The 144,179-nt window shown below is 41.8% G+C and overlaps 3 protein-coding genes across 4 annotated transcripts; 1 reads left to right on the top strand and 2 right to left on the bottom strand.

The window, feature by feature from the left end:
- Positions 1 to 66,428: 66,428 nt before the first annotated feature.
- Positions 66,429 to 74,710, top strand: NAGS (N-acetylglutamate synthase). Its single transcript, XM_075278665.1, has 7 exons — positions 66,429 to 66,746; positions 70,919 to 71,181; positions 71,889 to 72,102; positions 72,501 to 72,681; positions 73,079 to 73,250; positions 73,540 to 73,722; positions 74,566 to 74,710. The coding sequence occupies exons 1-7, from the start codon at positions 66,429 to 66,431 to the stop codon at positions 74,708 to 74,710; spliced, it is 1,476 nt and encodes a 491-aa protein (XP_075134766.1).
- Positions 74,711 to 79,890: 5,180 nt separating this feature from the next.
- TMEM101 (transmembrane protein 101) lies at positions 79,891 to 83,412 on the bottom strand. Its single transcript, XM_075278664.1, has 4 exons — positions 83,195 to 83,412; positions 81,450 to 81,630; positions 80,954 to 81,100; positions 79,891 to 80,805 (listed from the first exon to the last, which is right to left on the bottom strand). The coding sequence occupies exons 1-4, from the start codon at positions 83,323 to 83,325 to the stop codon at positions 80,497 to 80,499; spliced, it is 768 nt and encodes a 255-aa protein (XP_075134765.1). The 5' UTR covers positions 83,326 to 83,412; the 3' UTR covers positions 79,891 to 80,496.
- A 7,249-nt stretch (positions 83,413 to 90,661) lies between these two features.
- Positions 90,662 to 143,686, bottom strand: ITGA3 (integrin subunit alpha 3). Of its 2 annotated transcripts, XM_075278263.1 has the most exons (26): positions 143,030 to 143,686; positions 131,521 to 131,648; positions 125,537 to 125,616; positions 118,793 to 119,036; positions 118,596 to 118,679; positions 114,090 to 114,294; positions 113,714 to 113,907; positions 113,545 to 113,633; positions 112,843 to 112,973; positions 112,048 to 112,131; positions 105,058 to 105,125; positions 103,983 to 104,119; positions 103,600 to 103,746; positions 102,250 to 102,347; positions 98,940 to 99,105; positions 98,795 to 98,863; positions 98,637 to 98,716; positions 96,887 to 96,964; positions 95,197 to 95,299; positions 94,930 to 95,112; positions 94,663 to 94,758; positions 94,124 to 94,237; positions 93,755 to 93,853; positions 93,517 to 93,642; positions 92,132 to 92,282; positions 91,483 to 91,616 (listed from the first exon to the last, which is right to left on the bottom strand). In XM_075278263.1, the coding sequence occupies exons 1-25, from the start codon at positions 143,197 to 143,199 to the stop codon at positions 92,172 to 92,174; spliced, it is 3,084 nt and encodes a 1,027-aa protein (XP_075134364.1). In that variant the 5' UTR covers positions 143,200 to 143,686; the 3' UTR covers positions 91,483 to 91,616; positions 92,132 to 92,171. The 2 variants fall into 2 exon arrangements, with proteins under 2 accessions (XP_075134363.1, XP_075134364.1); XM_075278262.1 differs by lacking the exon at positions 92,132 to 92,282 and having other exon boundaries at positions 90,662 to 91,616.
- Positions 143,687 to 144,179: the final 493 nt, after the last annotated feature.

Below are 144,179 nucleotides of genomic sequence, written 5' to 3'. Positions count from 1 at the left end.
ACTGTGGAGAATATTATACTGTGTGGCAGCCACTGTGGAGCATATTTTACTTTGTGGGGGCCAGTGTGGAGCATATTATAATGTGTGTGGGCTACATTGAAGCATGTTACACCGCGTGGGGCCCCTTTAATACTCACATCACACCTCACCTTTTTTATAGCCCACATGTGATATTATCACAGCCTGTAATTACATTGTATGGTCACTATAAAACAGATCTGTGTGTTGTAAATAGTGAAGGGGTGAGGGCACTTGCAAAACACCACAGTCCCTTCATACAGTTGATCAGCAGGGGCCCTGAGTACTGGACCCCTACTGATCTCTTAGCCTGTTAAGATCCCTCAGAACAGTTGTTTACCAGAACACACAGCTCCCAGAATTGTTTCCATGCTGGGCACTGTGCTGCTCATTCACCATATTCTTGATAACTGCAGTTGTAGATACTATAGTTGTATGAGGCATGCTAATATTAACAATTCCAGGAATCACACTGCTTGCCATACATAGTGTAGAGGTGGGTTTAGGTGGTGCAGTGGTGCACATCATATGGCGCCTGAGCAGCATGCCATTATTACCTGTAGCTGTGCTGTGTCAGTACAGCTGATCTACAGGGATCATAGTAGGTCTCCTAGAAACAATTTCACTGGTGGGCCCTAGACATCCCAGTCTGACACTGCATTCTACTGTGTTTAGGCCACAAGGAGGCATTATACGGTGTGGGAGCCACAGAGGGGAATTATACTATGTAGGGTCACTAAGGAATCGTTATCTATGTGAAAGCCAATAAGAGAGTATTATGCTATGTAAGGTGACTAAGGGGGTATTATATTGTGTATGAGCCACTAAAGTGGCATCATAAGGTATAGAGTTCAGAGCATTATAGAATATTGTGTGGGTGGCCACCAGTGGAAATTGTACATAATGGAGGCCACTAAGGGGGCACTATACTGTATGTAGGCCATACAGAAGCATTATATTTTATACAATAAACATTTTATGCTACTAAGGAGGAATTATACTTTATGGGGCAACTGACAGAGCATTATACTATATGAAGTCACTAAAGGGGCCATATACTATGTGCAGTTACTAAGAGAGTATTATATGGAGAATTAAACTGTGTGGGTGACAATAAGTTGGTAATAATAATAATAACTGTAATAACGTTATTTATATAGCACCAACATATTCTGCAGCACTATACAAATCAGAGGACACATGAATAAACAGTATGAGACAATACAATATGACAAAGAAATAAACATATCAAACAATAGGAGTGAGGACCATGCTCTCAAGAGCTTACAATCTATGAGGAGATAAGGGGACACAAGAGGTCAGAGGTGTTGTTTGCTACAATGGGCCAGTCATCCTTTAATAGAAAAGGTTAGGTAACTGAAGCTGTATGAGCCCGTCAACAGCCGGTATCTGTGAATAAACACATACTAGGTGCAAGGAATGCAGTGTAACTTCCAGATGGACGGGACACAAATTAAAATTTTGGAGTATTCAAGCATCAACTAAATCAGTGCCAGAGTTTCTTTTTCTAAAAATGCGATCAGGTCATGTGATAAGTCTGATTAAACAGATGTAATTTTAGGGCATGTCTGAAGCTGCTGTAGCTGGGGATTAATCTTATTGTCCTGGGTAAAGCATTCCAGAACACCAGTACAGCTTGGAAAAAGTCTTGGAGACAGGATAGATAACAGAGGATGCAAGTCTAATGTTAACTATGTTAAGTATGGTTAGGGTGGTACACAGTGTCAAGAGAGGAGATATAGGGGGTGCAGCGCTATGGATGGATTTGTGGGTGAGTGTGATAATTTTATATTGTATTCTGTCATGGATGGGCAACCAGAACATAGACTGACACAAGGTAGACGCGTCTGTTTACCTGTTTGACAAAAAGATTAGTTTGGAGGCTGCATTCAGGACATTCAGAGAGGACAGATTAGTAAGAGGAAACCCAATTAGAAGAGAATTGCAATAGTAAAGATGAGACAGAATCAGAGTGACAATGAAGGGTTCTGATTTTTCCACGGTGAGAAAAAAGTGAATTCTAGAGATGTTTTTGAGGTGCAGGTGACAAGAGCGTGCAATTGTCTGAGTATGTGGGGTAAAGGTGAGATCTGAGTCAAATACAACCCCCAGACAATGGGCATTGTAATAGTAAAACCACAGACAGAAATGGAGATATCAGGGTTAGGTCGGTTAGTGGATAAAGGCAACACAAGTAGTCCAGTTTTAGGAAATATTCAATTTCAGATAAAGAGAAGACATGAACATAAAAATTTAACAGCGCCCTCAGTAGCGGATGGAAACCATAATAAACTGTGCTATGAGGCCCTATGATGTCTCTGTATGCCCCTAGTTACCCCACTGGTATCTATCATTACATGGCAGACAATCTTAAGGAATATATTGATATGTGCCATGAGCTTTATTGTCCCCCAGTGAACCATATATATATGGTACATGCGGATTCTGATATGTGACCATGAGGAGGGTCATTGTCTTCATGTTTGAGTTATATTCACACATAAATTTTATTTACATGGCAACCTCAGTTATAGATAATTCAATAGTGATTTTGTGGGTTACATTGCACAGAGGACCCTGGCTGACGTCTAATCCTCCCAGTCATGTCTTAAGTATTGATAACTTCTTTACCTCATCTTGTATCCTGTACGTCAAGCTGTGGAAAGGACCCCTGAGGGTCATATGTGGAATTGAATTCATTGTTTCGATAGTGGAAAGTGTTATTGAGCGTGGGGTAAATCTCTGGGGACAAATGACGCTGGAACAACATGAGATTCATTCTGAAACACTCAATTTGCCATTAACTATATTACTGTCACTGCGCTCCTAAGAAGAGACATGGAACAGCTGCTAAGTGTATCCATTATGAAGGCCATCTTGTTCCCATCCAAATATGTCTATGACAAAGGTCTCTTGCCTCTCATGTCTTTAGGGGAAGATTTAAGCAAAGAGGATCAGTGTAAAAAAAGGAAAACAAAATTGCTCTTACATTTCTGTAAATACAGAGCCAAAAGTAATCGTACTATTCACTTCACAGGGAACAGAGCAGCAGTAACATTGCACTGCTACTATACAGTATACAGAGCCCTATGTTTCCAGCTCCTTACACTGCATAGTAGTTAACCTGACAGCAGTCCTGAATAGAAAACCCCTTTAGGCTAAGACCCCATGTAGCGAGTCACAGCGAAAAAGCGCTGTGGGAAAAAATGCACGGAAAAGTGGGTATAATGTGCATGCTACGATTTAAAAAAATGCACCATTTTTGGAAATTGTAGCATTTCTGTTGTGCGGATGGGATTTGCTAGAATCTCATCCACTTTGCAGGGATGGTAAAATGCAGTGGCTCCTGGTTTTAGGCTAAGGTCACCTCCTAAGGTTGACTTTGCCGTAGCCAAACTTTCTCAGCGCACTGTGGTTCCATCTGAGGATGGATCTAACCTGCCGGACGCCATGGACAGACCCACTGAATGTATCTTAAGGCGTATTCACACAGCTGCGGCCTCTCAGGCCTCCATTGGTATAGCCTCCTCCGAAGTCTGCAACCAGCTGCAAATTAATCTGAGACATCGATGATGGAGTTCCTCAGGATGACCTCCTAAAATCCTTTTCATCCCTGTCCCTGGCTACTGAATTTCTGGCTGAGGCTGCCACTTACCAGGTAAAGGCGGCTGCCAAAGGTATAGCCTTATCTGCAGCCGCCAGAAGACCTCTCTGGCTGAAACCGTGGAAGGTCGACAACGCCTCCAAATATTATATTTGTGTGCTCCCATTCGAACCAGGAAGGCTGTTTGGGAAACAGCTGGATGAAATTATGGAGGGGCTGGCAGACAGTAAGGGGAAATCCCTTCCTCAGTCCTAAAGAAGCAGACCAGGGACATCATCCCGTGGTAGAGGCTCCCAGCGCCAATCGTCATCCAGGCCACAGTATAGAAGATCAGGCTTTCAGTCCAGAGGCTCTGGCTGCCGTTTCTCCAAGGAGGAACCAAAGAAGCCCTCCTTTTGACAATTATCGTATCCCACCCAGGGAGAGATCTCCACCTGGGCACCTACAAAAGTTTCTTCCAGCCTGGCGCCAAAACATCCAGGACCCAACTAATTCAACACGGATATCGCATAGATTTCGTGTCTCCTCCTTGCGCCAGGTATATCACAGCCCGCTCTTTTTCAAGGCAAAAACAAGCGAGTCTGGAAGAAATGATTCAGGAATATCTGGACAAAGAGGCCCTGGAACCAGTCCCGGTGGAAGAGAGAGGAGCAGGCGTGTATTCTCCAGTCTTCTTGGTGCCAAAGGCATCAGGGGGCTGGAGGATGATAATCGACCTCAGGTTCCTGAACCGGCTTATTGGCAAATTACGCTTCCGTATGGAAACAATAAAGTCATTCATCAAACGTAATTGACATGTTGCAATTTCCAAAACCATGACAGTTTTGGAAATCACAGCGTGCCCGCAGCGCACATTTTTTCGTAAGGTGGGGATCAGATTTGCTAGAATCCCATCTACCTTGCAGTGACTGTAAAATGCCACGTTTCTTTCCACGTGTATACTACGTGGGGCCCTGGCCTTAAAAATGACACTCATAGACAATAAGAAATAATGTTGTTCGCGTCAATAATGTCCCACTCTTTAGGGCTAATAATGAACAACAAAATGTAATATCCAAAACCACATGATATAAAAATAGTAGAAAAATATACTGATAAAAGAAAGTACTGGGACCAATTCCCAATATCTCTACAATATATATAATAAATAACCAGACCTATCATTGATCTTATCCTAAAATGATGTGACATCAAAAATATTTCTAGAAAAATAAAAATATCCATATGTGAGAGAAGAAAAATTATAAGAAGAATAAGGTCTATAAATCTCATAAGTTACAACATTTTGCATAATGATATCAAATAAAACAATCTCAATATAAAATATTATAAGTCGTAATAAACATAAATGAACAAAGCAGAGGTTATAAACGATCACTATGTCTCCATTCACACAGGGGACTCTAAGGGTATGTTCACACAGAACATTTGCATTCCGCGTGTGAACACTTCCATGCGGCTAGTTACAACGGGATGCCAGTGCAGTGCACCCGCATCCAGTTGTGGCGTTCCACTCCGGATTAGGCCTAAAGAATGGGCCTAATCAGGAGGGAGCCTTGTGCCGCGGACGTCGCGGATGAGTCATCCATGGAATCCGCGGAAAGATAGGGCAACTCGCTTCTTTTATCCACTTTTAGCTAATGGGAGCCGTTTATGGAGCCGGATTTTGAGGTGGATTCCGCGTCAAAATCCGCTCCAGAAAATTTCTGTGTGAACATACCCCAATACTTGCAATTATGGGGGGACAAGTAAATGATAATGGAAAGGGTTTTAAGGATATTAATCACCTGATTTTTTTTTTTTTTCTTGTTGTCAGGTTGTGTCTAGCGCTACAGCTCAGTCCTATTCACTTGAATGAGGCTGAGTTACAATACTAGACATAGCCTACAGAGTTGCAATGGGAGGCACTGCTCCTGGTAAAAAAAAAAAAAAGAAAAAAAAAAAAAGACCCTTTATTTATCTCATGCAACAACTTGGCTTGCAAAATTGGTTCTTTAAGGTTGTGTATGTTTGCAAGTGTTTTTGATGGCGGAGTGTCTACATAAATAGAGCGGTGCAAGTGGATTTCATCAAAAAAAATTTGAATAAAAACTAATTAACGAAGGAACAAGAATATTTGTCTTGAGATTTATTTCCAGCTGATCCTTCTGCATAACTAATTTACTGAGTACTGAAGTCAGGCCAGGTAGAAACTTCCCAAAAATATAATGTGTTGCTCCACCGAAATGTAAACTTATACAGCCAAGGGGGAATACCACCATGCCTCCTCCAACACAGAATTGGGGGAAACTGAAGCCCCCCTAATTTTATTGAAATAAGGTCATGAGAAAAACAAAGTGCACCTGCTTTGGGTTTTATGTCTCAGGACAGAATAAAAATAATCTGGTCTTTAGAACATCTTAAAATAGGTACCCTCAACCCAATTAGGGTATAACTTCTGTGACCAGACTCCTTTTTCCAGATGACACCCTTGTAATATGGACTCAAGACCAGCTCCTCTCTATACAAATAGAGACTAAAGGTCAGTGCACACGGAGTTTTTTGTTGAGGCTCTTGATGCTGAATCCGCCTCAAAATCAGCCTCTAAAAAAAGCCTCCCAATAGAACTCTATTGGGAGGGTTTATTTGGAGGTTGATTTTGAGGCGGATTCAGCGTAAAAATCCTCACCAAAAAAACTCCATGTGAACTGACCCTAACTACTTTTTAGCCTAAGTCCGCACATTGGGAAAACACAGTGCATCACTTTTCCACAACATTTTTTTTCTTATTAAATCTATAAGGAAATACAGATGAAATTTTCAAACACGTGTTTTTTAAAACACAGCTGTTCCACAGCATTTTTTTCCCTACCATATGTGGATGGGATTAGCCAGAATTGCATTCACTTTGTTGGTACTGTAAATGCAGCATTTATTTCTGCCTTGATTCTGTAGCAGTAAAAATGCTGCATTTCCGCAATATGGGTCTGAGCCATAGGGTGGGTTCACACCACAGTTATTAATGTCCGTTGTTGTCATCCGTAATAAGATGAAAGCAACAGACATTAACTGTGGCAGAGTAAGGACACAGATTGAGTCTGTGTCCATTCTCATTGACACTAATGCAAACAACGCTAGCTTCCCTTATGCCTGTTTACTTTTTCTACCATCAGAAAAGTAAACAAATATGGTGGATGACAGCTACAAACATTAGCAATAGTATGGTGAGTTTTTGACTTCCCTGCAGGTAAAGACATATAAAGACATTGAATGAAATATCTATCCCTATCCTTTATGATTAAATCTCGGGTGGAGAAGTGAACCTTAAGTATACCACTCAATGGTTCTATGCTACTTTACTAGAAAATCCAGAAAATCCAGGTCTTGCACTGGTGAATTTTCTGGGTCCAGCCACCAGGCACCTTTCCATTACAGCTGTGACCGGTCCTTGAAGGCAGTATAGCCTGTACTGCTCTGGGATTTCTTGTAACACATTAATTTTTATTATCATTGTAAACAAAGGATGTATCATCAATAAGATTTAATAGCTTCAAACCTCACCTACTGTCTCTATCCCCTTTCTCTGATAGATTGTAAGCCCTTGCGGGCCAGTCCCTCTATCCCCCCATTCCATTGGTCACGATTAATATTGAACTTGTTTTGTGTATTTTGTGTTTTGTATGTAAAATCTCAAATGTACAGCACCATGGAAGTAATATAAAATCTACAGCACCATGGATTTAATATAACAATATACAGCACCATGGACTTAATATAATAATGTACAGCACCATGGAATTGATATAATAATGTACAGCACCATGGAATTGATATAATAATGTACAGCACCATGGATTTAATATAACAATATACAGCACCTTCGACTTAATATAATAATGTACAGCACCATGGAATTAGTATAACAATATACAGCACCATGGAATTAATATAATAATGTGCAGCAGCATGGAAGTAATATAAAATCTACAGCACCATGGATTTAATATAACAATATACAGCACCTTCGACTTAATATAATAATGTACAGCACCATGGAATTAGTATAACAATATACAGTACAGCACCATGGAATTAATATAATAATGTGCAGCACCATGGAAGTAATATAAAATCTACAGCACCATGGATTTAATATCACAATATACAGCACCATGGACTTAATGTAATAATATACAGCACCATGGATTTAATGTAATAATATACAGCACCATGGACTTAATATAATAATGTACAGCACCATGGACTTAACATAATAATGTACAGCATCATGGAATTAATATAATAATGTACAGCACAATGGAAGTAATATAACAATATACAGAAACATGGACTTAATATAATAATGTACAGCACCATGGAATTAATATAACAATATACAGCAACATGGACTTAATATAATAATGTACAGCACCATGGAATTAATATAACAATATACAGCAACATGGACTTAATATAATAATGTACAGAACCATGGAAGTAATATAATAATGTACAGCACGATGGAAGTAATATAATAATGTACAGCACCATGGAATTAATATAATAAAGTACAGTACCATGGAATTAATATAATAATGTACAAAACCATGGAATTAATGATGCTTTGAAAATTTGAAAATAATAATAATAATAATAATTGTGATCATCCAATATAAAAAATATCTGTTAAAAAAAATGTTCTGTTAGACCATTGAGGTGTTTACTGTATTAGAGTCTGGACCCATTGAACAATCCTTTAATGGGTCAGTCCAACCTTGGCTGTAATAATGTCCATGCTTGTTGCTACTAAATCATTAAATAATTGCATGACCCATATAAATATATTTGCCTAGTATGACCCTTTTAACAAATAGTAGAAATTGTCCTTACAAACTTTTTGTAATGTATTTATGTTGATATACTTCTCCATCTATCTTATTGTTAGGTGCCCTCTAATTGCAATCTTAGATGGATAGATGGATGACTGATCTTCTCTTCTTCTTCCAACTCCTCCACTAAAATATTTATTAGTTAATTACCCATTGCTGTTTCGATAATTGCTAAATGATGAGGTGTAGAGCCTCGATGCCTGAAGGTCATTATGAAGAGGAAATGTTCTGCCATGCTATTGCAGACAACCTTTCAAGAAAGGATATTGGCCAAATTCATGAAAGGATCCATGTCCAGAATGACAGAGCAATAAGTGTGGCCCAAGCACCTAATATGTTAAATACAGACTATCACCATATAGTGTAAGAGCTACATACAGGGTGTCCGGAAAGTAAGTACACAAAAAGAAAGGGTGGACTTTAGCCGGTATATGAAGCGTTTTATATTAATCAACATATGACCAGAAATGCACCATTGTGGTGCTGCAGGTAGACCAAGATGTTGGTTTAATATCCCTCTCTGCGCCCTGTGAAAGTAGAATCGAAGAAGAGAAAGCGCTTTAATGGGAAATCAGTTTAATCACTGTCACTTATTACAAGAATTGCTCAAAGTGCAGGCCGCCTGCCTCGATGCAAACAGTGCAACGCCGGAGATGGATTGACTCACCCGTTCACAGACTCCTGGCATGGCCCTCACTGCGACGAATGCAACCTGGATGCGGTTCACGAGCTCTTCGCGGAGTGGCACAGGCGTTGCGTACACAAGGGACTTGACATGTTCCCACGAGAAAAAAATCAAGTGAGGTTAAATCCAACGAGGGGGCCATAGCACAGACCCGCCGCGTCCGATCGACCGATATGGCCATCGGTTGTTGATGTGTTCACGGACGATGCGGCCAAAATGGGGAGGTGCTCCATCCTGCTGGAGCCACATCCTTGCCCTGATGTTCAAAGGTACGTCTTCGAGCAACACCAGCAAATCATCCTGCAAAAATGTCAGGTAGTTGTTGGCGTTGAGTCTTGGTGGGAGGAAAAAGGGTAAAATGTAAAAAATAATATTGATATAAACTTACAACACCTAACAGCTTAACAATGAATATACAGTGTGTATATATATATATATATATATATATATATATATATATATGTACGTAGACTTTGATGGCATTCTATGGCAACCTCTTGAGTATATTCCTCCGCTTGTATTAGAGAAGGACACCAGCAACTTTCAGCATAAGTAGAATGACATGTCACCTAGACATGCGAGGGGAGATCATTGTTAGGAACCGTTGTGACTATGAGAAACCTGCTTATAACATTGAGTTAGAGAGACTACTCAGCATTGATAGGAATTCTGGTAAAGGATCTCCCAATAATCTAAGTTTATTGATAAAGAATATACTTAGAAAACACTAAGCAGGCTTATCAGTTAAGCTGATGATGAAAATGTGATATAAATGGTCCCTTACCCTGGAGTTTTATCACCATTGTCTCCTTTGTAGCTTTGTCGGATGACCATTTATGTGAATTCTTTGAAATTCTCCATCTTTGGAGCCTCCAGTTCACACACCATTGCTGGTTGTCATCCATCTCTTTTATCCTCCAGTCAGTGATGAAATGATATCTGTGTCTGTGACTTGTTATATAGAAATATCCCGGGTAACATGGGAATATTTAGGACTTTTAGTTCACTCTGAGAAGCATCTCCTTATGGATTCAGATGAGGAGGAAGACACAAGCACGAATGTTAAGTACATGGTATTCGCATCTTTCAATTCATCTACAAAAATGTTTTCCAAAGTAACGCTAAGTCCTATCAATCAAAGATACATGTAGTTTACTATTTATGGATGGTGCCTGATCCACCCCATAGACAAATATAAAAACCTCAAATAAAATGTATTATATACTGTATATATCCAACATGGACATCTCTGGTGGCCCCATTACACTATTTCTTGTTACTTACATAAAATATATTAACATAACCATTTAATGGATTGTCTCTGGAAGTTAACCCCTTATAGTGATCAGATGATCGGCGGATCTGCCTTATACATATATACTGATATCTGTATCTACATGGTTTTAGCTATGTACCAACAACAACCAAGTGACTGACAAGAACAAGAGGAATCTCAATTCATCTCCAGAGGAATCTCTCATGGTCAGTGACTCAGACATGTGAGTAGAATATATAGTTATTACGGAGTATTCAGAAGAACAATGATGCATGGGTGTACAGGTTATTGGGCTGCATTATGATGATACATTTTGGTTTGTGGTAATTTTTACCTATCATTTATGTTTTACCAAACAGGCAGTCAATCTCTTCTGAAGCTGATGATGTGAAGCAGAGGCACAGTAATGGGAGCGACTTACCCCCCCCCCCCACCCCACCCCGATCTACAGTGGCAGGTATGTACAGGTCTACAGCACATCTACTCATGGACTACCATCAGAGGGATCTTTATGCCGTCACTTCTATTTTGGGAATAGCCTTTAATAAAGAAGTGAAGGTAAACTACATTACTTATCCTTACAGATAAGGAATCTATTTCCCTTAGTGCAGCTTGAGATCTAATATTTTGACATATATTTGATGCTGAGGTCCCACTGCTGGATTACTAGATGATAGGGATCATTCTGTATATTCCCTTCAGTGCTCTTCCATATTATATTTACTGCCATTTTTTCTGTTACTTTATATTAAACTCCTCCAGCTCAGAAACAACAAGGAATGACAATATGCTGATAGAGAGCAAGGAGGTAAGAGAGAGCAATAACTGGTGAGATCTGTACTGTTCATTCTGTCTTCATGTTTGCCCCATTACTTACATGATTTTCATTTCTATTAAAGGTTCTATTATATGCCATATATTCTCATCCTGCCAACATGGATTATCCATGGCTGCCATTGGAAGAAGCGGTGTGGCTGTCTGTTGCTGCCATTCCACAAAAACCATCTAGAAAAGAGAACACTCTAGCATCTAGCACCCTGAAGTTAGAACAGCAAGTATACTACTCAGGACTGGTAGGACCAGATGACAAAAGAGGCAGACTCTGTTCTCGGCCTCTGTCCTTTCCGCTGGACGTGACTTCTTCACAGGACTTTCCGCAGCCAGATACATCCACTGATCAAGTGTGTTATTGGCTGCATCAAGAGGCAGATTCCACATCTGGCCTCATCGCCGGACATGACAACTATGGGCAGGATGGTGGCTCAGTGCTCAGTTCACTGTTGACTTGCAGTTCTGAAGTCCTGGAGATCAAGGACAACATCTGCATGTATTTTGTATGTTCTCCCCTAGTTTGGGTGGGTTTTCTCCCAAACTCTAAAGACATACTGATAGGGTATTCACATCTTGAACCCTACTTAAAAAATAAATAAATAAATAATAATACTAATAAATAAATAAATAAATGTCAGTGTATCTGAGCTTATTTTAAGATCTTCCTGGTACGTAATACAACAAAGGTGGCCAACCCTACACATTATAAGAGCCTGATCTGTGTCCCAGGTCCACACTTTACATTCCATGTCTCCTGCCCACATTTTTAGCTAGTCTTTATTTTGGTAAATGGGAAATACAGAAATATATTCCCACTACTGAACCATTTTCACTTCCACTACCATTTATCACTGATCACCAATTGTGATGTCATAAAAATAATTTACATGACTGATAAATGTAATTACCACTCCTCATAGTGCGATTTATACAAGGCATTGCTGTCTATAAGGCACAGCTAGGTCCTGGTGGTCAGAGGTATGGACTGTGATCCCGAAGAGTTATGTGCTCTATTGGGGAATATAGGACACACTAAATGCTCTACCAAAGTCTGTATGGAATCTGTATATATAGATTAGAGCCATCGCCAAATAAGAATAAATACAGTGACTAAATATTACCACAATGTTAGTACAGCACTGCAGAATATAATGGCTCTATACAAGTAAGGGCTCGTTCACATCTGTGCCCGGCACTCCGTTATGCAGGTTTCCGTTTCCTGCATATAACAGAGCAGGAGATGGAAACCTGCAGGAGTCTCTCTCACCTATTCATTTGAATGGGTGAGAAAGATGTCCGTCCGTGAGCCGCAAAACCGGGTTTTATAATCCGGACGCAGAGTCGGACATGCAGTACTCTGTGTCCAGATTTAAAAAAACGGTTTCGCGGCGGAGAGCATAAAATGCTCACCGCCGCTCACGGCCAGACCTGGTCTGTGGTTTCCGTCTTCTGGCATGCAGAAGACGGAAACCACAGAACGGAGACCCTGAACGCAGGTGTAAACCTAGCGTAAGCATAATAAATAGGCATAATAAATAAATAGTCATATCATGACTAGATGACACCATCATACAGTGCAAATATTGTGTCTAGGTAACATCATCATACTTTTAAAATACCACTACTCTGTAGATAAATAATACCAACATACTGTGCATGAAGAATACCAACATACCGCCAATATACTGAGTGGGAATACATTAATCATACAGTAGTCAGATATCACATAGACAGTCTGCAGACTGGAAAATAATAAATCATTGATCAGACACAGTCTGAAGTAGAATGAACAATTCATAGATTCTCAGTGGATTCTCACCTATACTTTGGAATGATTGTGTCACTGTCTGACTTGACTTATCAACATCTGTAAATCTCCATGGAACATAAGCATAGGGCTATAGATTCTGCTAGAGCTAACCAGTGACTTTGGCCACGACTCCCATTATGCAACCCTGTGGCATCTTCACTAACGTAAGTGAATGAACTTAGAGTTATGTATCAACAACAGGTGAAGGAAATATACAGTTTCATGGCTATAAACGAAATTTGGGCTACTACAGTAGTGGATTTTAATATCAGCTTTTTGGGCTACTACACACAGTCCAAGGCTCCTGAGGGGCCCATATCCACCCATATCTCTCACAAACTTTAAGATGAGTATGCCAGTGCCGCTTTAACAATATGGCTAATAGTGCACTTGCACTGAGCCATATGGAATAGCATGGGGCCCCTTTGGGACAGCAGGACAGTTCTGCATTTAGAGTACTGTCCCAGGCCACCCCATTATGTCATAACTCCAACTCATCTGCGTCCTCCAGGTGCAGATGAGTTGGATGCAATAGTGAAGTAGGGAGCTGTCCACTTCCTGTCCACTGTCCACTTCAAAAGTAGGGATTATCATTCCAAAAGTGGGATACTTGGGAGATTTACCACAAGGTGTGTCCCTGTTGGACACTCCGTTTCTCTATGATGTGTGGAGCAGGACTCTTCTGCATGAGTGTATGGAGGATGCAGGATCCATAGGCTTCTGTATGACTCCTGACTGCACTGGAGCAGTTTTGTACATAAAAATACTGAATACATTGATAGAAAACTACTTAATACTATAGTCATGAGCACACAGCTGTGAATGTATTATGGCACTACTATAATAACATTATTAGTGATTATAGGATAAATGCTGATCTTGACCACCAGCATCTACAGCTACAGAGAATGAAGTTCATCTCGAGATAAGGAAGAGGCTTCTGTGCAAGACATGGATCTGTGCCCCAAACATAACCATTAATGAGTTTCGGCTGCCCTCTGCTGTGTGGTTATTCAACCAAAAATGGATCCCTTCTACAAAACCTGGAAACACATAATACTCAGGAGTTAATGTAACAGCAATGACAAGTGTGCATACAAGGACGAGAGTCCATTAGCTATAGAGGAAGTTGTCGTATAGGGGGATATAGTGAATGACAGTAATTCATGTACAATATTCTTCTCTTTATTTGCATTGTATATAGTGAAGTATATTTACATCTCATCCTTGGTTAGTATATTACAGTTTTCTCAGATGAAGAGGGCTGCATTTTCCAGAAACTGTGTCACTCCTGACTATAGGTTCTGTCTGGTAAGTAGATGGTAAGGAGCTATAAACATTTTTTTTTGTTCAGGAAGGCTAAAGAGGCATTGTAGCTCCAAATCTTCAAGGGCCAATACTAGAGCAACAAGCACCTACGTTATTCAGCTTGCCAGTGACATATTACTAATAGACAATTTGGTGATGCCATTATCAGATGCTATTGCTCATACAACACATTCAGTCCAAGAATCTGTTTATCGAAAGCATCTGACTCAGGGCCAGTTTCCTTCTGAGTCTCCTAATAATTTAATGCGTATTTCATGATACTTAAGCCATATCACCAATAGATCCTAATGGTATAATAGTCTTATCTTATCTCGCCACCAATAAAGCGCTTGAGCTTTCTGCCAGGATCAATAATAACCAAATGAGAGGCCTGTATTGATCTTCATATAATATTGATTGTGTATGGCAATAATTACACAGAATTATACCAACAGGTGACAAATGCCAGGACTGAGATAAAGGAATCACATTAATTTATCGTTACCTCTTAAAGGGGTTGTTACCACAATTGAAGGGAATCAGCCAGCAGTATATTGATTATAAGATAAGATAAGATAATCCTTTAATAGTCCCACTGTGGGGAAATTTCAGTATGTTACAGCAGCATAGTAATACAGATGGATAATACACAGTAATATATTCAAGGCCGCACCTCTAATGAGGCGAGGTGAGGCAGCCACTTCAGGCGGCACTTTCGGAGGGGGCAGCAGCCACGGGACTTTTTATTATTTTTTTTCCCTAAACATTATTAAAGTTAAAGGATCTGTGATGATGTCGTTAAAGGTCCTTTAAAGACTTGCAATTCAGCATCTATCTAGGACCTAGATAGATGCTGAATTGCGAATCAGCTAAAGGACCGGTGATGACATCATCACAGGTCCTATAGTTCACTAGGCTTTCAACAGACTCATCAGTGGGCGGAGTCACGCGGGACAGTGCAGTGTAACACAGACAGAGCAAGCGGCCGGAAATAGAGGAGGGAACTGGGGGCAGATGTAGGGGGCAGTTTAACTGAAGGCAGCATTCAACTGGGGTCAACTGGAGGAGGATATTAAACCATGGGGGGTAGCTGGAGGGGGACATGTCTGCCTCCAGCTGCCACAGTTTAATGTTGTTGTCCCCCTCCATCCTCTATTATGAGCCACAATGACCACCTGCAACTTCTATTAGGCTTCACAGCCTCTGTGGGGCATGATAGTGGTTGCAGGGGTCCGCTGTGGGAGATAATAAATGTATATATATATATATATATATATATATATATATATATATATATATACTAGAGGGAGGACCCGGCTTCGCACAGGTATATTATATTTTATGTTTGTGTAGTGGCCCCATAAGAATTGTCCAATTTTGCACTGGTGTATTCTGTATGTTGTTTGTGTGTATGTCCATAAGAGTCATGTGATTATGTGTATCTCATTTTGGATGTCAGTGAAAAACCTGTGATTAGTTGTTATGGATACCTGGAGTAAAGCTGTATCTAATCCTTCCCTGTGTAGTACTGTGTTTAGATGCAAGTATCCAATCCTTGTTGGTGTGGTACTTTGTGCAGATGCACATATCTAATCCTCCGGCGTGTGGTATTGTGTGAAGAGGCGTGTATCTAATGCTCCAGTAAGTGAAACTGTGTACAGACGCGCGTATCTAATGACTCTGGCATGTGGTACTGTGGTACTGTGTGCAGTTGCACGTATTTAATCCTCCCCCATGTGGAACTGTGTGCTGAGACGCGTATCTAATTCTCTGGCATGTGGTACTGTGTGCAGAGGCCTGTATCTAATCCTCCAAAGTGTGGTACTGTGTTCAGATGCACATATCTAATCCTCCCCTGTGTGGTATTTTGTGAAGAGGCGCGTATCTAATCCTACAGTGTGTGGAACTGTGTGTAGACGCACGTATCTAATCCTACGGCATGTGGTACTGTGTTCAGACACGCGTATCTAATCCTATGGCATGTGGTACTGTGTGTAGACGCGTGTATCTAATCCTACGGCATGTGGTACTGTGTGCAGACGCGTGTATCTAATCCTATGGCGTGTACAACTGTGTGAAGACACATGTATCTAATCCTCCCCTGTGTGGTATTGTGTGAAGAGGCGCGTATCTAATCCTACGGCGTGTGGAACTGTGTGTAGACGCGCGTATCCAATCCCCCGGCATGTGGTACTGTGTGCAGACGCGTGTATCTAATCCTAGGGCGTGTACAACTGTGTGCAGACGTGCGTATCTAATCCTCTGGAGTGTGGAACTGTATGTAGACGCGTGTATCTAATCCTACGGCATGTGGTACTCTGTGCAGACATGTGTATCTAATCCTATGGCATGTACAAATGTGTGCAGACGCGCGTATCTAATCCTCTGGAGTGTGGAACTGCGTGTAGACGTGCGTATCTAATCCTACGGCATGTGGTACTGTGTGCAGACGCGCGTATCTAATCCTACGGCATGTGGTACTGTGTGTAGACGCGTGTATCTAATCCTAAGGCATGTGGTACTGTGTGTAGACGCACGTATCTAATCCTACGGCATGTGGTACTGTGTGCAGATGCGTGTATCTAATCCTATGGCGTGTACAACTGTGTGAAGACACGTGTATCTAATCCTCCCCTGTGTGGTATTGTGTGAAGAGGCGCGTATCTAATCCTACGGCGTGTGGAACTGTGTGTAGAGGCGTGTATCCAATCCCCTGGCATGTGGTACTGTGTGCAGATGCGCATATCTAATCCTATGGCATGTGAACTGTGTGTAGACACGCGTATCTAATCCTCCCCCGTGTGGTACTGTGTGTAAACACGCGTATCTAATCCTCCCCTGTGTGATACTGTGTGCTGAGACGCGTATCTAATTCTCTGGCTTGTGGTACTGTGTGCAGAGACACGTATCTAATCCTCCAAAGTGTGGTATTGTGTGAAGTGGCGCGTATCTAATCCTTTGGCGTGTGGAACTATGTGTAGACGCGCGTATCTAATCCTACTGAATATGGTACTGTCTGCAGATGCGTGTATCTAATCCTATGGCGTGTACAACTGTGTGCAGACGCGCGTATCTAATCCTCTGGAATGTGGAACTGTGTGTAGACGCGTGTATCTAATCCTACGGCATGTGGTACTCTGTGCAGACGCGTGTATCTAATCCTATGGCGTGTACAAATGTGTGCAGACGCACGTATCTAATGCTCTAGAGTGTGGAACTGTGTGTAGACGCCTGTATCTAATCCTTCGGCATGTGGAACCGTGTGCAGACGCGTGTATCAAATCCTTCAGTGTGTGGAACTGTGTGCAGAAATGCGTATTTAATCCTCTGGTGTGTGGGACTGTGTGGAGACCCGTGTATCTAATCCTCTGGCGTGTGATACTGTATGCTGATCTGTGTATCTAATCCTCTGGAGTGTGGAACTGTGTGTAGACGCCTGTATCTAATGCTTCGGCATGTGGAACCGTGTGCAGGCGCACGTATCTAATCCTATGGCATGTGGTACTGTGTGCAGAAGTGCATATTTAATCCTCTGGTGTGTGGGACTGTGTGCAGACCCATGTATCTAATCCTATGGCGTGTACAACTATGTGAAGACACATGTATCTAATCCTCCCCTGTATGGTATTGTGTGAAGAGGCGCGTATCTAATCCTACGGCGTGTGGAACTGTGTGTAGACGCGCTTATCCAATCCCCCGGCATGTGGTACTGTGTGCAGATGCGCGTATCTAATCCTATGGCATGTGGTACTGTGTGTAAACGCGCGTATCTAATCCTCCCCCGTGTGGTACTGTGTGCAGACGTGCATATCTAATCCTTTGGCGTGTGGAGCTATGTGTAGATGCGCGTATCTAATCCTACTGCATGTGGTACTGTGTGCAGACGCGTGTATCTAATCCTATGGCATGTACAACTGTGTGCAGATGCGCGTATCTAATCCTCTGGAATGTGGAACTGTGTACAGACGCGCATATCTAATCCTCTGGAATGTGGAACTGTGTGCAGACGCGTGTATCTAATCCTATGGCGTGTACAAATGTGTGCAGACGCACGTATCTAATCCTCTGGAGTGTGGAACTGTGTGTAGACGCCTGTATCTAATCCTTTGGCATGTGAAACCGTGTGCAAATGCACGTATCAAATCCTTCAGTGTGTGGAACTGTGTGCAGAAATGCGTATTTAATCCTCTGGTGTGTGGGACTGTGTGCAGACCCGTGTATCTAATCCTCTGGCATGTGATACTGTGTGCTGATCTGTGTATCTAATCCTCTGATGCGTGTATCTCAGTTTGGATATCAGTGTTGTATTGTGCATGTGGAGTGACCGTGTGTATTGCAGTTGGAATATGAGTGAAAGACTTGCAGGTTTGTATTGGCTAAGGGGGGGGGGCACTGTATTTGGAATGCTGTATCTCAGCAACGGTACGTCCGAGCGAGTTGGAGTCTCGTCTTAAACCTTCCCGGATACCTGAAGTATCTCTGTACCAAATTTGGTGAAGATCGGTCCAGTCGTTTGGTTCGCATTAGAGTACAGACAGACAGACAGACGGACGGACGGACAGACAGACAGACAGACAGACAAGAATTCATTTTTATAAGATAGGGAGATAGGGATTGGGTGCGTGGAGAAGTAAGGAGTCAAGGATGTCTGTTTTGCAAACTTTACAGAGTCAAGTCACAGCTGGAAGAAGTGGTCATGGCGGTCCTGGAAATTTGGGAAAACATCTCCTGTAATTAACAAAATATTACTGCACTGTACTCACTGTAATGTTACTGCTAGGACACACACCTTCCCCCGCGCTACCTGATGTGGACGATCAAAAGAAAAACCTAATCGCGCCCTCCCCCCCAATAACCCTGACCCCCCTCCCCCGGTCTTCAGTCCGGTGGTGGTGGTGGGGGGGGCGTCTTTTGATCAACCGCCTCAGGCAGCAGAGGGGCTAGGTTAATCACTGAATATATTACAGAAGTAGATACACATATGCTGAGAAGAGAAGATATACTAGGAGTCCATAGCAGCTAAGGAAGAGAAGAAAGAAAGAAGGAAGACTTCAGAATCATTTAGTTTTCTGTGCGGAGTGATCTTCACTTGGTCTGATGTAGATCATGTAGCCTGATCATGGTTGGAAGGAAGGACTTGTGATAGCGCTCCTTCTCACACTTGGGATGAAGCAGACGGTCACTTACAGTGCTGCCAAGTGCCATCAAAGTCTCATACATGGGGTGGGATTTGTTCTCCCACATGGAGCTCACCACGGACAGTATCCTTCTGTCACCCACCACCTGTACTGGGTCCAGGGGGCTCCCCAGGACAGAGCTCGTCCTTCTGATCAGCCTGTCAAGTCTATTTCTGTTCCTGTTTGATATACTGCTCCCCCAGCAGGCCACACCGAAAAAGTTGGCTGAAGCAACCATAGAGTTGAAAAAGGTCCTAAGACGTGCCCCCTGGACTCCAAAGGCCCTTAGCCTCCTGAGTAGGTAGAATCTGCTGTGACCCTTTCTGTGCAGCGCCTTCAGGTGATCAGCCCAGTCCAGTTTATTATTGAGGAGCACACCCAGGTACTTGTAGGTCTTGACTATCTCAATGCATGTCCCTTTGATCTCCACCGGGATTGAGGCACTTCTAAAGTCCAACGCCATCTCCTTGGTCTTCCCAGCATTAATCCTGAGGTAGTTCAGCCGACACCATTCAACCAAATCCCGGTTTAAGTCTCTGTATTCCCTATCGTCACCATCAGTGATGAGGCCTACTATAGCTGAGTCATCGTAGTACTTCTGTAAGTAACAGCTGGATGAGTTGTGCCTAAAGTCAGCATTATACACTGTGAAGAGAAATGGGGCAAGAACTGTACCTTGTGGTGCCCCCGTAGTACAGATCACGATGTCAGACACACAGTCCCGGGCTCTCACATATTGAAGTCGGTTTGTCAGGTAGTCTAGGATCCAGTAGGACAGGTGGTGGTCCACACCACCAAGGTTCAGCTTCTCCCTCAGTAGCCCTGGATGAATGGTGTTGAATACACTGGAGAAATCAAAGAACATTATTCTCACAGTGTTCCCTGGCTTCTCCAGGTGCTCCACTTGCTTATAAACCTAATACTAGTACCTTGAAGAAGTGATTCTACAGTTTCCAAATGTGTCTCTGTTATTTGGCTTTGGAGACTTATTTTTATGTAAATCACAGTTTTATTCATATGCAAATGACAGGGAAAGACAAACCCAGAGCCATCAGCAAAGAGGGACATGCCTTTGGGATGGGGGAACCAATATCTCCTCCAGTTTCTTCTTTGTGCAATAGTTGTGCAGATTTATACAGACTGGTTCAGTTTTAAGAATATATGTGTAGAATACATGTCTATTCTCTTCAAAAATCCTAATCTCACTTCTTGTATAATGAAAGTGCATGGACTGCACCGCACAGGCCCTCCACACAGTCACTGATGATGATAGACAGCTTCCTGTCACACAGTTATAAAGAAGATTACATAACTGTATAAATTTAGAGTCCCTGATTTTTTGAAGGAGAACATAGGATAATTACATTGACCCCCAGCAGTCAGATATTGTACTGTCTCTAGCTGTCCATGTCATACTGTGTTGAGACATCATGGGACAAAGCACAAAGAGAAATCTAAAAATCAAAATGGTGTCTGATAAGAGACACAAGTATCATCTGCATGAAAATTGAGTTCAATATACTTAAGATCATTGTAGGGAATGAAAGACAATTAGGTGATGAGGCAGTAATGAAAAATAGCGTTTTTGATAGTTTACTTCTTTAATTTACTTGCTTGTAAAACATTGTCATATGATTTTCAGTCTGTGAGGCTGCTGCTTTTTTGTTTTACTGCTTTTCCCCTGAAAAACCAGCGATATCATGCTGGAGAAACATGTAGGGAGGAGAATAGAAGCATGATAGGAGATAGCCTACACAATTTACCTAGAAACTACTAATCTAATAGCTGTCAGGGACTGAGTGTGTCTCACTAAACGTTCTTGTAAGAGCGCATGTTGTAGTGTTTGCTGCAATATCCGAGTAGGTGTAGTTCTTAAAGGGATAAGCGGCATCAGTACTTTGAAGAGATACTAAGGAGAGTTACCCTACAATTTATTTATAGGGATAGGCTAAGACAAACTTTAGCATCTAAGTCTTTTGCTAGTTGCTATCTCAAAGCCACTATATCTATAGGATAGGATCTGGTGATCTGTCTCTGTATAAGGGCAGCTTCAAAAGGAGACGCTAAGGAGAGCTACCCTACGATTCTTTTATAGGGATTTTTTAGTTGCTATTTTAAATCCTATATGTCCTCTATATCTATAAAGGAGAATCTGGAGATTTGTCTCTGTATAAGGGCAAATTTAATATGAGACACTTTCAGTCCTTGAACACCTATGTCAGGTAATTCTCTGTTATTAGCCACCAGTCACTACCCTAAACACACATTGAAGTGCATCCCAGTGGGTGAATTGATTAGAACCCAAAGGTCATGTTCAACAAATTTAGAGTAAACCTACCAACCAAGAGTCACTTTAGAAAGGCTATGAACAAGAGGTTACTCAGAATGGTCCCTTTACAGGGCTGTTAAATTAACTGATTCTAGGACACGTACAGCGCTATTGGAAGACTCAAAAAGTATATCACGTAAAAATCAGAGGGATCCAAAAATTGAGTTCTCAACCCCATACAGTTCTCAATTTTCAGAAATAATTAAGCAAAACTTACCCATTCTTGAGCTGTGTTTGCCTTAGAGAGCTAGAAGCTGGATAGATATGTTCCAAGGAACCCTGACAGTGTTAAACACTATGTTTTGAGCCAATTTTTATACCAAACAGGTTTATACTAAACTTGTTTGACACAAAACAAATCTTTGTCTCGAACCACCCAAATCTGAAAATAAACGAATTTTGAGGGGCTCACCATCGCTATCTATGTCCGATCAGAACAAAAGATTCAGGTATGTTGAAATCCAACAGTACAGCCCTTATTTCCCTTGACATCTGCTGCCCAGGGAGAGTTGGGAGATCCTCATACAAATTAGGCAGTAGATCAATCCCCTGTAAAATTAATATGTTCCACAAAGGTCCAGACTCCCTAAGGGGTTACCAAATATCCTGAGCATTGATGTCCTTATTTCAATTCTACCCATGTCCTAGGACGCACATAAAGTTGAACAAATGGAGACGGGGAGCCAAAACTGCAGTATTTTTCATTGAGATTTTGCTGCGTTTTTCACTATAAATTTTCTTTCCTTATTAAATATATGGTGAAAATGCTTGCAATTCCAGAGCTGCCATTGGAAAAATATGCAAATCTGTTTTCCAAGATGTAAATAGGTAAACAGTGCCTCTACTTTCTGGCCTCTAGGGGCATCCCCCTTAAACATCATGCACGATTTTTTTAAATAACCATTAATGCTATGATGCGAAGTTTAGCCAAACCAGTATTTCTATTTCAAAAGGAACAGAATCCCAGTTGTGGACAGTGCTGTTTTGATCTGTTGGATCTTTTCAGCACAGCATAGGTATACTAGTTTGGCAGAGTGAGAGACTAAAGTCAAGGATCGGGGATAATATCACTCCTTAGGGAGTGGGCACCTTCACAGGCGAATGTAGACTTGCAAGCCTTTTTTGCTCTACTGGGGATTATGAGAAAAATATGCAAATCTGTTTTCCAAGAAGTAAATAGGAAAACAGTGCCTCTGCTTGCTGCATTCTAGGGGCAGCCCCCTTAAATATCATGCACAAATTTTTCAACAAGCCTTAATGCTATCATGCAAGGCCAAACTAGCATTTCTATTCCAAAAGGAACAGATTCCCAGCTGTGGACACCGTTGTTTCGATCAGTTGGATCTCTTCAGCACAGAGTAGGGATAAATAACTCTCCTTACGGAGGGCAGCAAGCAGAGGCACTGTTTTCCTATTTACATCTTGGAAAACGGATTTGCATATTTTTCCCATAATCCAGTGGAGCAAAAAAGGCTTGTAAGTCTCCATACGCCTGTAAAGGTGAACACTCCCTAAGGAGTGTTATTATTCCCTGAACCACAGCTACCATTGACATGTTGTGCTTTTCAAAAATGTGCAAGTCTTTGCAATGCAGCTTTTCCATAGCTTTTTTCCCCACAATGTGTAAATGAGGTGACGTGAAATGTCATTCACTTTGCTGGTACTGGAAACGGCAGCATATTTTTCCACAGCAGCCAAAAAACCTCTGCAATTCCACAATGTAGGTCCTTAGCCTTACGCATGTTTCATGTGTGCACCAGGTTTGGTCCATGTGTGCCAAGATTTACCAGCCTGCACCTTATGGAAGGAGATTAGCTCCTAGCATTATAGTTATATATGACACTGGTAGTCTCTGCCTCTGCACTACATATTGTCTGGTAGTGATTACAGTATGGGGCAGTACGTATCAGGGAGACAGCGACTACTAGCATCATAGATAACTATAACGCTAGCAGATGGTCTCCTGGCATAGTGTACAGGTCGGTAACTCCTTCTTATACATGGCCCAAGTCTAAGGCCCAGTTCACATCAGATCCTATAGACTATAATGGAGTCCGTGTGGTTTCCGCATGAAAAAGGTGGAGCGAATAGTATTACAGCGCTTTTCTCTCCACATTTTTCATGCGGAGAGGGGAATGAAATCCCCAAATGCAGATGTGAATCGTGCCTTACATCTGAGTCTTGTGAATCAACTGACTTAAAGGCATCTGTCAACAGGACAATCAGTATCAAACTAATGACAGTGCCTTGTAGGCAGGAACACAGCTTTTTTTATTGCAGTTTTTGTTGCATTTTTTGGAGCCAAAGCCAGGAGAGGAACGAGCAGAAGGTAGAAGTATAAGAATATCCTATATAGTTTCCATTCCTTTTGTAGCCATTCTTGGCTTTGGCTTGAAAAACCGCAACAAAATCAACTGAGTTTCTGCAATGTAGGGCCTCATCCTATAGATGTCTTTCTTACTCTGCATTGCAGCTCCGTTTCATGAAATTAAGAGTTTTATGCTTATGCAAATTATTATTAAGGATGTGTCTTCTCTTGCAACAACTTTGGTCTTCTGCTGTAGATAACCAACTGTAACTGCAGACAAAGTGTGACATAGTGTGAGATGTCACTTATGCAAAGTGTTGGAACTGGGCGTCTGTTGGCAATTTATTAACTTCAAAGTAGTCTCTAAATAGTCTTGTCTTCTGCTAGACCTTTGACATATTTTTTTCTGTTTAAGTCACTGCCCGTCTTGGTTCTCAAGACTGGCGGGGACCTGAGCTCTCAGATATCTATTGATGTCAGCTGATTATTCCAATAATTGATAGACATGTCAGAAATTGTTATTTGTTGTACAATAAATAATGTATTAATCTATAGATTTTTTTTTATATAACATGTTTCACTTTTACTAGACTTTTTTCCAACTCAGTGCCTAGTAACCTCTTTCACATTTCGATATCACTCTCCTTTCTTTTCGGCTCAGTGGTCCTAGCATACTAGATATTTAATGTGTTAAGTAGTGTCTGATGGGAATCTGCTCCTGTGTACACAGCGATCATCAGAGAATTCACTAATTCACCTTGGCCCTCCGCCTTATCTTGTTTAAACAAGCTCTGGAGCCTGATCGATGCTTCGGAAAGTTCCGGAACAAGCCTAGCACAGATTAAATTGATTGCCTCGGATGTGCATTCACATTAACATGTTGCACAGAGATTTCTTATCTTATCTGAATCATAAAAAAAAAAAATGTATGTAAGTGCTCACAGCAGTTTGGGATAACATTTGCAGTATTTGCTGGAACAAACACTGATCAGGCTCCAGCAAGGACATGATAGAGCAGACAAGGTAGATCTAGATGGACAACACCCAATAAGGACCACATTAGGCCACAGAAGCACCACTTACTCTCTTGATAACACTACGCTAGGGCCACGTGATGCCACAGAAGTGTCATTTACCCTCTACTGCAGAGCTTTTCCATCTTATTTGACTCAGACATCACCAGCCATTCTGAGCCGTTGCCAATGCCTCACTAGCTAAGAAATATTCTTCCCAAACCTTTCAAACTTACAGAATATAATTCCCCAAATCCACACCTTCCACACTCGCAGAAGCATCATAGAGAGGAGATACGCTAGCTTCACTCTGGAGCCGGACCACTACAACAGTGGTTACACATCGAGAGTCCTCCGTGCAGAACCTTTTTTCTCTGGTGCTGGAGTTTCCAGTGTAGACTTTGATGCAGAGGAAAACCCTGTCTTAAGAGAAGATCCTTCTACATACAGTGTTGGCCAAAAGTATTGGCACCCCTGCAATTCTGTCAGATAATACTCCGTTTCTTCCAGAAGATGATTGCAAGCACAAACTCTTTGGTATTAATCTTCATTTATTTTGCTTGCAATGAAACACAAAAGAGAATAAAAGAAAGTCAAATCATTGATCATTTTACACAAAACTCCAAAAATGGGCCGGACAAAAGTATTGGCACCCTCAGCCTAATACTTGATAACACAACCTTTAGACAAAATAACTGCGCACAACCGCTTCCAGTAACCATCAATGAGTTTATTACAATGCTCTGCTGGAATTTTAGACCATTCTTCTTTGGCAAACTGCTCCAGGTCCCTGAGATGTGAAGGGGGCCTTCTCCAAACTGCCATCAAGAGATCTCTCCCCCACAGGTGTTCTATGGGATTCAGGTCTGGACTCATTGCTGGCCACTTTACAAGTCTCCAGTGCTTTCTCTCAAACCATTTTCTAGTGCTTTTTGAACTGTGTTTTGGGTCATTGTCCTGCTGGAAGACCCATGAACTCTGAGGGAGACCCAACTTTCTCACACTGGGCCCTACATTATGCTGCATAATTTGTTGTTAGTCTTCAGACTTCATAATGCCATGCACACGGTCAAGCAGTCCAGTGCCAGAGGCAGCAAAGCAACCCCAAAACATCAGGGATCCTCCGCCATGTTTGACTGTAGGGACCGTGTTTCTTTTCTTTGAAGGCCTCCTTTTTTTTCCCCTGTAAACTCTATGTTGATGCCTTTTCCCATAAAGCTCTACTTTTGTCTCATCTGACCAGAGAACATTCTTCCAAAACGTTTTTGGCTTTCACAGGTAAGTTTTGGCAAACTCCAGCCTGGCTTTTTTATGTCTCTGGGTAAGAAGTGGGGTCTTCCTGGGTATCCTACCATACAGTGCCTTTTCATTCAGACGCTGATGGATAGTACGGGCTGACACTGTTGTACCCTCGGACTGCAGGGCAGCTTGAACTTGTTTGGATGTTAGTCGAGGTTCTTTATCCACCATCTGCACAATCTTGCGTTGAAATCTCTCATCAATTTTTCTTTTCCGTCCACATCTAGGGAGGTTAGCCACAGTGCCATGGGCTTTAAACTTCTTGATGACACTGCGCACGGTAGACACAGGAACATTCAGGTCTTTGGAGATGGACTTGTAGCCTTGAGATTGCTCACAATTTTGCTTCTCAAGTCCTCAGACAGTTCTTTGGTCTTCTTTCTTTTCTCCATGCTCATTGTGGTACACACAAGGACATAGTACAGAGGTTAATTCAATTTTAATCCACTTCAACTGGCTGCAAGTGTGATTTAGTTATTGCCACCACCTGTTAGGTGCCTCTGGTAAGTAACAGGTGCTGTTAATTACACAAATTAGAGAAGCATCACATGATTTTTCAAACAGTGCCAATACTTTTGTCCACCCCCTTTTTTATGGGGGTTTTTGACAATTCTTTTTGTGGTTTTCCATTGAAGACAAATTAAATGAAGATAATAATAAAGAATTTGTGATTGCATTCTGGAAGAAAATGAGTATTATCTGTCAGAATTGCAGGGGTGCCAATACTTTTGGCCAACATTGTACAATATCAGTCTATGATGCCTCAGTAGCATCTACATAGTAAAATATCCCACATGCATCATACATCCCGCATGCATACATTAACCTTAAGGATCAGCCTTTGCTAGTTACTCTCCTGTACCTATATACATTTATTTCTAAGTTATGACACAGCTGCCTAGTATTTCCTTTCAGAAATCTATGAAAGCTGCTTGATTTGCAATAAGTAGATGGAAAGCACGAATATAATCCTCCCCTCTACCTGGTATAATTCATGAAAGAGAATACTAAACAACTGAATGAAAAAATCCACATACATAATAAAATTGTTCATAATTTATTATAAACCCCAATAAAAATGTAAACATCATGTAAAAATCTGTCTCAAATCACATACATCCAGCCCATATTAAGTGTAATCATTACATGGGAGAAAAACACTGCCAAACAAACATCAAGTAACCACAATGATAAGCAGTAGTCACATGAGTGCAGTCACCTACCAGGATGTCACGCGCCCCATACTTTTTTCATGTTACTTGATGTTTGTTTGCAATGTTTTTCTCCTATGTAATGATTACCGGATGCCATTTCACTGTGGCTATGTTTTACTTTTTGTTATTTCTTCCCCTTTTATTTTTTGTCTTAATCTTTACATTTTTATTGGAGTATATAATAAATTATGATCTATTTTATTATATGTGTAGATTTCTTCATTCAGTTGTCTGGTGTAATTCATGCTTTGGAGCTGCACTATCTCCATTCCATCATTGGCATTTCATTACATGATTAGACTGAATGGGAGCTAAGCCCTGCCCCCTTCCAAACGTTCTGTGATGTCAGTCCAGAGCTTGTGGCCGGTCTCCAGCTAAAAATGGCTCTGCACAGAGGCCAAACTGCTCAGACGTAACTAGAGATAACTAACTTGGGATGGTGCTACAGGAAAATTGAACACTTTTACACATATTACAGCTGATCAGCACAGTCTAATGCCATGTTAGTGCCCCCACACAGTATCATGTTATGTTATTCATCCCCCACAGTATAATACCATGTTATTCAGTACCCGTGCAGTGTAATACCACATTGGTGTGCACCCACACACAGTGTAATGCCCTGTTGGTCCCCCCCCCCCCCGCACAAAGTATATTGCCATGTTTGTCCCCACTCCCCCCTTCCCATCTAATACTAATTTTTCTTGTCTAAACCTGGGGTGTATCTTATAGTCAGACACGTCTTTTTGTCCAAAAAAGTACCGTAAACACTGGACATGTTCAGCTCAGACCTTTACTTTATGGTGGACCCCAGTCAACGGACCTTTACTAACAGTAGTTGAGTACCCACCCCTACTCTATAGGCCTAGGCCCAAGTACTTGTATATACAAGAGCCGCTAGCCTCTGTGTGAATCTACCATGGCAGAATCCCATGTGTATGATAGGTGTGTGTGTTTGTTCTTCTTTTGTTTACACGGTATGACTTATCCTGTATATATGAGCACAAATCTCTTATCCAATCCTGTATATATATGGGAACTATACAGTACCACCTCTCACATATGGGCATTGTACAGTCACTTCTCTTGTAAGATCACTACACAGTGCCTCCTCTGTTATGTGTATATATGAGCAATGCACAGTACCACTTCTCTTATCAAGTTTATATGGGCATTGCACAGTACCACTTCTCTTATCAAGTTTATATGGGCATTGCACAGTACCACTTCTCTTATCATGTTTATATGGGCATTGCACAGTACCACTTCTCTTATCATGTTTATATTGGCATTGCACAGTACCACTTCTCTTATCATGTTTAAATGTGCACTGCACAGTACCACTTCTCCTATCATGTTTATATTGGCATTGCACAGTACCACTTCTCCTATCATGTTTATATTGGCATTGCACAGTACCACTTCTCTTATCATGTTTAAATGTGCACTGCACAATACCACTTCTCCTATCATGTTTATATGGGCATTGCACAGTACCACTTCTCCTATCATGTTTATATGGGCATCGCACAGTACCACTTCTCTTATCAAGTTTATATGGGCATTGCACAGTACCACTTCTCTTATCATGTTTATATGTGCATTGCCCAGTACCACTTCTCTTATCATGTTTATATGTGCACTGCACAGTACCACTTCTCTTATCAAGTTTATATGGGCATTGCACAGTACCACTTCTCCTATCATGTTTATATGGGCATTGCACAGTACCACTTCTCCTATCATGTTTATATGGGCATTGCACAGTACCACTTCTCTTATCATGTTTAAATGTGCACTGCACAGTACCACTTCTCCTATCATGTTTATATTGGCATTGCACAGTACCACTTCTCTTATCATGTTTAAATGTGCACTGCACAGTACCACTTCTCCTATCATGTTTATATGGGCATTGCACAGTACCACTTCTCCTATCATGTTTATATGGGCATTGCACAGTACCACTTCTCCTATCATGTTTATATGGGCATTGCACAGTACCACTTCTCTTATCATGTTTATATGGACATTGCACAGTACCACTTCTCTTATCATGTTTATATGTGCATTGCCCAGTACCACTTCTCTTATCATGTTTATATGTGCACTGCACAGTACCACTTCTCCTATCATGTTTATATGGACATTGCACAGTACCACTTCTCTTATCTTGTTTATATGGGCATTGCACTATACCACATCTCTACAAGCTTTACACTGCTGATTTTTCACCTCTACCCCTGGTACTATCGATGAATAAGAGATCAGTGATACATAGAAGCAGTACATGACACAGATGGTAGTGGTTCTTACGCGTAGATGGCTTAACATCCTGAATACTTGATACACAGACTCAAACAGCTAGATGGGGCAGACCCATAATATACAGTCAGCCCCATAGATCTCTAGTTTTGCCACATGGCAAGAAATCCATGCTCATTCGGGATTTAGGGGCATTGTGAATGTGAACTAGACTTGCTGAGCAGTTAGCAGTTAGGCTCACAGAAGTCACCAGAGAGTGCACTATATGGAAGGGAGGGGGCAACTATAGAGTGTGGGGACCTTGTTGGCAGATGGTGTTGACTGGTTTGCTCCGGAAGGCACTCTCCCTTGGCACAATGACATTTTCAGCATCATTTAGCAGACAGGAGATAGATTCACCAGACTCACTGCTCTAATAAAGTATTAATGTACCCATCGGAGCTTTTAACAAGAGTAGTTACCCAGTCACCTGGTACATGTGCTCTAACCATTTCCTGCCATAGTATGCACATGTGTGCGTGTGTATGTGTGCATCTATTCTATGATTTTATGTGTGTATGTGTGCATCTATTCTTTGCATTTATTTAATGTTTTTATGTGTGTATGTGTATTGTATATGTATTGAGTGTACATATAAATATATGTAAGAGGGGTAACCCTTTTATACCCCATACTGTTACATATTGTGTGTCCCCTTTCAAAGTTTATTGCTTCTCTGTTTGCTGTTCCCATAGTAGTGGATGCATCTGTAAGGCCTTGTATAGTTGGGGGCTGGTGGGACACTGCCAGTATCACTGGGCATCAGCCTCCTGTTTTCCACTTTGCGGGAAGAGGTCCCAAGTGTTAGTGCAGACCCATAAAGAGTTGGACACCGGCGATCTGTGAAGCATTATGGTGCTGAGCATTGACCCAGTATGCTGAAAGGAGGGATTAAAAAAAAAAAAGAGTTGGCGCCAGAAGGGTTAAGTGCAGCCGTGACCACATCTAGTACAGAGGGATCTGCTGCTGAGAAGACAGGCTGTGTACATCAGCCATAAGATTAACTAGAGAGCTAGAAATAGAGGGAAAAGACTGTAATAGCCTAAGTTTTGCTGTACAGTGAGACCTGAATGTATCCAGTGTGAGATAAGTCAATGAGCTGGTTAGATCTTAGGAGCCATTGCTGATTCAATTAAGGCTGTGGGTGCAGCAGCCTAGTGGGGGAGCCCAACTGAAAGACGGGATACCCTGAAACCTGATGTGGCTCAAAAAAAGGTAGCAAAAGCTGCAGCAAAAAAAACCCTGCATTTGTTCAACGTGGGACCCTAATGGTGAGGTTGAGCTGATCTTGTGATTTCAGGATCGATTTTAAAATCCGATTTCCGATCATTTTTCCTGATCGCGTTTGTGATATTTGCTCGATCGCCGATCGGCATCCGATATTTTCCGATCCCGATCCTCAACCCTAGTCAATGCTTCTCTATGGGAAAAGTCATTTTTAGGGTTGAGCCGATCTTGAATTCTGATTGCAATCATGAAATTTACTCAATCGCTGATCGGAATCCAATCTTTTCCGATCCCAATCGCTCAACCCTAATGGACAGCCCAGAACAAGTGTGAACCTAGCCTCACCTCACAGAGAAAGAGAGAACAATTACAAGACGTTGAATGGAGCAGATGAATGGACACAGCCATAGAAACTATCCACATCATTGAGAAGCTGGTGACTACATGACATATGCAGAGACACCTTATGCCATCAGTAAACCATTTTTAATCGAGAAACATTTATTAAAAAGCTAGATAGGGAGAGCTGGGTTCCTCTCTCTTTCAACTTCTGTTTGAGACTTACAAAACTAGAATAAGAGCAAATTCAAATGTTTTAAATACTTACTTTAAATCTTTAGATACTATTGTGTCAAAAAGGCAAACATATTGTAGGTATGATACCTGGGACCTTTACTGGCTAACTAGAAACATTAAATTTGCCTGCTTTCAAAGCACAGAGGATACTTCTTAAGGCATTACAAATGAATGACTGAGAACACACAATACTTGGAAGGTGCTTTTACCATCTTGATATCTAGGTATCCCCATGTCCGTTCTATTCAAAATTATTTATCCCACTGGCGAAAGTCGAAAGCTGTAGAAAAAAAAAAAAATAATATATATATATATATATATATATATATATATATATAATGTTTGAAACTGGTATAATGTTATATGATAAGATGGCGCCTGCATCCAGGATGGGTGCAAGAAAAATAAATGCTAGGCTTGCTGTCAGAAGATAGCTCCCCAAGGTTACCACACAGGACCGAGAGTAGCTGGTTGTATATGGAGCTGCTTAAACTTTTTCTGTTTGATTGTTTGATTGAGATGTCCCATACCAATCAGGAATGAATATGAAAACTTACATTGTTGTTATCTCACTTCCTTTCTCTGCTACTATTTAACCCCACATTGTTTTAATAAAAGTGTGTCAGTATTTCCTCCTTGGTTAAGAGAGGAACTAATACCAACATAGTGTGTCTGGTGTCATTTCCTTACTGCAGGCACTCAGCCTAATTAATTAGGACAGTTACCCAGGATTATTGGTCAATTAGTCTTAAACATGGCTTTGACCTCATTATATATATATATATATATATCCTTTTTCTTTTTTCTTTTTTTCCTAATGCATATATATATAGAATGGAAAATATAATATAAGTTGCCAAAACATTAATGTCCAAACTACCCGCATCTTTAAGGGTTAATGGGAGAACTAGCACATGATGAAGATATGAGGGAAACAAGAAGAGTGATTAAGTACCACAGATCTTAATGTATTCTGGATCTAGGGTCTCAACTTGTATGGTGACTGACTGGGGCTTCCAAAGTGTGGGATCAAGTTAAACAGTCACTGGAAACAATAGTTTTGTGGTTACCCTTAAGCCAAGTTCAGATGGGGTTTTTGGTCTGGATTTTGACGCGGCCTCTGTCTCAAAATCCGGTCCAAAAAACCCCTGTGTGCACCCAGCTTTAGATTAGTAGTAAGACATTTGCAGGCAGTGTACAGATCTAGGAAGGAATTCCCATAGTATCTTTTTTTTCTGCTTAGAGAAGGTAAACCATATGCAGATTAAGACAAAGTTATCCATCAATTATGGGCATTTCAACAGATAATATACAATAGCAAGTAAACCAATAAACAAAAGGACAGGTACACAGGACAGCCAGATGTATGGCTGCCTTAAGGGTGTGATTCCACCAACCCATTCCATCTTTGTCACAAGTTTATTGCTCCATTCCTAATCTTCATCCAATACCACTTTCGTTCAATGCTTGAGATATAGTCTGACAAGTTGCAGCACCAACACTGATAGAAAAAAGATTAAATGCTGTATTTCCCAATACTACAGTCAAGTCTTATATGAAGATTTCAGCTCTTATATGTCTTCTCCGCAGATAATTACACTTATTGCTCCTAAATCATTCCCCATCTTAAGGAGAAAGTCAACGTCTGAGGAGCTATTACGTGACCAGTGATGGTCATAAAATAGCTAGTCTGTCAGTGTAGAAGAAATTCTTAAAGCCAAACCAGGCAAGTACCTGTCCATATGCCATAATGGTGCATATGGATGTTATTGAGGTGAAGGTCCCTCGATTACAAATGTCAGTCCTTGCACTAAAGGATAACTAAAGACTGAACTACTACTGTTTCCACCATCTAATAGATCTGTCTCTGATATATCCATTGTAGTCTCAGGCCTTACTATACTTACTGCATCAGGGATATGTTTGACTCTGACCTTCCCTTCACCCCCCATATTGAATCACTCGCACGCTCATGTCACCTCCACCTCAAAAACATCTCCAGAATACGCCCTTTCCTTACTAGAGATACATTAATGACACTTATTGTCTCTCTCATTCATTCTCGCCTTGACTACTGTAACTCCTTACTAATCGGTCTTCCCCTCACTAAACTCTCCCCTCTACAATCTATTCTGAATGCAGCGGCCAGGCTCATCAATCAGTCTAGATGCTACAGCGATGCCTCAGGTCTGTGCCAGTCGCTACATTGGCTGCCTATTCATTATAGAATAAAATATAAAGTTATCACCCTCATCCACAAGGCTCTCCATAATGCCGCACCTCCCTACATTTCCTCCCTCATCTCTGTCTACCGCCCAACCCATGCTCTCCGTTCACTCAATGACCTAACACTTACATCCTCTATTATCAGAACCTCCCACGCTCGTATACAAGACTTCTCCCGAGCTGCACCACTTCTCTGGAATGCTCTACCCCGGACAATCAGATTAACTCCCAATTTCTACAGCTTCAAGTGCAAACTAAAGACACATCTTTTCAGACAGGCCTATCACAATTCCTAATGTAAACCCTTCCGTACCATAATTTGAATTCCTAAAATTAACCCTTCTCTGTTCCAGCTCCCACATTACCCAACATGATATGATGACATTTCAGGCTAACTTTACATAGCCAAGCACCATCTGCATGTTAAAGGACACGACTGGTGACGGTTCATAAAATTTTATGTTTGTGTAATGACAGTAACTTCTATTACAAAATTGTCTGACCACTGTATAAGCAATGCCACCCCTGCTACCTCTTGTGTCACCCCTCTACCTCATAGATTGTAAGCTCTTGCGAGCAGGGCCCTCAGTCCCATTGTGTGAAATGACTATTTCTTTGTAATGTATCTTTCTGTGTGTATTTGAACCCTACAAATTGTACAGTGCTGCAGAGTATGTTGGCGCTATATAAATAAAATATATTATTATTATTATTATTATTATTATTATTATTATATATTACATGGTCACCTTAACTTTTTACCAGCAGGTCCTGATATTTTCCTGGCAGCTCTGAGGCCTGATTCACACCTGCGTCAGTAATCTGTTCGGGGGTCTCCATGCGGACTACAAATGGACTACTGAACGCACTAGCAAGCGGTGAGCAGTGAATAACACACGGACCCCATAGACTACAAAGTCTGTGTGCTTTCCGCACGGTCTCCGCACGGAACATCCGGACAGAAAAGTAGTTCACAATCTAATTTCCTGTCCGCATGACTCCTGTGGAGAACGTGCGGAAAGCATATGGATCCCATTATAGTCTATGGGGTCCGTGTGCTTTCACTGCACACCGCTTGTCAATGCATTCGGTAGTCCATTCGGGGGGTCCCCATGCGGACTCCCCGAACGGATTACCGACAGAGATGTGAACCAGGCCTTAGGCTAGGTTTACACCTGCGTTCGGGTTTCTGCATAAAAAATGCGGTTACCTTAGGAAACACACAGACCCCATAGACTATAATGGGGTCCATATGGTTTCCGCTCTGTTTCCGCCCAAAAGGGTAGGGGAACGGAATCCTTGAACATAGTACAAGCCTTGGTGTGAACCCAGTATTACTAAATAAGGTAAAAGAATAGTTTCCAATTGGCCATATGCGGATTAAGAAAACATTAGCCATTTATCAACCAGCATTTTAACAGATAATACAATACTAAGCAAATTGATAGACATGTTCCTTGCTCACTCAAATTATAATCTTTACTTGACCATTGACCAAGCCATGAAGCAGGGGAATTGCTAGAATTGTTTAAAGGGATTCTACCACTAAACCAACATTTTTTCTAATTACCACGTCGGAATAGCCTTAAGAAAAGCTATTCGTCTCTTACCTTTAGACGTGGTCTCCGCGGCGCCATTCCTTAGAAATACCGGTTTTTACTGGTATACAAATGAGTTCTCCCCAGCAATGAGGGCGGGCCCCAGCGCTCATGCAGAAGACGGAAACCTGTCATGCCGAGTCCAGCCGTGAGAGTCAGTGAGTGCTTTATGTTTTTTTTAAACCGTACACAGAGTACTGCATGTCCAACTCTGTGTCTGGTTTAAAAAAAAACGGTTTCGCCGCGGAGCGCATAAAACGCTCACCGGCGCATACAGCCAGAGACTTTTCAAGCCCATTCAAATGAATGGGCTTGAAACATGCCGGCAGGTTAGCGTCTCCTGCCCATTTCGTGCAGGAAACAGAAACTTGCAGAACGGAGTACGGGCACAGATGTGAACAAGCCCTAAACCATTTTTTTTTTTTTTTTACCGGACACAAAGTCGGACATGCAGGACTTTGTGTCCAGTTTAAAAAAAAAGGTTTCGCCGCGGAGAGCATTAAATGTTCCCCGGCACTCACGGCTGGACCCGGTCTGACAGGTTTCCGTCTTCTGCCGGCAGCAGACAGAAACCTGAGTACAGAAACTGAACGCTGGTGTGAACCCAGCATTACATACACACTCATCAGAGGTGGCAAACACACACGGATATATGGATGCATCTCAGCCCACTAACAAAAAGCTACAACACTTGCAAAATGACATTCAGGAACAATGCAAAGATATTCATAAATGCCCTAGTACAACAAACAATGACATCAAAAAGGCGCCTTGTCATGAAAAGTGCAAACCAAAATGTAGCCAAAAATCCATCCGCCATGCTCGCTCACATGTGACTTCTTCTTCAATGAGTTATATGCCTATACTGACATGACCAGCCACAGCCACTAGTCATTCATAGTTCTTCCCTCTGGCCAATAAAGATTGGTCCATCTTTGTAAGCAGGTTAGTCTTTGTGTAACAATCTCTTTAAGAAAACCCCCACCCCATCAATCTGATGAAATAGATGATGTCACTGATATTGCACGTAAAGTTACCATCATATGACATTTCAGGTCATGTAATGTCACAAGGAGTTCTACTGTTCAAACAAGTTGTGCAATGTTACTGCCATAGGAAAATGCTACTAAACACAAGGCGTCACAAGCCTCTACTTTAACCCCTTCCACTTTGACAACATTTTATTATTTTTTATTTTTAAAACCAATTCTTCCAAAAACCATAACAGTTTTACTTTTCCAATAAAATAACCATATGAGGGTTTGTGTTTTTCAAGAACACGTTGTATCTTTAATGAAAAAAAAATCTTATGCAGTGAAAAATTACGTTACCTTATATCGTATTCTGACACACATAAGTTTTTGCTTTTCTCTCTGTAGGGCTACATGAGGACTGATTTTTAATTTTTTTAATTTTTTGCAGGGTAAGCCGTAGCTTCACACATATGACTTTTTGTGATATGTTACCTTCATATGATCACTTTTTATAAAAATGAAGGTGAAGCAACCAAAAAATAGCGATTCAGACATTGAGATTTTTTTTCCATTAATGCACACAGATACAAGTGTAGCTGCTCAGTTAGTGCAGTTACAACTGACCGCAGCATTTCAGGAATAAAACTTTTAGCATTTGGAACTAGTTCAGATGCCTGAAGTTACTGCATATAACAGTATCCACCATCTGTATAGACCAGTGGTTCTTAACCTTGTTTGAGGTACCGAACCCACCAGTTTCATATGCACATTCACCGAACCCTTCTTTAGTGATAAATCAAATATGATTTATTTCCAAATTCAAGACATAGGTATATGTTTTTTGACTGGCACACAAAATGAACCGTGCATAGGGCCTAGGGTTCGATCGAACCCTGGTTAAGAACCACTGGTATAAACAGTGAACTCAGCTCTTTATCCCACTTCATACACTTGGCCCATGAAATATGATATGTATGTCAAATGAAGGCAGCACGGTGGCTCAGTGGCTAGCACTGTGGTCTTGCAGCGCTCTACTGTACACTCCAAAGACATACTGATAGGGAACTTAGATTGTTGTGAACCCTATGTGGGACAGTGACTGTCAATATCTTATAACATATACAAGTAATAGAAATAAAAATTTAACAAGACAAGGGAGTAACCCCTTAAGGAGACAGCCTAATTTGGACTTGAAACCTCAAGTTGGAAATTTTTAGTTGGTGATAGTAGGTGGCAGGCACAAAGAGCACTTCTAAGGCCTTATTCACACAACAGTGATGTTTCTAAAGGAAATAATGTCCTTCAATAATGGTCATTAATGTCTGAATTTGATGGCCATTTTGCATCTGTTTTTCTATTTTCGATGGGCAAAAATGGATGAATTTCATTGGTCTTTCTTCTTTCACTCAATCCATTGATCTGTTTTTAATGGGCATAAAAATGACATAAATCCATGTTACATCCATAGAAAATGGATCCTTTGATTTCTATTGGTTTCATCTGTCGGTGAAAACATACCAAAAAAAATGGACATGAATAGACCCATTGAAATCAATGTGTTCTCAATACTGATGTGTGATGGACATTGAAAAATGTCCGTATGATGTCCGTGTGAATAAGGCCTAGCCCTAGAGGAGCCAGCATGTCTACTGACAACCCAATGCTTACTTTTTTTTCTCCTAGCAGCATTGCCCATGGAAGTACCATGTGACACAAAAGTTGTTCAGGACACTGCCATTGGACTTCCATCTTTTCCAACTATTCCTAAGGCCTACGCCCATGTTGCGGAAAGGCAGCTTTTTTGGTTGCAGACTTTGCTGTAATATTTTTGAGCCAAAGACAATAGTGTATTGAGTAGAAGGTAGAAGTCTAAGTACTTTCTATATATTTTCCATTCCTTTTAAAGCCTTTCTTGGCTTTGGCTCAAAAAATCACACAAAATCCGAACAAAAAAAGCTGCATATCAGCAACGTGGGGCCTAGGCCTAGAGCTGTTTTATAATATGACTGCAGATAGGAGATGCCTCACAATATTCCTAGCTGTGACAATAGGAGTAATACTTATCTATTGACATTCCCCATAAGCTACATATGTCCTTGTGTGTGAAAAAATTATCTTGTAAAGTGTGTTTAGTTCCTTTTCACACCCATTATTACTATACCTGTCCCTAATTCTGAGTAGTGATAGTCGTCAATTGTACACTTCAACAAAGGTTAATTAACTGTGTCCAGAACAAAGTCGTATCGATCCGAGGAATGAACGGAATGGCTTGTTAGCTTTTATCAATAAGTAATTAAGATAGACTTCGTTAGCAAGTGTTGATTAGTGAGGGGGTCCCCATGGGTCACTTGTCTTAGTCAGGATTCACGACTAATTAATAATGTTTGTTTTAACTCTATGGGGGTCACAGAGTACCATAGTAGCATGACCATTTGATCTATCGGATATATGACTGGTGTGTCTCCTGAATGTCTCACTTTCTCTTTTGGATCTGTAGGCTCTTCATTATCGGGTCTGGAATCCATGATTATCTCCATCTATCTTCTTTAGGTTTGTCCCTCACTCTTTCCATGTCAACTCTTTCAAGTATATTTGTCTTTTCTAATGGGTCTTGACTCTTGTCTTAATACAACTACAATAATATTCTTGCAATTATAAGGCCCATAAAGACCATTGTGGATCATTTTCCAATCCATAGCATCAACTCATTAAAAAAAATCTTAATTTTCTGACAACATTAAACATGTGGTGACATAATCAGTTGCCAGTGCATAATTGTGGGACAAACTATGCTCACAGTCCCCCATTTGTTCAACACTTTATTCAATGTCCCATCCCATTAAACATACAAACTAGCATTACTAAATTGGACCCCCCCCCATTTGTACTATAGTGTCATCTGTCTACAGGTCTGTATTCCAATCCTTGACTGTAGAGTAAGCTGGTATTTAAAAAAAAAAAAAAAAAAAAAAAAAAACACAAACTCCTGTAAACTGTTCCCATTCAATCTCCAGCATCTGCTATTTAAGTAAATTCTCCCGGAGGAATTTGTCTGAGCAAAATACTTGCTAGAGCGCTTGTGTGCTGCACAGGTCTTTCTCTGTACTCTGCCTGTTTACCTATTTCCTGACCTCAGATCTGTTTATCATACCTGATTCTGTGCCACCTGCCCTGATCTGTGCCTGGATTACCATGACAAACAAACTCTGCCTGCCCTGACCTCTGCCTCTATTACCAAGCAGAACAAATGCTGCCTGCTCTGACTGACCACATTTGTACCTATTCTCTTATAAGTTTCAGTAGTCCAACGATTCTCTGTTACTCAGTGTAAATACTCTGATAGAGGAGTTGGGATGGTTGCATGACACTAGTGATGACACATTTACTGTAGGCATAAGTACTTGACCACTTATATAAGAAATCCATATATATTTCATACAACAGCAAGTACAGTTGTTTAGTAAGTGGGTTGTCGATGCAACTTGTGTCCCTTGATCCAGGTGATTCAGTGTACACCACTTACTCAGATGTATAGTGATTTCACATGACAACCTAGTATAGCACGTCATATATTACATCTAGTACATATCTGGGTCTTGCTTTGCCTCTTGACTTTGGATCATGTGATACTCAGACTCTTAACCAAGTGTTATACTACCCAAATACAGAACTGTGCAAATAGGCAATAGTCTCTGTGTTTATTGCCTATACTTACTATATTTACTGCCTCTTACTTCGTAGCCACATTAAAAGGTTTCTGTCCCTCTGTGTAATTGCTGCTATCAGCTTGTTCACAGATAAAGGGCCTCATCTGCCCACTGACTCTAATCCCTTTGTTTGCCTGTTGGGAAATGTGGATTTGAAAATTGCCATCTATATTTCCTTCCTGAGATTGCTTCATCTACAAGTACATATGTATTTAAGATACCCGCTTGTCTCAAGCATTGATAGCTATAGGATGAACACACAACATCATTGTATGGTTATTACTGTTAATACTCTTTAACGTGTCTTCTCATATTCATGTGAGATAGATCCAACTGTACATGCAATGTTGACATGGTAGGCATCAAACTATTGCCATATAGGCATCATGGAAATAATAGGACGAGAGGAACAGGTTTAAAGGGAACCTTTCACCACCGCCACCAAGTCCAATTCTTTGCATTATTTAATAGATGCTACTCTGCTGATTCCAATACAACTGGAATTTTTCTCTAGCCCTCATTGTTCCAGAGCAATAATTACTGTTAATTTTGGTGTCTCATATGTTATATCGACTCTCTGCAAGAGGGTGGTGTCAGGCAGGAGCAGGCAGACCGGTAGAGCTGTAATCTTTGTGTAGACTGTGCAGGAGTAGGAGGCTCTATGGCTTGCTATTGGGTGTGATGGAGTCACCTGAAAGCTACTGCTTATGGTGGCAGCATGGTAGGTGCTCAGGTAGGAATTGGTGGACACAATACAGTATATAGGAACATTAAGCAGGCACGTTTAATGTAGGCAGTACAGTGACAAGTGCTGGTTATTGTGGGCATGTTTTATAAAGCAACTGGCAGACAGGGGTAATGGGGGCATCTGGCAGGAAAGGTTTAAGCTATTGTATATGGGGATGCTGGCAAGCCCTGCTGGTGTGTGTGGTGCTGGAGCACATTCAGAGGTTACTGTTTAGAAATAGCATGAAAAAAATTCATTATGTTCCCTTGTCCTTTATCCCAGGTGAGTGAAAGAACATATGATGCATATGATTCATCAAAAAAAAATAAAAATAGAACACGGAAGAAAAGACCTTGAGATTGCAAAAAATGTTTTATTTCTGTTGTACCATTGTAGAATATCATTAAGACATTGCTTAAATTATTAGTATATAAAAAAAGAAACACTTGTCAGTCTACATACCACAAGTGTAAGTCAAAGACACTCTACAAAAGCTCTCCACTCAACTTAGAAATCTTCCGTCTTGTTCTAACTGTAAGCTGAAGGCTACGGCCCCACGTAACGAAATGCAGCTAAATATTACGTTTTTCCCACAGTGTTTTTCATTGCATCTTTGCTGAGATTTTCTCTGCGGATTTTCCTCCCTTATTAAACCTATAGGAAAAACGTAAGCAGGTATAAATGACATGCTGCGATTTAAGAAAAATTGGGCGGTTTTGAGGCTGAAAACGCAGCTTTTTTAGTTGAAGATTTTATGCAGTTTTTTGAGCCAAAGCCAGGAGTGGAATAAGAAGAAGGGAGAAGTATAAGAACTCTCTATGTATTTCCCATTCCTTTAGTAGACATTCTTGGCTTTGGTTCAAAAAATCGGAACAAAATCTGCAACAAAAAAAGCTGCGTTTCCGCAATGTGGGGCTTCAGCCTGAAAATGCAGCTTTTCCGCAGTGATTTTTTTCTGCTATGTGTGGATTGGAATAGCCAGAATCTCATTCACTTTGCAGGTACTGTAAAACACTGTTTTTTTTTCCACAGCAGCAAAAATGCTACATTTCCGCAAAATGGGGGTTTTAGCCTAAACGGCTTTTCCCACAAATTTGACCATTGGCCATGAATAGTTTTGCAAAGTAAATAGTCACAAATATTTCAGAATTTTATAGATTTTCCCTAATCATCTTAGTCTAATCTTTCGTCTTAATTGGTTGCCAATACATACAACCATGAATACAGGAACTTTCTATGGTCTGGAACTTGTCACTAGCCTAACCATAAGCTTTACATTCCGGTTGGGTTATCTTCTTGTGCATCCATTGTCCCTTCCTGTTTCTGTGTAAGGAAAAAGGAAACCATGACTCGATCTTCTGAAAGATCATAGATTGTTCCTGCATACATGGCTCTATCCATTGGCAACTTATCAAAAGAAAGACTGTCACTGCAAAGAATACTAGAGAAAATCAGGTTTAATCATTTATATTTTCAAAAATGCTTAACATTTAATTGTCTAATTAATGAATTGCCTTTAAGTTGAAGATGTCATCAGTGGTTGTCCAAAGAACTGGGATCCACCTGATACTATGGGGTCCTTGAAGAGAGGAAGACTCAGCCCTGCTTGGGGCCATCCCCTTTGCTATTGGTGTTGGGACTCATGGTGGCTCATTTTGATTTGTACATAAGGATCCTTTCTCTTCTATGTACACCACTGCCAGGAGCCTTTTATTTCAGGCATGGGTAGGGTATATATATGATGCCCCTATACAGGCAGATCATTGTGAACAATGGTACATCCAGACCAGATTCACTACTGAATTTATATAAAATTGTTGGATAACCAATACTCTGCGGCCTTCCCAACAACATATAGCACTGTCCCTTTCATTTTACGTACGGAAACAAGAGTGAAAAGTGCAGAAAGTCACAGGAGGTGGATGGGCACAGTGATGGAGAGAATAGCAGGAAGACATCACTTCTTAAGATGAGTCTTCATGAAAGAATGCCAGAGGAGGCGAGTGTTGGCAGTATTCCGGAGAAGAAAGCATTGGCTCTGTGGGTGTGCACAGTGTGGAATGTCGAGTGGCTTTTCAAACATAAAACTGTTCGCTTTTCAAGTGCAAGCAAAAATACGGCCAGCAGACAGACCAACTGGAAACCCATCTGCGTCCTAGTTGTTGAGAAATAGCCGAGGGGGAGGAAGGGAGGGGGAGATGCCTCATATACAACTAATCTAATTCTCGGTGTTTTTCAAAGATATATCATCCGAGACAAGTCTGCACCACAATAACAATCGTGATGACGTTGTAGCTTATATGATATCAACCGGTGTCAAGAATAGTACTGAAAATCTTTTGACAATGATAGATGGAGAGGAAATTGATTTTGAGTCCCTAACTTAACTATAGGCCCCCATCATACACTAATTCACAACCCACAGGGGTCTTCAGTTGAGTGCAGTTGGATGTCATACATCTCCAGGGTCCCATATAAATCTTCACTTTTGACACCTTCTTTCGCTACAAATGAGCATTTGTCGGACTCAGTCTGGATGATGTCCCCCATAGACCTGTAATGTGATGTTGCACTAAGGTACAGTCTATATATTTCACGCCATTTAGTCCATTCAGGTCCTATTTGGTGTGCTCCATGGGTGAGATCCATACTACTGCTCCGTCATGTCATACCCATGTGGCACAACCATCTGCTCAGTTAGACTTTAAAGTTAGACAAGCAATGTATCCTAATCACCATCAATAAGCTGAATAAATGGCTGTATGCTTGTGAATAACTAACCAGATCCCTTGAAAGTGTGCCAGTATCACTATCAGTGCAAAGATGGTATCGGATCGCTCTAGAGGGTTCAAAAAGGCCCCCGCACTACCCTAGGCCTTCCTTCACACACAGACACATATGCAGAATGACCTATATGCAGGACTTTATGCAAGAGTATATCACTTAATGCAGATTATATATTTCCTAATAGACTTGCATTGTTGAAAAGGTTCCATTCAGGAACCTTTCTACTAAAAGTTTAATTTGTTCCAAGTTTGAACTTGAATTGCAAATATATTGTTTTAAAAAGTTGAAATTGAGTGTTCTCAGGATTGTAATTGAGATTGATGCAACTGTTGCAGCACAGTAACACTAGCACATGACTTTACTTGCAGACAGAGTAAATCCTTTCTCTATCAATCTTTCTTTCTATCAATTAATATCAAAGTTTTCTTCTCCAATTCAAACACTAACTATACTTCCCAGGAATCCTCACAGTGTTTTATCTGTATTTTTTTTTGCTCGTTTCTCTATATTTATCTGTATTTTATTGCATTCTCTCTCAAACCCTATCTCTTCCTGCAAAAGAAACCTATACTATACTATCTATGAGCCATCAATGATCTCAGACCTATGATTCGCCTTGTAATGAGGGCTACTTGCAAGAAATTATAGGGAAAGTCTTCCTATCCACGAGGTCATGTGATTCTTCTACTTTGATTTTTCCATACTTTCACATGGCAGCCACAATTTTGTCAGTTCATTCAAATTAAACCATAAAAAGACTGGGCACCAACCCAAACTTTTCGGAAAGTTTTGCCCTAACTCTTCAATTTTCTCAACTATTTACGATTATGATTTAAAGGGAGTCTATCAATGGGAAAACTCAATTTGACCTAAACACGTCTGAATAGCCTTTAATATGGCCATTCAGATTCAATATGGCCATACATTTTCAATTGACCCTGCCGTTTCTTTATAAATTGCCTCCAGGCACCCCCCCCCCCACACACACACACACACACACACACCTTTCATGTCCTCAGGCACATGTGTTTTTTTTATACCGCTAGAAAGCCGAGAGTGCACTGAATTCAGCTCACTGTCGGCTTTCTTGCAGTATATAAAACCGCATGTGCTTAAGGACATGAAAGATCCTCTTTAGGTGCTTTATTAGGGTAAAGTGGTTTTTTCACAAAAAGTCTTGAAACTGAAGCCAGATATGAGACTTCAGAGCTTCTGTCTCAGACAGCGCTCACCCATATATTATCTCTTTAGCAACAAAATTTGCAAAAATGGCAGGTGAAAGTGATAGTACAGTAGAAAAGCACAGAAACAACAATGGCTCTCAGGGCTGTCTAGTGAGTGTTGTTACCTGTTAGCTATAGCTTTGTTAGCTAGTAGCAATCTGTTGTGATAGAGATGTATGGCGTTACAATTTAATTTAGGCATAAAAACAAAATAAAAGAATAAAATCTACTAACAGGACTAGAAAAATATTGATTGAAATACATTTTTAAAAAGTTACAAAAAACAAAAAAAGTTAAAATAGATAGATAGATTAGTTAGATATAGATATATAAAATCAATACTTCAAGGGGAAAGCTATACAACTAATTTATTTTATCCACTTAACATAACTTACATACAGCATAAAAAATAAAAACAATGTCAGGAAATGAGTTTTTGTGCAACTAATACTGCAAAAGCTAAAATGGCAATATGAAAATAAAAAGCTGAAAAACGCTCCGGGGAGGCAAAAATAGAAAGTTCTTTATGAAAATGGGCATGATCCTAAGAAATTCATATCCAATTAAATGATGAGAAAGTAGAAGAATAATGTTTTAAACATGGACAACATAGTCACTCCAATTCAAGTGACTGTCAGCTGAGAGTCCCTTCGGACTGACTTGCTCTTTTCTCCAAGCATTGTGTCTAGTTTATTTAGAACATAAAAACAGGTAAAAGTAGATTAGATTCAAGGATCATTAGTTCTAAAACATGAGACGCATAAAGTTATCAGAGCTTCCCTAATGCAGATTTGTAATCAGCGATTGTCGTGAGCGGCTGTAAACCTCTGGTGACATCTAGTGGTAGAATAGGGAATTCAAACTCAGTTGAAAGTAAAATCCAGTTAAAGAGGACCTTTCATGGGTTTGGCCACAGGCAATTCTATATACTTCTGGAAAGCCGACAGTGCACTGAATTCAGCGCACTGTCGGCTTTCCCAATCTGTGCCCTGGGTAAAGAGCTATTGGTGCCGGTACAATAGCTCTTTACAGTCAGAAGGGCATTCCTGACAGTCTGTCAGGAACGTCCTTCTTCACAGCAGCACCTATCGCGCTGTACAGTGTGAGCGGGGAGGAACGCCCCCCTCCCCTCCTGATAGTACTTGTCTATGGACAGGCACTGTGAGCAGAAGGAGGGGGCGGTCCTCTGACTGTCAGGAACGCCCTTCTGACTGTAAAGAGCTACGGTACCGGCACCAATTGCTCTTTCCCTGGAACACAGATCGGGAAAGCAGACAGTGCACTGAATTCATCATTATTGGATCCAATAATTTCATTATCTTCCCCACTTTTTTGTGACTCAACATGGCAATGGGGTTCCTCCATGCCTTCACAACTCCAAACAGATTTCTCCCTACCAGCACAGCTACTAGTACCACATCCTCTGCTGTTACTACCTCAACCGTCATGTCTTCCACCTCTGCCTCCTCTACATCCAAAACTCACTGCTGTCTGTACTCATCCAACTCATCATGAAGAGGAAGACAGCATGGTAAAAAAAAACAAAAAAAAAAAAAAAAACATGTTATAACAACTCAGAATGAGGAGCAGAAACAAACAGAACTCTGACTCAACATTTGTTCTTCACTGCTTTCAAAAAAATTAATCTTTATTCTTAGAAAGTATAACAACACTGAAGCTACTGGCAGGGCTACCAATGCCAGAAGTAGTGTTGCTATTGCCACCCACATTTTAATTTTTAGTATTAGCACTTGCACGGTAGATGGCACGACAGTAGCATAAGTGCTTCCTTCTCCTACTGTAGCTTGTCTCCTGCTCTAGTTGTTTCTAGTCATTTTATTTCACTACCTGTTTAGCAACAGTTTCTACACTGTGTTTTTGTTTTGTTTTGTTTTTTTACAAAAAACTCTAGTTGAAGAAAATTAGGAAAGTATATTAGATTTAGCATTGAAAGGGTAACGTTGACAGTATTAACCCCTTCCCGACATGCGCCGTAATAGTATGGCGCATGTCGGGTCTGTAACTATGGCGACTGCCGGTTGTCTACTGCTTTAAGCAGTAGACAACCGGCTCTAATGCCTCCGATCGGTCCCTGGACCGATCGGAGGCATTAACCCCTCCGGCGCCGCGGGCAAAGGCGCCGAAGGCGCCATTTTCCCGGCGGCGCATGGGCGCCGCCATTTTGCCCGGGATCACCGGCTCCTGGAGCATGCTCCAGGGCTGATGTCCCATTGCCATGACAGCCGGGAGCCTTGTACAGGCTCCCAGGCTTGTCTGCAAATCCTCTCTTTTGCAGGCTGGTCTATGCAGCCTGCAACAGAAAGGATGATTTTTTGCAATGCATTGCAATGCATTAGCATTGTAATGCATTGCATTAGTGATCAGACCCCCTGGGGTTCAACACCCCTAGGGGGTCTAATAAATGCAAAAAATAAAAATAAAAAAAAAGTAAAAAAAAATATAAAAAAATATAAAAAGTATTAAAAGTTCAAATCACCCCCCTTTCCCTAGAACACATATAAAAGTAGTTAAAAACTGTGAAACATATACATGTTAGGTATCCCCACGTCCGAAATCGCCCGCTCTACAAATCTATAAAAATATTTTTCCTGTTCGGTAAACGCCGTAGCAGGAAAAATAGTCAAAAGTGCCAAACCGCCGTTTTTTTTTTGTTTGTTTTTTTTAAATGTAGATTGTGAGCCCCACATAGAGCTCACAATGTACATATTGTGTCCTATCAGTATGTCTTTGGAATATGGGATGGAAAGCCATGCAAACACGGGGAGAACATACAAACTCCTTGCAGATGGTTTTATGCCCTTGGCGGGATTTGAACACCAGGACCCCAGCGCTGCAAGGCTGCAGTGCTAACCACTGAGCCACCGTGTGGCCCCTCCGCCGTTTTTTCACTGTTTTGATTCTGATAAAAATTTGAATAAAAAGTGATCAAAGCAATAACATTTCCCGAAAATGGTAGAACTAAAAAGTACACCCGGCCCGGCAAAAAAAGACGCCCTATGCATCACCGTACACTTACGTATAAAAAAGTTACGGCCGTCGGAATATGGCGACTTTTAGAAAAAAAAATTTTTAACACAGTTTTGGAATTTTTTTTAGGGGTCAAAATGTAAATAAAACCATATAAATTTGGTATCCCTGGAACCGTACCGAAACACAGAATATAGGGGACATGTCATTTTGGCTTCACAGTGAACACCGTAAAACCAAAGCCCGTAAGAAAGTCGCAGAAATGCATTTTTTCTTCAAATCCCCCCATTCTGAATTTTTTTCCTGCTTCCCAGTACATTCTACAGAATAATTAATGGTAGCATCATGAAGAAAAATTTGTCCCGCAAAAATTAAGACCTCATATGGCTCTGAGAGCGGAGAAATAAAAAAGTTATGGGGTTTAGAAGGAGGGGAGTCAAAAACGAAAAATGAAAATCAAAAAATGCCATCGGCGGGAAGGGGTTAAGCTATAACATACTGCGTTAGTCAGCTTGTTTTGGTTTTTGTCACTAGTTTGGCACTATTTATGTATTGGTTAAAAAAATCCTTAACAAACTGAGATTTTTCAGACTACCACAGGCTGCATCAGTGTTTTAGATATTTGAACAGCACTTCGTACGTATTTAGCAAAAATTCCCTAGTGCCCCCCAAAAAACCTTAACTACAGTGTTTCACTAACAGGACTGACATTGTCAGTAAAAATAATGTAAGACACTCTGTGGGCAGTCACAGATCAATCTGACAGTGTATTACAAAGAAAAAAAAACCTGCTCTGTTGCAAAAAAAAAGACCTAGCAAAATGAGATTATTGGCAATGAAAGAGTTAACTGTTCAGTGTCTGTGAAACTCTGTGCAACCTACAGCAGTCGCAGGATCACAGCAAAGTACAGAAATTCTCCATCCCTCCACTACTATGATTTCTCTATCTGCTTCAAATTGAATAAAGTACGAAAGGTTTTTCTTTTCGCCTCCCTCTATTATTCTGTAATAGGATAAGTATTATTATTATTATTATTATTATTATTATTATTATTATTATTTCATGGCTGCTGCTCTTGTGTATAAATTGCAAAATGGAGCTATTGCTTTGGATCATGCAGTTATGATGATATCAGAAGTGTCTCTTAGCTCGAACACAACCAAAAATGGCTCTGTATTCCCCTGCTAAAATGTTATATTGTGTGTGGGACATCAGCATTGTCTGATAGGCTGCCAGGTGATGCCAAAACCCCAGCCAACGTTACAGACACGTGTCTACTCTGCATTTTCACTGCTCAATTCATGTTGCAGAGGCCATTTTCGCCAAATCACTCAGTATTCAGTTTCATTAACAATTTGGAATATTCAGGTCGAATCTGGCTCATAATAATTCAGTTCCCCTGTCTCTAGTCAATACGCTATTGAAATATTTTCCATAGTAACAACAGCACATTTTTATTCTTTATTTATAAGAAACAATGGGTATATGACAAGGGTACCATTTAAAGACGCAGTGTCAACCCACAATTCCAAATACTACTCAACAGTATCAAACACAAAAAAGGAGCAAACAAAACATAACTTATACCAGTTTATGCTTATTTCTGTTTGGCTTTTACCCCTTGTAGTTCCCAGTGTTGAGGAGGAGGGGAATAAAAAATCAAGATGATTAAAAAAAAAAAGAATTGTGATTGCTGCTCTGGAGCACAACACAGGCTATACATTAGGAACAGATACAGAAGGAATGTAATGCATTTACAAGGTGACTACTTTCTATAGATAGTATTAGTGAGATGATCAATTACATATAGAAATGAGAACAGACTATGCTCATCATGTGCCGTTGATGTGTTCTAGGAATAGGTATATGCCATGCTGAACATGGGCAGAAATATCAGTCATACCTGGGCCTTAGTGCATGAGAGGGGCCACAGAGCCCTCTGCATAGTTTCCTATAAGCTGTGTACTCTCGAAATGTTAGCGCACACTGCAAACATGCTCACAGATAGGACTCCTATTGGATTTGCTAATCTTCAGTAGAATGTTGATTTAACTCCTTCCTTTTCCTAGCACACAGCTTAGTGGGGACACTTGCCCTCTGCCATCTGAGTATTATGAATGGCACGTGGTAGTTGGGGGCCCTATTAAAGATTAATGATTATCTGTACTGTATACTATACAATATGTGCCTACGTATGGGCGCCTAAGCTTGAAACAATGCCACGGAGAGCACATAAAGCTGTGACAACAAAAATCTAACTATCACATAACACACAAAGTCATCTCATTTGTGTTATTCTTCTTCTGGTCATGTTCCTGGCAATTCAACAAACAGCGACAGATGAAAGAGAAATCAATGTTCATTAACTGGAGACCTTGGATAAGAACACATAGTAATAAATAAAGATTAAAAATGGAAAAGAAAGTAATAAAGAAGTTGCCATTTTGGTCATTATTTAAAGAGGGAATCCAATCTCTTAATGTAGACCCCTCCGGAACTCAGTTTTTGTTGACAGGGAGAACTTTTTGAGAATATTTTGAATGGAAAACTCAATTTCTAGTGTTTTGCAGTCTCTATAGCAAAGATCAAAATGGAACCCCATTATGTTTATAGATTTTGCCTCCCAGGATAGAAAGGCATGGCGTTTGTTTCCGCTCCACACACATTTCGCAACCCTTTCCCATCTACATGCTAATAATATAGTTCTTCAGGTTCTTGCCACCATATTGCCAACCTGATGGGATCAAGTACAGTTTAGGCTTCCTCTATATATGGACCACATCTTTGGTATGTATGTCCTTGCTGCGTGATTTTCTTCTCCACATACTGTACATATTAGGGAACATGGATAAAGTTTTTCTTGAACAGCCAACTACTGTAATATAGAATCACAGAGGCAATAATGAGGATTTGGAAGGCATTGTAGTATGACTTCTCTTTGTCTGTATTGGTCTGGAGCCTCTCTTTTTTTTTTTATCCCCATCTACAACATTGCTGGGGTCTACCTCTACCATGTTGGAGCAGATTGACATTTCACTTATGTAAACAAGAATACAGTACAAATATAAGGTTGTAGGTAGGGTTAAGCCAATCTTGAGATTTCAGGATCGAATTCAAAATTTCCGATCATTTTCCAGCTGATCCCGATCGTGAAATTTGCTCAATGGCCGATCGGGATTCCATCTTTTCCGATCCTGATCCTCAACCCTAGTCAATGCTTCTCTATGGAAAAAGTCACTTAGGGGTTGAGCCGATCTTGAAATAATCTCTAAACTCGATCCCGCTGGAAAAGATCGGGTCGGAATTCCGATTGCGATCGTGAAATTTACTCGATCGCCGATCGGAATCCGATCTTTTCCGATCCCGATTGCTCAACCCTAGTTGTAGGCCACATTAAGAGGTTGCCGTATGGCGTGGTTACTTTTATGTTCCCAATGTGTGGCACATTAAGTCTTAAAGGGGTACTACATTTACAGCAAATAAATGATATTCTTTATATAATGAAAAGTTATATGATTTTCCAACATACTTTTTGTACCATTTCATCAGCTTTTTAGGAGCTAATTTTGACACTCCTGAAATTTCCTTTTTGAGGTTCCAACCGTGTCTTGTAAATAAGCTTCGATTTTGATTCTTGAGATTTTCGCACATAGTAAAAATGTTTGCAATTTGTTTTACTGAAATGTAAATGCCTTCATCCAGTCCGTGTGGAAAAGAAATACGAATATGTGGAATATGCGCATTTGAGTACATGGGTTTTAATTTTTGGAGGGTGATTATTGATTTTGAGGATCAATCAGGTGAAGAAGAGAGAGAATGCCCTGTTATACCAACTGTGGGTTGGGAAAGGAATTGTAGGGTAAGATCTCACGGAGCGGGCTTCAGCAAAAAAGCACCGCAGAAAAAACTGTGGGGGGCAATATATTACAGTTTTCCTGCAGTGCTTTTCAAGTTTCTATGCTTCCGTTATACCTATAGAGAAACCACCAGCGTTTCCGTAGGTATAATTGACATGCTGCGATTTCCAAAACTGCAATGTTTTTGGAAAATACAATGTGTCCCCTACGCATATTTTTTCGCAATATGTGGATGGGATTAGCTAGAATCCCATCCACCTTGGGAGTTTGTAAAATTCTGTGGTTTTTTCTTGAAGCATTTACGCCGCATGGGGCCCAAACCTTAGAGAGGATTCCAAATGTTTCATATAAATGTGAATATTGGAAGAATATACAGTATATTTGTGGTTGTTCTAGAAATCTCCACCCCCATAAATGGGGGATCAGTGGGAAGTAGACCTGTAACATGAAGTTAAACTAAATCCTGAATTGCCAGAGGGTGTTGGTGTTACCAACATGGGGTCCTAGGTGGGTAGAGTGCAGGGATTGTAAATCACCATTTGTTGGTGCCCAGTGTTCAGTTGGCATGCACAGCATCAAGACTCACAGAATATCCACATGTGTGAAGCAACCTACTGAGGAGAAACTGGATCATAGAACCGTGAGTAGCCCAGAGTGGATCTCAAGATAGTGAGAGTGTACAATGGTCTACTGGAACCCAGTGAGGTGACAGTGGGACTATTTTAAGCAGTCTGGACATCATCGCTCTGCATCTCAACTGAGCAAAGGGAAGACTCTTATTGCATTAGCAGTATTGGTGAGCACTAGTCACTTTATCAGTTTGCATTTCTACCAACTTTTCAAAAGGTTGTTCTTCTGTTTCTAGGTTTCAGTAAAGAATCCTTCAGAACCCTGCCTACTTCTTGTTACTGTGTCCATCACCTGCATATTAGAAAGTTGCCATGCCAAATAACTGGGAGAAATCAGTCATCTTAGAGAAACAATTCAAAACCAATGATACATCTAGCTCTATGACAGGCACCTATTGCCCAAGAAGGGTGGGGACTAGAGAAAAAATTCCAACTGTACCAGAATCAGCAGAAGAGAACCTATTACATTATGCATAGAGGTGATAAAAGGTTCCCTTTAAAGACTATTCTTCTCATCCTATAACAGATGACAGTAATATACTGTAATGACAGTAGTTGAGCATACCTGAGAATGAGCATAGTATCAGCTCACTGGAGTCCAAGGTTCAAATCCAGCCAAGGACAACATCTCAAGGAGTTTGTATGTGGGTTTTCTCTGAGTACTCCTGCTTCCCCCCATACTACAAAGACACACTGATAGAAAATTGAGATTGTGATCCCTACTTGGGACAGTATTGACAATATTTACCAAAATAAATAATGGTCCTATTTAGGTAACAGAAATCTTTGTGAGGGATAGCATACGAAAGTGTGTGACCACCCTGCACAAGCTGGGGCTTATGGTGGACAAATAACACTTAATAGGCTCCCTTCTAACATGTTATAATGAAATTGAGGCAAAAATTACGTCTGGTGAGGGTAATGTAAAGGAAGGCCAGGAGACCTTAACAAAGACTTTCTCTGTATTCAGGAGCGTGAATTGGGGATAGATTTTGTAATCTATTGGCTAGAATTTTACACAAAAATTTATGAGTCTATTTTAATGAAGCTATTGGGCAGTAGGAATGAAGAATGCTCGAGACTTTCGTCAATTGATTTTAATTGGTACCATGTAATTCTTCACTTCCCCTGCAGAGGCAGAATAACTTCTGTTATCAGCTCATTTTTGTGGAACCCTTCTAGCAAAAAGAGATTTTCTAAAAGGTACAAATTGTTTGTGACATTGTGGTACTGAGTGTTATAGATTAAAGATCTCTAAATTATCGGTGTAGGATTTCTTAATGATTGTCACGCAGGTATGTGAGGATGGCACAGGAATATAATGTTCTGACAGATTTACCTCCAAATGTCCTGTTACATTTTCTACTTCCCGAATGACCTGATATCAAGCCAAAATCTATTTGTTTATGCGCAACTTGGATAGTATTTGTGTGTGACAAATGCAAGACCGTGTGACTGTGTTATCATATGGTGCTTTATCAGCAAATACAAAGGGGGGCAAACACAAGGGTGGATCGGAGGTTAGAACAAACGTGTTACGCTAAAAGGACAAATATGTAATCTAGCGACAGGCAGGAGCTAACAAGTGCAGTGAAGATCCTTCAAAAATTCAATAAGTACTGTCATTAATATGGCCCAACAAAAACATTTACTGGGGTAGGAAACTTTTTGTCATAAAGTTACAACTAAGGAAGCAGAGATCACCTAGAGATCAAAGACAAGAAAATAATGAGGAGTGCTGTCAGGTAATAGGTTAATAGTAATAATAGAGATACCGTTGTATGTTATATCCTCTCTATGACATGTCATAGCCCATGTCCTCCAGTGTGCACACTTATCACACTTACTCCAGCACGCTCAGTCATAAATGCTACCAGGCAGGGCCCAATAACACATATACTGCTAGTCTGTGCTCATTACACATACCTATACATGGATTATGGCTTATCTTGCCTCCCTTGAAACTACCAATAGGAATGTTTTGAGGGTTCAGACAAAGCATTATCATTGTACACACAGGACATTCTCTTGCAGGCTTAAATCAGGGGTGAACCTAGCCTTTCTGCTGCTTGGCACGAACTATAGAAAGGTGTCTTCACCTCAAAAACAAACAAAAAAAACAAAAAAAGATACCCAACCTGGCTATCTAGTGTTGCGTGATGGGGCCCCCCTAATTAGGACACGCCCCCCCCATTGGCATATAAAAAAAAACTTATTTTGCCCCCACATAGTATAACTCTTTTTTGACCCACACATGATATACAACCCTCTGTTTTTGGCCTATCATAGCCCACCAGCCAATATCTAGTTTATTCCACGAGGCACCACCTTAGGCCATTGCCTCAGGTCACCGCATGGAAGATATACCCCTGGCTTAGATATGGAGAGGGAGACACTATAGATATGTATTATGGGTGACAAGCTGGTGCTATCTGTTGTAAAGTCTAGTTCAAAGGTCGGACACCAAAATCCCAATGGAGCCTCCAATGAGCACAGGCTCTGACATGATAATGGACCCAACAGGTATGACCAGGGTCATTTTAACACATCCGTGGGCCCAGTGCAAAGACTTCATAAGTAGGGTTCCTCCATTACCACCACTTAAACATGCCTCCAAGCTTTTAGAGTACACAACAACAGATTACTGTGACACCATGTTAGGTGCAATGCAGGAATTTTTTTTTGTTTCAAGCTGTTTCCCTAGCTCTACTTATGTCCCCTTTGACCAAAACCTTTCATATTGAGTCAGTTTGTGCCCCAACACAGTAATAATCCCGTTCAACTTAAAGTGATGATGTGACCTTAGTTCCCATCACACATTATAATGTCCCTTAAGTGGTCCTACTTAGTATAATGTCTCATAAGTGCCCCCACTTAGTCAAAAACCTTCTAAGAGGCTCACAGAAAGTATAATATCCTCTCTGTTGCCCCTCTCAGGGGCACTATCCAAAATTAGTTGGGGAAACATCAGAAGCAATTTTAGGAAATATTATTTCTCTAAAAGAGTAGATGAGGATTGGAACAAATTTCCAGTAGAGGTGGTTGTGAAATCAACAGTAAGTAAACTTCTACATGTTTGTGATAAACACACATCTATCCTAAGATAAAAAGTTAATAATGTAAGGTCAGACTAGATGGCCCCTATGGTCTTTTTCTGCCATATATCTTTAGTTTCTATAATGCCCTCTCAGTTGCCCCCATACAATATCATACCAGAAGATGCAGATAGAGTAAAGATCAGGACTGGCTGTCCGGCACAGCACCCAAATGGCCAGACTGTCCCATTGGTTATATGGTGACTGTCGCTAGGTTCACCCTAGTGTTGGCCTATCCATTGGAGGACCAGAACAACAGCTGTTACAGAGCCCAGCAGACCTCTTTGACTATAATGGGATCTGTCAGGTATCAGTCTTTTTAAAACCGAAACAGACTAAAAAGTCATACATGCAGGACTTTTTCATCCGCCAATTTCTAGCAGACATTTCAGTGGAGTTCAGTGGAGACTCTGGCACTGATGTAAACGAAGCCTTAAAGGGGGACCCCACTGCTATAGGACCCATTGCAGATGTACCATTTTCCATATGGTTAATGTGATCTTTGATATACCAGAAGACAACCTCAGAAAGAATAGCTTATGAAACTAGGAACCAGTTACATCATGTTTACATCATGGATACAAAAACTAAGGTAAAAATGGATGAAAACAGGTGGAAACTGAAGACCATCCATTAACGAGGACCTTTCACCGATTTGGACACAGGCAGTTTTATATACTGCTGGAAAGCTGACAGTGCGTTGAATTCAGCGCACTGTTGGCTTTCCCGAACTGTGCCCTGGGTAAAGAGCTTTCGGTCCCGGTAATGTAGCTCTTTATAGTCAGAAGGGTGTTCCTGACAGTCAGTCAGGTACGTCCTTCTTCACAGCGGCGACTATCGCGCTGTACAGTGTGAGTGGGGAGGAACGCCCCCTCCCTCTGCTCACAGTGCTCGTCCATAGACGAGTATTATCAGGAGGGGAGGGGGGAGTTCCTCCCCGCTCACACTGTACAGCGTGATAGGCTCTGCTGTGGAGAAGTACGTACCTGACTGACTGTCAGGAACACCCTTCTTACTGTAAAGAGCTACGGTACCAGGACCGATAGCTCTTTACCCAGGGCACAGATCGGGAAAGCCAACAGTGCGCTGAATTCAGCGCACTGTCAGCTTTCCAGCAGTATATAGAACTGCCTGTGCCCAAATCGGTGAAAGGTCCTCTTTAACATAGAGTCTATGTTAAATACAACCTCCAAGTCCTGGAGGATTGCCAACTGTTCTATAACTTCAGGAACTTAACATGTTTGTCAGGAGGCCGACAGATATTCCAGAAAAGTTGGCAAGTATGCTCTTCCCCCAAGAGTAAGTCACTTTCAAGATCCTAATCCTGGCCAGTTCCCGGTGTTTAGAGTTTTGCCATTAAATCTGTTTTGTATATTGTTTTGTAGTAACTTAAAGCATTGCTAAACTTTCTGACAATTTTTAATTTTCTGGCAGTATTTATGTCATTAATAAATTTTGTAATATACTTTTATTAACAAATTTTGGATCCTTTCTGTGAAATCCTGCATTTTTCATTCTTCCCCTTGCCTCTCTATTGAAAGCTGTTTCAGCCTCTCAAGCTAAGTTCACGTCTGCGTCAGAGTCTCCATTGGAGACTCTTTCTATGTTTGCAGTGGAGGCTGTAGTAACCCCAAAGCCTCTATCATAAGCAATAGGTTGTCAAAAGTAAAAGTTGTCAAAAGTAAAAGCCGAAGCAGTAAACAATCTGGTGAAGTGGATGAACCTGCTACAGAGCGGCCATCTAGCTCAGTGGAACCCTATCTGGATATCCAGAAGATGCTGCTGGCAAATGAACAGCATCACGCTGTCCTGGATAATAGAATTGATCATATTGAAGTGGACATCTCCTCCATCTGGTAAAATGCCTATTGTACTAGAGAAACATTCACTAAGATGGAACATTGAGTGAGTGACGTAGAGGACAACTGACCCCTATGCAAAACGCCCTGTCTGAGGTTACAGCCTGCTCAGATTGAATGGAAGACCAGGAAAATAGATTACGGAGATGCAATGTTTGCATCTTGGGACTCCATGAACGTGCAGAGGGTCCAAAGCCTATAATTTCTTCACTATGTTTGCTGTGGAGAGGGCCCACAACTTATCTAAATCATTCCACCCGGGGCTTTTCCACACCTTCATAACCAAATTTCTAAACTACAGGGATAGAGATGTGCCACAACTCAGTGAAAGGAACTGGAGGATGGGAGTAGGAATGATGGTAGTGATGTAACATGGTAGGCTGAGTACATGCTACTGAACTCCTCCAGTCCACCTCCCTTGTTGGACACTAGAGATGAGCGAACACTAAAATGTTCGAGGTTCGAAATTTGATTCGAACAGCCGCTCAATGTTCGTGTGTTCGAACGGGTTTCGAACCCCATTATAGTCTATGGGGAACATATACTCGTTAAGGTGGAAACCCAAATCCGTGTCTGGAGGGTCACCAAGTCCACTATGACACCACAGGAAATGATGCCAACACCTCTGGAATACAACTGGGACAGCAGGGGAAGCATGTCTGGGGGCATCTAACACACCAAAGACCCTCTATTACCCCAACATCACAGCCTAACAACTACACACTTTACACACTCAATACCACCTCTCTGACAGTAGGAAAACACCTTGAAACATGTGTATTTGGCACTTGCAGTGAGGAGAGCTTGTCAGCAGCAGTGAATTTGGCCCTTGTAGTAAGTTGAGGTTGGCACCATCATTTGTTTTGAAAATCAGGGTGGATTGAGCCTCTAAACAGCCAAGTTTTGGGAAATTCATGGTGGAGGGAGCCTCTAAAAAACCCAGTTTGGACCAATTCATGGTGGAGGGAGCCTCTAAAAACCCCAGTTTGGACCAATTCATGGTGGAGGGAGCCTCTAAAAAACCCAGTTTGGACCAATTCATGGTGGAGGGAGCCTCTAAACAGCCCAGTTTGGGCAAATTCATGGTGGAGGGAGCCTCTAAAAACCCCAATTTGGACCAATTCATGGTGGAGGGAGCCTCTAAACAGCCCAGTTTGGGAAAATTCATGGTGGAGGGAGCCTCTAAAAACCCCAGTTTGGACCAATTCATGGTGGAGGGAGCCTCTAAACAGCCCAGTTTGGGAAAATTCATGGTGGAGGGAGCCTCTAAAAACCCCAGTTTGGACCAATTCATGGTGGAGGGAGCCTCTAACCAGCAGAGTTGGGGGAAATCAGGGTGGAGGGAGCCTCTAACCAGCAGAGTTGGTGGAAATCAGGGTGGAGGGAGCCTCTAACCAGCAGAGTTGTGGGAAAGCAGGGTGGAGGGAGCCTCTAAACAGCCCAGTTTGGGCAAATTCATGGTGGAGGGAGCCTCTAAAAACCCCAGTTTGGACCAATTCATGGTGGAGGGAGCCTCTAACCAGCAGAGTTGGGGGAAATCAGGGTGGAGGGAGCCTCTAACCAGCAGAGTTGTGGGAAAGCAGGGTGGAGGGAGCCTCTAACCAGCAGAGTTGTGGGAAAGCAGGGTGGAGGGAGCCTCTAACCAGCAGAGTTGTGGGAAAGCAGGGTGGAGGGAGCCTGTAACCAGCAGAGTTGGGGGAAATCAGGGTGGAGGGAGCCTCTAACCAGCAGAGTTGGTGGAAATCAGGGTGGAGGGAGCCTCTAACCAGCAGAGTTTGTGGAAATCAGGGTGGAGGGAGCCTCTAACCAGCCCAGTTTGGGCAAATTCATGGTGGAGGGAGCCTCTAACCAGCAGAGTTATGGGAAAGCAGGGTGGAGGGAGCCTCTAACCAGCAGAGTTGGGGGAAATCAGGGTGGAGGGAGCCTCTAACCAGCAGAGTTGGTGGAAATCAGGGTGGAGGGAGCCTCTAACCAGCAGAGTTGTGGGAAAGCAGGGTGGAGGGAGCCTCTAACCAGCAGAGTTGTGGGAAAGCAGGGTGGAGGGAGCCTCTAACCAGCAGAGTTGTGGGAAAGCAGGGTGGAGGGAGCCTATAACCAGCAGAGTTGTGGGAAAGCAGGGTGGAGGGAGCCTCTAACCAGCAGAGTTGTGGGAAAGCAGGGTGGAGGGAGCCTCTAACCAGCAGAGTTGTGGGAAAGCAGGGTGGAGGGAGCCTCTAACCAGCAGAGTTGGTGGAAATCAGGGTGGAGGGAGCCTCTAACCAGCAGAGTTGGGGGAAATCAAGGTGGAGGGAGCCTAGTATTAGCAGAATTGTGCAACGCTTATGGTGGATGAGTATGAGGATGCGGAGGAATTGGAGAGGTTGAGTACAGACATGGAGTTTCATGTTGGGGTGCTTTACACAGGTGGGCCCAAAAATGAAGGCTCTATCCAGTGGTGGTTCATTTTTATCAAAGTGAGCCGGTCGGCACTCTCAGCTGACAGACGGGTGCGCTTGTCAGTGATGATGCCACCGGCTGCACTGAACACCCTCTCAGATAGGACGCTGGCGGCAGGACAGGACAGCACCTCCAAGGCATATAGGGCAAGTTCAAGCCACAGGTCCAACTTCGACACCCAATACGTGTAGGGCGCAGAGGGGTCGGAGAGGACAGGGCTGTGGTCGGAAAGGTATTCCCGCAACATGCGCCTATACTTCTCACGCCTGGTGACACTAGGACCCTCCGTGGCGGCACTTTGGCGAGGGGGTGCCATCAAGGTGTCCCAGACCTTAGACAGTGTGCCCCTCGTTTGTGTGGACCGGTGAGAACTTGGTTGCCTACTGGAGGAACTGCCCTCCCTGCCGCCAACGTCACATGCTGGAAACATCTCCATCATATTCTGCACCAATTGCCTGTGGCAAGCATTGATGCGATTGGCCCTCCCCTCTACCGGAATAAAAGATGAGATGTTGTTTTTATACCGGGGGTCAAGGATAGCAAAGATCCAGTACTGGTTGTCCTCCATGATTTTGACAATACGCTTGTCGGTTGTAAAGCACCCCAACATGAACTCAGCCATGTCTGCCACAGTGTTAGTTGGCATGACTCCTCTGGCCCCACCGGAAAGTTCAATCTCCATTTCCTCCTCATCCTCCATGTCTACCCAACCGTGCTGCAACAATGGGACGATTCGAAGTTGCCCGGAAGCCTCCTGTATCACCATCACATCATCGGACAACTCTTCTTCCTCCTCCTCCTCCTCCTCCATTAAACGCGATGAAGCGGACAGATGTGTGGACCTACTCTCCAGCTGTGACGGATCGGATGCTATCCCTAACTCCTCTGTGTGATCTGAGTTATCCCTGATGTCTCAGAACACACAAGAGCGGGATTGTAAGGCTCACCATCGCATCCTCAGAGCTCACCCTCCTTGTGGACTCCTCAAACACCCGTAGGATGTCACAAAGGTCTCTCATCCATGGCCACTCATGGATGTGAAACTGAGGCAGCTGACTTTGTGGCACCCTAGGGTTTTGTAGCTGGTATTCCATCAAAGGTCTCTGCTGCTCAACCACTCTATTCAACATCTGAAACGTTGAGTCCAAGCGTGTGGGGACGTCGCACAAAAGCCGGTGTTGTGGCACATGCAGGCGTTGCTGGAGAGATTTTAAGCTAGCAGCGGCTACTGTCGACTTGCGAAAGTGGGCGCACATGCGCCGCACTTTCACCAGTAGCTCTGGAACATTGGGGTATCTCTTTAGGAAACGTTGCACCACTAGGTTGAAGACGTGGGCCAGGCATGGAACATGTTGGAGTCCGGCAAGCTCCAGAGCTGCTACCAGGTTCCGGCCGTTATCACAAACGACCATGCCTGGGCCCAGGTGCAGCGGCTCAAGCCATATTGCCGTCTCATCGAGGAGGGCATCCCTCACCTCGGAGGCAGTGTGCTGTCTGTCCCCCAAGCTGATCAGCTTCAGCACAGCCTGCTGACGTCTACCAACGCCAGTGCTGCAACGTTTCCAACTCGTAGCTGGGGTCAATCTAACAGCGGAGGAGGAGGCGGTGGCGGAGGAGGAGGCGGTGGAGGAGGAGGAGGGGGGTGTTCTTCTCGTGTCCCTGCCAGGAATGTTAGGCGGGGAGACGAGGTACACCGGGCCAGTTTGGGAAGCAGTCCCAGCCTCAACTACATTCACCCAGTGTGCCGTCAGTGAAATGTAGCGTCCCTGTCCGCATGCACTTGTCCACGCGTCGGTGGTCAAGTGGACCTTTGTGCAAAGCGCGGAACTAAGGGCCCGCCTGATGTTGAGTGACACGTGCTGGCGCGTGTGGGTGGTTAGCAGTGTATTTCTGCCGCCGCTCCAATGTCTGAGAGATGGTGGGTTGTTGTAAAGAAGCGCCTGATGGTGCCTTTGATGGTGCAGGAGAAGGAGATAAGACAGGAACAGGGGAGGATGAGGAAGAAGTCAACAAAGTGGCGGAGGCAGATGAAGTGGTGTCCTGGCTCGTCCTCTGGAGTGCATCGCCAGCACAGTCAGCAGTGGCAGTGGCAGAGGCAGAGGCAGTGGCAGTGGCGTGAACGGCAGGCGGCCTTTGTCCTGCCGTTGCTGCCTGCCACTGATTCCAGTGCTTGGATTCCAAATGACGGCGCATTGAAGTGGTGGACAGGTTGCTCTTCTCAGAGCCCCTAATCAATTTCGAGAGGCAAATTGTGCAGACAACACTATATCTGTCCTCGGCGCATTCCTTGAAAAAACTCCACACCTTCGAGAAACGTGCCCTCGAGGTGGGAGTTTTTCGGGGCTGGGTACGAACTGGAACATCTTGGGAGATTCCGGGTGTGGCCTGGCTTCGCCTAAGCTGCTGACCTCTGCCTCTGCCTCTAGCTACCCTTTTTGGTGCTGCACCTGCCTCAACATCCACACTACTTTCCCCGCTTGACATCCCCCCTGTCCAGGTCGGGTCAGTGTCCTCATCATCCACCACTTCCTCTTCCAACTCCTGTCTCATCTCCTCCTCCCGCACAATGCGCCGGTCAACTGGATGCCCTGACGGCAACTGCGTCACATCATCGTCGATGAGGGTGGGTTGCTGGTCATCCACCACCAAATCGAACGGAGATGGAGGAGACTCTAGTGTTTGAGCATCTGGACACAGATGCTCCTCTGTTAGGTTCGTGGAATCGTGACGTGGAGGGGCAGGTTGAGGGACAATGAAAGGAGCGGAGAACAGCTCTGGGGAGCAGGGACAGTTGGGGTTATTGTTCTGTGAAGCTTGGGAATTTTGGGAGGAAGGAGGACAAGACTGTTGGGTAATAGGAGGAGAGGAGGCAGAGTCTGACTGGCTGCTGGACAATGTGCTGTAATCGTTCTCTGACAGCCATTGCAAGACCTGTTCCTAGTTCTCGGGCCTACTAAGGTTTGTACCCTGCAGTTTAGTTAATGTGGCAAGCAACCTTGGCACTGTGGAGAAGTGCAATGCTTGCTGCCCCACAGGAGTAGGCACGGGACGCCCTGTGGCTTCACTGCTACCTTGCTCCCCAGAACCATTCCCCCGACCTCGCCCACGGCCTCGTCCACGTCCCTTTCCGGGAGCCTTGCGCATTTTGAATTCCCAGTTAGAAACTGGCACTATATACCAGTAGCAAAAATTGTGGGTGCACGTAACCCCAATATATTCTTTGAATTACCAGTCAGAAACTGGCACTATATGGCAGTAGCAAGAAATGAGGGTATTTGTAACCCCAATATATTCTTTGAATTCCCAGTCAGACAATGGCACTATATACCAGTAGCAAAAATTGTGGGTGCACGTAACCCCAATATATTCTTTGAATTACCAGTCAGAAACTGGCACTATATGGCAGTAGCAAGAAATGAGGGTATCTGTAACCCCAATATATTCTTTGAATTCCCAGTCAGACAATGGCACTATATACCAGTAGCAAAAATTGTGGGTGCACGTAACCCCAGTATATTCTTTGAATTACCAGTCAGAAACTGGCACTATATGGCAGTAGCAAGAAATGAGGGTATTTGTAACCCCAATACATTCTTTGAATTCCCAGTCAGACAATGGCACTATATACCAGTAGCAAAAATTGTGGGTGCACGTAACCCCAATATATTCTTTGAATTACCAGTCAGAAACTGGCACTATATACAAGTAGCAAGAAATGAGGGTATTTGTAACCCCAATATATTCTTTGAATTCCCAGTCAGACAATGGCACTATATACCAGTAGCAAAAATTGTGGGTGCACGTAACCCCAATATATTCTTTGAATTACCAGTCAGAAACTGGCACTATATGGCAGTAGCAAGAAATGAGGGTATTTGTAACCCCAATATATTCTTTGAATTCCCAGTCAGACAATGGCACTATATACCAGTAGCAAAAATTGTGGGTGCACGTAACCCCAATATATTCTTTGAATTACCAGTCAGAAACTGGCACTATATGGCAGTAGCAAGAAATGAGGGTATTTGTAACCCCAATATATTCTTTGAATTCCCAGTCAGACAATGGCACTATATGGCAGTAGCAAAAATAGTGGGTGTATATAGCCCCAATTCTATTGCTAGGGGACTTGCAGTGTATTTCTGGGGTGAAGGTGGGGGGGCACACCTTTGGAATGGGTATCGGGGGTATATATAGGGTATACGGGAATACACTGTCAGTGTATTCCATTCAGGATCCTGGGAAAGCTGGTTTGCGGCGATTGAGCCCGTCAGTGCCACGTTACACTGACAAGCTTCTCCCTGGAATTTAGCTCTTATAAGAGCTGTTGTGGTTGTCTTCTCCTTCCTATCCTAGCCTGTCCCTGCCTACCCAGAATCTAAGCCCTAGCTAACTGGACGGAAACCTCCGTCCCCGGTGAATTGCAAGCTCAGAATGACGCGAAGCTGGGCGTCGCTGTTCTTTTAAATTAGAGGTCACATGTTTTCGGCAGCCAATGGGTTTTGCCTACTTTTTTCAACGTCACCGGTGTCGTAGTTCCTGTCCCACCTACCCTGCGCTGTTATTGGAGCAAAAAAGGCGCCAGGGAAGGTGGGAGGGGAATCGAGTAATGGCGCACTTTACCATGCGGTGTTCGATTCGATTCGAACATACCGAACAGTCTAATATCCGATCGAACATGAGTTCGATAGAACACTGTTCTCTCATCTCTATTGGACACTTTTGAGGAGGACCTGTGTGGTACCTGATGATGGTGATAGTTGGCGCTTCCAGTTGGAGAAGGGTCCTCTCTCACCCTGAGCCATTTAGTGGTGTTCAGAAGGGTCCTAATGGTAAGCGCAGGAATGACTCAGGAGGCAGTGGTGCAGTTGAACCAAAGTGAATTTTACTCATAAAACTCAGAACAGTGAACTTGTTTGGCTTCCCAATAGGGATAGTATTATCCAGCTTATTGGCAACACCCAGGCTTGGGATGAGGGGACTGTGGTGGTTATGGGGTGTCTTTACTCCACTCCAAATAAGTAATATGCTTCACCTCTCTCAGTGTTGAGACCTGGGGTCTGGACACAATGAAGTCCCAGGGGCCCAAATACCAAATACCATCAAACTTAACTGAACTTGAATTGTTTTGTAAAGAGGAATGGTTCAAAATCCCTTCATCCAGGATCCAGGAACTGATTAAAAGCTACAGGAAGCGACTAGAGGCTGTTATCTTTGCAAAAGGAGGATCTACTAAATATTAATGTCACTTTTCTGTTGAGGTGCCCATACTTTTGCACTGGTCAAATTTTGGTTTAATGCATATTGCACATTTTCTGTTAGTACAATAAACCTCATTTCAATCCTGAAATATTACTGTGTCCATCAGTTATTAGATATATCAAACTGAAATGGCTGCTGCAAACACCAAAATATTTAGAACTAAAAATGATTAAGATTAATAGGGGTGCCCAAACTTTTTCATAGGACTGTATGTTGCAGTATATTGTATGAGCAAATCCCCTAGGGGGTCTAAAAATAAAAGTTAAAAAAAAAAACCTAAAAGTTTAAATGTACTTTAAAAAACCACAAAATATAAAAATTCTGAGCCCCCCTGGGAGAGATAGATGTTTGTCATACAGCGGTGTGCCCCCTAGATAACTTATGTCTATGATCAACAACTCTTAATCCAAAAAATTGTAGCCAAACCTTTTAATTCTGCAGTTGCAAGCTTACAAATTCAAGGTTCAAGTCCTGAAGCTGCCAAAATCAGGCCGCCCTTTACCCCCCTATCTGAAATGTACAACATTTTATCTCTGTTGACAGTAAATCATTATCAGTTTTATACTGATAAGAAAAAAAGGATATTTTCAGCTGACGCGCAAACAGATGCTTGTTTTAGGGTTTTCATCTTGTGATTTTCTATTACAAGGCAAATATGTGCATTGAACACTTGTACATAGGATATATAGACTAAGTGAACACATAATTGACATTGCCTGGGTGGACACTAAATACAGTAACGCCTTCTCATTACATAATTTTTTGTCAGATCTTGGTATGAATCTGTACATGTGCTAGTCTACAGAAGGAACCTGTGGTATCCACCCAGGTATGTCCACTTCTGTCTGGTATGTGATACCTGCAGACCATAAATCATAAGACTAATAAGACTCCTTGACCTCAGTCAAAATCAGGTTAAACTTCTATGGTCGCCAAAGTTCCTTGTACCTTTCCAACCAACCAAAAGTAATGCCTTATACCACCTAGTCACTGGCACAGAGCAGTTACACTGTCCTATAGAAGCCCACAGCTTCTAGTCATCTCTCAAGCCAAAACCAAGCTCCACCTCTACTGATGCAATAGTCTGTGAACACAAAAAGTTTGCTAAAGAAGAAGTGTAAACTAGAGCTCAATAAGACCTGGATAAAGCAAGAGTGAAAAGATAAGCGTGTGACACAGACCTGAGTCCTTATGACATCTGTACAGGGAATTACAACATTGTCCCTCCGTCATTCTCGCTTTTTAAGTAGTGGACGAGGCTCTGTCCTCCATCAGCGTGCTAGAATAAGGGATGATCCTACCCATGACGAAGTTAAAAATGCAACTAATCAAAGGGTGGTCTCCAAGGAGTCTGGTGGCATCTCCTCCATGGTTGACCGTTCCTTGGTGCGGAGGGACATTCGAGCATTCTTAAAAGAATGTGGCGGTACACCGAGTGAAGCACGTCATTGGCTAGCACAGTTTCAGGAGATGCATTCCACATATCAAAAGGCTTTTGCTGTTGTTGAGGTAAGTCTTACTAAAGACAATTAAAAGAGTTGTCCACAATTAAAAAAAATAGGTGCTGTTTTCCAAAAGCAGCACCAATATGTGTTCTCAGGGTAGCTTAGCCACATGTACTTCAGTGGAGCTGAGATGCAATACAACACTCAGACCATTAATAGGTGTGGCACTGTTTTTGGAAGAATGCACCATGTTTTTCTAATCCGGGACAATGTCTTAGAAGTTTAAGTCAACCATGCATTTAATTTTAATAATGGTTTCATCCTGTATATAACAGCAAACGGTTAATAAAGTCTTGTCACATCTTACTAGGCTTAAGTTGATATTTAATGGCTATGAAAGTATAATCTTCTTTAAAAGGTCCACTAGATCCCTCAGAATCCATTCCACAACAGACTAATATGTCCATTAAGAAGGCTCTCCATAGTGATAGTCCTTTTCTTTCATAGCTATGTCCCTGGGTGTTAGTAGTCAGACTAAAGTGCTGTCCTAGATAGACTGCTTCATCTGAGGACAGCTAGTGCATAGAAGATGGCCCCTGGCCCACCACTGGCCAAACCTAGGAAAGAAATAGACAATCTGAATGAATACTGTGAAATCCCTCCAAAAGACCATCCTTTTATCCCGACCCAATTCTCTGTCACAAATTTTCAGTTCCACTATATAGTATGCATACTGCCCATCTTTTATGAGAGGACCTCTCCCCTAGAATACTACTTTTCAATGCAATTTTGGAGGTTGGCAGAAAATCCTAAAACTCATGTAATGAAGACATGTAAGACTTCACTATCCCCTATGAACTATATTATCCCCCTATTAAATAGAGTCAGCAGCAGTCTCACATGCCCCAGGATCATGATAGCTCTACAGCCTTGTCCTTTAGTTCTTTAACCTCTCCTATACTAGAATATGCTTTGCAGCTACATTTGTGAATGCTCATTATTTCTAAATGGACTTTTCTTGCACCCTTTGACCATTTGCTGTGTGCATTCCACAGCACCAGAATGGATAGACATGTCCTATAAATGGACTTACAAAGCAAAGGTCATAGGAATCTATATCTGATATACTGTACACTACTGTACCAAGGTTTGCTGTATGCAGTTTTAGTAGTCCATATGTGGTCAATAGGTCATTTACAGGTCTAGACAAATAGCAGGTGACCAATTGACCATGTTCTGTATCTTCTCCCACTAGCATTATAGAAGGAAATGAACAAAATAGAAAATACGATACTAGACAATATATTCTACAGCCAGAACATGACGACCATTATACTATTTTTTTTGTCTGTCTGTCTAGACAGACACCAATGTACGGGGAAATATAATTTTTTTTAAATCTATCTATCTATCTATCTATCTATCTATCTATCTATCTATCTATCTATCTATCTATCTATCTATCATCGTCTATGAAATACATGTTAGATACTGAGCTAGCACATAGATATAAATGCACTAGGGGCAGGAGCTGGTATGCAGCGCCACACCTCTCATGAGGCGACCTGAAGCGACCGCTTCAGGCGGCGCTATGCCAGGGAGGGCGGCATTTTTGCTTACCTAAGCCAGTCCAGGACAAGCTGTCCTGGACTGGCTTAGCACCGAGTGGTGGATTGGGGAGGCCGCTGGAGCAGCGCTGCTCCAGCGGCCTTCCCTCACGCTCAGGCAGAGAGCAGGTCCTCTCCCTGCCTGTGAACGCCGCTAAGCCCTGCCCCTTTCACTTCACCCCGCCCACTTCGCTCCGCCCCCTCCTCCGGGGGGGGGGGGCGGCGGAAAGGGCAGGTTCACCCCTGCTGGTATGCTATTCAATGTATAAGTAGCTTATATGAGGTATTAAGCCCCTCTAATTAAGGATGCAGGCAATCAATATTGTACCATTTACCTGTAAATCTGGAGCTCTGGGGCCGGAGGTGGGTACTCAAGAATGCAACCAGACTCAAGCTATGAGACCAGTGTATTCTTGCAGTGCTGCTAGCAGATGAACAGCATAACGTTCTGTTACCGGTTGCCAATTTGTAGCCATATTATACTGCCTTTACATAACGCAGCATAATAAACTAACAGGCCCACTGTATGGGGTCCACAACTGCTAGTATTGTGGTATTATAAGTTTAGAAAAGCATTGTGTATACATACAATAGATTATAAAAAGAACTTGGATAAACTGGTGTTGGTAAGATTGAATAGTCCATTAAATTTATGGATTTAATAGTCCATTAGCAAACATCCATAGGTGGTTATCCTTAGTGGTGTAACTAAAGTCTTGTGGGCCCCAGTGCAAACTTTTTTCCGGGACCCCCTCCCTACAGTGAATTTATGATAGTGACGGTTACAAGTGCTGCAGTGGTATCTCATATCTTGAAAGGGATACAACTATAGTATCCACAACTGTAGTTATCAAGAATACGGTGAGCAGCACAGAGCACAGCATGTAAACAATATTGGGAGCTATGTGCTGTTGGAAACAGCTGATCTTCAGGGTCCTAACAGTCAAAGAGATCAGTGGGAGCCCCTGCTGATCAACTGTTTGAAGGTACTGTGATACTTAACCTACTCCTTCATCATTTACATTGCACAGTATCTGTTTTATAATCACCATACAATGTTATTACAGCCTGATATATTACAGATGTGATGTGAATAGTGAAGGGGTCCCTCACAGTATAATATGCTCCACAATGACCCCACACATTATAATATGCTGCACAATGGCCCCCACACAGTATTATATGCTCAAAAGTGGCCCCCATACAGTATTATATACTCTACAGTGGGTTCCCACACAGTATTATATGCTCCACAGTGACCCCACACAGTATTATATACTCCACAATAGCTCCAGACATAGTATTATATGCTCCACAGTGGCCCCCACTCAGTATTATATGCTTCATAGTGGCCACACACAGTATAATATGCTCCCCACAGATGAAAATGCTCCCAAGAGCTCCCCTAGAGTCGCTTTAGGTGAACCCCATGTAATTCAATGAATATTTGTAAGTGATTAAAAATAACAAACATTTATACTCACACTGCCTCACCTCTCCTGGGCATCGGCATCCTCGCTCCATTTGGCACTTTTCAGCATCTTCTTGATATGCCTCAAACGTCACTGCTGGGGCCTTTGATTGACCCCTGGAGAGGATGCCAGGAATTGTCAGAAGCCCAGGAGAGGTGAGTATAAGTATTTGTTATTTTTATTCACCTCCCCTGGGCTGACATCTATTCGAAAGGGGCCTGGTGACATGCAGGCCCAGTCATAGTTCCCCCCCCCCTGTGACCAGTATTGTTACACTACTAATTATCCTGTTGTATAATTCATTCACATTAAAATGTAACACAGTCTATGTAGAACCAAAGGCCAAAACTTAAATGGTCACTAACTTTACAGACAATTTAGTCTCATTTCTTAGAGCATGTGATTTTGGACCGAAACAAAATTCACTTTAATTGAAAAACCTCTCTAAAATTCCTTCCAACAGGTGTCTTCCTTCTAGATAGTTTGCAGTTGGCTCCTTTGTTACTAGGTAAATAGTCTCTAGCAAATAGGGGAAATATGGAAAGATAGTGACCAGAGGGGTGAGTTGCTTTTCCCTCTTCACGCAGTAAATTCTCCTCACAGCCTTGCACATATTTGTAAACTGCTCTGTGCAAAGGACTCAAGATCCTGCTCATCTGACAACTTGCAATGTAAGAAAAGTCTGCTATGTACTTCTATCTACTTCTGGCTCATTTTGTGATTATAGATGGGATATTATTCACAGACAGCAAGTAGCTTTCCTGACTGGACTCATAGTTTGTGTTTTCTTGTGTTTAAGCTGCTTGGCTGCATGCATTTGCCATGTTTTTGACCTTTATTTAGAGTACAGTGTTCCTGGATCCACTATTTTATGGTCACTTGGGCTTTTCTTAGCTATTGTTCAGTTACTCCTGGCAGAATTACATGTAAAACCAGTAGGACACCATGTATGAAGGCTTACATTTTCATAAAACAAACTGCTTTGCATATATTTTGCCTTTTCATGAAAACTCAGGTACCCTTTAATTGCTTTGATGTAATAGTAAGTCTATGTAAGTCTTCACAATTTTAAATCTTGTCCATATGCTGGTTTTGATATTTCAGGTCAGCTCTAACCACCTGTATGGTCTCTCATAAATCTATATCATTTCTCCTAGGTGGATGAAAACGTGTTCAGCTGCAAGAGGTCCTTGACCAGTGTAGCATTCGCCCTGTCTTTTCTCCAGAGGATGGATATGAAGCCACTGGTGGTGATGGGACTGCCAAGCACATACTGTGCCCGTCCTTCAGATCATGATGCCAAATCTTTGCTGGTCCATAACTGCCAAACTTTGGTGGATGCTATCCATACCAACTCTGGAACTGCTTTGCCCTTTTTCAATGGAGGATCTGTGCTGACTGCTCGGGAACAAGATGGCAGGTATTGCCTATATTGCATTATTATCATATAACCCTTCAGTCAAAACTCTGGAATCACTAAAATACTCTAAAACAGGGGTCTGTAATAAAATTGAAAAAACGGTGAGAAAATGACCCCTGTGAGGTTGTTAACCCTTTAGGTCGGGGCCCCATGGGACGTAAACACTGCAATTTGCTCGCAGTGGAGACACTGCGTTTTACAGTGCAAGCAAAGGGGTTGGGATTCATGCGAATCCCATGCCCACTTTGCGGAAAAAAACGCAGTGTGGACACGCTGCAATTTGCAAAGCCATTGCGGCTTTGTAAATCACAGCATGTCAATTATATCTACGGAAACGCCGGTGGCTTTCCAATAGATATAATTGTAACAGAAAATCCGCAGAGGAAAACTCTGCAAACTTTCTGTTGAAGGCGCCGCAGAAAGAACCACAGTGCGTTCACGCCACGGCTCTTTCCGCAATGCTTTAGCGCTGCGATTACGGCCCGTGGGGCCTTAGCCTTAGTCTGGTATTCTTAGAACAGTCCCTTGATGGTCCAACCAGTCTGACACAAAAACATTGGGGGATTTAGTTGCCCCCAGTCGGTCTGCCAGAAGCCATCAATTCAGGTTACGAGATCCTTGCCTATTAACAGGTTGGTTGGAGAGGTGGCCGTTGTGTCCAGTCATTTACATGATATGAATATCTAATGCATGATCTTCTCTCCTAGTTATGGAACAGTTTCTGCAGTGGACATGGAACTGCTTACCTGGTGTCTCAACTCTGGTAACATCCCCATCATCTGTCCTATCGGAGAGACACCTTCTGGTCGATCTGTTCTGCTGGACTCCTTGGAAGTAACCACAAGCATCTCGCGGGTCTTGAATCCACTTAAAATAATATTTCTCAATACAGCTGGTGGACTGAAGGATCTGAGTGAAAGTGTAAGACACATTAAAACCTACATATATACGGTACATGCACATAGAGCTACAGAAAGGTTTATTTGTCTATCAGTGGAGAAACCCCAAAGTGCCCATAGGAAGGGACCAGTTAGTGAAATAATTGAGAGGGGACAGAATCGAATCGTGTTTTTATTTAATCAAAGGGTTTGTTTGATATTATATAAAATATGGCTGCTCTCTTCCAGAAACAGTGCCACTCTTGTTCATACAACTGAATACCAAACGCAGGTGTGAACCAGGCCTTACCTGTAGTTATATGCAAAATCCCAACAGTATCAATAGCGATGAGAGTACCACTAGTTACCAAATAGTAAATAGCAAACACAAGCCTTCTACTTTTACCATCTCCACTATTGTAACCTGACTATAACCTACAGGTAGTACGCCATGTGAATCTTCCAGCAGATCTGGAACTGATGAGGAATTCTGTATGGATGAGCGAAAGACAGCGTCAGCAAGTGACGGTCATTGTGGACCTTCTAAACCGCCTGCCTCCTTCTTCATCTGCTGTCATCACATCCGCACGAACTCTGCTCAGCGAACTATTCAGTAATAAAGGTAAGGGGTGACTAGCTTTTCAGATGTAGCAGAGTCAAACCTGCCATCAGAATCTATAGAGTAGCATCAGTGGGTGTACACGCTATAGGATATAGGCTCCCAACAACTACTGACAACTCTCTCTAATATCCATCAAAGAATGGGGATCAGGGAAGTCCAGAAGGCCTAATCATTTGACTGCACAAGCCTTGGACAAGAGCCTAGTATAAGGGGTAGAGAGGAAACATACACACGGGGGCCTCTGTTCTTAAAGGTGCCCAAGGGTCCCTCAGCACAACATAGGTCTGGGACAAATGTTGAATTGGGTCAGAAAGCTTCAACTTATACCTCTGACCATCAAGTAATACCTCAGAGTTGTACCAATCTGTCTTGACTCCTCACTTTTTATCCCACTCAGGTTCCGGGACCCTTTTTAAGAATGCAGAACGAATGTTGAGGTTCGGTTCCCTTGAGGACATAGACACTGATCGACTCATCGCCTTGGTGAACAGATCTTTTCAGAAGAAGCTGAAGGAGAATTATATCAGCAACGTCGCACAGAGACTGCACTCTGTCTATCTATCTGAGGGGTAGGAGCACACTGTCCTGCAATAGCCTTACATAGTCTAGGAAAATAATAAGTGGATGTACAGGATAGGTGAATTGGAATGAGGATGAAATGGATTGCTCTTTTTGCCCCTTTTATCCATGGCTTTGTCTGGTATTGCAGTTCTTATTTATTCTAGAGAACTATACTGAAATTGCAATACAAGAAAGAGCCATTGATAAGAGTGGAGCTGCTATAGTGAAAAACATAAAAAAATAAAAAACAGACAGGTTATTATGGCCACAGTGAGTAACCCAATAAATAATCCACAGGTATAATGCAGCTGCCATCATAACCACAGAACCGGTGCTGGGAGGAACCCCCTACCTGGATAAGTTTGTGGTCAATTCTACAAGACAAGGGCAAGGATCTGGCCAAATGCTATGGGAGTGCGTGCGACAAGACCTGCAGACCCTGTTTTGGCGATCACGGGCGACTAATCCTATTAATCCCTGGTAGGTAGAGATCAAGTAATAGTAGTAATATATAACACCAATTGTTTAAAGGGGATGTTCAGCATTAGAAAACATGACCGCTTTCTACCATAATACTGCTACAGTTGTACACAGGTGAATGTCTAGTATTGTAGCTCAGCTCAATTCACTTTAATGGAGCAAACCTCTAATACTAAAAGGCCAAAACCTGGAGTGGAGGGAAAAATCTTTCCATAATCCTTTTTTTGTCCTGTTTGACTCCTTTTTTTGGTTTAGTCACACTGATGCAAAATACTGATTGTGTGCGAGTGGCTTTACAGATGAATCGGGCTGAACTACAATACCAAGCACAGTCCCTTTGTAATGTACGTCGCTGAGCTTGGTATTCAGTAAAGAGGCTGCAGCACTCACCCGAAAGCTGCGGTCTCTTAAAACATCTGATCTTGGGGGTCCTGGGTGTCAGACATCCATTGATCAGATATTGTATCCTATCGCTTTAACTTATACTGATTTTCAGTCACAGTCTGTATTAGGCTTCATGCACACAACTAAGTGTTCCATTCTGATGTATTATACCGTAGGACCTGCTCTATAAATATCAGAATGGAATGACTGCTAAACACATGGGGAAAGCGCACTCAGTAATGTGTATGAAGCCCTCTACTTCAGAGCTGTATTCATATTTCTGCATGCTATGAGCTTAAATTTTGCGTCACTAGCTGGGTCAATATGTGCATAGAGCTTATACTGATATTATACATTCTGGGACCAGGCACTATATATGTAGGTCGAACTGTTTTATTTTAGTACATCTCATAACCCCTATTATTGCATATCGCTCACCATGCTTTTTTACTTAAACAGGTACTTTAAGAACAGCGACGGCAGCTTTTCAAACAAACAGTGGATATTTTTCTGGTTAGGACTTGCAGATATCAGGGATTCATATGAACTGGTGAACCATGCAAAGAGCTTGCCTGATTCATTCTGCAAAAGCCCTAGCTCATGACAGAGACTGACGCCACCTGATGGACAACCACCAGTACTGCAACAACACTACACATTGCCTTACAGATGAACGTCACTGCCCCAATGTGTTGGCTATGTATATATTCATGCACACAGATATGGGTGAAGATATAATTGGGGTGGTTATTACATTTCTATGTATTTAAAGTCTTATTGTATTTTCATATAATCTTTACTTACGTTATATAAAATATCTGCAATAAGCCAAAGTACTCCAACGACTAATACGGTACTGTAATAAATCAGCATCAATGACCATTGCACTATGGGATGTATAAAAGAGGCTGCCGTTTATAAAATATATATATTCAGCTGCTTTATATACATTTATAGACAGGCTCATCCATATGCCTTATTAAACAATTTGGATGTAATAGATGGGGCACCTTGGATGGAATAAAAGTGATGCAAGTTTGACTTTGGTTCGATCACTAAAACGGAGTTGGTGTAGAGAGATCTCATTCATGACCGTCCACCTGATAGCAGAGAGACCAATTAAAGTGGAGGGGGATAGATCAAAAAACAAAACAAAACTGGAGTCCGGAATGGAGTTGGTTAAATATCCTCTTTAAGAATAAAAACACGAAAAAAAAAAAATATATATATATATATATATATACCGGGATATATATATATATATATATATATATATATATATATATATATATATATATATATGTATAAATATACATTATCCTATTAAAAGGCACACATATGTAGGCACATAAATAAAACTATTCACATATACATACACAACAGCGGTCTCATTTATCAATTGGTTGGGGCATAGTCCAAGTTCCCTTCCTACCACTTGTAGATACTTCCAGTAATGATTGGCCCTAATGTGGAAATTGGACCCCATTATAGTCTAGGGGTTCTGCAAGTTTCCTAAGGTAACTGCGTTTTTATGTGGAAACCCAAACGCAGATGTGAACCTAGCCTTAGTCAATAATTGGTTGCACTGGCATTCCCAGAAATTTCACTCTTTGTTAAAACAGAAATGAAAAGCAGCAGGGAACAGGTCAGCGTAGGAACAGGAGCGGTAGGGAATCGGTGAGAATAGACTCTTAATTTTTGTTCACCTTTTCACAGCCACAGACATCTCTAAAGTCCTGACAGGGAAGCTTTTGAAATATTCACAACGTATGAGATATACTCTGTTTCCGGATGTATAGTACCTAGAGCACCAATCCTGGTACCATTTTATTGCCAAGATTCACAGGGACATTGTAGTGGAGCTGTTATATACAGCTCCCATTTACAACAGTGTCTTCAAATGGCTGTATCTCGAATTGTACGGAAGATAGAGGGAATCTTAGCTTTAAAACGGTACCAGGATCACAGCTCTAAGTATGATATATCCAAGGCCACCTCAGTGCCCAAATACCTTACTAAAAATCCACATTTAATGTATAAAACTTTGCTGCTGTACATATGGGTGAATTTTTGAGTCTGTGAAAATAAAAGTATTACTTTGCATCAGAAAACCTGTGTGTTAACTGGAAGAATTCATGAAATGACTTGGGTTAAGGGAATTACAATTATTAATAAGAGTTATGTTAGTGTTAGGGTTGTTCAGGTAGGGACACTCAGTCCAGTCCAGCTGGATTTACCAGCTCAAACGCAGCTCATCTTATCAAAACTCAGCACGTTAGATCAGTTCAAGTGAACAAGGTGCAGGCTGAATAAATCCAGCTGATACATAGATCAATCTTCCTGGCCAAAACCCCACTGTTCTTTCCCAATAATATGTGTAGGACGTGAAATTCTGTATGTGTGCGTCGGATTTAGCAGCCTGTACATTATATAATCACTACAAGACATTACATGGGATAGAGGCCAAAACTCCTAACTATATTGGTTCAAGTTCATCTCCCGGCTTAGTGTACAGCTCAGTAAGTCTGGTGCACACATGGATGGTCTGTGCTGTTTGTTGCAAAGTTGCAGGAGGGTGATTGTATGTAATAATTATTAGGTTACATTTTATACATAGTATGCTGTGTGCTCAAAGAGTTTATGGTAGCATACTTACTGTCTGTGTGGTTTGTAGTGTGCACTACATATTTTTAGCACATTTGTGGATGAAGGTCAAATCTGGCATAACTTCTGTTTCAGCATTTTTAGAGCAAGTACAAGTTGGGATAAACTTTGCAGACTTTGACCCATAACTTGTACATAGCGTTTTGTGAATGTAAATGAAAGGTATGTTTAGCTGAACATACATAGTAATTGTCAGGTTGAATACTTTTAAGAGATACGTAGGCTTTGGGAGCACACTTACTTTTCAAGACATGTAATCCCTAGATTTTATAGGCTGTGACTTGTTCAATATTTTTGGTACTTCTATTTCTATTGATTTCTTTCCAAAACATGCATAGGCCTAAATGGTCTGTGTGAACTCTATACATGTTGAGCTTTAATCTTAGGTGAAGTGGATGTATAGATGTAGAAAAGATTAACTTGACATTTGTTTGATAAGATAAATGGCTGAAAGTCAAGTTAAACAACGCTACATCTGTTTTGGCCATATTGTTAGTCACTAGAGATGAGCGAACACTATCCGAAACAGCCGTTTCGAATAGCACGCTCCCATAGAAATGAATGGCAGCGGCCAGCACACAGACTTTGCCGGCAGCATAACCCCCCGCTTGCTGGATACGTCCAATCATTTCGATGGGAGCGTACCATTCGAAACGGCTGTTTCGAATAGTGTTCGCTCATCTCTATTAGTCACCAATATAAAAATACTATGCTTTTTTTTCTTTTTTTTTTAATAAAAACACTTTCAATCAAAATTACATGAAGATGTACCTAAGGATTACTACCTATGGGTATGGGGGCTAGTATTTAATTTAATGTTACGATTTAGGTTTTATTTGCACACCAAAAATGTGGAAATTGTCCAAAACCCACTGGTGGCGAAAGGGCTAAACCCATCAATTTTTCATCGGCTGAAAAGACATTTTCCCCTTTCTCCTTAAACTGAATGTTTGGTTATCCCTGGGAGACCGAGTCACAATATTCACATTATATATATTATAGATAGATTAATTATACTGTAATAGAAACCAGAGCTGTGTTCACAGTTGTGTAGCTTTCAGAGCTGAAATTTCCCAGCATTCCCTGTTTATTCGGTTTCTAGCCATCAAGCGCTCTCATGATTTCAATTGTTTATTATTAAATATACCTTCCCCTAACATTGTAGAAGCTCCGCTAAGTTATAAGGGGTATCTAACTATAGGCTTTCAATAACAACCAGCAGAATTGTGAATCCAGCGCCTGATCTCCATTTTGCAGGTTTCTGTTTTCTGCCGGTAGAAGACGGAAACCCGGCATTCAGTGCCGCCAGTGAGAGTCTTCTGTTCTCCGTGGCAAAAATGGCTTTTTTTTTTTAACCGGACACAAAGTCCTGCATGTCTGACTTTGTGTCCGGTTAAACAAACAAAAAAAAAAAACCCGATTTCAACGGAGAGCAGAAGACACTCACGGGTGGACACTTTCAAAACTGCCTGCCGGTTTCCGTCTCCTGTCCAGTTTCTCGGGCAGGAAACCTGTAAAACGGAGATAGGGCGCAGGTGTGAACCCGCCCTAAAACTACATTTCTATATAGAAAAAGTAATGCTATGTAGTTACAAAGTGATTCATGTTTCTGTGTACATGAAATCTATGTATGAATCCTAAAATGTTGATCATAAATAGCACTGAATCTATAAAAGGTCAAGTAGCTAGTGTAAGCCGATGGCTGGTCAGGTAATGGAGGGGGTGTATAGCTCACCCAGACTACTCAGGTGGGTGAGATGAGAAAACTCCAGAAGGAATGTTTGTTCTCAGCAGACAACTTTCATCTGCTGAGCATTTTGGTAAATGCTCAGTACTGGGCTGGATTTTTAAGAATGACAGGTAGGATTGGTAGTGGGACCTGTAATTCCACCCCCCTCCAATCCACACTTTGGGGATATTCCGGCAGTGACTCAGCTGCAGGGAGTCTCCTCGTCAAGGAGGCTTAAGAAGTCAGCTCCAGCAGCAACACTTTGGCAGAGCTTGGCTGGAGAGCGAAAGAGAGAGGTCATATTTTTGGAGCTGTGTCCTGAATGATTCTACTGGCTTTTGGATTTCTGTTATTCTAGGTGAGGTAACCTATTCTATGTTTAGTTAGAGCCTAGCCGGGCAGGTATTTATTTTTGTATTGTTTCCTTTTGTTGCTTCACTACCTTTTTGAGTGAAAATAAACTCAACCTTTGTTTTGGACTAAAAGAAACTGGACTTGTGTGTCTATGCCACCCCACCTAGCAACCCAAGACCCTGACAATAGATATGGATAGATGTGCTTGTTAAAGGGGTTGTGCCGTTATGTACACTTATCCCCTATCCACAGGATAAATGTCCAATTGCTGTAGGCGCAATCCCCGGGTACCCCAATGATCAAGTGGAAGGGGGAACAAAAAATCCTCCTAAGGCCTCCCTGTGAAAGGAGTGCTAGTGTGATTGTGTGACCAGCACTCCATTTACTTTTATGGGCTTGCCACGACTGTAATGCCTGTAGCCCCATAGAAGTGAATGACTTTTGTCTTAATGCCATGACTTCAGCTACTGTTTCATCCATCAGTCTGAACAGCTGTTGGAGGAATTTGATACTTTCCTGAATAATCTAATACCAAGTCTTATAGCAGATGTCAGCAAAACCTAGTGAATTGAGAGCAAAGGAATATGCACTGCTTTCCATAATGTCCCTTGACCAACATTTATCATCTAGGCAGAAGATAGGTCCTAAAGGTTTGGTTACTGGGGCCCCAATGATTAATAGTGGGTTGGGAACCCAACCCACTATGGCTTCTCGCTATATATAGGCCACTGCATTCACATTCAATAGAATTCCAGGAATAGCCAAGCAGTGTGACTGTCAATCCCCCAGACATTAAATGGAGATACAGCAAACATGCTAAGGGGTTCTGCAGTATTAGAAAACAGATTTCTATTGGACATGCTTCAGTCCAATATCATGACTGAGCTATAGCACTGCCATATGACCAACAGATGTGAGATTACTTCCTGAGAAGAAGAGAACAACCATGCTTTCTAATCTTGCATAACGCCTTTAATCCTCCTCAATGTGGTCATACAGTGATTAAAAAAAAAAAAAAAAAAAAGTTTCTTGGGACCACCATTGTAGTAATTGGGGGGTTCCAGTGGTCGTTTATCACATATTTTGCAAATAGGTGATAAATGTCACTCTCATTACAACCCCTTTAATGTGTCCCTGTCCAAAACCATAAAAGCGTAGAATACGGGGCACTGGATCAAGCAGTGCTATTTCCTAGCAGTATCTTTTGGATCTCCACTCCTTTAATTTACTTTATATAAAATTGTGATATAAGCACATATGTAACTCATACAGGGAGCTAAATTATAAAAACGTGATACATTTAATAGATGATCTTCGCTTCAGTCCAATTACTGCTACATTGATACATCTGTTCCATAGTGTTAAAAGGCTGAAGTGAAAGATAGGTCTCTGTGATGGAAAACAAAGATAAATCATTGCAAGTTGCCTCATGATTGTTTAAGTTCAGTTCTTCTTAAATAAAAGTCCACACAGAATTCAGTACACAGGCATAACACAGGGTCCATGAAGCCATGCTGGGCAGAGGCCTCGAGCAGGTGGTGGTTGTAAACTAGATCAATGAAGAAGGTAAACCTTTAGGTCTGAAAACCCAGAGCTCTGATGATTGAGAGGACGGAGTCTTGGGCCCCAGAGAGTAGTCCTGATCAGCCATCAGTGGCTAGTATGACTGCTGCCCCAAAAATGCCGACATTCTGTCCAATCATTCGCATCTGATTCCAGAACTCCACTCGTCGGTTTTTGTGCCAGTAGCCCAGGTTTCCATCTACAAGGAGTAGAGAAAAGGGGAGGAGAACAGCAAGAACTTGGGCCGAGAAGCGAACATAGTAGCCAGATAGGAAGGACAATGCCAACACTCCATATAAGACAAACAGCATCTGCAAGACTGGTTCTCCTCCTGGAAGGAAGTCCAAGTGTGACTGGCGGTCCTCCTTACTGTGCTGTAAAGTGTATGCCTGGTGAAGGATAGAGAAATACCCATTATAATAGACCCTTGAGCCTGAGACTTTCAGATTCTATTCACAGAACATCACTGCTAGCTATAGTTCAATGTCCCAGTGTCTGAATCCTGTGCCATATAAAGTAGGCTGCCCTGTTGCTTACCACACAGATAAGGTAGATGCCCAGGAAGACCTGTCCGGTTGACTGCAGGGAGCGGCTGCGAGGTTTCTGCCTGTAAATTTCCCCAGCACCACTGGCCACGATGAGAAACCCTCCAATGACGGCGATGGTACGAGAATACATGCGGACCTGAAACACACAGATAAATCAGTTCAATGAAAATTATTCTTATAACATTTGTCATGGTGAAATTCTTCTCTAGCTATGCCTATACCTGTGAATTATGACATCAGGACCTTGAAAATCCCCCTCTATGAGTTCTAGTGCACCACAGCTATGCATATAATACATGAGTGACCATTAAAAGTTCCCCACAGTCCTCTTTATTAAGTTGAAGCCCCCAAAGACAGCAGCGCCAATAATAAGAACAATACTGTATGAGGAGGGTTTTTTTTATTTTTTTTAATCAATGTACTTTCCTTAAAACCCAAGAAGAAATGAATCCATAATATTAAGGGAAAAAAAATTAACAACTTACCTTCAGCCAGTCACCATAATGGACATGGCCGCTTACATGCGCCGCATAGGTGCTGATGGCCAGCTCCAGGGCAGAACCGAGTGCAAACCAACGCCTCTTTACCCCAAAAGACATAAAACTGGCACAAAGCACAGCCACTCCCAGGTCAAAGTACAGGAAAGGCACAGGGATGTCCGGCTTCCTATAGAGAATGTTACAAGGGATAATAAACAATAAATAAAGAAATGTACATAAATTAAGAGAGTCCAGACTCTGACAATCGAATGAGGCCATCAGAGGGTTCTGGATGGGACGCCAGTTACCTGACTGGCTGCAGGGGTGTACTGTTGTTTAAAGAGGTTTTTGGGGACTCATTTATGGATGGATGCTGCAAGAGAACAATGTGACTTTCCCCAGTAATGTGTTGGTCACCAGGGCTTAAAGGAACTAGATATGTGATAATCTCTTTTAATCTATGAGTGATTCAGATTTCTTTGTGTGTATATTGCACCTATAAAAGAGGTGATCTGGGATTTATATATTGATGAGCTTTTTATAGAATAGCTTATCAATATATGATCGATGAGGGTCCGACATCCAGGACCCTCACTGATCAGCAGCAGCCTCTTCACTGCATACCAAGCATAATGCTATGTACATCATGTATACACTTGGTATTGTAGCTCATCCCCATTTGAATGAGACTGAGCTGCTGTTGTACCATGTAACTGTTTAAGGTAACATCACTGGCACACAGAAGAGGCCAAGATGCTCAATTGACTTCTTTATGACTGGTTTGCCTCCCCCCCCCCCCTTCCCTTCCCTTCCAGGTTATTAATATACAAGTCCCACAAAAAGATACATAAATATGAACAACTCATAGTATGAGAAAAATGATTGCATATCTAGCGTCTTTAGAAGGAAAGTGTCACCTGGAAATTACCTATTCTTTAAATCTTCTTCTATCAATAACAAATCATATTTTTTAAATAATTTTTCATGCTATTAGATAAATATAAATATATACTTTATATTGTATATAAAATCCAAAAATCTTGCAATTCCTACTCTTGCCACTAAGCCTAATATACTTCCCATCTCCTAGAGACAGCGCATAGACACAAAAGTCTGGAGCAGGGTCTATTGACTTCTATGGAAGCTGTTTTCTAGGCATACTTTGTGACCTGGGCAGAGGTCATTGTGTAGATAGAGAATTTCACATCTTATCTGTTCCACTGTGACTGATGGATTCTGTGTCTTGTCTACATATACATGCTAGCTGTCATCATCTCAGCATATTATTTGGCTTAGTGGTCAAAGTCACAGCTGCAGGATATAACATGGTAAATTGTAAAAAAAAAAATCTCGAAATGAAAATTCTATAAAAGATATGTTTAAGATAAAACTTGATTAATGAATAAGTGTTTAACCTCTGGTGACTAGTGGTGATCATTGGCTGAAGCCACATACATGGTCACAGAATATTGTGGCAGTGGTCACTACTGGGGACGTACAGTACTACAGCGTGGCTATAGGACTGACTATGTGAGCACATAGGACATGGACAGGGTGGTCCAGCAGTGTAAGAGCCATTTCTATAGGGGAGGACCCGTTAACTGTTCTATCTATATGTCCTTATATAATATAAGGAGAGGACGATCCTGTCTCTCACTAGTGGGTGATGCCTTGTGTAAACGCCATAATATAGACACAACACAAAGCAATGATGTCTTGGTGCCTAATCTCCATCTACATGAGCACTGTACCTCTTGGCCTCTGCTCTCTCCGCATATAACATAAGTTGACTGAAGCAAAACCAGAAGGGGCACCGGGTGAGAAGCAGCACCCCAAACCGGGTCACCAGCTGCAGAAGCTTCTTGCGACCACCCACAGCCATTCTCCCTTAACACCCAGTTACCCTGCACCTCACTTCCGCCGAACAACTGGACAACTCACTTCTGCCAACCAAATCATTCATTTTCCTGCCAACCAATCACTACCGTCACATCCGCCAACACAAATAAACTTCCGGGTCAACAGAGCTATTCCGTTCTTCAATGTTTTCCTCCGTTGCCAACCACATAGAATAAGCGCTTTTGCCAACCAGTAGGAAAGTGAACTTCCTGTAGCTGCAAATAAAAACGCATCAGTTAAAGGGACATTTACATGGACATGGAGTAAAGGCTGATTTTAATAGGCTGCAAAGTGGATTCATAAAAAACAAGTACAATTGCTTCAGTACAGGCTCCCTTACAATATAAAGACTCTCAATTCCTGATACATGCTCCTGCACACAGCCATATTATAGATCCACATTGTACACATGTGAAATACAGCACCCAAAGAAATATGTAGGCGCATACTGTACCTATGGAGGTATTATTCTAATGCAAGGCATCAGGTCAATCGTTCCAGGGAATGGGAGACCTGTGCAGTTGCCAAAGTTTGCTGCGCCATCCTCTGAAAGTAAACCCCATTTGTGCGGCACTCTCCCTCCATATCAGGGGTCTCAATTTACCCTGGGGCTGCTGGAGGTAGAGTCTGGGTGAGGCTGGGCCGCATCATGTTTTCCCAATTTTTTTTTTTTCTAAAAGTCGCCATATTCTGACAGCTGTAACTTTTTATACTTCCGTGTACAGGGATGCATAGGGAGTCTTTTTTTTGCGGGCCAGGTGTAATTTTTAGTTATACCATTTGGGGGAATTGCTTTTGCTTTGATCATTTTTTATTCAAATTTTTATCAGAGGCAAAACAGTGAAAAAAAACGTCGGTTTGGCATTTTTGACTTTTTTTCCCCACTACAGTGTTTACCGTACAGGAAAAATATTTTTATAGATTTGTAGAGCAAGCTTTTTCAGACCCGGTGATACCTAACATGTATGTGTTTCACAGTATTCAACTACTTTTATATGTGTTCTAGGGAAAGGGGAGTGATTTGAATTTTTAAAACTTTTTAATTTTTTAAAAACTTTTTTTAAATTTCTTTTTGCATTTATTAGATCCCCTATGGGTCTTGAACCCCAGGGGGTCTGATCACTAATGCAGTGCATTACAATACTAATGCATTGCAATACATTGTAAAAAATTGTCATTTCTTTTGCAGCCTGCAAAAGAAAATCACTGCAAACCGGCCAGGGAGCCTTTACAAGGCTCCTGGCTGTCATGCCAACGTGATGTCGGCCCTGGAGTATGGCAAAATGGCCTAGGCGCCTGAGGGGTTAATGCCTCTGATCAGTGCGGGCACCGACCGGAGGCATTAGCGCTTGGTGTCTACTGTGACAGTAGACACCGGGCAACGATGGCGGCCGCCTGACTCCCAGGTGTCCGCCATAGTTAAACACCCGGCGCCCACCGGGAGCCGCAAACTATCATCCCGAGGGCACAGTTGGCCGCAAGTTTGAGACTCCTGCTCTCTATGAAGGGCATGAACCACCTCCCTTTATTTGGTTCATGGAGGTTCCTAGGTATTAGGGGCCACAATCTAATATTAACATCAGTGTTTTTTGTCTTTAATATACAAGGTAGTCATGGGAGTAAAGTCAAAAGATCTGCTATTTTTTATGCTGTCACCCATGTCTAGTACCTGAACCAATGTCTAGCACCTGTAAGGGCTCGTTCATACGGGGCAAGAGGGTGCGGATTCTGACTCTGAATCCAACTCAGAATCCGCCCCGTCACAATGAAACTATGTAGACCACTAGATTCCTTTTTTCCGTGAGTGGTATGTTTCGGCTCACGGAAAAAAGAAACGAGCTGTCCTTTCTTCAGGCGGTTTCCGCTGCTGAGTCAGCCCCAGCATCCGCCTCGCGACAGCACACTATGGAATAGGCCCATTCATTTGAGCCTACTCCGGAGGGGGAAGCTGCGACTGTCAGAAGCCACGACAGTCGTGGCAGGCGCATTTTGGTCCAATTCTGATGCAGCTTCCCGCATCAGAATCAGAACCAAAATGTACGGCGCTTATCCCCATGTGAACTAGCCCTAACAGTGATGGCCAACCTTTTCGGCTTGGTGTATGAAAATTTGTAAAAAAAATACCGATCGTGACTCGTGGTGTGTCACCTGTAGAAAATTCATCATTTTATGATATTTGTAACTCTAATAACAAAACTAATTATTTGCAATACATGTACTGTATTTATTAAAGCAAAAGCATATAATTCAACATTTTTATCCAGGTGTCTATATTATGAACTTGTTCTGACCTTTTGTTCTGGTGTCTGCAGGGCCCTTCCATTTGCATGTTCTGTGAGCATTGTTCTAGTGGCTGACATTGAGCCAGAGAGGTGAGCAGGAGGTGGAACACCCTCCCGCTACACAACCCATGTGCACATTCAGGGCGGTGAATGGGAGACTCTTCTGTTCACCGCTCACCTTTCCGGCTCCATTCATTACAGGACTGCTGCTTTCGGCGGCTGTGTGCACCGACCAGTCACTGCGCATGCGCACGATCTCGGCAGGGCCGCTGCAGACATCACAGTAGCGACCCTACCATGCAAAAAGCTGTGAATGGAACCGGAGCCTGAGAGGTGAGTGGAAGCGACCCCGTTCACCTCTGAACAGCCCCCTGTCAGCGCTACAGGCGGCACTGTGTTGCTTGTCAGTGCTGAAAACTGACATAGCGCGGCACTGTGCCGCATGTCAGCTACCATGGCATCGCGTGTCACCTGTGACACGCGTGCCATAGGTTAGCCATCACTGACCTATAACCATGTCTAGCACCTGAACCAATGTCTAGCACCTACAACCATGTCTAGTACCCGCACTTAGGGGCAGTTCACACGGAGTAACGCGCCGCACAATCTGGCACGTATACACGTATCAGAGTTTGCGCGCTCAAAAAAGATCCCATTGATTTCAATGGGGGTTACAATTGTATACGGCGCATAATTTTGTGCCCGTAATTTTGCGGCCACAAAATTACGGGCGCAAAATAACGCGCATTATACGATCGTAAATCCCCATTGAAATCAATGGGATCTTTTTTGAGCGCGCAAACTCTGACACGTGTATACGTGCTAGGTTGCGCGACAGTTTACTCCGTGTGAATTCCTCCTTATGCCTGTTTCCTGGTTCTGTAAAACAATGCAGATCTCATAATACATTGACAAAGAAATATTAACATGGTCAGATAGAAATGCTGGATTGCTGTATAACTCAGACTGCAATTGTGTCTTAGGCAGTTATGTACATATTTACAGGTGTGGTCTGGTTAGACTCTGGGTCTTGTGACAAGCGTGCTATGCACACAATTTGACTCTACCTATTCCTATCAATGTCTCTTTGTGTCCTCACACAGTTTAATGCCCCTACTCACCTTGACATGGTATTCCCCAACACTATAATGTCCCCCTGTATTTGCCCAGAATCTGGGACTGCCCTGCTAAATCTGGGATAGTTTTGAAGGTACTTCTTGGTGAGAAATTGTTGACTGCTAGATAAGGCTCTACAGCGTTTTCTCAAAGGCATTTCGCTCAGTTGAAAGATTTTGTGATAATGTGCATCATTGGACTTAGAGAAGAAGGATAATTTTGATGAAATGACCGCCATCTAGGCCTTTGTGACGTATCTGTTAGGAGGTGTTGTTAGTGGTATATGAGGGCATATACACACGGCAATCAGGCTCTGGAAGACCCCGACTGACCACCAGTAAAGAGGATTGTTTGATCTGCTGACAAGCCTGAATAGCTCCCGAAATTTCCTTGTCAACCATCCAGACACAGGTGGCACTTACATAGCACACCCATATCTGCCCAGTGCATTTCCAGACGGCAACTTTCACCTTTGTTGGTAGCAGTGTCATTGTGGCAACCCAGAGTACACCTGCTTTTATTCTTTGCCTTTTAGTGCCTCTGAGTTGTGTCTTTGAGTTCTGCCTTTTGTGTTCCATGTTCTATGTTCTGTGTACCCTTTATATATTGTTTGCAGATTTTTCCTTGTTGTTCTCTGTAGTTTCAAACTGTGTAATTGGTATAGCCCTGGCTTATCATAGGTCACAGTGTGGGGTCTGAGGAGACTTTTGTCTCCTGCGGAACTGTTGGAGCTCAGTCAGTCAGTTAGATGGTCATTTCTAGAAGTAGCAGTTTGAAGAGGAGTCAGTGCAAGCCAGCACTATGAACTGAGCTTCAACGGCTTTCCACACAGCCCCAAGGAGGAAGATTCAGTCATAGGATCTACTAGAGACAGCCCTTTAGTTCGAGCTGTCTACAGTTTGGACTTTGTGCCAGGAAGAGCAGTGGAGTCTATCGACAGGACGCGTTGGCCCGACACCTAATATAAGGTAACCAGATCTCTGAATTACCCTGCACTATAGCTCCCAGTTTCTGCTACTGAAAGCGGCAGTGGAGTGGAAAGGAGTTATAGTTGGAGTGGAGTTTAACCCTAGAGCCGCAAAGACTAAGGCTGGGGGAGTTGGACACTGGAAAACTACAAACACTATTTGGAAGTTACATGTTGTTTTACTGTTCAGTTGCTGAGTAAAATAAAACGCTTTTTGAACTGCACAACTGCCTGCCTGAGGTGTTCCTGCCTTACCATTGACTTCCATCACACCGGCTCAGAGTTTTTGAATTAGTCCGCTTTTTCTGATATGCTAATTAGCCACCTTGGAGTACCGGTAGTACACTGTGTGATATGTGTAAACAGGGGGAGGTGAGAGCAGGGAGGCTGATGATGGTGATGATGATGACGACTCATCAGCCTCATTAAAATAAAAATAATTTTAAACTGGTAACTTTTTTTCCAACTTCAGCTCCACCCAAAACTGGTCCTGAATCTGACTCTACAGCCCCGCGGGCACTAAGAAAAGCACATTGAGTACAAAATTACTTAAGTGCATATGATATTGGTCAGTGTGGGAATCGTGTCAAGGTGGAATCTGCAGTATTCTTTCTATTAAACTTGCGTCTCTACCTATAGTTTAAACCTATTATAAAAGTGACATTTTCTCCTGAGTCAGTGTACCGAACAATGAGGACTGGTTTTACCAGCAGGACAATGCACCATGCCACACAGCACCACATCAAGACCCTGTCATGGCCAGCCCAATCTCCAGACCTGAATCCCATTGAAAACCACTGGAATGTAATGAAGAGGAAGATGGGTAGTCACAAGCCATCAAACAATGAAGAACTGCTTAAATTTTTGTGCCAGGAGTGGCATAAGGTCACCCAAAAGTAGTACAACAGACTGGTGGCAAGCATGCCAAGACGCATGAAAGCTGGGAATAAAAATCATGGTTATTCCACCAAATATTGATTTCTGAACTCTTCCTGAGTTACAGCATTAGTATTGTTGTTTCTAAATGAATATGATCTTGTTTTTTTTGTATTATTTGAGGTCTGACAGAACTGCTTCGTTTATATTATTTTGACGATTTCTCATTTGCTGCAAATAAATACTACATTTTTTGCTTTGAATTTCAGAGACAGGTTGTCAGTAGTTTATATATAAAAGAACAATGTACATTTTACGCAAAAATATACCAATGAAGAGAAAAATCAGAGAAACTGAAAATTTTGCAATTGTCTCTTAATTTATTGCAGAGCTGTAAGTAGAGAATGAAGGAGGTGCAGCAGTCCTGTGTAAAGCATGGAGGACGGTGCCAGTTGTGTGAAAAGACTAAAGGGGGCAGTGCATAAGTCCTGTATAAAGTATGTAAATGTGCACACCAGTCCTGTGTATTAAATTAAGTATTAAAAGGGGATGTGCAGCAATTCTGTATAAACTATGGAGCAGTTCAGCAGTCTTGTATAAAATAAGGAGGGTGCAGAAGTCCCATGTAAAGAATAAACAGGATGTAGCATTCCTATGTAAATTATTGAAGGGTTCAGCAATCCTGTGTAAAGTACAGGAAGATGTGTCCAGTAGTCCTGTGTATATTAAAGTGGTTGTTTAGGAAATGCATGAAGCAGCCGGGGAGGGGTAAGGTAAAAAAAGCATACTAATCTGTCCCTGGCACCACCAGTATCTATTCAGAGCAGGGCCTTGTTGCCTGAAGTCCTGAGCTTCACGTGACTGCTGAAACCAATCATTCGCATATGTCACTGGTTCCTTACTAGCAACCACTGAGGCCGCTGATTGGACTCAGCGGTTGCTAGTGGCTCAGGATTTCCAGCAACAAGGTCCTGGCCCATGTCTGAATGGATAACAGTGGCAGGCTACGGAGTGCTGGGGATGGGAGAGTATGCTTCTTTTTTATTTTACTCCTCTTCCACCTTTAGTTCTGTAACATATAGAGGGGTGCTAGAGTTTGGCAAAAATATAGATAGAGAGTAGGAGGAGTCTTGTGCAAACTATTGAGGAGGGTTTGCAGCAGTCCTCTGTAAAAGTATGAAATGGTGCTGCAGTTCTGTGTAAAATATTGAGGGCACAGCAATCCTATGTATAATATAAAGGTTTGTGTAGCAGTCAGATGAAAAATTGGAAGAATGTGTGCAGCAGTCCTGTGTACAATAAGGGGGCGTTCACACTAGTGTCCGATGCTAATGTCCACGCAAAATCTTGTGCAGACATTAGCATCGAACAGTAGCTGTGTCCGTTACATTTTGTATTATTTTAAATGGGACATCATGTGTGTCCTTTACTGTCCGTGTCTTTCCTTAACTGTCCGTTCACAAAGATGTCCGATTTTTCAAGTGGACAGCAAAAACCTACATGTAGGATTTAGCTGTCCGCTTGAAAAATCGGACATCTTTGTGAACGGACAGTTAAGGACAGGCACGGACAGTAAAGGACACACATGATGTCCCATTTAAAATAATGCAAAATGTAACGGACACAGCTAGTTTTGGCGCGGACATTAGCATCGGACACTAGCTGTCGGACACCGATGCTAGTGTGAACCCTGCTTAAGAAGGGATGCAGCAATTCTGTGAAAGGTTTAAAAACATTAGGGTAAATAGGTGTGCAGTGTCCACATTAAAAATATGGGGCAGGCTCTGTAAAAACTTTTTAGATCATATTTCCATGAAAACCATTTCCAAAAGTTGCCACTTATGCAAAAAGGTGCCAAGTACGCCTCCTCATTCTGACACAAGACTGTGCCAAAACCCAAGGGTTTATTATTATTAGTATTATTGATATTGTATACTTATATGCATAGCTTGTTCACTTTCATAGCAATTCAATCACTGCAATGGCCTATGAGGTTATTAGTACATGAACCATTGTCATTCCTGCATCTGCAGACTCAGAGACACCAGTACACCTGAAATATACAACAGAACCCAATGTGAAGGTTTAGACATTCAGCAATTTATTTCATGACTCTATTTTATTGACAACCTTGGGGTGAAATGAACTTAATGGAAAGACTGGAAGAGTATGATATCTCCATATACCATACCAACCAAGCTATATGGTATGCAGCATTGTGTTATCTGAAATAGCATGTGATTATCATTCATTGTAACTTTTCAAGGTACATACAGTCCATATACATCCGCCATATCTATAATCATAAATATGGCCAATTGTAAAATATACAGGTTTATTATGTGCAATAGTTATGAGGAGTCATCCCGAGGAGGGAATCGCTTTATCCAGTGTCACCTATAAGATTCCAGTGCTTCCTCCAGAGCTTCAGATATGGACATACTTGCTCAAATATACAATAAAACTTTATAATGGCGTTTTTTTTCCAGTGTCCTTTATTCAAAGTCACAAAAAGCATAGACTGAGTCCAGGTCTCCGTACCCATGTTCGACTGGATAATTATCTTCTTCCAGTGTCTCCATAGTTTCAGTGCTACAGGATATTTTGTCTCTTTATTCCAGTGTTAGGACACCCCCATTTCATGGCACCAAAGTCAAATAGAAATCTGCTGTCCATATTCCAATACGACGGGTTAACTTGGTCTTTTTGTTTTCCAGCATAGTAAAATAATAAGATTCCTATATAAAGTCAATCATAAAATAATCTATAGCTGTGCCTCCCCCAACCCCTTTTTGCAATGTCCCCATTGTCAATGAGAAGCCAATGTCATAGAAGGAGATAGTCCAGCTCCTGATGAGACTTGGCAGTAGAATTTGCTCAGTAGTATCTGGCGGTTTCCTTCCAGGTGGTGACCCAATGTCTTTGGCTGTTAGGTAGCCTTCCGCACAGCCTCTGTCTTTCTTCTTGACTGACACACACAGCATAGTGAGTTTGGCCAAAGCTGTAACGTCTGACACGATGGAAAAATCCAACCTGCAGAATCATAGGCAGCAAGGAGACATGGAGGGAGGGATAACATGGATGTTGTGGTTAGAATATGTTGAGATGGAAAGTCATGAGAAAGTTGACAGTTCATTAAAGAAATGAATTAAGAAAAGAAAATACCAAGGAAAGAAGTTGCAATAATAGAAAAGTTTATATGGTCAGGCCCGAAAAACAATGAAGTTATGAATAAGAAAAGATTAAGATGGTGGTGAAAGGAGTAAGATGGCATATGGACATAAGACATGACGTGAGTTGTAGTTAAAAATTAGAAATTACATTTGGAGATGGTTAAGTGTGAAACAGATACAAAGATAGAAAAATATAAGAATTTTGTAAGATAACAGAATAAATAGAGTGAAGACAGACTTATAAATGTTACAAGAGACATTATCTTTAAGATTGTGCAGTCAGTTATTAGGTACCATGGACACCAGCACATAAAGACAAGTAGTGGGAGGAGGTGGGAAAGGTTTGCAAATGCTTGGCTGAGATTGCCTGGTTACCCGAGGGGCATGGTTGGGGGTCAGTGGTCAGAGGTCGTACTCAGGAATCCTGTGTTAATCTCTCAGTCTCCGATGGTTGCACCTTCATTTCTGCCTTCTGACCTCTGACCTCATACTTGGCACGAGTGTTGGCCCTCCGGAAGAATCCACACTACAAGGCAGGAGAGTGGTGAGGGGCCCATCAAGAATATCATAGGGCAAAGTTATAGCTTATCACAAAACAACAGTGTAAAGTCGGCCCTGCACAGCTGTCAGATGAACTCTTTTTCAGCCAAGGTACCTTGCCCAGATTCCCTATACACATGAGTGAATGACTAAGCCGAGCAGCACACAAGTACTGACATGTGAATGGGGAGACATTTCTGGCAGCGGCTTATCTCCTAATAACAAAAGGCTAGGGCAATGGAGATCTCCCTGACATTTGACGTTGGAGAAGTGTCCATACACATTACAAATGGTTGGCTGTTCCCATTAAAATCAGTGGGGTTGGCTGATAAACAGTTAATGTGTATGCGCGCGCCTTAATAACACCCTTGGATATCAAGCTGTAAGACTAAAATTGTTTGGAGGTGTCCTTATAGACTGAGAAGCATAAATAAATAGCTCAGTATATATGCAAGCAGGGAATAACAGGTCAAGCAGGGGTTAAAGAGAGCGCACTTTCACATGGATAGCACTAGGACTGGATTAAAATTCTCAAGGATATGTAGCTAAACTAATCCCTTATTACCTTTAAACTGTTACCCACCAGAGTACCAAAGAATCCTCCAGAGGGTCCAGGTTGAGCACAACAGTGAGTCCTATATACAGTATACCATTGTCCAAGGGCCCAGGCTACAACCTCATTTGGAGAGGACAATGGGGCCATCTGTTTAACACATTGGTCTACTTCATATAAGTTATATTTTGATGGGTTTCTCCAATATGGCTTGCAGCTTGTTTTTGACCTCTTTAATGCACTGAAATGTATCAATCTTATATAACCTAAAGAATCTTCCACTTAGCAAAGATTCATCAGAACTGGCACTTCTGAAGGCAACATGAGACTATCACATAAGAAGATATGACCAACAGGACAGATTAATGTAGACCATGATGTAAATTCAGCCTTTCCCTTAACATTTAGATAATTCGGCATATACTATCATCCAATGGACAGGACCATCGGTTACCTTGCCAGTATTGTGACAGTTATATATGAATTAATGGGGGATAGACAACCAACATTATGTTACCATCTTTATATATGAAAAAGCAAAGAGATCTTCATTGGTGACCATTGGTAAATTTGCCCAATCAAAGCCTGGTAATGACTTGGGGAAGATACAAATAAGATGTAGATATTTTACATAGGAGGCCATGTATAACTGGATTTTCTCTCCTACCTTCCATAGGATGAGAATGATAACTCCTAGAAGTAAGATTCCAGATACCACTGCAACAATGATCACCCAGAGCGGAAGTTCAGCTGGAGGTGGTTCCACCAGTTCAGAGTCTATGGTGACTGCAAACTGAATTCAATAGCAAAGCACAGAAGGACAGAAAGAAGATATAGTTAGTTAATCCATGTGGAGAAATCCATCTTCACAAATTGATGATCTAACCTTACATAGTAACACGTACAGATACATGGTGCCTTGGCATCTTTATGGAGTCAATATCAGATTTCAGATAGAGTTCTGCTGCTCCTTCCACCCAAACTCTGTCAGCATATCTATAATCCTGAGAGGACAAGACAAAATAAAACTTTAGATCCAAGAGGATAACACTATTATGTCTCTGTGCGGTCTTCATTTATAATCGGTACCCATATGGTGGTACATGCTCTAGAAATGTTGCTTCTAGTGGAGAATACAGTGCCTTGCAGAAGCATCATATGACAGCACACAGAGCGTCTACAGCTCTACAATACAGATGCATACCCAGGTCATGTACTGACGTACACGAAATTGCGCTACAAGAATTAGGGATTAAATCATCCGTTTTTCTTACCTCTAAGAATGTGCTGTTCCAGACTCTTGCACGCACAGTAACATTAGCTAGCGTCTTTAAGTCTTTTAAGGGGCATTCGAAACGCACACAGTTGGCACCTCCACCTCTACATCTCTGTAAACACAATATAATATATAAGGTATGTTATATACAGATGAAGCATTGATGTGCATGCAATCCAATAGAGTTTTAACAATCTCATCAAGTCATCTTTCCTTGGAGAATCAATGAGAACTTTAGAGAAAATGATGAGTATAGAGTCTAGAGGTTTCCACCAGGGGTGTAATCTCAAAGTTAGCACCGGGGACCACAAGACTTTAGTTACTGGTTTCCACCAAAAGAATGCTCAAGTCCAAAGACACCAAGGAAAAATATGGATAAAGTTTAATGGCTATTTAATGCAGAGAAGATGAGAAAATAAAATTGTACCATAACATTTGATGATATCAATATCAATCTCCTTCTCCCATGACAAACATTGAACTATCCACCAATTTATATGAGTTTTTAAGACAATGACGTCTCGTGCCAATTCTTACCAGTACGGTATTTGGTCTCTTAACAGCTGGCAAAACCTGCACATTTGGCAAATCCAACTTGATGGTATCTCTCTTTCTTCTTCTACTACCAGAGAGCTGAACAAAAGTAAAAAACATCAGCTTGACAAGACTGCAGTTGGCAATTTACTTTGGTTATTGTACTATTGTCACTGAGAACATCAATGTTTACAACATACGGGTTTTCTTCTTATTAGTGATCCCATACAAACCAATGATATTCCCTGAAGATGAAGAATATAGGCTTACTGTGAGGTTCAAAGGGTTAATGACGTCTTCAGTAGGCTGGCAATGTGTCACATTTGTCACACTGGTTTTCACAAATACTTCTGTAAGGTATAAAAGCCACTTCCCATTGGTCACTTCATATGGCCAGTCCACAGCAAGAACCAGGGACACTAGATCGTTGAGAGGTTCACCTTCATTTTTAACCTATAAGATAAAGCTGATACATTTTAGCTCAGTGTTTCCCATCATTAGCCTCCAGTTTGTGAATGTCTGTCTGCTATCTCTTACCATAAATACAAACTCCACAGGGCTTCCTACATCTTGCACAGTCTTCATTGCAGATTCCCCCATCACTTGGCCACTGAAATACGTCTGTAGGTTCTGAGGTGTCCTGTGTATTACCCCATTATAAAGAATAAACAATGAGACTTTGTTACTTAACTAAAAACAAGCCTGCTAACATGTCCTTATACAAGAAGTTGTCACAGACCCACCTCTGCTACTAATATCACTAAATAGCATTTCAACCACTTAAAAAGGACCGTTCACGTTCTCAGGGCACATGCAGTGCAATGCACCGCTAGAAAGCCGACAGTGCGCTGAATTCAGTGCTCTATCGGCTTTCCCATTCTGAGCCCCCACTGAAGAGCTATCAGTGCTATATATTTTTCACTTTTATTTCAACATAGCCATATGAGGGATTGTCTATTGCATAATGAACTGTATTTTTCCAGGGCTCCAGATAGAAGTGGTCACCAATCTGACTAAGAATTTGCAAATGATGTAAAACAGTTTTTGTCTTGTCGGGACCTGCAACTAGCCCCACCATCGCTTTAAGAAAAAAACTGACCTAGCAGAGATTTCCAAGTGAAGACCCTCATACTGCCAAGCAAAGAGAAGCCCTCATATATACTGTGTACATGTGCTTCTATTTCCAGGGATTTCTGTCTGCAGTCCCATTCCGATGCAGGGCAGGGGTGCTATGGAGGAAATTTACCATGTCTTGTATGTCAGTTTTCTGGTCTACATCCAGTCTACTCTCCTGGGCATGGTGAAAGATTGTCGTGAGCAGGGCCATTGGCCCTATCAGATGTATATCATCAAAGTTAGATGGATCAGTCAGTAACCATCAAGTAAAGAAAATGTAAGAACCACCCAGAACATCCAAGAAGAAAGGCTTCATTTCAATCAACATACACAACGCGTTTGATGGGGTGACAGTCTCCTTTATCGAGTGTATAAAATGGAGACTCTGTGGCAGTGTGCATCTAAAATCACCAGACGATAAAGTCCTGCAAGTCCAACTATTTCATCCATTGGTTTCAGTTTTAAAGAAATTATTCCATTATATTTAATGGGGTCCGTGAGGCTCTGTATGTGACTGCTGTTGTCGACGGACCAGAAAGGCGGACACTAGTGTGAACCTAGTATAAGGCTACTTTTATAGTCCCAGCATTTGATTTTAATTTGCTTTACACTTACACTTACCGTAGTCCCAGTATGGGGTTTGAACACTAGGAGGTGCTATTCTTAATACAGAACATTGCAATCTATGCAGACAATTTTTTAGGAGTGTAGTCGCCCATTAAAACCCAATTTCACCCCCTTCCCCAGTGGTATCTACATGAAATACATTCAGACACATTTTCACAGATATCACCCAACAGACATTTTCTATTTCATTTGTCTTAATTTTCTGCTAGTTTTGCACTAAGCACACAAGTAGGATTTTAATGTATTTTATGACAGATTACTGGTGTCGAGATCAACAGGCCTACATCACTGCCTTGGTTATCTGACTGGGTGAGGCCTACTACATAAGAATACTAGAGTTATTGCAGCAGCCATAGCTTGTGGCAATGTTTTCCAAAATGGCAGCCGTCAGTAATGTAATATTTATCAAAAATCCCATAAACTAGGTATTTCATCTCCTTCTACTGTCTTCATGACTGAGGTGATGACTACAGGGAGTACTTACACTGATAATGAAGTCTTTAGTGTATAGTCTACCAAGAAGTCGGCGTATTCCTCCTCCAGACCGGTCTGTTCACTTAAACTGAAAAGGATAAACATAAAATGGACACAATGATACATTTTCACCCACGAGGTTCCTTCTGCATGTGTTTAACTGATGACCAAAGTTATACAAACCAAAAGAATGCATAGTAAATGTGATGTTGTGGCCTCATAGATATAAATGGGTTGTCAATTTTCTATAATCTCTTTATGTTAGAAGGAAAATACACTGATCATAGGCTATCCTACTGCTGGGAACCCTTGTGATCAGCTCTCATCAGCAGGGGACCTGGTAGCCATGGTCAATGTCCATAAAACATTACCACAAGGAAAAATGAAGCATTAACAGCGCCCATTCAAGTCAGAAGACTTTTTGGATAATAGATGAATTAGCTACAAATTCTCCATACACTATTTAAAATTAGAGTTTATAAAGCAAGCAACCCCTTTAAGGTACACAGACCAAAATTGTAGAACCAAGGTGGCTCTTGTAAGCTCCTTCGCTATACTCAATAGAACCTGGACATGTGTATAACCTAGCCGGAGACAAAAGAACACAGAATTTTATAATATGCCACAAATCCTATGTTCTACTATCACTGGGAGCCCAAACCTTACAGAAACTCACTTCAAAGGGAACCTGTTAGGAGGTTTTTGGTTCACAAAATGACCAGAATGTGCTAACGGACCAGTGGTTTAGTGCCTCAAATCTCCTATATTAACCTTTTCCCTGCAGAAGACATAACTCTACATATTCCCAGGGTGGTACTAGTGGAGGATGTAGCTAATATGTCCTCCCTACTAATGCCGATATCTCAGGACTGGATACAGCTATCTTGATGGTCTAAGATTTATTTTAAAGATGAAAATCTCATCTTTAAAATGATACCAAGGGCTTCATGATAGAACTTATAGTTATGGAGAGGTTCACTGTTGAAAACGCTATAGGGCATTGAGATCCAATTGCAGATCTCAATTCCTGACAGCGTTTTAAACAGTGAATCGCTCCATAACTATAAGTGATATCATGAAGACCTTGGTGTCATTTTAAAGATGAGATTTTCATCCACAAAATGAATCTTGAACCAACATGATTGCCCATCCAGTCTTGAGATATAGGGCTCTAAAGTGCCCCCCCCCCCTTTATAAGGAAGCATCTTACAAACTACTGTAGGAAGGGGAGGGGGGAAGAGGAGCCTTGCAGCCTGCACAGTGATAATGAATGACCATCATTATCTGTGCCTAACCTATATTTGACCCCAGGAGAGGACTAGCAGGAGCTCCTGTCCCTGTTACCACCTCTCCTGTCAATCAGAGAGGAATTCTATACTTTTGATCTCTGATTGTCACATAGAGGGAGAATGTAATTCCCCCTGATCCTTACTAGTAGGGCATTCTTATGTAATAGCCTCTGAACACAACCAGGAAGTTTAGTGGCGCTGTGACCCAGACGTTTACCATTGTCCAGGTCGCAGCACCAAAAAAAAAAAAGTCGCACCAAACACTTACACAACATATACACAAAGTCAGCAATAAAGTAATAGTAATAGAATAAAATACGCTTCTAGCAATATCAATTACACACTAAAATTATAGTAATAACTATTATCACTAGAGATGAACGTATATATTGCACTTTCCCATTAATTCAATAGCTACAGAAATTATGTTTTTCACATCGATTTCTTTAACAATATTTGGCCATTCCTTACGTGGACAACTGGAGTGCAGTGACCACCTCTCTGGTTCTCAAGTGGATGCCTTTTGCTTCAAACAGGATCTCAATCTCAGCCTAAAAATATCAAGGTAAGTAAGTAACATGTTCGCACAGCTTGGACAAGGTTAGCAAGAATTTACATTACGGACTCACCCTTTGGTTTCTTCGGAAAGGGTTCCCAAGATGACACAGGACAGTACCATTGAAGTTACAGGATTTATGCTATCAAGACAATAACGCAATTATATTAGTCTAGAAATCTCACATAGCGGTATATCACACCCTCCCTACCACTTACTAATCGCACTGCAGAGAAGACAAGTTCAGGTGGAAAAGTGACATTTAACGTAGCTTCATGAGCATCATCGGCAGAGGAGATTGCAGTAGGGGCATTGGTCACAACTATCCGAAGGAGCAACTTCTTCACATTTAGGTCATAATAGAGGATCTGAGTTCCATTCACTCTGTGGGAAAGGATATAGAGTTATAGGGAGCAGAGATATAGGAAGAGATTAAATAGAGTAATAGGAGGAGATATAGGGAGAGGTTATATGGAGTAATAGGAGGAGATATAGGGAGAGATTAGATGGAGCAATAGGAGGAGATATAGGGAGAGGTTATATGGAGTAATAGGAGGAGATATAGGGAGAGGTTATATGGAGTAATAGGAGGAGATATAGGGAGAGGTTATATGGAGTAATAGGAGGAGATATAGGGAGAGGTTATATGGAGTAATAGGAGGAGATATAGGGAGAGGATATATGGGGTAATAGGAGGAGATATAGGGAGAGGTTATATGGAGTAATAGGGGAGATATAGGGAGAGGTTATATGGAGTAATAGGAGGAGAGATAGGGACAGGTTATATGGAGTAATAGGAGGAGATATAGGGAGAGGTTATATGGAGTAATAGGAGGAGATATAGGGAGAGGTTATATGGAGTAATAGGGGGAGATAGGGAAAGGTTATATGGAGTAATAGGAAGAGATATAGGGAGAGGTTATATGGAGTAATAGGAGGAGATATAGGGAGAGGTTATATGGAGTAATAGGAGGAGATATAGGGAGAGGTTATATGGAGTAATAGGAGGAGATATAGGGAGAGGTTATATGGAGCAATAGGAGGAGATATAGGGAGAGGTTATACAGAGTAATAGCAGGAGATATAGGGAGAGGTTATACAGAGTAATAGCAGGAGATATAGGGAGAGGTTATATGGAGTAATAGGAGGAGATATAGGGAGAGGTTATATGGAGTAATAGGAGGAGATATAGGGAGAGGTTATATGGAGTAATAGGAGGAGATATAGGGAGAGGTTATATGGAGTAATAGGAGGAGATATAGGGAGAGGTTATATGGAGTAATAGGAGGAGATATAGGGAGAGGTTATATGGAGTAATAGGGGGAGATAGGGAAAGGTTATATGGAGTAATAGGAAGAGATATAGGGAGAGGTTATATGGAGTAATAGGAGGAGATATAGGGAGAGGTTATATGGAGTAATAGGAGGAGATATAGGGAGAGGTTATATGGAGTAATAGGAGGAGATATAGGGAGAGGTTATATGGAGCAATAGGAGGAGATATAGGGAGAGGTTATACAGAGTAATAGCAGGAGATATAGGGAGAGGTTATACAGAGTAATAGCAGGAGATATAGGGAGAGGTTATATGGAGTAATAGGAGGAGATATAGGGAGAGGTTATATGGAGTAATAGGAGGAGATATAGGGAGAGGTTATATGGAGTAATAGGAGGAGATATAGGGAGAGGTTATATGGAGTAATAGGAGGAGATATAGGGAGAGGTTATATGGAGTAATAGGAGGAGATATAGGGAGAGGTTATATGGAGTAATAGGAGGAGATATAGGGAGAGGTTATATGGAGTAATAGGAGGAGATATAGGGAGAGGTTATATGGAGTAATAGTAGATATAGGGAGAAGTTATATGGCGCAATAGGAGCAGATATAGGAAGAGAGGTTATATGGAGTAATAGGAGGAGATATAGAGAGAGGTTATATAGAGTAATAGGAGGAGATATAGGGAGAGGTTATATGGAGTAATAGGAGGAGATATAGAGAGAGGTTATATAGAGTAATAGGAGGAGATATACAGTGTTGGCCAAAAGTATTGGCACCCCAAGAGTTCTGTCAGATAATACTCATTTTCTTCCAGAAAATGATTGCAAGCACAAATTCTTTAGTATTATTATCTTCATTTAATTTGTCTGCAATGGAAAACCACAAAAAGAATTGTCAAAAAGCCAAATTGGATATAAATCCACACCAAACATAAAAAGGGGTTGGACAAAAGTATTGGCACTGTTTGAAAAATCATATGATGCTTCTCTAATTTGTGTAATTAACAGCACCTGTTACTTGCCTGAGGCAACGAACAGGTGGTGGCAATAACTAAATCACACTGGCAGCCAGTTGAAATGGATTAAAGTTGACTCATCCTCTGTCCTGTGTCCTTGTGTGTACCACATTGAGCATGGAGAATAGAAAGAAGACCAAAGAACTGTCTGAGGGCTTGAGAAGCAAAATTGTGAGGAAGCATGAGCAATCTCAAGGCTACAAGTCCATCTCCAAAGACTTGAATGTTCCTATGTCTACCGTGCGCAGTCTCATCAAGAAGTTTAAGGCCCATGGCACTGTGGCTAACCTCCCTAGATGTGGACGGAAAAGAAAAATTGACGAGAGATTTCAATACAAGATTGTGCGGATGGAGGATAAAGAACCTCAACAGTACTATCCGTCGGCGTCTGAATGAAAAGGGACTGTATGGTAGGATACTCAGGAAGACCCCACTTCTTACCCAGAGACATAAAAAAGCCAGGCTGGAGTTTGCCAAAACTTACCTGAGAAAGCCAAAAACGTTTTGGAAGAATGTTCTCTGGTCAGATGAAACAAAAGTAGAGCTTTTTGGGAAAAGGCATCAACATAGAGTTTACAGGAAAAAAAAGAGGCCTTCATAGAAAAGAACACGGTCCCTACAGTCAAACATGGCGGAGGTTCCCTGATGTTTTGGGGTTGCTTTGCTGCCTCTGGCACTGGACTGCTTGACCGTGTGCATGGCATTATGAAGTCTGAAGACTACCAACAAATTTTGCAGCATAATGTAGGGCCCAGTGTGAGAAAGCTGGGTCTCCCTCAGAGGTCATGGGTCTTCCAGCAGGACAATGACCCAAAACACACTTCAAAAAGCACTAGAAAATGGTTTGAGAGAAAGCACTGGAGACTTCTAAAGTGGCCAGCAATGAGTCCAGACCTGAATCCCATAGAACACCTGTGGAGAGATCTCAAAATGGCAGTTTGGAGTAGGCCCCCTTCACATCTCAGGGACCTGGAGTAGTTTGCCAAAGAAGAATGGTCTAAAATCCCAGCAGAGCATTGTAAGAAACTCATTGATGGTTACCGGATGGAGTAATAGGAGGAGATATAGGGAGAGGTTATATGTAGTAATAGGAGGAGATATAGGGAGAGGATATATGGAGTAATAGGAGGAGATATAGAGAGAACTATACTGACTAATAAAGAGTTTATTAGAAAACACTATATGTATGTTAAGCAGATTTGAGACATTAGGTCACACTTGACTGTTTGTGCTGACCTTGGAAGGGGCTCCAAGTTTTCCCCCAGGTACTCATATTGCATCTGTAAGTTGCTCCTACACACGTTATCTGCTCCACACTCTTTCTGAAAGTGGACCTGAAAAACAATAGTGTACAGATGAGATGACTGCTGGTAAGAGTAGTTATATTATAAAGTGTACATTGTGCAATAAAATCTTTGCATTTAGACGTATTTGTGTGGTTTATGAGTGCTGAATAGAAAAGCACTGTGGTCAGTTACTTCCTTATGCTCTACTGTAGAAGCTATTATTGTGTCCCATAGGTCTATGTGTTCTAATGCAAGCCAGGAGAATTTGCATAAATCATGTCCATGCAAATGATTTCACACCAGTCAAACCAGACAGCTACAGACATTTGCCTCTGGTTTGGCTGTTATGAGTTCATTTGCATCATTTTCTTCCCATGGAGTATTGCCTGAAAAATAAGTTTTCTTGCATAGTTGTTTCTTTTTAAAGACAAACAGTATTCCCTGATCATAACTTTTGTGAAAAAGGATCCCCCTACATACTGAAAAATGTAATGTTATACTCAGACTTTCCTCTATAGTCTGAGCCTAAAACATTTAATATTGCGATGACATATAAAATCCACAAGATATGTACATGAGATGACAATAATTTTTAGTAGTAATATCTGCTATTAGCCATAATCCGGTTTTGTATTTTTATGTTCCCTCACCTCTCCTAGCCCTCCAATCATTATACTTGGTGGTCTGAAAAGACCCCCCCACCCCCAAGTATAATGATAGTGTTTGCGGGGTTGTGGGGGAAGCGCAGACGGCTGTAAGCAGGATCCAGGATCGGTAATTAAACAAGGATCTGTGTTCTTGGGTTTGTGTTGGTGTATTACAGCAGTGTGGGACATAGAGCTTTGGAGTAATGGGGCCGTCCTCGGTACTACAGATTGTTCATTTGCATATTGTGAAATAATGAATATCTTGGCAATGGAAGCACACATTATTTTAGGGAAAAAAGGTGTTACACTCAGGTGTGCCTGACCTAACTAACTGCGCTACTGGTTTAATATGCTTTCCTCTGGTGACAGGCTCACTTTAAAATGAGCAGCGGTCACTGTAGTAGAAATATTGTATTACACAGTACCACTGAAATGAATGGCTGCCTATGTAACTTATTGAGGGGTACAGTCCATCATAATAAAAGCTACATTTTGTTAGTATTTCACTTGTCTGAGAGAGGGATACTAATGTACGACATCTTATTAATGGTGTATATTTCTTCACCCCCTTCTCATCACTACTACACCCCAGCCTTTTAATAGCTAAGAGTTTGTTTGTTAAAGGATTTTACATACTATACTGATCCACTTACTTCCAGCGTTTGCTCTGTGCTCTGATCTTGGTTAAGGATAGGGAAATTATCCAGGTTAATAATCCTCCTGGGATTTTTCTGCTCCCGCTCCAGAATATTATACTTCAGTGAAACGTGTATTGGGTGAAGTTTATCGCGGATACTTTCCTGGAGTAAAAATAAATTACAGCTGCCAATACCAGTGCAGATAGCTCTCTCTAAAATATATATAGCTGCCCTTACTCATTACCATTTCCCTAGGATACACTCATATATATTGTAGCATTCACTCATTCTGCAGTGTAACTGCTAAGGCACAACCAGTATTATTATTATAATACAGTATATGTATACACAGATATAGCTTAGCGCACATAGAGTATATAACTATAGCAGTTTCTCACCAGTAACAGAAGCTGAAGGTTTTGGCATTTGGTATCTGGCATTGAGAAAAATCCTTTGTAAACACTTCCAGCAGCCCCTAAGAATTTTACTCGAGAAGGACGTCTATCAAAGTCGGCTTCCACTGTGTACTGGAGAGCTACAATGGTGGAAATTACATAACTGTTATGATCCTAAATGACATCTATTTATTATAAATGACATTTATTACACTAAATGACATTTATTACACTATATATCATAGGCATAATTACTGCATATATCCACCACTAGATCTCTAAATCTAAATCACCACTAAACTAAAAAAAAAGTAAAACAGTATGCAGTAAACCCCTGAGCTCCCTCTAGTGGTGACTGCAGGCAGTTAGAACTGCTTCTTTTAATGTTATGTCTTAGTTGGGAAGTTCCAGTTCAAATATTCTTATGTTAGGAAAAAACTCTGCACACAATGTTGCAAGTGGCATTGAAAGAATGACATTCACTTTAAAGTTATCAGAAATTATCTCAAGTCACTGAAATCTCCACTTCTGACCCATCAATTCAGGCCCTCTCATAGACCAACATAACTCACTAAACTGGCAAGGATTTAAATGAGTTTTCCAGATTAAAGAGGACATTTCACCACCGCCACCAAATCATGTTCTTTGCATCTTTTAATAGTCTTTTCTCTACTGATTCCAGCACAGTTTGATTTTTTTCTCTAGCAATCAGTGCAGTTATTTTCGGTGCCTGATATGCTAATTAGACTCTCTAATGTCAAGTGGGTGGTGTCAGAAGCAGATAGTGTAAGAGATCTGGATCATACCCCCTACCTGACACCACCCACTTGACATTAGAGAGTCTAGGTAGCATACCAGAGATTGAAAATAACAGCACTGTTTGCTAAGGAATGGTGGGGGATAGAGGAAAAATTCCAACTGCGCCAGAATCAGTAGTGCAATGTCGAAGGATAAAAAAGCTCAATTTGAAAAAATTATTGGTGACCTATCCAAAGGTCATTATTATCAGATCGGTACAACACACATGTACATGACATAACACTATATTATACTGGTCTCTATATAGAGAAATACTCACTAATGTTCTGCTTGTTACTGGCATCACCTGTACTTAGCATGTATGAGAAGCAGAGACGTATATCTATACTGTAACACAGGAGAGCACAGATAGGAAATAGAGGTTAGTACTAAATAAATAATACATTCAAGATGATTTTTTAACTCAGCATTATACAGACTTCTATGGATTCCTTTGCTATCCATGTTAACAGCTCAAACTACAAGATACATGTAGGATGGAGTGAGTAACCAAATGATAACATGGAGAGCAACCCCTAAGGTTGTCCATAAATATAATAACACTGCATAGTATGTACTATGTATGTGCATATGCATATTGTATCAGTTGTTTTGATCAAATATCTTGTTAGACCTCCTGTATACGGTTCATGATGCGCCTGGATTTTTCCAACCATGCTACGATAGCAAATCCTGCTCTGAATTAGAATATTCCGGCGAATTCTGTAGCTCATCATTTAGGAGAGGAGTCATTGCTTGTGTACTTTTTATTTTAGTGCAACAGACAATTGGAGGAATGTACTAAAATAGGCACAGCAGTTTTCTGCATGCCCATTTGCACCAGAAATATGCCACTTTCTCCACTTTACAACCTGCTCACCACTTTTTAGAAAAGTGGGACAAGATCTTGGTGGTCAGAGTGAGATATACCTGAAATCTATACCATTTTGTGACTGATGCAGACTACTTCAATTATGACCCATAGGACCTTGCAAGATGCACCTGCATTATTAAGACTGAAGTAGGAAATACCAGCATTATTATATTCCCCCACAGTGTTTCATTTTGAATATTTCTGTATGCTGTTAGTGAATGGGAATATTTTGGTTTAAGTTCTAGCCAACAAACACATTCACATAAAACAATTCTTACTACTGAGTTTTCTACAGATTTATCCAGTCTGTGCAATCCTCTCTAACCAGGGCTGGAGATCTGTGAGGGTAAACTGGATTACCTATTGTGGGCTTCACTACTCTTCTTCCTCCTATATGGTCTATAAGACAGGAGAAGACGGTAGTTTTAGCTGCTTACAGCCGACATGACTGTATAGCAATGTGACCAGCTTGTTTGTTCAGAGGTGGTTTCCATGGACTGATCTGCCTGCTGTATCCCCTGCATGGTAACCTGATTGGTCCAGCGTGCAGGAGTTAGAGCCGGTGGGGCATCAGAACTCTGCATGATTAAGTAGCCCCCGGACCATCAGCACAGAGAGAAAGAGGGAGAGGCATAGTAGAAGGGATTTATGGGACAGGGCAGGGGCTGACATACTGACCGTGCAGCGGAATCATATAAACAGGGTCCTGGAGAGAAAACAGCCCATACACCAGAAAGCCTCAACAATTAGGTACCTCTCCTGTATCAGAGGAGACATAATTATTGTGGCCAGTAGGTGGCAGTATCACATAGTGATGTTGCTCCCTACCTGTAGACAGAAAATGTTCGTTGTTGTACCGTGTTAGCCAGTGGGTTGGAAATATAAAAAAAACACGAAAACTTGGTGATCTTCAGTAGTTGATACCTTTTTAATGGCTAACTCATAATGATGACAAATGGCTAACGTTTCGAAGTGCAAAGGCGCCTTTGTCAAAGCAAATTTAAAAACATTTTTGAAGGATGCATATATATATATATATATATATATATATATATATATATATATATATATATACAGAGCAGGCACAAAGGGTGTTAGATTTCAGGAGGGGAGGGGGGGGGGTTGTTAGTAGTTGGAGAGACAATGTAAGCAATTGGTGGAGACATTTGCTAGAGACAATGTGGTAATTGGTGGAGACAATGTAAACACTTACAGGTCCTTATCAGATCACACGCTACTGTAAAAAGACATGAACCCCTGTGATGCATTAAGCCCACACTCTAGTGTCTGAAACAGTGTCATGAATTTATATTCATGTATGCGCCTTTCTCTCTTAGATCTGAAATTCCCTCTCAAAATCAGAATTTTCATGTCATTGGTGATGTTGTGATCCCCCCTGCAAAAATGTTTTGACACGGGAAGGTCAGATCTTTGTTCTTTAATAGTATGGCGATGTGAGTTCATGCGCAGTCTAAGCTGCTGTCCGGTCTCTCCAACATACAGATTTTCAGTGAAGCATTTGGTACACATAATTAAATACACTACATTGGAAGTGCTGCAGGTGAAGGTACCTGGAATGTTATATTCCTTGTTCGAGTTAGGTATCTCTATCCTGTCAGTGGTCAGTATGTGGGGGCAGGTTTTGCACCTCTTATTTCCACATGGAAATGTTCCTGCGTTGGTTGGGGATGATAATGAGCTACTGACCATCATATTCCTGAGGTTTGGTGGCTGTCTATAGCACAGGAGAGGGGGGTCCGGAAATATGGATGTTAGACGGTTGTCTTTTTGTAGTAGTGGATGTAATTTGCGTGTGATACCTCTCAGCGTCTCCAGGTGGGGGTTATAAGTGACAACCAGGGGTACCCGAGTGTTCTCCTGTTTGTTATTGTATCTTAATAACTCCGATCTTGGTATCCTGGTGGCTCTGGTGATTTGGTTATCAATCGTTCTTGGATGGTAACCCTGCCTCCAGAATGTGTCTCTGAGGACTCCGAGGTGTTCTTCTCTATCTGCAGGGTTAGAGCATATGCGATGGTATCTGATGGCCTGGCTGTATACAATAGAGTTCTTTATGTGTTTCGGATGAAAGCTGTCCCATCCTAGGTAGGTTGGTCGGTCAATCGGCTTCCGATACAGTGATGTCTCAATTTTGTTGTCCTGTATCTTGATGACTGTGTCTAGGAAGTTTATTTCCGAGAAGGAGTGATTGAGCGTCAGGTTGATGGTGGGATGGAATTGGTTGAATAGTTCATGGAAGGTTTTCAGCTGTTGTTCGGACCCAGTCCAAATGATTAGGATATCGTCAATGAATCGGTAGTAGGCCAGAGGCCTGGTGGTGCAGGTGGATAGGAAGTCACTCTCCAGCTTGGCCATGAAGAGATTAGCGTACTGTGGCGCCATTTTGCTCCCCATTGCGGTGCCAGTCTGCTGTAGATAGATACAGTCACCAAAAGAAAAGTAATTGTGGGTGAGGATGAATTTCGTGAGTTTCACCACTGATTCAGCGTTCATACCTCGCTTTTTCATGAAAAACTGGCAGGCGTTTACACCATCCTGGTGTGGGATATTGGAGTACAGGGATTCTACATCCATGGTGGCCAGGATGGTTCCATATGGAAGGGGACCTATAGTGGCTAGTTTATTTAATAGGTCTGTGGTGTCCTGAAGGTAGCTGGCTGTATCCTTCACTAGGGGTTTCAGAGTGCCCTCCACCCATCCAGAGATCTGTTCAGTGAGTGTCCCCACACATGAAATGATCGGTCTCCCTGGGTTCCCAGGTTCGTGTAGTTTAGGGAGCATATAAAAAGTTCCCATTCTTGGGCTTGTTGGTATGAGGCTGCTTAGGCCTTTGGCTCCATCAGATAGGCCAGAGATAACTTTTTTCAGTTTTTTAGAGTATTCCACTGTGGGGTCTGAATCTAATTTAGAGTAGTAGTGCGTGTCATTCAGCTGTCTGTGTGCCTCCTGTATGTAGTCTGATGTGTTCATCATGACTATAGCACCCCCCTTGTCTGGTTTAATGATGATGTCGTTATTATTTCTCAGAGATTTTATAGCCCTTCTTTCCTGGGCGCTGATGTTAGACGGCAGGGCTTTATTTGTATCCAGTATAGTTGATTTGACCATGTGTCTGAAACAGTCTATATAATTATCCAGAACAAAATTTCGTCAGGACAACAAAATTGAGACATCACTGTATCGGAAGCCGATTGACCAACCAACCTACCTAGGATGGGACAGCTTTCATCCGAAACACATAAAGAACTCTATTGTATACAGCCAGGCCATCAGATACCATCGCATATGCTCTAACCCTGCAGATAGAGAAGAACACCTCGGAGTCCTCAGAGACACATTCTGGAGGCAGGGTTACCATCCAAGAACGATTGATAACCAAATCACCAGAGCCACCAGGATACCAAGATCGGAGTTATTAAGATACAATACCAAACAGGAGAACAACCGAGTGCCCCTGGTTGTTACTTATAACCCCCACCTGGAGACGCTGAGAGGTATCACACGCAAATTACATCCACTACTACAAAAAGACAACCGTCTAACATCCATATTTCCGGACCCCCCTCTCCTGTGCTATAGACAGCCACCAAACCTCAGGAATATGATGGTCAGTAGCTCATTATCATCCCCAACCAACGCAGGAACATTTCCATGTGGAAATAAGAGGTGCAAAACCTGCCCCCACATACTGACCACTGACAGGATAGAGATACCTAACTCGAACAAGGAATATAACATTCCAGGTACCTTCACCTGCAGCACATCCAATGTAGTGTATTTAATTATGTGTACCAAATGCTCCACTGAAAATCTGTATGTTGGAGAGACCGGACAGCAGCTTAGACTGCGCATGAACTCACATCGCCATACTATTAAAGAACAAAGATCTGACCTTCCCGTGTCAAAACATTTTTGCAGGGGGGACCACATCATCACCAATGACATGAAAATTCTGATTTTGAGAGGGAATTTCAGATCTAAGAGAGAAAGGCGCATACATGAATATAAATTCATGACACTGTTTCAGACACTAGAGTGTGGGCTTAATGCATCACAGGGGTTCATGTCTTTTTACAGTAGCGTGTGATCTGATAAGGACCTGTAAATGTTTACATTGTCTCCACCAATTACCACATTGTCTCTAGCAAATGTCTCCACCAATTGCTTACATTGTCTCACCAACTACTAACAACCCCCCCTCCCCTCCTGAAATCTAACACCCTTTGTGCCTGCTCTGTATATATATATATATATATATATATATATATATATATATATATATATGCATCCTTCAAAAATGTTTTTAAATTTGCTTTGACAAAGGAGCCTTTGCGCTTCGAAACGTTAGCCATTTGTCATCATTATGAGTTAGCCATTAAAAAGGTATCAACTACTGAAGATCACCAAGTTTTCGTGTTTTTTTTATACCTGTAGACAGGAAGCGTGAAGACTGGTGGCTGGAAGTATGATTGACATATGGTGGAAGGAGAGTGAATCCTCTGTGGTGCCCTGGCTGCTGCAGCACTGTATGGTACCTAAATGATGCCTGAACCCATTACTGTTACAGTGAATACCCAAGGCCAGGGGTGAGAGCGAGAGCAATGTTACATCATTTATGCTCTAGCAATAGTAGTGTGATGTTCTTGTATGTTGTCTCCCTGTGCTCCCCATCTTGTCTCCCTGTGCTCTCACATTGCCTCCCTCTGCTCCCCACATTGTCTCCCTGTGCTCCTCACGTTGTCTCCCTGTGCTCTCCATGTTGTCTCCCTGTGTTCCCCATCTTGATTCCCTGTGTTCCCCATCTTGTCTCCCTGTGCTCCCCATCTAGTCTCCCTGTGTTCCCCATCTTGTCTCCCTGTGCTCCCCATCTTGTCTCCCTGTGCTCCCCATCTTGTCTCCCTGTGTTCCCCACAATGCCTCCCTATGCTCCCCATGTTGTCTCCCTGTGCTCCCCATCATATCTCCCTGTGTTCCCCATCTTGTCTCCCTGTGCTCCCCATCTTGTCTCCCTGTGTTCCCCATCTTGTCTCCCTGTGCTCCCTATGTTGTCTCCCTGTGTTCCCCACGTTGCCTCCCTGTGCTCCCCACGTTGTCTCCCTGTGCTCCCCATCTAGTCTCCCTGTGTTCCCCATCTTGTCTCCCTGTGCTCCCCATATTGTCTCCCTGTGCTCCCCATCTTGTATCCCTGTGTTCCACAGCTTGTCTCCCTGTGCTCCCCATCTTGTCTCCCTGTGTTCCCCATCTTGTCTCCCTGTGCTCCCTATGTTGTCTCCCTGTGTTCCCCACGTTGCCTCCCTGTGCTCCCCACGTTGTCTCCCTGTGCTCCCCATCTAGTCTCCCTGTGTTCCCCATCTTGTCTCCCTGTGCTCCCCATATTGTCTCCCTGTGCTCCCCATCTTGTATCCCTGTGTTCCACAGCTTGTCTCCCTGTGCTCCCCATCTTGTCTCCCTGTGCTCCCCATATTGTCTCCCTGTGCTCCCCATCTAGTCTCCCTGTGTTCCCCATCTTGTCTCCCTGTGCTCCCCATCTTGTCTCCCTGTGTTCCCCACAATGCCTCCCTATGCTCCCCATGTTGTCTCCCTGTGCTCCCCATCATATCTCCCTGTGTTCCCCATCTTGTCTCCCTGTGCTCCCCATCTTGTCTCCCTGTGTTCCCCATCTTGTCTCCCTGTGCTCCCTATGTTGTCTCCCTGTGTTCCCCACGTTGCCTCCCTGTGCTCCCCACGTTGTCTCCCTGTGCTCCCCATCTAGTCTCCCTGTGTTCCCCATCTTGTCTCCCTGTGCTCCCCATATTGTCTCCCTGTGCTCCCCATCTTGTATCCCTGTGTTCCACAGCTTGTCTCCCTGTGCTCCCCATCTTGTCTCCCTGTGCTCCCCATATTGTCTCCCTGTGCTCCCCATATTGTCTCCCTGTGCTCCCCATCTTGTCTCCTTGTGCTCCCCATCTTGTCTCCCTATGCTCCTTGTGTATTTTAGACTGGACTAGATACTCAAACTGAAGCCCTCTACAAGCTGAGGGTGCAGTATTTCAACATTTGGACAAAATTAAAAGTGGGACGACAACTGCTGAAAAACTTAAACACATGTTTAACCAAAATCTGTCTCCTGACTTGAAATTTACTACAAAGTATCAGTGTTTGTGAAATATTTAGGCCGTTTAACTCACACAGGATTGTTTAGACTGGATACAATTGTGAAAAGCCCAAAGTTAAGAGAAGCATTGGGTCTGTGCAAGTTACCAGCCTGTCAATGTATATAAGTAGCTTCCATTCACAGACAGCAAACCGATATATTGCAAATGGAGAGGAAATACAATGTACATTAGAAAGTTGTGGAACTTTATTCAGTATAATACAGTTTAAGAGGACTCTCACCAGCTAGAAGAAGTACATTTACTGGGGTCCACAAGTAATGGTGTTACAGAGAATTCCTTTGAGATATTGATAACAGGTCGAGATCTACGAAATATTAAAGAGAAATTAGATGAAGTATAACATTTATATAGCAGCCATCAATATCAGTGCATTTCACCAACAGAGCCCTGAAACAACGTCATGGCCCATCCCAAGCGTTTGCTAGTTTCAATGATGTATTGGGTCTCCTGCCCTGCGCAGCATGCAAAATCGTACCTGGGTTCAGATGTCTAAAAAATAGTGTTTTGCCTCTGCAATGGATCTCACCCATTCACAGCTGGTTGTAAGGCAAGGTGTTTCTATAGGCTGTGACAGAACTCATATGGCAATATCATAGCCCTAGTCTATTGTATCATCGCTCTAGTCTACTATATTATTATCACAGCCATAGTCTAATGTAGACTATAGTATAGACAACATGGCTCCATAGCACAATGCTATATGGCCTTTTAACTTGACTCTACAATGGCCCCAGTCTACGGTATCATAGTCCTAATTTCATGTATCATAGCCATAGTCTATTATGTAATAATCCTAGTCTACAGTATCATAGTCACAGTCTATTGTATCATAGCCCTAACTTACTGTATCAAAGCTCCAGTCTACTGTATCAAAGCCCTAATCTATTGCATCATAACCATAGACTACTATATCTTAGCCCTAATCTATTGTATCACAACCCTCATTTATTGTGTCAGACTTATATAATGAACACATCTACTGTATGACTATAGTCCCCATAGACAGAAGTAGTACCTAAGAAGAGCAATGCGATCAGATAAACTGCCAACCAACAGGTCCGGGTAGGAATTTCCATCAACATCCATCCCTCCATTCAGTGAATAGCCAAACATTTGGATCCCACCAATCTTAGCTCCATCAATTATCTACAAGGACAAAAAAAAAATTACTGAAGACTAGACACTGACATGACGTGCATTCTGACGTATCTCTTATATCTGAGAGGGGATGGTAAGGGGAAAGGGGGCATTGCCTAAATGTGACAAAATGCAGCAAAATTGTGGCTTCAAATTCTCACTCAAGGTAAGAACTGGTAGAAACTTACACTAAACAGTCTAAAGCGGCACCACATTTATCACCCAGAATCAGACACCGTGATAAATCTGGCTTATTTTCAGACTGCCTGTCCAGTTTACACTGTGGGACTTTTAGTAAATCCATTATTTTTTAACCAATTCGTTAAGGGGTTTTCTGACAACTGCAAGTGAGTTCAGACTACAGTTTGTTTGTTTGTAGTCTGTTACTATAGATACGTAGGTCAGCATAGGTGCTGTAGACTTAAAAATATTGTGGATTTTTAAGTCTATTTGCAATGAACTTCAATTTAGACACATTTTAGCAAAGCAGAAAATGGCTAAAAAAGTGGATGTGCCCTTGAACAATTTAGCCATGTTATGGGAGAATCCATTGTAGAACAGAGAGTTGTCAATCTGTTACCTGGCTGGGTTTGGACTGAAGACCATTAGATTTGCTGAGGTAGATGTACAATTTGCCCATTTCTTCAAAAGGAGCCCCCACGGCTAAGTCTAAACAGAGAAGAATTTGCATTACATACCATTAACTGAGGATACAATAAATTACAATATATTCTGGTAATGCTACCTACCTGTGAATCCATCCTGGTTTATATCACCAATATTCGCCACAGCAAAACCAAAACCAGAGTCTGTGGGACCGAACAACACTAAAGATGGCTTATCGCTGAAACTACCAACTTCATTGGTATAAATGTAGACTGCTCCACCAATTTCTTTCCTTTGGTCAAAATAATAGGGAGCACCAACTGCTATGTCCGTCCACCTAGGGGTGAATTAAGGTAATGAGATCTTATTGAGGTTTACACAATACAAGTGACATCATACCAAATACATGGCAAACAGAGAAGCTGCAAAGTTTATAAGTCCAGTGTTGATTTCACCAAGTATGGAGGTCATGTAGGAGGTCACTGTTCCTAATATATTTACCGCCCTTTTATTACTTACTCATCATGGTTAAAATCAGCCAGGGCAATGATGTTGCCGAAGTAGGAGCCCACCTGGTCCCCGCTCAGCACCTGTTTCAGTTTCAAGGCTTTCTCTTGCATTTCCATTAGGTACACAGCACCCTTATGGTTCCAGCGAGGAGCCCCGGAGACAACAGTGACTTTATTTTGCAGTAGGATATTGGTGCCAACCTGTACTGAGTACCCTGTGGGAATGGAGAATACAATTATAACTTCTGATGCTGAAGAAACCTAGGGTCAAAGGTCAAAAGAGTTTCTCCAGGCAAACATATTCCTTCAAATTTATCCACATCTAAGCAAACAATATGTTACATGTGTAGATCATGACCATGGGATATGATGGTTTCTGTCCATGCATGATGGACATTGCCCAAGAACAACTTTTTAACATAACGGAGTCATGTACAAGAGTGGACCTGCAAAGACTTAATCTGAAGGCCCCGAAATGCAAGTTTTATTTTATATGTAAGCGAGCTGTCTGGTGCACTCAGGGCAGTGCCACACCTGCTGCAGCACCATCCTCTTTTGTGGCAGCTGCAAATCACTGTCAATGGTACATGTTGGTCTTTCTGTTTTATGGACAGGTCTGGGTGGCATCCACAAAATAAAATGAGTGCTCCAGCTGGTGTGACCCCGAGTGCACCAAATAGTTAACTTGTATGTAGAATAAAAACTACATTTTTCAGCAGTAATATAGCACTTTTTGGGGTGGTAGGTGCACTTTAATTTTTTAAAAACCAATAAGACTACTATTTCTAATGTTGATGGGGGTTCCCTTCTATCTGCCTCCATTTGATCACTTTTCTATGGGGAAATGTAGACTGAATTTCCACTTTTTACTATTGCCTACTGCACACTGATTTATTAAGCTCCATGTATAAACAGTATGAACTCAGTATGGTGCACTAGGGGTGGGGCCACACCTGCTGAAGTATTATCTTTTATGGTCGCCGCAAATTGCTATCTATTGTATATGTCAGTCTCACTGTTTTAGATGCGGCACGCGTTGGCAACCACAAAAGGAAATAACTCCTCTAGCTGGTATGGCCCCATCCCTAGTGCACCAAATAGTCATTTACATATGAAATAATTGCACTTCAGTAGTAAGGTTGCACTTTGACACAAGAAAGGTATGTTCATGATGTCATTAATAGCGCTGGTTTAGATACTATTTTTGGGGTGTAGGCACCCTTTAATCTTTTTTTAAAGCAAGAAGAGTACTGTACTATTTCTAGTACTATTTCTTAGCAGAACAGAGAAGTATAAGTGTATCCTTGATATTTTCCATTCCTCGTCAAGTCCCTCAAACCATAGTAAAATCTGTAACAGAAAAAGCTGCTTTTCCACAACATGGGGCCACAGCCTTAGGGTCCATTCGCACGGAGTAACGTGCCGCGTGATCTGGCACGTATACGGCGTGTGAGACTTTGAGCGCCGTAAAAGCTCCCACTGATTTCAATGGGAGCCTGGATCGTATACACTGCGTTATTTTGCGGCCGTGATTTTGCGTCAATGGGAGCATTTACGGCGCGCAAAGTCTCACACGCCGTATACATGCCAGATCACGTGGCACGTTACTCCGTGTGAACGCACCCTTTAGTCTAACACGCCGTATACGTGCCAGATCACGCGGCACGTTACTCCGTGTGAATGGACCCTTAGATAATTTCGAGATGGCCCAGCCAACACATTATTTCCTTGTAAAAACAGAACAGGTGTCGGTCCCCTACACATCAAATATTGATGGCCTAAGGATAATTCATCTATGCTAGAAACTGGATAACTCCTATATATAGGGTCACTGATAGGTAAACAATAAAATATACTGGATCTAATGCTTTTGCTATTAATTTGTTCTTTTATGTCTATTTAGCCAGACTGAGGTTACCAGAGCTCTACAACATGAAGCCATCTTTGTTCATGGAGTAGCATAGGTAGTGTATAAGTGTAATTGCATCACTAGAAGGTGATATAACCCTTGTAATTGGGTTAAAACCCACAAGCCTGCTCAAAGCTTGCTCAATGTAATGATCATACTGACACAACCGGCATTATAGTAGAGTACTATTCAATTATTTCAAGCACAGATCTTGAACCGATGTGAATTCGATACTTAAGGAATCCTGGAAAATTTGAAACTTTTACGGCATGGAATAATCACATGACACATCACCACTAGGTGATGAAATATGGGCAAAAGTGTAAAAATTTTAAATCTTGTCTATCCTTTACCACCGCTTTAAGAAAACAGACCTAAAAGGAGAGAGTGAAAAACAAACAGTTCTGTGCAAATCAAATGAGTCACATTGACAAGTGAATTCGGATGCTCAATATATAACAAGTCCTGACTAAATCTCTGGCATTCCATACAGCTTAGCAAGATCCTTACTGTGACATGATATAAACTTAAACCATAACTGCAAGTAAGATTACTTAATGTGCGGATATTGGGTAGAGTGAGGATGACGACACATCAAGTGTCTAATAAATATGTACAATTACTGTAAATACATGGCTGCCACAGACATGGATTGGAAAGTTGGATGAGGGCCCCTTCACACGGCGTAAGCGCTCGGCTCATTCCGAGCCGTACACGCGAGCGCTTCTAAACACTTCCCATTCACTTCAATGGGAGCGCGCGTAACCCCGGCTTTACGAGCGCTCCCATTGAAGTGAATGGGAAGTGTTTAGAAGCGCTCGTGTGTACGGCTCGGAATGAGCCGAGCGCTTACGCCGTGTGAAGGGGCCCTGACCATCTCAGTAATGGTGGAAATACTGGTTAATAAAAAACACAAATGTCTTTTATCAGATATCACCTCACACACAGCTTAGTCATCATAGGAAGCTTATCTAAAGGATATAATTCAGTATAGCAGATCTCTTGGAAGTGCTATGTAATATACCATATACATGCAATGCAAAAGTACGGAATACAATTAGACCCATTAAAGTGAGAAGTAGTTGGGGTTGGTTACCCCCTAGTCAATTCAAGGCTAGCTCTTAACACACTTCCATGCCTACGTTAATGTAGGGTATCTTGGCTTTCATGGTAGATGTGTACAAGAGGTCCAGCTATAGAGGGTGAGGTTGAGAAATTCCCAAAAAGTTGGGACAAAAGTTCAAATTATAAATAAAACAAGAATACAATGATTTGGAAATCTTATCTCACCATATTTTAGTCACAGCAGAATACAAAATACATATCAGAAGATGAAAGTTAGACATTTTTCCATTTCATTTGATAAAATGAACTCGTTTAGAAATTGATAGCAGCGACAAGTCTCAAAAAAGTTAGAAAAGGGTTAACAAAAGGCTGGCAGAGTAAGTGATAGGGTGCATTCACACTTCGGATACGCTGACTGATTCTGAAGGTTAAAACACGTTCAGAATCAGCGCGTATAAAGCAGATCCCATTCATTTCAATGGGAGCCGGGATACGAGCGCTCCCCATTGAAATGAATGGGCTGCTTTTTTCTCTACGAGTGCTCCCATTGAAGTGAATGGGAAGTGTTTAGAAGCGCTCACGTGTACGGCTCGGAATGAGCAGAGCGCTTACGCCGTGTGAAGGGGCCCATAGAGAAAAAAGGGAAGTTGTCCCTGTCATTAGGACGGTTATGGCAAATAGGTAGGGACAGGGGCTGGGTCGAGTTTAGGACTCACTGTCTCTGTCTTTCCCTTCCTCCCAGGTTTCAGAGACAGCAATGGGGAATTGCTCAACTAGCAATTCCCTTACAAGGGGATTCTACCCAATGGTAGACATGGCTTTATCCCAACTTTTATGAGATGTGTTTCTGCCATCAATCTCTAAAAGAGTAAAGTACTTCAAATGAAATAGAAAAACATCTTACTTCCACCTTTTGATATGTGCTCTGTTGTAAATAATTATGGTTATATCGGGTTTCCAAATTATTAAATTTTTGTTTCCCTCAACTTTTTTTGGAATTGGGAGTGTACTGAGGATGATCGGTAGATTGAAATCATCATGGTATATAGGTAGATTGTGATTGGCATGGTATACAGCATCAGACATCATCAGAAAGCCATCACATGAGCCAGAATTGCTGTACCATTTATACGAGTGGCGCACTAAAGACACCACTGACTTATAATGGATCCATCAGCATCCATTCTGCATGTTGTGTTGTGTTGTGACCCTCACAGAAAAACAACCATCACAAATCCCCGAGTAAAATAATTTAACAGAGATGTGAACAAAGCCTTATACCTGTTTTGACATTCTCATAGCCTTGATCACTTACCAACTACCCTGTATAATAATTTTATCATTGGCCACCACTTGCTGCAATCACCTTTGATGAACCAAGATTGTGCTTGGTCTTGAAAAGTCAACCTATACCCCTTTGTTCAGATGATGTTTCACCTATGTTTCCTTGCTATCCTGTCTAAGTATCCTTCTCATCAAGTGCAAAGTATGGGCAAACATCGAAAATGGTAACTCCAGAATGGATGATAATGGAATACTTACCTAGGTAGATGTTAGAAGGTCCATCCTTTGGGAAAGAAGTCTCAATTAAATCCCAGTGATCTCTCTGTAGAACATAGTCTGTACCTGAAATACATGAGGAAATCAAGAATATCTATTTTTAGTTTTTTTTACACACAAGGCAAGTCACTTAGTTATTCAGGAATACATCTATGATATGATATTTAAGAAAGTCCTACCTTGCCAGTTGTAGGCACCTGGAGCTCCAAAGTACAGCATGTCTTCAGTGATGCCACCACTGATGCCCATTTGGCACATGCCAGTATTCTGGTGGTCACTGCTAGCATCACACATCTCGTAATGATAGGTCTGCCAGTCATCATTGTCACTGTATCCTAAGTCGTTTCCTCTTACATAACACTTCCCAATCATCTTAAGTGGTTCTCCAGACTTAAGGGCCACGGAGTATCGGTGGGCACACATCTGGCAGAGAAAATGAAGGAGAAGAATTAACGCTATACATCTTCATACTGAAGGATCTTACACTAATCTATAATATAACTTCATCCACTACTGGTATATTTAACCATTTATGAAGGCAGCTATTTGGGGCCTTATGCACAGTGATTTTTTATTTGTAACGTTTTCCATTTTCCATTGATGTAAACATTTGATGACAGGTTCTAATAGCCAAACACAGATGACAGACCGGAGACCCTTTTTAACCCATTGTAAGTTCCACTTCCCTCCGTATAACCACTTAGCATTGGAAGAGTGAACACAATTAGTATTATATCCAATCCCAGTCACTGCAGTAGGTTGTCCTGTACAAAGAGCGTCTGCTGCATATTCCATCTTATGAGTTAAGGGGTTGTGCATTCATGGGGAGCGATCTTCTAGAATCTTCTGTTATGGCTATTTATCTCATGGCCAGACAAGTGTCTCTTGCTCTGGCAGACCCAGTGTGTCCATAGATTGCGCAGACATTTGGATGGGCTCATGCAATGCGTTATTTCCACTAATACTACAGGAAAACTTAACATTTATGAACAGATTTCCCCACAGATTACATTGATCACTAGGAGATCCACTAGATCCTCATAGATTGTAAGCTCTTTTGAGCAGGGCCCTCAGTCCCATTGTGTGAAATGATGTTCTTTGTTATGTATGTCTGTATCTGAACCCTATAAATTGTACAGCGCTGCGGAATATGTTGGCGCTATATAAATAAAATGTATTATTATTATTATTAGGACGATACTTTGTGATCAGGTTATTGCCAAGGTTTGCTGTCCAGATCCCTTCATTTTGGTGCACAACAGCAAGAGTAGTAAGATCTTTAAGGACAAGTGATCATTCTTTTATGCTTATTCTATGTGGTTTTTGTGCTTATAGCCACTATAACATTGTTACACTTTAACCTGTACTTTGTATTACTGTATACTTTATTTTATACAGTACTGTATATCATCCAGCTCTATTTTTATACTTTGTATTCCAGTCATATTTTATGTTACTTTGTAAAACTTTGACTCACATTATACTTTAAACAGCTATTAACCCCTTCCTGCACTGTGCCGTACTATTATGTCGAGCTGAGCATATAGTTAACGCTCAGCTCAGTAATAGTATGGCGCTGCAATGCCACGGGCACAGAAGCTGTACCTGCGGCATTACATACTGCTCTTGGCTGTGTAATACAGGCAAGGGCCTGAATCAGTCGCCGGAGTTGGAAGATGCTCCAACTATGGCGGATTAACTCCCTGGATGCCGTGATCAATAGCAATCACGGCATCCAAGTGGTCCGAGGACAAGATTGCCCCCTCTCCCCCAACAACCCCCCCACAATAAGATCGCAGGTTCTGAGGTGTTGCCCTGGCAGCCAGGAGGCTGGGCCACAGCCCCCTAACTGCCTATGCATAGTTCCCATAGGAATTAATGTGTCATGTTCTGCAAGTCCAGTATCAAGTCACCCAAGTTAAAAAAAAAAAAAAAAAAAAGCCCCAGCTTTATGTTCAGAACATTTACAGTATAATGTAAACATGTTAAGCATCCCCATGTGAGTATAAGCCTCACTATACAAAAATAGTGTTATTTATTCCGTACAGTGAACGACGTAAAAAAAAAATAAAAAAAAATACCACAATGTGCAAATTAACGTATTTTGATCACTTTGCTTTCCCCAAAAAATAACAATAAAAAGTGATCAAAAAGTCATACATGCCAAATATTGATACCGAAATAAAGAGCCCTGACATATCCCCGTCAACAGTACAACAAAAAAGTTATAGGTGTCAAAATACAAGAAAACCGTTAATTTAAAAAAAAATTATGTTTTATTTGTAAAAGCGGTAAAACGTAATAAGTAATAATATGAATATAGTATCATTGTAATGACCCACCGGGGGGGGCCACACTGTAGGTTAGCACTGTAGCCCTGCAGCACTGGGTCCTGGTGTTCAAATCCCGCCAAGGGCAAAAAATCATCTGCAAGGAGTTTGTATGTTCTCCCCGTGTTTGCATGGATTTCCATCCCATATTCCAAAGACATACTGATAGGGAAAAATGTACATTGTGAGCTCTATATGGGGCTCACAATCTACATTAAAAAAAAATTTTTTTTAAAAATGACCCACCGGGCAAAGCTGTCATTTTTCATGCAGAGTGAACACCGTGAAAACAAAATACAAAAAATTGTGATAGAATTGTGTATTATTAAGGGGCCACACGGTGGCTCAGTTGTTAGTACTGCAGCCTTGCAGTGCTGGAGTCCTGGGTTTGAATCCTACAAAGGGCAAAAAAACATCTGTAAGGAGTTTGTATGTTCTCCCTGTGTTTGCGTGGATTTCCATCCCATACTCCAAAGACATATCAATAGGGAAAAATGTAGATTGTGAACATTAAAAAAAAAAAAAAAAAATTCTATTTTTTCACATGGTCCCCAAAAATGTAAATAAAAGCTAATCAAAACATTAGATGTACCCCAAAATGGTGGCAAAAGAAAGTAAAACTCATCATGCAAAGAATAAGCCCTCACATAGCTATGTAGACAGAAAAATAAAAGAGTTTGGAATTTTGGAAGACGGGGAGGGAAAATATGAAAAAAGTTACCGAGCATTAACGTATAAACTACACTGCATCCTTAAAGGGTTAAACACTTTGGTATATCTTACTGTCTGTCATCCCACTGTATTTCATCCTTTAACAATATATTTATAAGACCTGATTGATGAAAAAGAGGAATTCGCTTCTAGCATCACCTATTGGAAGGTAGCTCCCTACCCAGAATCCTTAGCAGGGCATGCACAGTCTAATACGTCCCTGTACCAGTCTCTCCCCAATAAGAGACATTACTCCTTCTGACAATATATTTAAGAAATGTCTGACTTTATAAAGGGCTCTATAGTAGCCATAAAAGCTTTCCTGATGGCAGGGGCTACTAATGCTATTGCTTTGTAAGTCAATATAGAGTATAACACCATTCTAATAATTAAATCCAGTCCCAAAAAAAAAATGTAACTGCAGAATATGCAGTATCTTAATTATACAGCGGGTATTGCCTACATCTGCAATTTTAATTCCAGCGTTCAACATAAAGGATAATAAGTGTTTAGTCTGGAAAATGAGTTTTGCTGATATAAACTAGGTTAATTCTATGTTAGAAAGATGTTTTCTTGAAAGGTTTTTTGATTACTGCAGCTATGGTTAAATAGGTAGTGCATACATTCTAAAATTGGCCACTAGAGGCACCATAGATGGTATTCCTTAAAAATAATGTGTTATCAAAAAAATGAACTTTTATTTTATTTCAGCAGCTGTCAAGCTAGCCTGCTGCTGAACTCATTCCTCGAGCTGTGTCCTTGATTGTCCTGGTATCTCAGCAGCTCGCTGGGACACCATATAATAAGTGTGTTGTTGGTGTCGATGGTCCGCCTCAGCTCCGCTTGAGGAGAACTCTGTGACTTCTGACTACCTTCATAGCTCTCGTCATTTGCGACAAGTTAGATTTTCTTTTTACAGGCATGTTGAATATTGGCAAACTGCCAATTTGGATTAAAGGTGTTTGCCCATGTCAGTGTTTCAGCAGTGCCAGAAGCAGATCAGATAATATGCAAATGTGTGTACACTGAGGGTTAGTGTGTGTTTTCACAGAGAGATAACAGTCCTGGCTTTCACAGAAGTTGAGATAAGAGAAGTATAATATTGTATGTGAACATAAATTCATAACAGTTGTGAAGCCATGTCATTTACCGGGATAAAAGGTAGCCTATGGTTTAATCGAGGTTACAATCTATCTATGTGCCAAATTTCATTCAAATCCGTTCAGCCGTTTTTGCTTGATTGAGTAACAAACATCCAAACACAAACTTTCACAATTATAATATTAGCAGAATAGGATAGGATAGGATGCATGATAGTTGTGATCATCAGTGTGCTGATAAGGTGGCTGTTGCAAAGAAATCTACAGAAAACAAGCAGTCTCTCTATAGTATATGGCTTAGATGCCAGAGTCAGAACTGCAGGATTTTTAGGATTTTTTTTCTCAACAAAGCTTGAAAATACCTTCATTGAGAATGTGGAACGTTGCATTGAACACTGGGTAAATACATCAGCTTTACTTTGGATTTTAATCCATGGAGTGTGGTTTCCTTCTTCAGATTATTGATATTTTGATGGTGCAGTCACCACTTGGATCATGCATCAGCTATTTCAAGTGCAGCTCTTATTGAAGTTTTAACGTCAGGAATCTAAATATCCATGATCCTACTTCCCTACACTGCAGAGTAATTCTCTTCTAAGCAGCACTGGTGGGAGAGACTCTGTATGGCATCTGCATTTGTCACATGGATATTGCTTTAAGGTTGCTAGGCGTACCAGTCAAACTTTGGCTGGGTCTGTTCAGTCAGTAAGAGGTTTGAAATGCAGAGCCAATCAGGGCTGTACTTCAACATCCAATCCAGGGCTGAGGTAGAGGAATTGACCCTAAAATAGCTGCCCGTGACTGCATTACTTTTCTAGGCTCTGTGTTCTCAGAAATGGCTCCCATCCCTTCCCTGTTTCCTGCTGATTTACTTGCTTATTGATTTATGCTTGCTTTCCTGGTTATTCCCCCTCTTGCTAATTTGGCTTTGTATGTGACCTTCTGGACTTGACCATGACTTATATTTCTGATATTCCTCTACTTTTATTTGGGCTATTCCCTCCGGTTTTTTTTGTTTGTTTGTTTTTATTTTTACCCTGGCTTGTGTAATAGTCTCTTAACCACAATAAGGCTTCCGGTCCTTAGCTTGTAAATACACTTGGCACTTTGTTCTTGCAGAGGGCTCTGGTGAATATCTCAGGGTAGCCTTATACTCTGCAAACCAAAGTAGTATAAGATTATAGGTAGCCTGTTTACTTGTTGTCTGTTGGTCCTGGCAGTTACCCGCTGCAACTGAAGGAAGGGTCCACTCTTTTTCCTCTCATTTACCCAATTCCTATTAACAGTTCAGAATCATCTGTTCACTGTACAATGGGTATAAAGCAAAGGAAAACTAATCCTATAAATACAAGAGGAGCAAAATCAGAAAGCAGTACTTAGCTTATGTGTAAACTAGGCCAGAGAAAACAGGGATCCATGCCTCTTCCCTAATGCCTTCCAGTTTGGTCAGAAGAGACAGAACTTTGCATTCCAGGTCTCTTTTGCAATGGGAGGAGGTTTGTGCTGCAACAAGCTGCCTCCTAGCTGGAGACAAAGGAACTATCCTGTCCTTATTGTTACATAGGCACTTAAAGTGTCCTAGAGAAGACAAATGCATTCCTCCCTGGAAATACATATAAAGATTTTACAAAGCTAAAGATCCCTGATTTATTTGCTTTAGTTTATATACAAACAGGCTGCAAAGAGGAGACGTCTTAATGATATTTATTCTTAATACATTCAGAATAATCAATGCTACAAACATTAAGGCCGCTGCACAGGCTTTCACTCAGTCTTATTGATCTGTAGTTGCTGAGTTATAGTTCAATTTTGTCTCGACATGAACCTTCCATAGCAGTCAAGCTGTGCTGCTGCACAGAAGTGGTGGCCATATTAGCTGTCACCCTGCTTTCCCAGGATCAGATCACGACAATAATGTTCTGATTATATTTAATAAACCATGTTGTAATTTAGATGTACGCTACTTCTAAGATCATATGACCTACACAGAACTGTGAAGCTCAGGCACAGATGTCATGGCACTGATCTCACAATGACATTGCACCAAGATAATTGTATCAGACGTCCTCCTGTACCAGCAGGCCGTGACAATTATGATGCACTGCAGATGTGAGGCCGTCTCCAATATCCTGGTGTGCCCGCTCATGTTTGGGACAATGCCATAGTGAGCACAAATGGTTTCTGCACAGTATGAAGTGAATTATATGGAATTATGTGAGTCAATATTTTAATTACCATCCAGACCAGATATGTAACTTGAAACTCATGGGCCCTAAAGCAAAATCAGCCCCCTCCCACCTATCATATGGCATTTATAACAGATGTCTTCTTATGTGGGGTGACTGCTACTTCTGTACCCCCTATGGATATGCCCCTGATCCGGGCAACTAACAAAGGACATATCACGCAAATGATGACTCACCTAATGTAACGTTAATTAGAACTCATTAATCAATCATTAATAATTCATATAAGCAACATTACATTCTTTTTAGGAGTTTCTTATCTAAGGGTGCATTCACACTGAGTAAACGCTAGCTTATTTTGTAGAGTAAAATTACACTTGTAAATTTTGCTATCCCATTGACTTCAATGATGTTTTTTTACAAGTGTAAAAATACGCCTGTAAAAAATACGCCTGTAAAAAATATGCCTGTAAAATGTCATTGAAGTCAATGGGATAGCAAAATTTACAAGTGGAATTTTACTCTACAGAATAAGCTAGCGTTTACTCAGTGTGAATGCACCCTAACATAGATTAGGCCATCACCTATATACTTACCAACACCCGACCTCCAGGTCCCTGTGATGCCAATGTAACTCCCAGCCACATGTCCTCGATAACATTAGTGCCAGGCAGGTCTGCACAGAAAATATCAGAATGTCAAACAAACAAAAGTTTCAGTCTGTTCTATAAGGAACATAATGCAATAAGGGGTTGTTTTGAAATTTTTCCAGAAAGGACACCACTCTTGGCCATTGTGGATTCAGCTGCAATACAATACAACACTACCTATGGGTAAACATGGTAAGGGGGAGTTCACGCGAAATAACGTGCCACGTGATGTGGCAAATATACGGCGTGTGAGACTTTGCGGGCCGTATACGCTCCCATTGATTTCAATGGGATCCTGGATCGTATACGCCGCGTTATTTTGCGGCCGCAAAATAACGCGGCGTATACAAGACTAACTCCCATTGAAATGAATGGGAGCGTATACGGCCCGCAAAGTCTCACACGCCGTATACGTGCCACATCACGCGGCACGTTACTCCGCGTGAACTCCCCCTAATGGTAATGGAAAAAGGCCAACCCTTTATGTCTAATCCTGGACGATCCAGGATTTACCGATGAATCCCTATTAATTTTACGATACCCATCATGCATTGAACCATTTCATTTTATTTGTAATATTCAGTTTTTTAGAGTAAGGTCTGTTTTATGATCTAGACTGACAATTTCCATAGACACACAGGCCCAGATATGCTATTGTTGTTAGCAAGACACTGGCATAAATGTGGAGAATCTTTGGCGCGTCTCGGTACAGCTTGGTGCATCTAACTTAAGCTAAAACTTCTAAATTAAAGCTAAGGTAAAGTATGATACAGTCCTATGAAAAAGTTTGGGCACCCCTATTAATCTTAATTATTTTTAGTTCTAAATATTTTGGTGTTTGCAACAGCCATTTCAGTTTGATATATCTAATAACTGATGGACACAGTAATATTTCAGGATTGAAATGAGATTTATTGTACTAACAGAAAATGTGCAATATGCATTAAACCTAAATTTGACCAGTGCAAAAGTATGGGCACCTCAACAGAAAAGTGACATTAATATTTAGTAGATCCTCCTTTTGCAAAGATAACAGCCTCTAGTCACTTCCTGTAGCTTTTAATCAGTTCCTGGATCCTGGATGAAGGGATTTTGGACCATTCCTCTTTACAAAACAATTCAAGTTCAGTTAAGTTTGATGGTCGCCGAGCATGGACAGCCCGCTCTCAAATGATCTGAAAACAAAGATTGTTCAACATAGTTGCTCAGGGGAAGGATACAACAAGTTGTCTCAGAGATTTAACCTGTCAGTTTCCACTGTGAGGAACATAGTAAGGAAATGGAAGACCACAGGGACAGTTCCTGTTAAGCCCAGAAGTGGCAGGCCAAGAAATATATCAGAAAGGCAGAGAAGAAGAATGGTGAGAACAGTCAAGGACAATCCACAGACCACCTCCAAAGAGCTGCAGCATCATCTTGCTGCAGATGGTGTCACTGTGCATCGGATAACAATACAGCGCACTTTGCACAAGGAGAAGATGTATGGGAGAGTGATGATAAAGAAGCCGCTTCTGCAAGCACGCCACAAACAGAGTTGCCTGAAGTATGCAAAAGCACATTTGGACAAGCCAGCTTCATTTTGGAAGAAGGTCCTGTGGACTGATGAAACAAAGATTGAGTTGTTTGGTCATACAAAAAGGCGTTATGCATGGCGTCCAAGAAAAACAGAATTCCAAGAAAAACACTTGCTACCTACTGTAAAATTTAGTGGAGGTTCCATCATGCTTTGGGGCTGTGTGGCCAATGCCGGCATCGGGAATCTTGTTAAAGTTGAGGGTCGCATGGATTCCACTCAGTATCAGCAGATTCTTGAGAATAATGTTCAAGAATCAGTGACGAAGTTGAAGTTACGCCGGGGATGGATATTTCAGCAAGACAATGATCCAAAACACCGCTCCAAATCGACTCAGACATTCATGCAGAGGAACAATTACAATGTTCTGGAATGGCCATCCCAGTCCCCAGACCTGAATATCATTGAACATCTGTGGGATGATTTGAAGCGGGCTGTCCATGCTCGGCGACCATCAAACTTAACTGAACTTGAATTGTTTTGTAAAGAGGAATGGTCCAAAATACCTTCATCCAGGAACTGATTAAAAGCTCCAGGAAGCTTCTAGAGGCTGCTATCTATGCAAAAGGAGGATTTACTAAATATTAATGTCACTTTTCTGTTGAGGTGCCCATACTTTTGCACCGGTCAAATTTAGGTTTAATGCATATTGCACATTTTCTGTTAGTACAATAAACCTCATTTCAATCCTGAAATATTACTGTGTCCATCAGTTATTAGATATATCAAACTGAAATGGCTGCTGCAAACACCAAAATATTTAGAACTAAAAATAATTAAGATTAATAGGGGTGCCCAAACTTTTTCATAGGACTGTATGTCAGCTGGACAAGGTGCTCAAACTGTAAGCTCTTGTGAGCAGGGCCCTCACTCCTATTGTTTGATATGTTTATTTCTTTGTCACATTGTAATGTCTCATGTTGCCGGTTCATGTGTCCTCTGATTGTAAAGTACTAAAGAATATGTTGGCGCTAAATAAAGAAAGATTATTGTTACTAATAAAGTACGATATGTCAGCTGAACATGGTAATGTATAATATATCAGCTTCACATGGTAAAGTACGATATGTCAACTGGACATGGTAAAGTACGATATGCCACGTGGACATGGTAAAGTACGATATGTCAGCTGGACATGATGAAGTATGATATGTTGGCTGGCTCACTGCAGATCACTCTTGGTACTGTGCGCAGCCAAAAGTTGTATGCACCAGAGAAGAATCATCTTTACATAAAAGTCATGGACAAGAATCACATTTACGTAGGGGCAACACGGTGGCTCAGCGGTTAGCATTGCAGCGCTGGAGTCCTGGGTTTCAATTCTGCCAAGGACAACGTCTGCAAGGAGTTTGTATGTTCTCCCCTTGTTTGCGTGGATTTCCTCCCATACTCCAAAAAACATACTGATAGGGAAAAATGTACATTGTGGGCCCTATATGGGGTTCACAATCTACAATAAAAAAAAGTCACATTTAGGTTGGGGCCCCAAGTGTTGTGTTTTCTGTGGGCTGGTACATAGGGCTTTAGCCTTAGGGCCCCTTCACACGGCATAAGCGCGCCACTCATTTAGACATGTATACACGTGTCCGAGCGCGGGGCTTCAAAACAGAGCCCATTGATTTCAATGGGAAGCGCGCGTATATCGGCATATAAATGAAAGTTTAATTAGCCAGTTAATTGGTTACTATTGTGGTGTACATTATATTCTCATCTAATAAAGTTGATATCCTTACAATTACTGCACGGCACACTAACTGCTTCATCTTTGACTTTATTAAAAATATCATCACACAAGACAAAATAAGTTGCTGACCCCTGATCTAGAGGATTTGTAAACTGTCTAAGCTTATGCTGACTTAGTATTAGTAAATCTGGGTCCTATTATCCAGCTCCCACAGAGTGAATAATGCTGAGCAGCAATACTACACACAACCTGTGGGCAGGTGTGGCACTGTTTCTGGAATAAAGCATTGTACAATCTCTTTAAACAGGAATTCGGGGCATGCTGGGAGTTATAGTTGTGCACCAGCTAGAGAGTATCAGGTTGGAGTCTAATGTCGATGATAACCTGCTGTTTTTCAGCTGTCAGTTGATGCCTCCCATTACCCTGCACCTCCTACAGACTGGAGACATGCGGGAGTTGTACCAGCAGCTGAGAAACATCAGGTTTGTAGACCCCTGACTCATGGAATTCCAGGCACAGCCATAATAATGTCATATTTACACTACTAAATTGAAAGGAGCCAACACTGGGATACATGAGTGCAAAATATCAATATATTCAGAGGTCAGAGACTCTTCATAAATCCAGCCATGCCCACACCTATTAAGACTGGCATACAAAACCACCAGTCTTAATAAATGTTCCACAGTCACTGTTTGGTTCATGATTGTAATGTGGCATCACCATCTGAACATATAAGATATATTATTTATTTAGCACCATGATATTCTGCAGACATTGTGAGTCCCTGTCTCACATAGGGCTCACAACCCACATTTTCCAATGATTACATCTTTGGAGTGTTGGAGGAATTCCACACAAACACAGGGAGAACATACAAACTCCCTGGAGATATTGTCCTTGGCAAGTTTCAAACCCAGGACTCCATCGTTGCAAGGCTGCAGTGCTAACCACCGAGCCACCATGCTGCCCTATCAACTATCCATTTCTTTCATGCCCCATGATATCTACAAATAACAAATAACTCATGGGTTGCACCCAATGACCAACTTAGCTTTGACACTGCTGACAAACCTAGCTCTGCTACATCTTATTAACGCTACCATGCTACTTCTGATAAACTGAAAAGCCTCCTGCAGCTTTTGTCCCGAGAGCAGCATTCAGGGACCAGATTTTCACATAGATGTATTTAAGGCCTTGGGTGAGATTCATGTTGTAGATAAATTAATTCTACATAAAACTCACAGTTGGAGCATCTTTCTTTAGAACACTGCATTATATGGATGCTCTATTAATCCTCTAGGAAATGTATGAAAATAATTGCCAGGTGTTACCACTAGAGATGAGCGAACAGTGAAATATTCGAGATTTGAGATTCATTTCAAGTAGAGCCTCAATATTCGACTACTCGATCGAATATCGAATCCCATTGTAGTCTATGGGAAAAAATGCTTGTTTCAGGGGAAACCACTATTCGACTAAAGGAGAGTCACCAAGTCCACGAGTAGCAGGAGGAGAGTGTTTAGGAGGAGCGCTGTGCAGTTAAAGCGCACGGACTCCATTACAGTCTATGGGTTCCGTGCGCTTTAACTGCACAGCGCTTGCAGTTGCACTGATAAAAGGTTAGCTCCCTCGTAACCGTAAGTTGCCAGCTCTCCCGACTAGCAAAGACGAGCCTGCGGCAAATCAACGCTGGTTCTGCAGCAGGCTCGTCCTTGCTAGTCGGTAGAGCTGGCAGCTGGCTGTTACGAGGGAGCTTACTTTTTCTCATAGGAATGAATTGACCAGCGTTGATTGGCCAGTGTACAGCATTCGGCCAATCAACGCTGGTTCCGCCGGAGGCTCGTCTGTGAGGAGGCAGAATCTAAAATTGGACCACAATGGAGACTGCTGTGGTCCGATCTTAGACTCCGCCTCCTCAAAGACGAGCCTCCAGCAGAACCAGCTTTGATTGGCGGAATGCTGTACACTGGACAATCAACACTGGTCAATTCATTCCTATGAGAAAAAGTAAGCTCCCTCGTAACAGCAAGCTGCCAGCTCTCCTGACTAGCAAGGACGAGCCTGCTGCAGAACCAGCGTTGATTTGTCGAATGCTATACACTATATAGCATTTGGCCAATCAACGCTGGCTCTGAATCGAATATTTACTGCGAATAGCTAGTAGTATTCGATCGAGTACGAATATTTTGAATACCGTAGTATTCGATCGAATACCTACTCAATCGAATACTACTCGCTCATCTCTAGTTACCACCCTTCTTATCTATAGGGTGTGTCCCTACAAAGTCTGATCCTATTCAATCAGTACTGAAAGTGTCATACTGTATATGGACAAACCCTATAGACAAGAGTAATGGAGAAACACACAGTTGATAATGATACAGGGTTCTAAGAAAAGATGCTCCAGAATAGAAATTTTATAGGAATACACGCAATCACTAAATGTCAGGGTAGTAGAATGATCTTCTGTTAAAACTTAGTCCCCCTGCCCTTCCTGGAATCTGCCCAGGTTTACTCTAGATTTATGATAGGTTCCCTTTCAATAACCATATTTCCACCAGGATCAGAGAGGGTCACCTGTGGACATATTGCTTTAATGCTGCAGCCGGGTATCCCATTAATGCTTTATAGATAGTATCATAGCAGAAGACAGGTGATGTCCAAACTCACTTTCTTGATCAACAGAGACTCTGAAACAGTCAGATTTGGACATTGTGATGGGACAGGCATAGACGGCTCCTGTTCTGTTAACATTCACATTGGGGGGTGCTTTATCTTGGGGAGCTCCAGACAGCATTCTGTAGAGACAAGCAATAGTGTTATTATATTAACATATTATATCTATATTATTACAGGATGCATTTACTTATGCGTTTACTTAGGATGCATATATTGTCCTGTGCCAAAGTTTTAGGGCTCGTTCACACGGAGTAAACGCGGCACGCAATGTGGCGCGTTTACGGGACATTTGCGCCGCGATTTTGACGGTGTATGTTTGCGGTCACGTTAGCGCCGCTTTAACGCAGCGTTAACGCTACCGCAAACATGCACCGTCAAAATTGCGGCGCAAACGTCCCGTAAACGCGGCACATTGCGTGCCGCGTTTACTCCGTGTGAACGAGCCCTTAGGTGGGTATGCAAAATAGAAGTATAAAGAGTTTATTGTTGTCACTTAACAGATACAAAGTGAATGGAGAAAAGAGGAATCTAAATAAAATCAATATTTAGTGTGACCATCAATTCACCCAGGTACACGTGTACATTTTCTGTAGGAACTTGGCAGGGAGGTTGTTCCTAACTAAGAACTAAGCACAATCTTCTGTGGGTGTAGACTTGCTCAAATCCTTCTATCTCTTCATTTAAGCCCAGACAGACTGGATGATGTTGCGACCAGGGCTCTGTGGGGGCCATATCATCACTTTCAGGACACCAAATACTGATGGGATTTAGATTTCTCATTTATTCATTCACTTCATTTTATTAACTGACAAAAATAAGCTATTCACACTTCTAGTTGGGAAAACATTTTTTTCCACACTTGCCTAGAATTTCTGCACAATACTATATACTATGGACACATAACAGAACTGCCTTGCATTACAGTGCACACCTCATGAGCAACTGCAGACGTCTCAGGATGATATTCCTCTTATATCTAATCCTCGAGCACATGCTCTATGATGAAGGGATATGAGTCCAACTTCTAGGGAGGTCCCAACTGTATAAATACGCTCTGGTGAGCTACATGGCATCTCCCACTCATGCCCTGTAAGTCTATGCACCTAAATACAACAAGCTATGCTGAATATGTATGAATTCTCCTTATACCTGCCTTGTAAAATCCAAATAGTGGTGATAAATGGTTTCTGTACAGTCCGGCTAGATAATACTACTCCAAGCTATAATTTATTCTCTCCTCCATACCTATGCCCCTCCATCCTCAGCCATCACCCACCTTGCAGATACTGTGTTTAGACATAAGGTTTGCTGCTTTAAATCATCAATACTAGGAATGTGTCTGGGTAAAAGAATTTAATACTAGAAGTGTATGAATCCTTACATATCTGAAATATATGTACGTCATTCCCCTAGACCCCTAATACAGTAAAGGGGCGCACAGCACTCGTATCAGCCCCTTCCACTACTAGCAGAGAAGATGGTCACAATGATCCTACAGCATTTGTCAATAGAAAGTATTGTTGGGCCCCGCTGGGGCTCATATGCGATATACTGTATGTACCACGCCCTTGCTATTGGTTGCCAAAGCAAGCTGGGATGTATAGTCCAAGGTAATGTAGACTATGGAATGAGTGTCAAACAAATCATGGAATTGCTACAAATTAGCCAGGACAGTAACAAAAAGGGTTAATACCTATTGAACTTTGCATCCTAGTTATTAATGCATACTGGGAGATGTAGTGCTACAAGAGCTGGATAACCACAGGGTAGTGCATGCGGTCTATGATCTTCCAGATGATAGAGTTGCAGCTGTCTGTATAAAATACTTCCGACCCGAGGGGGTTAACGTCTGGAGAGCTGTACAGAGTCGGAGCTGTTATATCTTGTTCTTTGGCACAATTAATTCAATGCTTGCCTTAAAGCACCTGTAATGTTGTGTAATTGATTTGTTGCTGGGTGGGGGAGTTATGATGGATACCCCTACTGGGAATAATATGAATAATATGAATTTCTGCCCTACAAGGGGTTAATGAGGTGAATGATCCCAGTGGGGGCTAGCGGTAATAGATTTGTTGGTGACTAACCGGAGGCTACCTGGATTTCTGGCATGCCTGGGGTGAATCAGAGGAAGCGGGAGACAGCACTTATCATACCACACCCTGAGTGACACACAGCGGGCAGTGCCAGCCTCCCATACACTGCAGCATAATGCGAGCATGGGCAGCTCGCATGGGTGCTGTGCCAAGCTTCAATGACATACAATACTAAGGAATTAGGCCATGCTGGGGTTGTGCCAACGCACACTTGCTGCTAGTTCTACAATGACGGGCAGTTACTCAGAGAATAGACATAGCAATTTCTACACACTATAGGTGCCAAATAACATATATAATAATACCACAATGTGACAGCAATACACACATCAAAGCGGCATATACCATAATGCCAGCAATGTATAAACCTTAGGGTCGGACCATGCGTAACATATGCCAGTACTCATTGGAAAACGTGGTGGGCATATCCTTTCTATGTATGGCACTGCATATAGCAGGTTGGCACTAAACTAAATCATAGACTCTCAGAGATGCTAACCTTGAAGTGCAAGGATATTCTGCAATGCATAAATAGTCCAAATTCATTGGTAATTTCCATGATAGGCATCAGAGCAGTAATAAAGATAAGTGCTGCTTATGCGGGTACTGATGTACTGGGCAGACAAGGACAGGTGAAAATGGTTTTCAGCAATTCTATACACAGCGCACTGGGCAAACTGAGGACACGCCAACCTCTAACTCATAAGAGGAAGCAGCTCTGCAAAGTGGATGCAGTATTCTGAATGCTGATTTTCTTACCCAAAGTATTCTATATATATATTGCTTATGGCATATCAAATCTCCAGCAACCTGGAGAATGGCGCGACCTACACTACCATTCTGCAAGCTAATGAAGGGGCTTGCTCAGCTATTTTTCTGTATCAGCTTTAAAGGGGTTCTTTAACATTTCTGCCCTAGCTTTATGATAGAGTATCCAATTTTAAGAAATGAAGTTCTGACCTCCTGGGACCCTGGCTGATCAGCACAATTCCTATTGCCTTGCATTTGTGTAGTTATATGACTTTGTTAGATCTGTTTGTTTTTTTATTTTTGTCTTACCCTATTATTCACATGAAAATCGGCCATTTTTTTTTTTTACAGGCGCATTGATTTCAATGTCTGTGAATGGGGGCCATTGACATGACAGATATTCTGACGGTCTATTGTAACTGTAGTCCTGTGATTATATATATATATATATATATATATATATATATATATATATATAGTCTTATCTGTCATATATGTAAACAGAGCAGATAACAAGATATGTCCCATGAACAAAGTGTCGGCTACACCATGCACAAAGATATGTCTACAGCACTCAGTAGGAACTCACATTGACCCCTGACTAGAGATAAGGAAGCTGAATGAAGTCTATAATGCCTCCTGAGACAACTTCTGCCTCCCCCTTTCTTAGCGTGTTCCAACATGATAAGTACAGACGTGATCTGTGGGCTACAAGGACAGACATTGGGCTAGGGAGGAAGGACAGCTGTATAGTTTATACATATAGTACATCTATAGGCACTGAATAAGCAGGTGTAAGAAGTAAATACACTGACACCTCTGTAGAGTCCAGGCACCATGTAAAACAAGTAAGTCATAAAACTCCCCGTTGCTATCTCTTAGGCTGGTTGCATTAAATGAATAGGAGACACGGAAGCAAGGGCCGCAACATAGGACAGGAATAACACCTGTTCTATATATTGTGGCCCGGGCTGTTGGCCTGTACAAGAGAGTGAAATTCATGCACGTGTGTACGAACTCATTGAAATGAATGGGTCAGTCTGCTATCCATGAAATACATGGATAACACACTGAACATGGCCATGCTCATCTGCAACCAGCCTAACTTAGACAGGCAGTGGACTTAAGCATAGCTGCATGATTGGATTAAAAAGGGTTAGTTTGTAGTCTGTAACCATATAAGTCTGTAACCCTAGAAACACATAATTCTGCAAAAGAACTGTATACACATGACAATTTGTGAAAAAGTATACATACTCTTTTATTGTAAATGATGGCTGTAAAGTGCCTCTGGCATCCTGACTATTGCCACACCCTATGTACAATCTGGTCTATAGAAGGCGGCTTTTATATGGCTGCCATTCAAAATAAGGAGCACATGATGGCCAAAGGTCACAATGATATCCTATACAGAAGAATGTGGATAATATAGAGCGGTGCTAGTTAATCTTTTTTTATTTCAATAACTGCACTAACCAAGTGAAATAATCAATAGTAATGCAGCAGGAGACACTATAGCTATAAACAGGACTACCCGGATCACAAAGCTTGAAAATCCAAAAGCAGACTCTTAAAGGGACCCGCCATATTTTAGTTTGCTCTGCTGCACACAGAGTAAAAATTTGTTGCACTTGGAGATCAATTTAGTATGAGGATGACTGTAATGAAATTCACCAGCCCACTACCCACAGCTGAGGTGCCCTCTAACGGGTCTAAACTCTAAACTTCATTCTCCTTTAAGACTGGCATTCCTTACTTTGGCCGGTATTCGAAATACTCGTACTCGGTGGAATACCACACGGTAAACGCAGTAAAAATTGGATTCCCCTCCCAACTTCCCTGGCGCTTTTTTTACATCAATAACTTATGCAGGGAAGGTGGGACAGGAACTAGGACAACGTAGGCATTAAAAAAAAACAAAAACGTATACAGTAGAGATGAGCGAGTAGTGAAATATTTGAAAATTCGATTCGAGCAGACCTCAATATTCGACTGTTCGATCAAATACCTACTCGATCGAACACTACTCGCTCATCTCTAATCTATACCCTTAGTGAATATTCTTTATATTTCACCTTCGATAGGTTGCACCTGGCATAAAACAGACTTTGAATGCATAGGATGGGGGTGTCTTAATAATAGACGTGTGTGTAATTCAACACTTTGACCATACAGAGCTTGCGGGTTGTCTACAAACAGTCCTTACACTAGGTGAATGAGATTCACAAGCTGGAATTCACTTGTCATTCCAATTTACACATTCATTTGTACACAGGTTTTTACTCGTCTACTGGAATTCGTGAGTCAACTAAAACCATCGGACCAGGACTCAATGCCGCAGTTTATAGTTTCTCCCAGAGTAAAGCAGATGGTGAGACCTCCAGTCACAACACCCATGGAGATGTGCTCCAGCGTCATGACCACATTTTAAGCGTGGCTTAAAAGATGAGGTCCAAACTGGGGTACCCAACTATATCATGCAAAGGATCATCTAACCTAACCATGGTCCTTAGTGAAATCCTTCATTCATGCTCTTCCAGTAATTTATGACTGTTGAGATACTTGTCATTGAATAGCAAGAACCAACCAATCAAGAACCCACATTGTTTGCAACTCAACGTTCCCAGCCTTTGCCTAATATAGTAACAACAGGCATCTAATGTACCTCTACAAAATGGCAACAACCATTACCACTCTGTCAACGTATTTGGCACCCAAAGAAATCAATGGAGCCACAGTTGACTCTCTAATAGAGGAGATCCATATTGGGGTACCACACTATATCTGTTTAACATGCATGGCGTTGCCTAACCCAACCTTGGAGAAATCCTTCACTTGTGATAAAAGCTCATTCAGATCTCTACAGGAATCTGTGTACTTTTGCTGTGTGTATATGAATAAAAAGTGCACGCCATGAGAGAAAATGTCACATTTTTCCTCTATTTTAGCAACATTAAATCAGACAGGGGCCCTTTAAGCTGATGTACTCCATTGGACTTAGGAAACAATTTTCAGAAACGTGGTTATTGTATAATTTCTAAAGGATTATGGGATTTTAGTCCTATTGTCTCTATGTACTGTAGACGCTGCCAGGAGTGTGATCCGCACCCTGGTGTAGCCTCACCAGCATTACTTTCTTTTGCTAAAGGGAGACTGAATGAATGAATTCTGCCCCACAGGGCACAGATTTTCTCAGAGATGAGGTATGTTCAGAAGGGAGGTGCTGAGAGAAGACTTCAAGAATCTATGGAATGCGTGGCAGGAAATGGAGACTAAACACACACCTATATACTCACTCCTATATACTGCACAGGTAAATAGAGTATACTGCAGCTACAAATATCAGTAAAAACTCGCTAAAAGTCATCCAAAATTATAGATTTTATATAGAGAACAAGCTAATATATATATATATATATATATATATATATATATATATATATATATATATATATACACACACTATAAACAATATATTATATTTGGGCCATGATACAGATTTTAGCGCTCTCTTTACTTGGTTTCTTTCTTTAAAATAGCATTCTGTTTATATAGTGGGGACAAGCATTCTCTCATCAGTCACTATCTTTTTGCACACCTTTTTGGCAACTGTTGACTTCCGTATCCCATTAATGCAACTCTCTAATGTGTTGCTTGAAGTCCACTCATTCACAAAGTGTTAATCTTTGACCTAAGCACTGAATTTATCAACACTTCCGGTAGCATCCTGGCAAAATGGGCATACTGGAAGACACAAAAACTTCCGCAGGAAGCAGGGGAGGGCATCACCCATTATCATGAGACAGAAGGACTGTGGTCAGAGACCAGGAATTTGCTAATAAGACACAGCAGTCAAAACAACGTACACAGATAATCTAATAACATAACACAATAATCACAAAATCTGTCTCGGTAGGGTCAAGTATGACAAAAGTGCATGTCCTATAATGAAATCTGTCCGGCACAGTTGTGGAATATTGGAAGGAGCACGTCAGGTAATACTGATATACTGTTATTTTTAGTAATGGGTCAGAAGTGGTGAAGTATGGCAAAGGTTAGACAAAGATACGGTATATGCATTAATCCCCCCAGTTTTTTCACTAGGCATAACATACTATACGGATATATTGACCTGGAGTGTCCTTTAAGGAGGTGTCCCCAAACTATACCTCTAAATGTCTTCATCCATAGTCCTCTACTAGTCTAAGGCTCTATTCAGATAATGTTATGCACATCAGTTTTTATGTATTAGGGACATCCTTGAAGAAATAATTTTATATCTGAAGGTCTGTATGCTTCCTTATTAAAGAGACGGTCTCATCAAAGGTTTAGCTTAGTGATCGATCACAACAGAGCAGATTTATCACACCTTGTACTCCAGCTATCTGGTATAAAATGGCAGGTCAAAAGTCACATTTTTTGTCACAAGCCATCTCTAAGCAAAAATTGTGACTTTTCATTCACCAGTTTTATAAAAATGGATGAAGCAGGGTAGGGATCTAGGCAGGCCACAGCGGGAATGTTGTGGCCTATCAGATTTACTATAACTTACACCGGAAAACTGGAGCAAGTTATAGCTGAAATCTCCGCCAATCCCTGGCTGCGGTAGTCTATAATTCGGGTGAATGGGATCTCCCAAGAGATCTGAATATTTCTAGCAATCTCACTTTGATGTAGCCAGTTATTAAAGGGGTTGGCTTCTTCAGACCAATATTGAGAGGGAAATGTAAAATTGTTTGTATAATAAAAAGTTGTACAATTTTCCAATATACTTTCTGTATCAATTCCTTACAGTTTTCTAGTTCTCTGCCTGCTGTCATTCATTCTGTTAGGGGGCGTTCACACTACCGTCTGTGTCCGACAGGTAGTGTCCGCTCCTAGTGTCCGTTCAAAATCTGGCACGGACATTAGGAGCGGACACTAGCTGTGTCCGTGACACCTGTCATTTATTTAAATGGCGATTGGGTAGTGTCCGCTCCTAATATCCGTGCCAGATTTTGAACGGACACTAGGAGCGGACACTACCTGTCGGACACAGACGGTAGTGTGAACGCTCCCTTACTCCTAGTGGTTAAAATCAGTCTATGGTCATGTGATGGACACATAGGTGCACAGCTCATTATAGTCACAGCACAATAATCAGACATCTGCCTAGTAATGAGCTGTGCACCTGTGTGCTAGTCACATGACCAGGGACTGATTTCTTTTATCCAATGGGAGAAAGCAGAATGAATGAAAACAAGCGAAAATCTAGAAAACTGTAAGGAATTGATACAGAAAGTATATTGGAAAATTGTGCAACTTTTTATTATACCAACAATAATATTTGTCTCTCAATATTAGTCTGAAACTGGCCAACCCCTTTAACACTGTCGAAGTACATTTTGGTCTCTACAAAAGAAATATTAGTTGATTGTATAATAAGCTGGCCATTCAGTGGTTAGATGACCTCATAGGTTGTAAGCTCTTGCGAGCAGGGCCCTCAGTCCCATTGTGTGAAATGACGTTCTTTGTTATGTATCTGTCTGTATTTGAACCCTACAAATTGTACAGTGCAGCGGAATATGTTGGCGCTATATAAATAAAATGTATTATTATTATTATTATTATGACCATGTAAGGGAGCCTTCACACGATGTTACGCTGTGCTCATTCTGAACGTAAAATTCGTTCAGAATGAGCGTGTAAAAAGCAGCTCCCATTGATTTCTATGGGTGCCGGCATACGTGCGCTACCCATTGAAATCAATGGGAGGCTTTTTGGTACTTTTCCGTTATCGGTCCATCGCAGACACCGGGACATGCTGAACTGCTGACTGCTGGCCCGATGCTGGCTGGCACTGGAGCTGTGTAAAGGAGCAGCGGATCACAGGACGCCAGAGAGGGGCGCCCATACCCTGCCCTCATTCGGAGAGGATGGTGACGGGGTCGAGATGTGGGTTGACTTGGGGATTGCAGTGATTGTCGGTGTGCACAAGCTTGTCAGCAGCCAGGCTGCATGTCCCAGTGCCGGGAGGACACGGTGAAGCCGGACGTCACCACCTGATGCTGCGGCTGCAGTGACATGCACACAGCATCTGTCACAGTGGCACACCGCTCACACCAGGCCGGGCTCCACCATCCTCTCCACACCGCAAGTGAGGGCAGGGTCTGGGCGCCCCTCTCTGGCATCCTATGATCCGCTAATGCTGAACTGCACTCTATGTTGTGATATTTTCCTTTTATTATTGTCCCCATTGGCTAGAATGTAGAATTATTTTCAGAATAAAATGAATAAATGAATAAAACATAGAAAAGGTACATCTGCATTATATACATGTCATTGTACACATGCAGTTTTCTGTGGAAACAGTTGTAAGAACACTCCCTAGAACTGTTCCTCTAAAGGGGTTGTCCTCAATTTACTTTATTAGGCCGGTATTCGTAACACTGCTGCGACAAGTCATAACCCACACCGATTCGCTACCTCACCACTATGGTTGATTGATGGCCCACGTGTGAATAAGGCCTTAAGGCTCATGCACGTGGTATATATTAGTATTTCTGTGTACTGCTGATTGGCAGCCTGAGATCCACAAATTTTACTTCCAGGTAAGAATATGCTTTATGGAGGCATCATACAACAGCACATGGACCTAGTTGGACACTGTATACCACCAAACAGGATCCGTATAACAAGTAAAGTCCAAGTTTTAAAGACATCCAAGACCCAAAATAAATGAGCTATTGCATGTTCAGAATAGCTGATCAATGCGGGGCCACGTGTCACACCCCAACCAAATCTCCTAGGGATAAACCATTAATTTGGGCTCTTGGACAACTCTTTTAATCTTAGGCTCTGAACTTAGATCACATAGTTACCTAGGATTGTACTGAGATCTAAATACGGATAATATATAATATACTTTTTATTGCCTTGTTCTAAGTTCGCCGCCGTCTACTACCCTGGCATGTGACTTGTGCACTGCTGTGTCAGTGTGTACCATTGGTCTGTACACAGCTATTTGCACATCCCGCCCTGCAGGCACTATAAAACTTTCTTATCTGCAGGTGAGATGAACAAAGGAGGAAGAAAGTAAAGCTTTTCAGTTACTTGTTCAGGGAACATCTCCTGGAGCCCCTCCCATGCCAAAGCCTTGTACATTAACCCCTTCTGTGCCAGTCTGCTGTGTATTGCACATTAAACTCTTTCCCGCCACCAGTGTTACACAACTCTAGGATATTAGTTATATACTCTTCACTCACACACACAAGAAGTAAGAAGTTATTCCCCAATGTAGCTACCAAAGCAGCAATAATTGCTGCATTAACTCTTTAACATCCTCCACTAGTAATTCTTAGAAGAATTTACAATGGGAAAAATCATGGCCTCCATGTTTACTACGGCTTACACCTTCTAAGTACCACTTTATTAGTATTTGCAATGCATACAGTGTCACACTGACCCACCAGTGTACCAGTGGATCATCCGGTGAGCTTAGTCTCTAACAAAATAATGGTCCAGCAGAAAACACCCAAATTTGAAGGGTACCATGATATATTTCCTAGGGGTTGTTAAAGGGTGTCATTTATTTAATCAATTTACCCGGTGAGCCCCAGGCACCTCCAGCCGACACTGAATGAATGCCTCCCTTAAGTTTAACATGTTACTCCAAAAGAGTGTTCTCCAACCTGTAACTCCAGCTGTTCCAAAACCACAACTCTCATACGGTTGTCTGGGAATGATGAGAGTTGCGGTTTATAAACAGCTGGAGAGACGCAGGTTAGAGAACCCTGCTTTAACAGATGCTATCTCATTCCACATCTGCTCATAGCAATGATCACATACTGTAGTTTAGATCCATGTCCAGGATGCCGAGTACAACATGATGATATTGTTCACAACTCATCAGTCTGCCTTGTGTTTGATACATTATAATAACAACTAATAGTCTCAGCAGATCATATCCACTCTAGCTGGTATCATAGATGTTACAACTATCATTATTATATCTATTCAATTGCTAGTTTATACATAGGTGCCCATAGAAAGATAGAAAGCAAGGTCAATGCTATAGCTTACATCAATATCACTAGTATAAATGTATGTATAGTTATTTATACCCATGTATTGTCTGTATGGCTAGGTATTTAATAAATCAGATATGAAGGTAGAAAGATCAACTGACATAGAGAAAGATCAATTGATATCAATAGAGACATAGATGATAGATAGATAGATAGATAGATAGATAGATAGATAGATAGATAGATAGAGTGAGTGAGCAATTAATATGAGATAGATAGTAGAGAGATAAAAAGAACAATTATATGGGGGGAAAAGGAAAGAAAAGAAAAGAAAAGAAAAGAAAGAAAGAAAGAAAGAAAGAAAGAAAGAAAGAAAGAAAGAAAGAAAGAAAGAAAGAAAGAAAAGAGAAGAAAAGAAAGAATGAATCATGTGCACATTGTGAAAACAGCCAGGTCACTGTCACTGGTGCCTATATCTGAATATTATAATGAATACCCCTCCATGACACGTACTAATGTATGAACAGATACCCCTGCCATTACACCCTGAAGCCCCCCACAGTGACATGTTCCTCTGTATAGACACTATTACCCCAGAAATGCCCCCATACTGCAGGTGTGTACCCCTCGTGCCCCTGCCCTAATACTTACAGGTAGCGCTGCTGCCCCTGACTCTGCTGATGAAATGAGACTGAGAACCCGAATAACCCTCCGGGTACCCCCGCCTGCTTTATAACCGGGAACTGGGTGTCCACATTAAAGCCATAGCATGCCAGGCACAGCCCTAGGAGCAGGCAGACCGCAGCCGGGACCATCCTCATCCTCCTCAGGACTTCGGCTCTGACCCAGGTCCGTGTTGTGCTGGTTCTGTCCCTGGTGCTGATCACAGGGGTAGGATTTGGGATCAGTGATCTCTCTATGAGGCTCCTGCCTGTGTCCCAGCTGCTGCATAGAGTTCAGTGCCGGCACCAGTCTGGGTCCTCAGCAGCCTAAACTTGATCCCAAAGGAATCCTGCAGATCCCATGAGTGCAGATCGCTTCCTAGTGCAGATCCTGTGTCACCTCCTGCAGAGTGAGACCTGAGTGCTTGCCCAGAGCCTGCCTCCCCCTGTCAGACCCTCCTCCAGCCCTTGCACCCTGTGCCAGGCCCTCCCATTGCACTGGCTGCTGCTGCTGCCCCTTTCCCTCTCTCCTTCATTTCCACCTTCCCAGTCTCTCTTTGGGCTTTCCCTTCCCTCTACTCCCTCGTTTCTTCCGGTGAACTTCTCCCTTACACCCGGTACAGATCCCAAGCAGGTTCTCTTAAAGGGGCCGCCTCCCCTGCACCTGCTTGTGCTGGGAATGACTGGAGGGAGGGGGCGGGGATCCTGGGAGGGAGAGCTGGGTTACAGCTTTCTCACACTGCTCCTATAAAAGTCACAGTGCCCAAATATCAGCCAGAGACTTCACACAACCCTGTCACTGCACTCACAAATAATCTGTGCACACCAGCCAGCCCGCACTGTGTACACACAGGCAAGGACTACTACTACTCACAAGGATAATATCACTTCCAAACAACATCACAGGCAATGACTACTACACACATAGACACCATCACCTCCAACAACATCACAGGCAAGGACTACTACCCACATAGACACCATCACTACCAACAGCATCACAGGCAAGGACTACTACCCACATAGACACTATCACTCCCAATAACATCACAGGCAAGGACTACTACCCACATAGACACTATCACTCCCAATAACATCACAGGCAAGGACTACTACCCACATAGACACCATCACTCCCA

This window comes from Leptodactylus fuscus, chromosome 6 (assembly GCF_031893055.1).
Source record: "Leptodactylus fuscus isolate aLepFus1 chromosome 6, aLepFus1.hap2, whole genome shotgun sequence".
Lineage (NCBI taxonomy): Eukaryota > Metazoa > Chordata > Amphibia > Anura > Leptodactylidae > Leptodactylus > Leptodactylus fuscus.
Note: the sequence above shows the minus strand (reverse complement) of the source record. Positions and strands in the feature narration are given on the sequence as shown.

Excerpts from the sequence above, each read along its gene's own strand:
- ITGA3 (XM_075278262.1), bottom strand. The coding sequence starts at position 143,199 with ATGAGGATGGTCCCGGCTGCGGTCTGCCTGCTCCTAGGGCTGTGCCTG. Across the intron at positions 125,617-131,520 it reads AGTCTCTGTTGATCAAGAAA|ACCTGCCTGGCACTAATGTT; the intron begins GTGAGTTTGGAC and ends TTTTCTGTGCAG. Across the intron at positions 102,348-103,599 it reads GCACAGAGCAAACGCTGGAA|GTCCACTTTCAGAAAGAGTG; the intron begins GTAAGTGGATCA and ends ATTGTTTTTCAG.
- TMEM101 (XM_075278664.1), bottom strand. The coding sequence starts at position 83,325 with ATGGCTGTGGGTGGTCGCAAGAAGCTTCTGCAGCTGGTGACCCGGTTT. Across the intron at positions 81,101-81,449 it reads ATTATGGTGACTGGCTGAAG|GTCCGCATGTATTCTCGTAC; the intron begins GTAAGTTGTTAA and ends TGTGTGTTTCAG. Across the intron at positions 80,806-80,953 it reads GCATCTACCTTATCTGTGTG|GCATACACTTTACAGCACAG; the intron begins GTAAGCAACAGG and ends ATCCTTCACCAG.
- NAGS (XM_075278665.1), top strand. The coding sequence starts at position 66,429 with ATGACATCTGTACAGGGAATTACAACATTGTCCCTCCGTCATTCTCGC. Across the intron at positions 66,747-70,918 it reads AGGCTTTTGCTGTTGTTGAG|GTGGATGAAAACGTGTTCAG; the intron begins GTAAGTCTTACT and ends CATTTCTCCTAG. Across the intron at positions 72,682-73,078 it reads CGAACTATTCAGTAATAAAG|GTTCCGGGACCCTTTTTAAG; the intron begins GTAAGGGGTGAC and ends TATCCCACTCAG.